The 144,179-nt window shown below is 38.3% G+C and overlaps 1 protein-coding gene across 5 annotated transcripts; it reads left to right on the top strand.

Moving 5' to 3' along the window:
- The first annotated feature begins 24,081 nt into the window (after window positions 1–24,081).
- Window positions 24,082–114,655, top strand: NRIP1 (nuclear receptor interacting protein 1). Of its 5 annotated transcripts, XM_081139177.1 has the most exons (5): window positions 24,743–25,028; window positions 42,745–42,824; window positions 65,089–65,296; window positions 71,471–71,583; window positions 107,417–114,655. In XM_081139177.1, exon 5 carries the CDS (start codon window positions 107,769–107,771, stop codon window positions 111,228–111,230), a length of 3,462 nt encoding a protein of 1,153 aa, XP_080995303.1. In that variant the 5' UTR covers window positions 24,743–25,028; window positions 42,745–42,824; window positions 65,089–65,296; window positions 71,471–71,583; window positions 107,417–107,768; the 3' UTR covers window positions 111,231–114,655. The 5 variants fall into 5 exon arrangements, with proteins under 5 accessions (XP_080995302.1, XP_080995301.1, XP_080995303.1 ...); XM_081139176.1 differs by lacking the exons at window positions 24,743–25,028; window positions 65,089–65,296 and adding an exon at window positions 24,082–24,232; XM_081139175.1 differs by lacking the exons at window positions 24,743–25,028; window positions 65,089–65,296 and adding an exon at window positions 24,082–24,247.
- The last annotated feature ends 29,524 nt before the right edge of the window (window positions 114,656–144,179 follow it).

The following is a 144,179-nucleotide window of genomic DNA, read 5'->3' as shown; positions in this document are numbered from 1 at the left end:
GCTGAGCCACGCCCGGTCGGGCCATCCTCATAGTTTTGGATAAGAAAACCAAGCCCTCCCTCCAAAAGTGATCTGTTCATATTGTAACCAATCTACTGTTTTATAAAAATTCATCTTTATTGTTGAAAGTATTATAGATTCTCCCCTTTTTCCCCCCATGGACCCACTCCACCCCTCTCCAGCCCCTTCCCCAGGCTTTCACAGCATTATTGTCTGTGTCCATGGGTTATGCATATATGCATATAAATTTTTGGTTAATCTCTCCCCAGCCACCCATCCCCCTTCCCTGTGAAATACATCAATCAGCCTGTTGCATGCTTCCATGTCTCTGAATCTACTCTTTAAAAATAAATAAACGGGCTCTCTCCCAAGTAGTTGTTTGTGGTCATCCTTTCTTTTTAAAAAAAAAAATCCTCACCCTAGGATATTTTTTCCATTGCTGTTCAGAGAGAGTGAAAGGGAGAGAGAGAGGGAGAGAAACATCAATGTGAGAGACACATTGACTGGTTGTCTCCCCCACAAGCCCTGACCAGGGTCAGGGATCAAACCTGCAACCAAGGTACATGCCCTTGGCCGTAATCAAACTCTGGACCCTTCAGTCCCCAGGCTGATGCCCTAACCACTGAGCAAAACCAGCCAGGGCTGTGGTCATCCTTCTGTTCAAGTTGCACATTCTCTTAATCCTGGGCAGTCACCCCAAGCAGATGCCATGTCACATGAACTAGCAGGGCTTTAGTGGAACAGATGCCTTTCTGAAAGCTCTTTGACCTGGGGACCTTCTGCCCATCCAGACCATACTGCAACTGACCAAAACAATTTAGTTTAGACAGCAGGTGAATCCAGTGATGTAAAAAAAAGAGACCACTTAAAAGCCAATTGCTTTCAGAAGGGTTTCTTTAGTATTGGAGTCCACTATAAAATTGGTGATTATTGTATGTCATTATAGGAGGCCAATTTTTATGTGAAAGATCTATTTTGTTGATTAAATGAAATTCTTTTTAGTGCCATTGGGTCACACATAACATATGTCCAGTCAATTATTTTAGGAGCAGTTGAAGATTTCTCTTTTCACAGTAATAGTTTTTTTGGCAATCAATGGAGCTTTGAAGAACAATTTTTCTTGATAATGACCTAGATCTTTTTTATAGGAATTTCTTCCCCCAAGATGGATAGGGCTGGGTCATGAGGAAGGGTGATCAAATGTGCTTTATTGTAATTTTTCCAGAAAGATCAATGGTTTTGCATTCCAAAATGATAGCATAAAGCAATAGTTTTTAGTAACTTGAAATGACTAAAAACAAATGTGGGTTTGACTTGACAGATGTCAAAAAAAATATTGATACTAAAGAAATAGCCATCCTTTTTCCGGGAAATCTCATCTCTTTCATCTTACTTAGATCAATAAGACAAATTTAAGCTATATGGTGGTCAATAATCTAGCCAGGTAGAAGACTCAATATTAGATATTTGGGGATTTAGCTTCAGGTCTAAATCTGATACACTAATTTTTATGAAACAATCCTTTAATTTTTCATTGCTTCATAAATAAACTGTTAATGATTAGCTACCAATTGTGCTTATGAAAAAAATTACATATTTACTAAAAAAGACTCATATTTATATATAGTTCTTTGCTTCCAGTTTATTCTGAGATTAAAATTAATAATTCAGGGAGTCTGTTGATCTGCTCTTAAGTCCACATGTGCAATTTACACTAAGTACTATTTTCTACTGAATGGGTTGAAAGACTTTTACTGAATGGCTTAACTAGCAAACCATTTTGGATGCAAACAATACTTAAATTTACAATGTGGTTAAACATCTCTGCCAATCCTGTCTCGTGTATCATTACCCACTATGTTAACAACCCAGGGAACCTGACTGACCTACCTTTTTCCTTTCCTTCCCATTCTTTAAGCAAGATACTTGGAGTTGTGGCCAGACTTTATGCCTGGTAACTATGGACTATAGGATGAGAAAACAAAACATTAAAGAGTATGTGCAGGCTGTACTCACTGCCTAGACAAAAGGGGAAAAATTGTGAAAATGGGCTAGTTTGTGCACAGGTGCCCAATCCAAGAGCCACCAGCACACTGAATAAGAAAGCAGGCAGGCCTTCTTTCAAACCCTCATCGCACACTAGGTGGAATGGAGAGGCAAAGTGCTGCATCCCAAGGAACTAAAGCTAGAAGAGAGCCACATCTAATTCTGATCCTTGATTGACTTACAGGCATCAGATGGCTGCTTTATCCACACACTGATCCAGTAAACCCAGCAAGCATCCTCAAGCAAATCTGTTTCCATGTGACTAGGCAGTGCCAGGGGGGCTCCAAGCTGAGAAATCTGGAAACACAAAGTAGGCATGGGAGACTGTGCTGGGCAATTGTTTCTGCCTATCACAATGGTTTCTGCTCAGCAAGTATGTTCACTCTGTACATACTCCAAGTTACATAAATAGAGACACATATTTAAAGCTCTTTAAACTCCATGGCGTCCCTTTTGTAAAAGAGCAGAATAGTCTGGAATTTCACACACAAACACACACACACACACACTCTCTCTCTCTGCTATAGCCTTAATGAGATTTCCGTTTGGGATCCTTAACTATACTTGAACCGGCTCTGTAGAGTTTGGGGTGGGTCATCGGACTCCTGAGTCTGCAAGCTGAATCCTTGATCTGAGAGGATGGCAAATGGAGGAGGGTTCTCCAGACTTTTGAATGTACTGTAATTAGCATTAGGTGCCCCAACAGTTGATGCTATAGATTCTACCCCAAACCAAATTGTAAATATTGACATCTTGATGTGTATCTTTGATACCCTTTTCCCCAGCTCCTGATTAAGAATGTTCTAAACATACTGTGAATATATCATCTCTGCACTAACACCAATAACAACATATCGACAAGTTTGGAAGTAGAATTCTTCGAACAACACAGATACCGCTAATCATGGCAGGGAAGCAAAACCAAGGATGATGAACACTTCTGTGATTTTTCTAGAGGCAAACAGCGGTTCATGCCCTCCCTGACCATCCCTCTGACCATCGCAGTAAACGACTGTTCATGAACGGAAATGGGTAGCCTGGCCGTGGATGAGCCTTCAGCATCGCAGCAGCTGAAGACTCTGAGCCTTATGCTGACACCACCCAGCCTTCCAGCGCCCCCGCAGCTGATGCCACAGAGCATCCTGGCAGAGAAACCTCAGGGCCCACTGCCCTAGAGGCTTGGCCTGCCTGGAACCAACGCTGCTCAGGAAACAGGAAGCTCGGCCGTCGGTAGTTGGGGTCAGGCCTTCGGGCGAGTGATGACAAGGCACCTAAACACTGCGGCCCAGAGAAGCTGAGGCACCGGAGCGCGCAGGTGAAACGGCTCTGTTCTTTAAATGCTTCGGCCTGCACACTGTCTCACTTTTTGGCAGTTAGCACCGACAGCTATCAGGTCACACACAAAAGCAGGGCTTTTTCTAAAGTAGGAAAGGCACTTCACTGAAAGCTCCCGTGTTCCAGGGACCTTCTGCCCAACCAGATGTCACTGTAAACAAGACAGTTCAGTTTGGACAGCGCAGAAATGTCTGCTCATGTCAGTGTCTAACTAAGGTACTACCCGCAGTCTTTGTCAGGCTTTGCGGATAGAGCCCTGTCATCTTAGAAAAGTGGCGGCATATCCCAGCACAACCATCAACAACTCCTGTTTCCAGGCATGTCCTGGATCCCTGTCCACACCCTCACCTCCTGCTCTGCTCCTTGTTTTTCTGGCTCCATTTTCTAGCTTTGGTATCTGTGGCCCTTATCATCTGGCAACTGTCCTTTTGGCATTTGGGGCCTTAGTTTCTTTCCTATTGTAGAAAAATGAGGGAAAGAAACTCAAAACAAAACTAGGAATCTTACCTTTCCTTTCAGAAGTAATCACTGTAGTAAGCATTTTAGTGGTATGGCCTTCCAGGTGTTTGCCGGGTCTCTTAGTACACACACACACACACACACACACACACACACACACACACACACACAATAATGCTGCACATATATGCACATTTGAGATCACACAGGGAAGGTGTGTATCACAAAGCCTGGCATACACTAACCACTCAGTAACTATGAGTTATTGTTTTATGTCTGATTTGTAACTTGCTTACATCACTCAGCAACATATAGTGAATAGGCTCTACGTTGACAAATATGTTCTATACCATGATTTTTAATAGAAGATTTTTAATAGATAACAGAGAGTATGTACCATAAGTTAATCATTTATTGTTAGACATGAATTGTTTATGCTATTTTGCTATTATAAACACAGCTACAATGAACATGATTCAAGTTAATTGTTTCTATTCCAGGATAAACTCCTATTAATAGAATTGCTAGGTCAAAGAGTTTACATAGTTACAACTTCTGATATAAAGTGATGAACTTCCCTACAGAAAGCAACTCTATACCTGTTTACAATCTCCCATCAGCAGCACATTCAAATGTCAATTCATTTGCTCATTTTTAAATTCAACACTTGAATTTTATGAATTATAATAAATGCTACCAAACGTACAAGAATCTTGCTCTCCTGGGTATGCAGTTTAAAGGGGAGGGGTAACCTTAAATAAATATCACAAAGATCAATTACGAAGTCTAAAAAGCACCATGACTATAAAAAACAAGGTGTTATTAGGTGTGTATTGGTTATGTATTGATGTGTAACAAATTACCCCAAACCATAGTGGTTTAAAACAATAAACATTTATTATCTTACAGTCTCTGTGGGTTACGAATCCAGCTGCAATTTAGCTGTATCCTCTGAAGACATTTAATATGTATATTTTAGAGGATGACAGGGCAGGCCTTAGTGAAAGATTAAATGAAGATGAAGCAAAGAGAGAAGTCGGAAACTCTTCCCAGGGTTCTGGCTTCAGCAGCTGGCTATAGACCTTCTGCTTTTATTATTTCCATTGTACTATTGTTATTATTATTTGCTTATTCAATAGGTAAAAATTTTTGTCCATTTGATTTTTCATTCAATTTCTTTTTTCATGTTTATTGGTCACAGGGGTGTCTTAGTTTAATTATTTTATGGCTACTTTCATAGCAGTTACAGTACTATTCTTCCAAATGGTAGAATTCATATTAGAAACTTGGTCTTTTAACATCTTTGTTAGTAATGGAACGATTAGAAAAATTTCAGATATAGTAATAAGTGATTCCCTAAGTAAGGTGCACAGTAATTATTTATAAATGCATATATAATAACAAATTTATGTTTATATATGTATGTATGTCTTCAAAGGCTTTGTCTGTAGTCAAATACATAAGAAAATGGTAATAGTGTTTTTTTCTGGAGAAGAGAACTGGATAGCTGACAGAGAGATTTCCTTTTCCTTTATACTGTCTATCTTTTATTCCTTATGCAGGTATTGTCAGTTTTAAACATTGCATTCCACTAATAAGTCAATTGATGGTTTTGTTGAAGTAAATATATGACATGCTTTAGTACCTATTCATCCTACTGTTATCTAGAGGCTATTTTACTAAATGAAAACGATGTGTCCAAAGGCCTCCAGGAGAATTCATTTTAGAGTATGCTAGCTCAAAACCATGGATTGTATCACAATGAGAACTGAATATAAAAAGTCGTTCTTGGTGTATGGTAGCCGGTAACCTGAGATCATTAGTAACAATAGTGTTTTGCTCTGCATATCAGTGTCCTGTTTGTGTATTGTCTACACCCAGATATCAATTATTTAGCACTCACTATTGAGCTTGTGCATTATCTAGACTCTTTGGTTCACCTCCTTAGCTCCTCTGCCACCTGCTTCTTAATTTTTCTGCTCATTAACAGCTCCAGTGGCCATGATAATAAAGGGGAGGCAAAACACAAATAAATTTGTTATTGTTAGTTGCAAATATAAAAAGGCTTTAGGTGCAAAAGGTTGAGTTGAGTGATTAAAATGAGATGTTTTAATTTATTTTTTCTTTTTATTCTTAATTCTTTCACATTTATGCACATGTCTTACTACTAAGCTCTTCTGCTATCGGAAAAAAAAAAAGAAAAGAAAGAAGGAAGGAAGGAAGGAAAAAGAAAAATATGATTTGCATAAAAGACAACTTTGATGCTTACTGTTCCATCCATCATTCCAAAATTTATCCCCAAATCTAGGCAACATAAACAGAAGAAACAAATACTGTAGCAGGTGTTGAAATGAGAAGTAACCAAAGAAAACAACAATAAAATTTAAAAATACATAAAAAGAACAAAGAAAAGCGGTGTGGGTATGACCCAACAATAAATACTATAAATGGCCAAACATAAGATGACTGCTCAGAAGCCGCCCCTAAGAAACACAGACGGACTGTTTCATATACTTGCTGAAAGAACTGGGAAAAGAAAGAGAAATGGAAAATACCCAGACATGGGACAGAGTAGAAGCAGGTAGGAATGGATCACTGAAATGGCACGATAGTAGAAGCGTTGTTAGTAGATAACCAATATCCATGCGCCTGGTTCTGAGAACTGTCTCCAATTTATCTGTTTGGGAGCTGGCCTTCCTCCCTCCTCAGTCCTATGGTCCCTGATGAGAAAGTGCTACCTTGACTCCAGGGGTGGCACGGGATCCAAGACTGACCGGTCAAAGCATCACATTTGCCTGACAACAGTAATTGGTTCCCAGTGATCCCATGGCCCAAGTCAGGCCAATCAACTCCACTAACATTGATTTGGGAGAATTATATTGCTCTTTTGAAAAATCATATATGTCTTTTTATACTGAACTAGAAATTTGAGAAATTTAAAGTCAGGTGATACTTCTACCGTCTCACTTCTGTGCATGAAGCTGAGAAGAAAGCAAACACACCGAGGGTGGAGAGCAGGGCCCTGCCAGTAGGACTGAGAGAAACCAAGACCCACCGAACACTCCCTGAGCTCTTGCCTAAATCAGCCCCATCTGAACCCATTCCTAGCCTGGACTTCCCAGCTACCTAAGCTAATCAATTCCAGCCCCCTCACCAACACCACTTTACAAGAGTTTGGCTTGAATGTTCACTGTACAGAAAAGAGTCCTAAATAGTAGGTTGTACTCATGAGTCCTTGAAGGGGAAAAAAATGATGGTGTCATTTCTGTCTGAATAATCAGTAGATTAGGTAGAGGTCCTGTCTTGTGGAAGTAACTGGCCGCTCATTCCCTAGGAAGACCCAACCCAGTTCTGGTGGGGCCATGAGAAGCAGGCTCTTCTGGGCAGTAAATGCTAGTGGTTTCACTTTCAAAAATTCAGAAAATGGTAGACCCCAATGTGGTTTCTCTGAGAAAATATCGGACACTAGCTTATCTCAAAAAATTGTAATAGGAAATACTGACCTGTAAAAGAATGTGGATTTGAGACTGAATAAAAAGGAGAATAAAATTGGGAGACAAAGAGATGGGACAGCGAAATTCAGAGTAGAAGTCTGAGAAATGCAAAATTATCTCCATCTCCCCCATAACTGAAAGCTCCCTGAACCTGGCAGTGTAGCCGGGGCCTGTGAAACAGGGTAAATTTCAGTGTGGCATTGAAACTTGCTGAACTGAAACACTGCTTCCATCACACTTTGCAATCATCATCCTAGACTTGAACTTTTGGGAATAGTTGAAAAAGGTCAAAAACTCTGAGTCATTTGTGTGATAACTCCAAGCCGGGAAGCAACCAGCTCTTCAGAAAAATGGGACTGTGACATCAGTTTGCAGTGGATCACTAGGTATCAGGCAGGGTGGCAAGTCATTATGCGCTATCCGGTAAGATGCTTCTGCCTGAAATATGAGACCAGAACTCTAATTCTAACAATGTTATAAACAAACCTATGCAATTAAACCTAGTCCATGACTGGAAGCAGAGATATGCTAATAAGATTATGAACCAACTAAATAGATCCTGAAGCCATATGATGACATCATGAAATTTTAGAAGATGCAGCTGGCTTCCCGTGATATTTTTGCAATTGAAAATATGTTGCATCTGGTCTTTCACTTATCATTCTTTGCTGAAGTAGTTGCCATCTTAAGTTTCTCTTTATCATGTAGATGTGTTAAATTTAAAAATAAAGTTGGGAAATTTTGGTAGATCATGCCATCCAATTGTGAGAAAAAAAATAAGCAAAAATTAGTTACTGTTTCATAAACTAACTATGAGGATGGTCAGTGCCCTGAGCCTTTACACTTGCGTTAGGTAATTTTGTACCCTTGGAACACCATTAACCTAGAGAATGATTGTGTCTTATGCAAGTGTGGAACATTCAATTCTTGCAAGCTTTCTCTGCAGGGAGGGAGTGAATATATTGGGTGTAGGTTTCTTTGGTTCAGTCCTAATTTCACCACTTATTATTAACTGATCAAATTACTTAATCTCTCAAGTTCCAGTTTACTCATCTATAAAATAGGAATAATAGTAACTACTATTAAATGATACAATATTTGTAATGCATTTTGCACCATGTCTGACATATAAAAGCCCCAAATAAATATTATTTATTATCAGTCACTCACTTAACAAATATTTGTTGAAGTTAAATATGGGCCAGGCACTGTGCTAATCCCTGGGAATACTTGGCCTAGAAGAAAGAAATGGTGTCTTAACAATTAACTGGTATGTAGGAATCATCTTTAACATTTTAATTGTCTGATACCCCCATATGCTCCAGTCCCTGACCCTTAACTAAGAAGATCCTTGGGATTGTCCCTGGCATCCAGAGTTAGAGATGAGAAAGGATCTATCCAGAGAAACAATATAAAGTGACACCTTTATGATAAAAAAAAAGAGAGAATGTGTTCTAATTACATGCTATAACCAAAAATTGAATTCTAGGGTGTAGCAATGACATAGGAAGAGGCACGGGGATATATTCCATCATCTGAGTCTGCTCCTGACGTCCAGACCTGAGGCGAATCTCACTGATCCCTCCTGTGCCTCCACTTCTATGGCATCTTCTCTGCTTCTTCAACCCCTGCCACTTCTATGCCTGCTGGCAATTTTTCCTTTGCTGAAGCCCCTGCCACCTCTGCCATGTCTTGTCATCTCCACTACACCACTTCACACCCCGCCTCCACTAACATTGCCACTAGCTGCTCCCAGATCGGACAGGGTCCCTGCCTTCCAGGAACTCACAGTCTAACAGGTATAGGGCATTTGGAAATTTACTATAATCAACCTTGGATGAAGTAAGTACTAACAAATAAGCATTTAAAATATATAGAGAAAGAAAAATTTCATGTAGAGATTGGTATTTGAGCCGACTCCATGTTTTTGATTGACAAAATAAATAAATAAACAAAAGGAGGACCATCTCAGGCTACGGTAATGTCATAAGCTTCTAAAAAGGTCATCACTTTACTGTTCTTTTAATAGTACAAAAACCCCAAACCAATGAAGGCTTTCAACACTATGATCCAGCTACTTAGATCTTCTGAAAGGGCACATTCAGGTCAGTTTTTCCAAGTATATATGTGTGAATGACGCTTTGGGTTTTGCATGGAGCCAGAAGCAGCTGAAAGGATAGTGTGTATGTTTTGTTTTTGATCACTAGTTTTTGTCCAATGTACTGCAAGGGGTAGATGTTAACACAAAGTCTATTATAATGTGTGTAGAGGTGGCAGGGAAGGGTGCTATGTGTTTATGTATATACATATACATTATGTACATAAACATTATGTATATATCAATATATACACACACACATGCATGCATACATACATATATACATACACACACAAAATTTAAAACAGTAATTTAGAAATAGTAATTATTTTGAATTCTAAAATAATTAGTCTAATTTCAATAAAATATTAGTATATAGTGATAATATGCACTATTTCTGTCCTACTGGTATTAGCTAATGTATTTTTTAAAAATATGCAGGAGTATTGTGGTTTCATTTTAATTACCATAGGCTAATTCCAAAGCATATACACAGTATTTGAACATTAATTACCAACTCTTTTTGTGATGACTTGATTAATATCACTAATCTTTATTTACTCACCTGAGCCTTAGAGTCATGGTGCCTTTGATCCATAAAATATATAGAAACAGGAAATGGCTAAATAACTCAGTTCAGGCTCCTGGTATTTAGCTATGTCAATGAGAAACCTTTAATGCCATCACAGTAACATTTCTTATCTCTCTTCCCCAGAGTAGAGCACAACAGAGCGTGAGAAATGCATATGCCCAGGTTTTAACAAAGAGCCCATTACCGTATTAGACTTAGCTGTGCTCAGTTAACTCTGAAGGATCAAAATACAGACAAATGATCCAGTGAGTGCACTTTATTGCCAAATGTTGCCCAAATTAAAGAGATTATTTTAGCAAATGTTTCATTAGTGTTTGACTTAACAGACAAACCACTATTTTCCCTGTGAGCATGTTTTAATCAAAATGGAGAAGGCAACAGATGCTGTTTGATAGTTTTCAAAGCTATACTAAAATTTCTCCCACCATCAAATACATTTCAAGTTTATTTAAAGGTGATATTAAGAATGCTTATGCCCCAATTATATAGCTCAGTTCACTTCAGAGCTTTCTTGCTATTTTATGTCAATTTTCTTCCACACGTTATTCAAACAGGATTAAATCACACATGCTTTCAACGTACAATACATTGGAGTAGTGAGAGTCAGTCTGGCTTCCTGGAAAGAGCAATTAAGTTCATCAGCTCCTTCCTAGGTAGAAAGAACTTGAGATTTGGATCTTTGATCCAGAACGGGGCTAACCCTCCACCCCAAATAGGCTGGAAAAAAAAAATTGATCACACATAGGGCTAGCCTAAAATTAGAATAAACTTGAAAATGCAAAAAAATAACCCCTTCATTGATTGGCCTTTGGAATGTCTCAAATTTCCACTCTTCAATTCACTCCATGTGAGTTTTCTAAGGCCTCTCCTAAGGACTCCAACACAACAACTGGCCAATTTATTAACAGAGATTATTGTGTCCAAAGCATTGGTATATCTGTGTCCCAAAACTGTGAGACAATTTTGATTTAAAAAGTTACCTGATAGCTGATACTTTTTCCCTTCAAATTGGGAAAAGAAGACCATTACTAGATTTTGAAAAGCAGAAAATCTTATAACATTCGTATTTTTCTAAAGCATAGTTTGTGAACTGTTGGACTAAATTTTTCAGTGGTTGCCTGGCTGACGTGGCTCAGCGGTTGAGCATCAATTTATGATCCAAGAGATCGGGGTTCGATTCCCAGTCAGGGCACATGCCCGGGTTTCAGGCTTGATCCCCAGCCAGGGGCGTGCAGGAGGCAGCCAATCAATGACTCTCTCGTCATTGATGTTTCTCTTTCTCTCCCTCTCCCTTCCTTTCTCTAAAATCAATAAAGACATAGTTTAAAAAATTTTTTCAATGGTTGAGGATCTGTAGCAGATTAAGAATTTCAGTGTAGATCCATGAATATTCAAGAAGTGTGATGAAAAGTAGCACAAATTGATGGAAAGGGACTTGGATTATGAATAAAATGCTCCATTTCTACTGAACATAGTGCCATCTCTACTTATCAGCTTTGTGTTATCGAGGCAACTTATTTAATTTAGGGGACATCAGTATTTCACTTGCAAAATGAGAATCAATGCTTACCTGACTTATCTTATATTATTATGATCCTCAGGGGACACAGATTGTGCAGTAACACTTTGGAAGTTAGCAAGTAATATCATATGTCTTTGATTCTATGTCATATATCATTGATTTAGTCATTTGATGTTTTAACATCTTTGAAATGGGAATGTGTCTTACAGTCACTGTCTGTGGGTGTCATATGTCAGTGCATTTCTATCAAAACATGCCCAATGGAAGTCAGCAGCTTGGGGAAAAAATCTTTAGAGAGTAGTGGAACACTCTTTTAAAAAATGTTGCATCTCAAATAAATAAGTAAATAAATAAATAGCTTCTTTTTTTTTTAAATCCTCACCTGAGGATATTTTTCCATTGCTTTTTTTAAAAAGAGAGTGGAAGGAAGGGAGGGAGGGGAGAGAGAGAGAAAGAGAAAGAAACTTGGATGTGAGAGAGACACATGGATTGCCTGCCTCTGCAGGTGGATACTCTAACCACTGAACCACACCAGCTAGGACTAAATAAATAGCTTTAAAAAAAGATATGTTGCTTAATGGCACAAAAGATTGAACCGTGTTTTAAAAAACACAACATAGACATCGATGACTGAGTCAAAAAGTAATTCTTGGGAGACTCAATGTGAAAATATCTTAGGAAGATGTTAAAGAATGTATTTCATTTACATTGCCCTTTTATGTATACATAAGAATGACTAAAGATTTTTAAAACCTATGTATAAATAAGTGTAAACGGTTTCTTTCAATAAATAAGATTAAAATTCTATGTGATAAGAAATTGTCTGTCATTATTTACAGTCTTCTTTCCTAGTCATACATGAGACAATTGATGGTACACTGGAAAGAAAATTGGAGCTTAAATATACAATGAAGTCTCACTATAAGTGAGTTAGAAAAAGGCTATGTATTGGTACCAAAAGTAAGGTTAGTACATTGCATAACTTTAAGGTTGGCCTTGCTACTAAAGAAGAGATCATGGAAATGATAACAATCACTACTGCAAAAAGACCTGAATAGTTCTCATGTGCATGCAAACCATCTGGCTATTAGAAAAACAAATTTTACCCCATGAGAGGAATCTGAATCTGCTTCCAATTGATAAAATACGATTCTAACCCTAAATATTGACACATTGGTAATCAATGAAGCTTCCTGTAAAATATGATTTGATAACAGGATGCTGTAGTAAGCTTTATAAAAGTTAGTGATGGCCATAGGGGAAAAAAAGTATGTTGATAAATTCTTCACTCATCATCTACTTCGGTAAACACTTCCTAATAAGAAGATGCCTTTTCTTCAACCCCCAAAATATGAACCAATGCCTCTTTCCTCTATAACACCCATCTTAGCCATATTTTTATTAAAGAGCATATCAAATTCAACATTAGTTATCCCTTCCTATGGGTGCCACAAGGCAAGTAACCATGGTTTGTTTATTTGGTATCAAGAGAACTTGATATAGTGTACTGCAAGGTACTTAGTAGACAATCAATAAGTAATTGGTGAAAGAATGAATATGTTTAATCTATTTTGTATATAAGAATCACAAGCATTAATTTGTAGGCATACAGTTTATAAATAAGATTAATGATGTTGTTACAACATTACAAGTATTAATTTACGTGGTGCAAAAGGTAACGACCGTACTAGAAATGTTAGTTTATTGATCTACTGCACCAGTCTTACCCTTTCAGTTTTACTAGCCCTATTCACAGGTTTAAGAATATCAATTCTTTGTACTAAGTGAACTTTCTCTCACCTCCACTCGTGGCTATGGCTGATTAGACCAAGGATGGATACTTGCCCATAAAATAAATAGTCCATTGGCTGGTCAACAGTAAATCAAATTTTCTCTTTGGAGAACTGGACCAACAGACAGTCTGCACAAGTAGAGAACACAGGCTCATTATTGGTGGAGCAGCAGGAAGAAGGACTGCTATGATCCTGAGGGCTAGCAGGACAGCATTTTCTTAGATTCCATGTGTTTTATACCTTAGAAGTTACTTTTTTCCCCCTCAAATTAATTGGCATTGGTCTCTCTTCCTTAATACCATAAATGTCCTATCCAAGAGTAAGTGTATGTTTTGTATCCCAACAAAATCAAGATATAATGTACTTTTTTACACTGGTTGACCAATTTTCTAAGAGCTAAAATACAATGAAATATGGTTAATGCAACATTTACCCAAATTTAATGATCCTTCGGTCAATTGCTGTTCATTTTCCAATCTGAAATACTTCATGTGCTTCAGAAACTTTGGGTCTTGCTCTCTACTGGAAATAACCTGTTGACCACTGTGCCAAATACTGCAGGATGACATACTAGCTCCCACTCTAAGCTCTTTCTAGCATGCCTTTCTGGTTACTGGAGACTGGGAAGCTGAACGTTACATACACTTCTCAGATTCAGTGAAGCCAGAGTTTCACAAGTGATCTGTTTTCTGTCAACCAAATGCATCTATAAGACAAGGAAGGTGGATATGAACATAGTGAGGCAGAATCTATGGGGATCTTTTGGCAAGTAAGATGTTTGAGCTGTTTTGTTCTTCTATAAAGTTATAATGGTAGTTCTAGTACCTAGTCTGTTTCTTCCTTAGTTCTAAGTAGCAGATGGTGAGTGGAGTTTCCACTTGTTCAGCTGGACATTTCTCCTATGTGTTATCCAAGCCTGGCTCTTGTGTTCTAGAAAAAATTTTGCAAAGTACCTATTACATTATAATAAACACTTTTCTGTTTAAACTAGCAAGAGTTAATTTTGTTTTCTGAAGCCAAGAACAATGCCTTATGTAGTAATTGGTACCAGAAATGAGATGCTTCAAAGTAAAACTGATTTAGTAGAAGCAGTAGAGTAGTGAGTGGAGAGGGCCTAGTTTCAATGTGGTAGCCAAATATTTGTTTAAACTGTCACTTGCTTAATTTAAAAGCAGGCTATTTGCTGACTGAGGTGACACTGTTAAGAAAAATGTTAAAACAAATTTATAGTGTTGGTAGGTGGTGGTTCATTTTGCTATTTTTAGCAAAATCTTATGAATTAGATAAACTCAGACTAGAACCAAATTTTATAGAAGCAGAGGTGGAAGGAAGCAAAGATTTACTAAGGGAGGCATTCTCTTCCTATGCTGCTGACAATATTGATGAAGAGATCAATGATTTGATCTTTGCAGTGTTGAAAAAGTCATGTTTCTGTACCTGAACTTGAAAAAAGGGTTTTTTTGTTTGTTTCCAATTCTTTTAAAAATTTATCTTTATTGTTGAAAGTATTACAGATGTTTCCTCCCCCCCCATTGACCCCCTTCACCCCAGTCCCCCTTCCTCCCCCAGCCTTCCCCATGCCCTTGTCTGTCCATAAGCTATGGGCTATGCACGTAGGCATATAAGTTCATTGGTTAATCTCTTCCCATCCCACCCCCTTCCCTCTGAAATACGTCAGTCTGTTGCATGCTTCAATGTCTCTTGATCTTTTTTGTTCATTAGATTGCACATACAAGTGAGATCATGTGATGCTTGTCTTTCTCTGACTGGCTTATTTGACTTAGCATAATACTCTCCAGGTGCCTCCATGCTGTCACTAGGGTAACAGGTCCTTCTTTTTTACAGCTTCATAGTATTCCATGTGTAAACATACCACAGCTTTTTAATCCATTCATCTACTAATGGGCACTTGGAAAGTTTTAAGCTGTCTCCTTGAAACTCCAATCTTAGCAGGAGGTAAGACTCTTTCTTTGTCATAAAGCAGCAGTGATAGATCTTGCTAGCAGGAGGTGATGAATTGGTTTTGCTTCCCCATCTAAGCCTTTTATTTCAGATATTCTCAAGGTAGCCACCATTAATTTTAGGGCCAGAAGGATGGGCAGAGCACAGAGCACAATAAATAAAAGATGAGAATCCTCAAGCTCAAAACCCATATCTGGGCAAGACTTTTGGCCTATAACAGTTTGTACATGGAGTAGAATGGAAACAAAGTTTGCTAGATGTTTGAAGAAATTATCCTCTCAAAGAATACCCAAACTTGGTCTGTAATAATCTGCGATCGTTAAAACTCTAAAAGAACTTCAGTGCCCCAATATTTCAAAATTCATGAGGGCTCCAAGAAGGCCATCCTCCCCTCTGCCCACCTCAGATATATTTGTTGAGGAAAATTGACAAGGATGAACCTCCCAAGGTCAGGTCCAGGAGCAACAGAGGATAAGACATGAAGAAAAACATTTAAGGGAAAGAACAGGAGCTGCTGGTTTGGTGAACCAAGGAACTACCTGCAGTGCTAGGGCAGGGAGTCTATTACTGCTCAATGGCTTTTGATAATTATTATGGGACAGTGACTGATGTGTATTTTTCATTCTCCGTTTTCCACATGGACAGGTTTATCACAATGATCTATTCCTTCTCCACCATTAACAACTTAAACGTGCTGATTGGTGAAAACATGTCTTTAGTTTATTGGTTGCCAGCCTATAAGTTGCCCCATCTGGGCTTCTTGGAGAGAGCTTCATATCACCTAGAAATCTTAGGCTGTAGACTTGATGCAGTAACAGAAAGAGACATAAGCCTTGACCCCTTGGAGCAGTAAGATTGTTCTATGTATGAAAACAAAAGCATGTATGTTGGTTTGAGAAACCAAAGAGGCAACCATGGCAGAAAATGCTAATAGCTCACTGTGGTGGTTTTAAAATATGTCCACACATTTTTTGATACCGTTCCCTTCAAGACGACTTTCTCCTATATAGTGGAATTAACTTAGTGACCTACTTCTAATTAACAGAAAAAGTGGTAGTACCTCATGTGAATTAGGAGACCAGGTTGTAAAGGACACTATTACTTCATTGCTTTCTCTTAGATAGCTCATTCGGGGGGTGGGGGGGGGGTTAGTGGCCACGTCGTCAGGATACTCAAGCAGCTTGTGGAGAGGCTCATGTGGCAAGGACCTGAGGCCACCTGCCAACAGCCTTGTGAGGACCTGAAGCCTCTTGCCAACAGCCTTGTGAGGGAGCCTTCTTGAAACTGGATCCTCCAGCTCCAGGCAAGCCTTCAGATAACTGCAGACCCTGCCAATATCCTGAGTGCAACCACATGAGAGACCTTGTGTCAAAACAACCCAGCCAAGCTGTTCCCGAAGTGTTTACCCATCAGAAACTGAGATAATAGTGTTTCTTATTTTAAGCTACTAATTTTGTGGGAATTTGTTATGCAGCATGAAATAACTAATACACCCACTCAATATCAAGTCTCTTCTTTACAAACAAAATCTTGATTGTATTTGAGTATTGTTCTTAGCTAAATACTGTACCTCACACTCCCCCTGGATACATCAAATGGGATGTTATCAGGAGTTGTGGGATGGTCCTTTCAGGAAAAATCCTTTAAAAGGTGATAGACCACCCACATTCTTCCTGCCTGGAAGTAGACCTGATGATTGGAACTCTGTTAGCCAGCTAAAATCACGAGGCAACCTTGTGGATAAAAGCCAAGAGCTAACGATGTCAGAATAGAAGAAATCTGAAAATGATGGCATCATCAAACCAGAACCACAAATGTATTTATGGGCTTATGTGCATAGCCCATGGATACAGAAAATAGTGTGGTGAAGGCCTGGGGTGGAGTAGGGGCTAGGTAGAGGGGGGGAAGTGGGGAGGCGGTGGGGGCATGGGAACATCTACAACACTGTCAACAATTATGCACACACACACACACATGTGTATATATATATATATATATATATAAATATATATATATATATGGAATTTCACAGAAAATGGACTTCTCCAAAACATTCAAGACATTTAGGCAGGCCCAAATCTAAAATTAAAAAAAAAAAAAAAAAAAAATTAGCTTCTATCTTGGTTGAATCATTATTTTTTCTTATATCTGTTACTAGCAGCCAAATGTAGTTATTAGCTGATGGATCCAGAATTCAATTTCTTGGAAATCTGGCTTTTAGAAATATAATATATCAAACTACCCAATAGGAGTAGTAATTTAGCTTTGTAGGAATAGTTATCACTATAAATTACTGAGTTGTGTGTCTAGTAGAAGCCAGCCTTGTGGGCCATGAGTTGTATATGCTGCTAATCCAGGATTCTTTTCCTAGGTCACCTCTGGAATTTCATGTTGGCATTGCTGAAAAACCACACATGTGCATGCCTAGTGTGGTGCCCACTGAATTACTGACACTAGGGCTGTCCTGATGAAAGTGGCTTTCATCCTTGCTGTCATTTAAGAATCACAAAGCAGCCAAAGTTAATTTGCAACATGTAGTTTTCTGGTTTATAGATATAAATTATTTTGCTGATTTTTAGCAAATCATATCAACCAAAAATAATTCTGAATTGTAGCACTTTTAAAACATTTACCAACTTTATTTTCTGATACGTGTCAAAGTTTGGGATATTTTTCTCAAAATGAGAAATGGAAAAGTTCTTGAATATTTATTTTTTAAAAATATATAACAATTTTGTTTTGATATAATTCACATACCATACAACTCACCCATTTAAAGTATACAATTCAATGGTTTTTAGAAAATCCAAAGGGTTGTGCAATTACTACTATCAATTTTAGAATACTTTTATCATTCCAAAAAGAAATTCTATACCCATGACCAGTCAATCCTCATTTCTTCGCAAACTCCTCCCCAGCTTTAGGTAATCACTAATCTACTCTCGGTCTCTATTGATTTGCATGTTGTGAACATTTCTCATAAACGGAATCGTACATCATGTGGTCTTGTGACTGGATTCTTCTGTTCAGCATAATTTCTTCAAGTTTATCCGTGCCATAGCATGTACCAGTAGTTCACTCCCTTTTTATTGCTGAGCAGCATTTCATTGTAAGGATACACCACATTTGTCTATCCATTCATCAGCTGATGGATATTTGGGTTGTTATCCTTTTTTAATGTTCTGAAGAGTATGGTAGAACATTACTGTGTAAGTTTTTATGTGGAAATAAAGTTTTCATTTCTCTAAGGTATATACTTGGGAATGGAATTGCTGGATCGTATGGTGACTTTATGCTTAACCTTTTAAGGAACTGCCAGATTTTCTTCCAAAGTAACTGCAACATTTAAAATTCTTCACCAGCTGTGTATGATGATTCTAACTATTCTACACTCTCTTCAACACTGGTTCTTATCTTTTTCTTTCCTTTTTTTTATTATAGACATTCCTAGTGAGCTTGACGTGGTTTCCCATTGTGGTTTTGGTTTGTAGCTCCCTGGTAGATGGTGATATGGAGTGTCTTCCCATGTGTTTAATGGTTATCTTCCTTGGAGAAGTGTCGATTCAGGTCCTTGGCTCATTTTAAAAATTGGGTATTAGTCTTTTTGTTATTGAGCTATAAGTGTTATTTATATATTCTAGACACAAGTTTCTTAACAGATATATGATTTGCTATTTTCCTCTTGCATTCTATGGATTGTCTTTTCATTTTCTTGATAGTGTCCATTGACACACAAAATATTTTAATTTGATTTAAGTCCAATATACCTTTTTTTTTTTTTTTTTTTGTCAGTTGTGCTTTCGGTGTCATATCTAAGAAGGCTTTGCCTAGCCATGGTCATGAAGATTTATTGCTTTATTTCCTTTTAAGAGTTTTGTAGTTTAATTTTTACTTGTAGGTCTATAATCCATTTTGAGTTAACTTTTGTGCATAGTGTAAAGAAGGGGTCAAGTTTCACTCTCTTCCATATGGATATCCAGTTGTCCCAGCTCCATTTATTGTAAAGGCTATTTATTTCCCATTAAACTGTGTAGAACCTTACGGGTGTGTGTGTGTGTGCTGGAGGGTAAAGGTAATTTTAGTTTAGTGTTATGAAAATGTAAACTATAGAGGAATTTTTTAATGTTACTTTAGCTAAACAAATCTAAAACAGATATGTCAGAGCCCATGTCTATTTCCATTGAGGGTCAAAGAGTTACACAAATGGTAAATATACATTATGTTTTCTTATAGCTACTTTCCCTACAGATCCCAGAATAATTTGGGAGATATGCTTTAGCTGAAGGTTATCTGAATAAAATCTCTAAAAACCAATAGGATCACGTTTAACTCAGTTGGTTTATATATGGCTGTATGTTTATAAAATCCTGAAAAGAAAATCTGTATTCATTTATGACAGGGATGCTTAATGAAGTCTACACAACCCATTTCTACATAATGAAATAGTATTCCATGTAACGTTTACTTTCAGTTGTTTAGAAATGTTAAACTGACACAATATCAAAACTGACATTTCTTTACCTTTATTGGGATTTCTTGCCTTTAGACCCCTAGACTATGCTAGACAATATCCTGTTTTGGGATTGAGAAGACATTGTCCACATTTGCATTTCATTGAAGTAGCTGCCTTTTTGTTGCACACTTCCAGCTGCTTTCTTTTGCCTACTGGTGTTTAGTTATACTATGTTATAAAGACCACTTTATTTTCCTACTTTTTTTTTTTAACATCCAGTTTTCAGGATTTATTTTAGTGTAGAATTGAGTGCCCTGGTTTTGCCAGTTCTTGGCACTCAAGCCCCATGGAAAGTAAAAGCTCCAATCTCATTAGGGAAAACTGCACGGTAATCTGCAGACAGGGCGTCTAAACATCTTTATTTTGGCTTTTTAAACCTTTCTCAATCCTCGGGGCACTGCAGCACTTCCTAACTGCGGCAGCTTCGGGCAGGTGACTGACTCAAAGGCTGGGGTGGATTTTGCAGCCCTCCAGTAACTGGGCATGGAAGAATTAAAGAACAAAGCCCTGCGCTTCTATAGCCAGAAAGATGCTTGACAGGAGCTAGCATGGTGGGAGTTCTGTGTCCCAAGGAAGACTTTTTAAAAGCATATTCAACCCAAATGTATAGTTTTATTCCTGTCATAAAGCCAGTTTACATTTACAGTCCACCACCAGAATTAATACAGTCAGGAGTAATTGTACCTTCCGTATAATGACTACACAGTACGTAAAAGAAATCTTTGCTGATTATTGAATTGGCATAAAAACCCACAAACAAGAAAGGTCTTTATAACAGTATAGCTAAACATCAGTAACCAGCAAATGAAATCTTAGATTTAACAAGATTTAGATTTTCATTTTTTAAAAATTTCTTTTAACTGTACTATTTAAGAGTTCGTCCATTCTCCCAAGTGCACCGTCCAGTATTGCAGCCATGAGCCACATTCAGCCACCGAGCGCTTGAACGTGACTGGTCCAAATCAAGATGTGTCCTGAATGTAAAAGCCACACTGGAGTTAAAGAACTTTGAGAAAATAAAAGAAGGTAAAATAGCTAGTGAGTAATTGTTATGTTGTATACACATTGAAATAATACTTTTGATATATTGGGTTAAATAAGGTATGTTATTAAAATTAATTTTACCTGTTTCTTCCTACTTTCTAAATGTAACTACTGAAAAATTTAAAAGTACGCAGGCAGCTTACATTTGTGGCTTGCTTTATATTTTTGTTTATTTAGAGGCTAGGAGAGAATATTGGTGTAACTATGCTGCGGTTCAACCTGTATTTATTTTTGTCAGTTGTCGTAGTTCATTAGTCACTAGTTCAAAGTGTCTGATGTGGGTTCAAATACTTCTCAATGTATATTTTTGTTTACTTCACCCTACTCTAGTGTTAAATAGTCTTTTTTCTCTCCTGGGAACCCCTTTCCCGCTTTGCCTGCTTGGCAAATTCTTTTTACCTTTTAATAGTCAGTTGAAGCATTATTTTCTCAGTAGTTTCTCTGAATTCCCTCATCCCACATCTGTACCCCAAGTAGAAATAAACGCTCTGTACTCTCGGATATGACAGTACCTTGCCCAATATATACCGAATGCCTACAATTTGCTGAGCGCAGGGATAGGTATCCAAATGTGAACACTAGGGATGTCAACCCTGTGCCTGTAGCACTTGCCCTCAGAGTGGGGTGCAGACAGGTAAATCCCCAGGCATGAAATGGTGTGGAAAATGCTGTAGCAGGAGAGATTCAGGGAGCACGTCAGAAACATACCTCTCCCAGACTGCTTCTGTGCGGTGGATGAACATATTAAGCCTGCACTAAATGTATGTGGTCCCATAGAAACCCTTGGTTCATAAAAATACTCGTTTTAAAGTATATAAACTGAATGGCATTTTTTTTTTTTTTTTTTTCCCAAATCACGGTTGGTTAAAATGAGAGTTGTCTTCAAAATACAAATTACTGGGAGGGTGTTGGGGGACTGGATGAAAAAGGTAAAGGGATTACAAACTACAAATTGGCAGTTACAAAATAGTCGAGGGGATGTAAAGTACAGGGTAGGGAATACAGTCAATAATATTGTCATAGCTGTGTGTGGTGTCAGGTGGGTACTAGACTTACTGGGGGGATCATTTCATTAAGTTATAGAAATGTTTAGCCACTACGCTGTACACCTGAAACTAATATAATATTGAATGTCAACTGTAGTTGAAAAATAAAATAATAAAAAAATACAAATTACTGAATAGGCAATCTTATATGTATGCCCCAGTATCCTTGCAATGACTCTCCTCAGCCAGGAAATTTAGGTATTGATTTTTAAAAAACAAAGAACAACCAAATGGCTCCAATTAGCATGATTAAGTAAAAATGAATTCCAGAAAAGGTTTGCGCTTTACTTAACATTAATGCACCATCAAAAACAGTTCAGGATTTCAATGATCGGATATCTGTGGGGTTAAGAAAATAGATTAATAATAAGAGGTAAGTACTATTACTTTAAGTCATCTAACATATAACTGTGGACTTCTTAACCCTACTGTTGGAGGGCAAGACAATTAAGTGTAACTTCAATTATTAGGAGGTTGTTTATCTACCAACCTCAATGATCCAAAACCCAGTTAAGGGGGGAAAAATGCTTTTCAAAGCAACATTTGAGCAGTCCAAATATTTATCCAAAGTTTATGCACTAAGGTTCATAGGCCTTACTTCTTGGGGAGCATAGTCCCTTATACAAAACCTATTTTTACTTTAGACTGAACTGTGAAAAGTGAGTCTATCTGGAGTCCCAGCCTGCACCAGACTAGAAGCTGCCAATCAGAAGAGGTGGGGAAGGTTTGAAGCAGGCATCCTGGCAACAGAGAAAGGACAGCAGATTGTTGGTTTAGTGAAGGGGGAGAGAGAGAAACTACAAAAGGCAGAGATAATCACTAGGTCATTGTGTCCTGGAGTCCTTCAATGCAGCTATTGGTAACTTACATACCTCCTGGGAGCATCCCTAACACCTAGGAAGCAGCCGTTATATGGAATGGGAACTTGATATATTTGTTGAATCCACTACAACCTACTGCAATAAATACTTTAAATAAAATTAACCCTGAATTTTCAAGAAAAAGCCAAATGAAGTCCAATAAACTGCTTAAGAAAATAGAAACATTTATAATAGATTTTAGGAAAATCTTTGTATAACCGTTAAAAACAGTTTTTAAAAGAGTAAGTTTGACTCCTTGAAGGACCAAGCTCTAATTATGCTGATCATCACTTAATTGGAACAGTTTGTTTTGTGTCCACCCTGGGAAAATGATGCGTTATAGAACAGCAGACTTTATTACATTACCTGGAGCAGGTTTCAAACTGTAGTATATGCAAATAATAAGCCATCATCTGAGGTTTAAACTATATATGACTGCACAGTTGATTCATTAGGGTGATGCAAAATAATCATTCTAAAATGCACCATTACCATTAAGCAAAAATGTCCTACCATGTGCCCAGCACTGTGCAAGGCATTGGATTTATTAAGTATTCATTTTAAGAATTGCTTTCACTTTTGATTGTGAAGGTATTCCCAAACTCTCATTCATATTTTTTAAGGTTAAATGAAAATATAAATGCACTACACAGCCATTATACAACAGGCATAAAACGCTGTTTTATGACTTGGATCATTCTGTTTTCAAATGCTACGGAATTCGAAAGGCTCTGAAAGCCTCCCTGCAAGAAGGGAGCGCCTCGTGGCTCGCGTGCTGGTGTAGAAGTGCCGAGTTTGACGCCGGCATGCCATTTCAGAGCTAAGGCGAGGCTGCGCGGCACTTGAGCGTTTTTGTATCCAGCACAGTTTCAGCAGCGGCGCTCGGCTCCCCCGAGGATGTTTTTTCACGGTGAGTTACTAAACGCCAGACGCTGGATTCTGAAAGAAACCTGACATCTGGGGAGGTGCCGAAGGGGTGTTAATAGATCTAGTCAGCTGTCTGGGGAGCGCTGAGGATAAGGTTTTATAACAGCAAACGCACGGACGGAGAAACGATGGTTTCGTGTGACTCCCCTCCCTGCGCTCCCCGCCTTCGCCAACCCGCGAGCCCCCCAGTTAGAGGCGGGCTCAGCGCGAGCGGCCGCAGGAAGCGCAGGCTCCCCCGCGCGGCCGCCGGCCCCGCGCCGCAGCCGCTCCTCTCGTTCCGGGACCCGGCCGGGGAGCTGCCGGGCGCCTCGCAGCCCGGCGCCTTTCGCCCTGTCTCGCGGGGTCAAGTGCTCCCGGGGGTGAGCGGGTTCGCGGACGGGCTCCGCCGGGCTGCCCCGCGCCCGCCCCCGCGCCCGGCCGAGCGGCGCCCCTCAGGTCCCCGCCGCGCCGCCCGGCGCCCACTGCGTGCTGGGCGCGGGGCCCAAGTGGCCTGGAGTTAGTGCCCGTCCCCAAGATTAAAGCAGGACACGCAGCTCACGAGGTGGTGGAAGTTGGGGTGAGGGAACCAAGGGAACGCGTGCTGCGGGGTGAAACGGGAGGAGGGGACGCCCAGGGCGCCGGCACTCCGGGCGGGGGACCCTGGGCATCCCGGCCCCCAGGCTGTGCCCCCGAAGCGAGCCTCTGGCCTGTGCGGCCGGAACGCCGGCCGGGCCCCCGGAGGAGCTGTCCCGGCGCCTTGGGCGGTCGGGGGCGGCGGGACGGAGCCGGGAGCCCGGGGGGGGGGCTCGGCGCTCGGAGCACCCCCCCCGCCCGCCGCGGCCCGCCCGCCGCCCCGGGGCCTGCAGCCCCCGCCCGGCCATCTGGAGCGCGGGCCGGGGGGAAACGGCCCGCAGAGGGGACCCCAGCTCGCGCGAGCCGCGGGGACCCGAGCGGCCGCCCGCGGCGCGGTGACAATGGGAGGAGGGGAAGAAAAGGGTTAAGAAACTTGGCTGAAGAGCCGAGCGGCGTGCGGCGGGGGAGGGACTGGGCCGCGGCCGCGGCGGAGGGAGGAGCGCGGCTCGGGCGGGCGGCGAGCGAGCGAGGCGCTCAAAGTCAGCCTCGCAGACATTGCAGCAGAGCCCCGAACTCGGGAGGCGGCCGAGGCGGCGGCGGCGAGGGACGACCCGGCCCCACGCCTGCCCGTGGCCTCGCGTCCGCCCTGCGCTGCGCTGCGCTCCGCTCGGCCCCGCAGCGCCGCGGCCGCAGGGAAGACTCGCGGGCGCCGGGGGAGCCCGGGGCGCGGGCGCCTTCGCGGGCGAGCCTGACGGAGCCCGGGGCGCGGAGCCGCGGCGGCCTCGGTGAGTGCGGCCGAGCGGGGTTCCGAGGGGCGGCCGGCGGCGCCGCCGGAAGCGGCCGGGCCCGCGGCCCGCGGCGTCGGCTTGGGCGGCAGGGCCGCGGGGGCGTCGGGGCGCCGAGCGCGGGGCGGCGGGCGCGAGCGCGGACGGCGGGGTGGGCTCGGCGGCGGGGGCCGCGTCCGGGGAGCCCCGCCTCTCCCGCTGGCCCCGATCTCCCCGGGACCTCGCGGGGCCCGGGCGGCCGCGCCGGCAAGTTGTGGAGTTGGCCCCGGGCTCGCGGGCAGGTCCGCGCCGGTCCTGGGTCGGGGGGTGGCCGCCGTGTGTCCCGCGAGCCGGGGGCCGGGCTGGGTCGCGCCGCGCTCGGCCGCCCCCGGCCCCGCGTCCGGGGCGCTCGTCGCCGCGCGGCTCCGGGTCCCGCTGCCCGGGGCGTCCTGGGCGGCGCCGGGCGCCGCTGCGCGCCTCCCGCCCGGTGCTCGCCCAGTTCCCGGCCGGGAAAGTGAGTGGGAAGAGGGACTGCGCCCGCGGCCCCCGCCCGAGCCCCGGGCCCCGCAGCCGGTGCTGGTCGTTCCCCTCCCGGGGCGAGGCTCCTGGGACCCGAGGCCCGGCCATCACTTCACCCGGAGCCAGAAGCCGGGCTCCGGTTCGGGGCGAGTCCCGGAGGTTTCCGGAGGCTGCCGTCTCCCTCCTGCATCTGTGTTCTCCCCGCTACTAGGCAGTGTGGTGGTTCTGTGGAGGCTGTCCCTGCAGATAGTCTGCAGATCCTACCATCCTTCCCAAAGTAGTTTCCAAATTTTGTTCGGTCTGAAGGAACAAAGGAATCGCCTGTGTCTGGGAGGCGAACTAGCTGGGAGGCTGGGACACATGTTGATCTCTGAAGCATTACAGGAGTTTCTACCTTCTGGCTCGTTCAGGGACTTAATTGGGTTCTTAAGACAGTAAAAGTACAGATTGATAAGTACTTTTGAGTTTTTAAAATATTTTTTAACAGGGCGTTGTATTTTGGGGAAAAAAAAAAAAGACGTTCCCAGCTACAAGGACTTTTCACTCAGTTGGTGGAACTGAGTTGGAGTTTGTCTCCACTAATGTAAATGATTAAATGTGAGACTGTTCGGGAAGAACTGTCTTTAGAGGGAGAGAGTTGGTCTTCAGGTGTCCAGAGTGAAAAGGCGACCGGGTTATGTATTATAAGTGCTTTATATCGTATACATGATGGGGGGGGGGGCAGTTCGTGAAGCAAAGGGCTTTGGTAGTTTATTCTTTCAAGTTATGAATCGCATGGGACCTGCTTATTAGTGAATCACAGGTTTAGCAAGTGGCTGGCATCTTCCCGATGTGATTACTCAGTGTTTAATCACCAGTTTGCTGCCTTTGTGGAAGAGACGCTGAAATAAGTGGACTTTTTAAACAAATGGTGCTTCAGCTGCCTGGCACCTCATGTGGGTTGCTGTAGTATGTTGAAATGTTTTTCAGCTCCGAAGTAACTTGCACTGGTTTTACCCAGCCATTTGGTAATGGGGATTGGGTTTAACTGGTTCAGAGGCTAGTGGCTTCGTGACCAATAGTAACTTTTCTCTAGTTCCTGGAGACAAAGAAGAAGGGTCAGCCAATGAAACGGCCACTACCCTGCAGGCTGCAGAATTGGCTCTAGTCTGTTTCATACATTCTCAGGGGGAAAGACCTCTTTCCATACTTACCCCTTAAAGTGTCCTAGATGTGTGAGGGGAAACAAATTAAAAAATAAATATATAGTTGTCTTTACTCAAATGGGTTCTCTATAGTGCCTTTTAGGTAGTTGAAAACCAGATTTTACACCTATGGGAAGATTTGATTTAGACCCACTTCTTGGTCTCTGAACTATGCACAGCTTGGGTTTTATTAATTTAAACACCCTAAAATACTGTGAGTTCCCAATAAAGAAGTGTCCGTAAAAGAAGCTAAAGGCTCTTCTGACTCTTGCAGTTTTAAGAGCAAAACATCATGATAAAAAATAACCTATACCACCACCTAGAGTCTGTTTGTTAGTTTATTGCTCCTGAAGTTTGCTTAAATTGACGTGTCTCTTGTGGTTCCAGTAGACCTAAAGAATGATTAAGAAGTGCTAACTTACAAAAGGCCATCCAAGGGAACAATTATTTGTGTAATAAATAGCAAGTGCCAATTTAAATTATCCCTGCTACCTTTAGAATCGAAAGTTATGACATATCAGGTTGAGTAGGCTGTTCTCCAAAAGATATTAATTCAGAAGAATTTAAAACAGGAATTTTCAGTTTGTGTCCCAAGGTAGCTCTGATTGCCTAAAGACGTCCTGCCTTGTTACCAGAGATTCAAGAAATCTTGAAGAATCTAAATCCCATTAGGACTCTGAGGTCCAGGTGAAACAAAAGCAATGAAAAAATAAAATATAAGGGAGTGTAAAAACTCCAAAAACTCTGGAAATTCAAAGATAAAAGAGAATGTAGACTACAGTAGTTATGGTTCAGAGATGTGAAAAAGTGAAATAAAGTGGTAATCTATCTTGTTGGTAGTTTACACCTAATAAAGCAATCCCTTAAGTGGGAGACCTTGGGAAGGCAGCCTTGTTGCCACGTGGCGTATCATACTGTCCATGGAGGAAGTAATGTTTCTCTTTAAATGGTATAATAGGAGAAAAAGATGGCCCCCAAGATCTTTAATTAAATACCAGTTGAACAGAGAGAACTAGAGCACTGTATTAATTCTGTCAAACATCACTATTTTAGAACATTGAGGACAACTAAAAATGAATTAACTCATATCTGAACGCTGAGTTTTATGGAAAGTGACAGATGAGGCAAAATATGTCAATCTAATGGAATAAAGAGGGAGATAAGGAGATGTCATCCTTGGCTCTCTGGAAAGATTAGAAAGAAGGTTATTATTAATTGTACAGATTCCATTGCAAACCAGTACTAGAAGATGCTGGCACAGAAGTAATTTTAAACCAGAGTGGCCAAGGATATATGATGTTAAAGGAATTAGGTTTTTAATTTTAAAACTTTAAGATTGTAAGAAACTTAAAAGTGGTAACAGTTTTGTGTATCAGGTTAAAAGATAATTCTGCCCCAGATAAGTTCAGAACATCTCATTTTTATCAAGAAAATTTGTTTAATTTAAATTTTGATAGGTTCAGTTTTGCTTTCCAAACTTTAGGATTCATTTTTAAAGCGTCGATTAACAGAGTAGGAGTTGTAGTTTATCTGTCTACGCTAAGCCTCTCTCTTTTTATTGCCCTCTCGCTCTCTTGTCTCCTTTTCTGAAATAAATAGCTTCTACGTCGTTGGATGTTTTTGCCCATAAAAACTGCCTTCTTCCTTTGTCACTTCTGTTCTTGGCTGTGGTGGAGTGAAGGTTCTCTACTTGGGCTTTTTCTATATGCCAGTTCATGTGGCTAATCCACACTCAGCGTGGGTTTGCTTTTGTTTTAATAAATGATTTACTGTTACATGGATGAAAACTGGAGAAAAAGCGTTTGCTCTTCTAACAGAGTCCTTTGTACCCATGTCTTCCAGCTGGAGAAATATTTTTATGAAAAGTAACTTTTGATTACTATTGAAAAGATGAACATTTTCAAAAGAATGGTTGGGGCGGGGTGCTTTAGGATAATGAGTTCCAAGCTGCGAATTGAATTGTTGAAGATGCATTTCCTTAAGTTGAAGTTTTTTGAAGGGACTGTGGGAGGTGGAGGGATGAACAAACTCATTCTGTAGTATTTAGATAACACAACAATCAGAGAAACAACACCAGGATAGTCACTAAGACTCCAGAAGGAGAAAATCAGGCATGTCAGGCTATGGAGCAGGCCGATGGGATGGAACTGAGTGGTGTGTCCAGAGGGCGCAGTGAACAAAAAGTAAATGGAGGCGAGAGGTCTTGTTTCTGTACCGTTTGCATGTGATGCTGAAGCTGGGATGTGCGTTGCTGGTCGTAAGGGCTTGCCTTTTACGAGGGCAGCAATATTACATAAATAGTGGTTGGTTGAGGGGGAGAAGTGACAGGTTTCCCATTTGTGTATTGTACACTTTGTTTTTGAATTTCTCTTAAATATATCTAAGGTAGAGGGTCAGTATTGATTGCCAGAATAGAACCAGGAGTTATAGTTTGGAAAGAAATTAATTTATATTAGATTTTTTTTTTTTTTTAATTATTCTTTTTAAGATCTGGTGTTTTCCAAGGGCCTTATTTGAACATGGAAAACAGAGTGCGGAGGTTTGGGTGGCTAACTGGAGAACTCTTTCATAGGATATCTAACAGAAATAACTTGATGTAAATAATTACAGAAAGGGTGGTTATTTTTTTTAGAATAAATATAAGTATGGAGATAAGTAGGACCTTATACTAATTGCTGTCACTTATAGTACATACTCTGCATTGTGCACATTCAAATGGGTTCCGACACTATTTTGCAAATATTACAAATAAAGCACTGCAAAACTTGTAATATGTTAGGAACATGAGATAATTTTTTAAGATCATAAAACATTGAGAACAAGAATGAAGAAAATGTAAATGTGATACATTTTACCACTGTGTTAGGGCTTTGTTAAAACTAATATCTTGAACCATGTTGGAGATAACATTTAGTCTAGAACTCTAGGAGTAACATAATGAGAAGGAGATTTGAAGAATTTTGAGGACTGGCAACTCAGAAATGTAGGAAAAAGTCACTCTTTGGAGTCACGAAGTAAAAAGGACTCACTATGTTTACTTAGTAGTAAGATTTTTTTTAAAGGCTGTAACAGATTTCAAGATAGATTGTTCTTGAAGGTAATGTTATAAATAATCACCTGTTAAAGAAATTATAATTCATCTGATTTGTTCTTTTGGTCAAAATAAATTTAAGAACTCCAGAAGGTGCTGGTGATGTACATCCATCTATACAACCATTATCCCTCCCTCCCTCCCTCCCTCCCTCCCTCCCTCCCTCCCTCCCTCCCTCCCTCCCTCCCTCCTTCCCTCCCCACTTACCCTCCCTTCTTCCCTCCCTCCCTTTTTCTTTCAATAAATAGGGCTAGAGTTAAAAAACATTTTGTTAAGAAACTTGGAAATAGAATTGCTTCTCTCACAGGGTTAATAGTTATGTTTGAAATTCAAAGCTAGCGTGCGTGGTTCAGTGTCCCCAGAACATTTTTTAACTTGGTATACCTCAGGGAATAAAGTTCGAAATTAAAACCCATCTGCCTCTTTAGCTTTGTGTCATTTAGCAAAAATATCTTAAGGATGGAAGGAAGAGACCCTTATTTGCCTTAAATTCCAGGTCACTGTGTGACTAAGCCTAGTGTCTCAAGAAATCTTAAACTAGAAGCCTGCTGGGAATTTGAGTCATCAGCTTAAGATACCACTGGGATCAGGACAACTCTCATTGACCTAGTGTTGGTGTTGATTCAGAGCTTTGGTGGAAAGGATTCTTTCACCCTTGGACTTCTTAAGAAAGTCATTTTTTAGTCACCTGTTAAATAATAGTCAGGGCTAGTCCTTGTTTTCAAATCTATAATTTGCTGATGGGTTGAGAACAACTTAGAAAATAAGGAATTAGAAGCTTTTGTTAGTAGTGTGCTTTGATTGTTTTACGTTTATCTTCTTTACCAGCTAAGATAGATAAGAGAAAAGCTTAAGACACATTGTGGATAAGCTAGTTTCTTGTAGTTGTGTGCTTTTAATTGTTGAACTTGCCCATACTGTACATAACATGTTCACATGTTAAATATGTACTGCATTAAAAAAGTCAGATGATAATTTAGCCCTGCACTAGTAAGATCGGAAATTGCATTTATATTCAACCTTAAAATGAGAATAGTATTATAATTGTTCTGGTGATTTAATGACAATATAGATGAGAGAGCCTGACATGTAACAGGACACAATGAAAGTTTGAGAATTAGAAGTTCAGAATAAAAAGGGGACTTCTCTCTTGAGGAATCTGTCTAGAAATCGAGAGATAGGAAGTGTTTAAGGGATTACAACTGGTTTTTGAAAAGCAGTCTTGTAATACTAGTGGAAAAGAGACAAGGGAGGGACGGAGAACAGAAGAAGGTGGAGAGCAAGAAAAAGTATTTGAAAACATGTGAAACATCCCAGGTGGGGCATAGAAATATCCTCAAAATAAAATAATCACAGTTTTGTTTTTCCCCCTAAAGGGAATATTTGCACAATGGGTCTTGTAGGCTCAAGCTTGAATTTTGTTGTTGTTGTTTTTTTGTGTGTTTTGTTACTCTTTACCCGAGGATGTTTTTTCCATTGTTTTTCAGAGAGACTGGAAGGGAGGGAGGGAGGAGGAGAGAGAGAAAAACATTGATGTGAGAGAGACACATCGGTTGGTTGCCTCCAGCAGGTGCCCCAACCAGGGTAGGGAGAACCTGCAACCCAGGTACATGCCCTTGACCAGGAATCAAACCCGAGACCTAAGGGTCTAGAGCCAGCATTTTAACCACTGAGCCAAACCGGCCAGGGCTCAAGTTTGAATTTTAAAAAACACTTTTAGAGTATTTTTGTTTTGTTATCCCACACATACTTTTCTAGCTTAGATTCTGCTACTAAAAGAAGGTGTGGAACAGATAAAAGGGCCGTCGTTTTATATCTCTGGGCAACATCTGTAGAATCTGTAGAACAGAGTTAGACTTGATTTCTAAATTCTGAAATTCTGACACTACATCAATATATGCTCTTGTTGACAGTGAGCAGTAAAGATTTCAAGCCTTTTGTTTTAAAAGGAGAGTAGAGATGATTGGATAAAAACTTGAAATATGAAAGAGTTGTTTTAGCTACTTGCCTTTTCTTTTTTATTGGGATGAAGAGCAGGGAAAGGAAGTCTTTGGAGGCTGTTGCTTTGCGCTGGCCACTTTACAGTTCCCTGGTGACATGTAGGTATCATTTTCTCTATTTTACAGATAAAGAAACTTAGTCTGAGAGATGCCCGAGTAACTAATTTCATTGATAACAATCTGCTTTTTCCTGAGAGCATGCCATCTTTTGAAGAGAAAACCAGTCTCTCTGATTTTTAGAAAGCCATCAAAAAAGCCTGCTTCCAGTCTGGTAGCCACAGAACTCATGTAGCACAGACAGTCTGCCCAACTGGGATTCTCAGACCAGTCTCGCTGGGAAAGGACATTTCCAATATATGATTCTGCAGCAGTTGAAGTTAGTGCCCAGAGAGCTGATGACCTGCTCCCTGGGCTTACTGGGGAAGTGTAGTCACCAAGGACAGCTAAGCAGTGCTAACCTCTGTGAAGCGTACCACAGAATTACCATAGTGCTCTGAAAGCAACTATGTTTCTTGATATAATTCATTAAAGTAGCTTGTCATGGCCTTAATCCAGGTATTCCCAAAGCTAATTATGTTTGTCCACTTCAGGGAGCAGTTGTAGCAAATTCAGAGCCTTGGCTCTTCCTGGCTGAAAAGTTAAACCTCCTGACTATTGCAGTTCTAAGCGTGATTTTTTTTTTATTGCCATATCTTCATCCACAATAATTTTAAAGACTATGCTATACTGATAAACTGGACTCTGCAATACAAAGAGGAAATTGATAGTGAGTTTGTGAATTTATCAGAGGGAAGCAGAAATAGAGAGATGAGTATTTGGCTTCATTTTGGGAGTAGACTATGGTGAGGAAAGAGATTTTTGAAATACAGAGGTGTGTAGCATATACTACCTTTAAAGTACACATCAGGCATGTTCTTTTATTGTTGCGGTAATGAGAAATGGAGTTATAAACCTCTCCACCTCTTTTTACTTGCCTCATTTAAAATTTATGGAATTTTGAACCCAAAAGAATCAAGCTGAGTGGTTTCCTCTACACTAAAAGGTATAGTCAAATTGAAACTGTATTGGACACACAAGGCTCCTATACATCATATTTTGTAGGGAGCTTTGAAGTTTTGAAATACCAAGTAAACGTTGGATAAACAAAAGTGTTTGTATAAAAGCTGCATAGGACTGTTTTGCTACAATTTATTAAAATAATATATCTAGCCAAATAAGAGAGAAACTGTTTTAGTGAACAGTCTGAGAGAAAATACATTTCTGGAGTTCAGCTATGTACTTGTATTATTTCCCTAACCCATTCATGCCTTTGAAAAAATTTAATTAAAATAGACAGTCTGTGTGAGGCCAGGGATTAAAGATGGAAGGTTTTATTCACCATCTGGTTGTTTCCCACTCTCCAGATGTTTGGTGTTACTGAGGCAAAACTCAAGCAATGAATGCATTGGCCACTTCCGTAGTGAACGCTCCTCTTACCTCTCTTGGTAATCCATCCATCATTGACCTGAATCACCACCACGTTTTTTTTTTTCTTTTTTTCAAACTTTTATACACATATATATACATATATATATATACACACACACACATATATTTGCTTGGGCTTTCACAAATTGAAGTAATTTCATAGCTCCTTAGGTTTTCAGGTTGGAGGGAATTGGATGCGGATGCTTGGGCTTAAGCGTACTGTCCTGGGGGTACCTTGTTCTACTTCCCCGTCGTCAAATTTTAAGCTTTAGAGACATCTTGCTTAACGGAAAAGCATGTGGCGCAAGTAGTTGGTGTCGACTGTAAACTAAATAGTGATAAATGCTACTGTTCCCTGTTTTTCCTTCTCAGTTTCTCACTTACCCCTTTTTAGTTTGTCAGGGGTGTCCTTGTGCTACAATGGGGTAAATGATTACTTATTTTCTACATTTTTGTGATTGTTGGTAATTTAAAAATTTTAAAACATTTATTGCCTACATTTTATACAGGAAGAAATTGAGCCCCTAAGAATTTACCAAAATTTTAAACTCATACAGCTAGCAGTTGGGTAAATGCAGGATAAAGAAACCAAATCTTGATTTATTTCACACTTCTTTGGTTTTGCTAAATTGATCTTAGGAAGGGGCTTGTGTCCCAGCTGTTAATGGGAAGCTAATAACCGTTGGTAATGGATCCCGAGGTAAACTCCAAGCAAATACCAAGAATAGCCAGACAGGCGGGGTCTTCTTGAGAAGGAGAGTGAGAAAAGGCCAACTATGTCACCCTAGTTTTTGTAGCCTGTTTTCTTCTCATTCTGTTAAAACATGGTTTTCAGAACAGCCTTATGATTCATTTGATATTCTGGTACTTGGACTTTCTCGGCTGAGAATTGAAAAAGAAATTTTACAGTGCAGGTGTGCATCTGTTCATCAGCTTTGGTTCTACATGTATATACATTTACAGTTCTGTTTAAAAAATCAGTAGGGCAGGGGAACTTCTTTGTGTAGATTAACAGAGTAGTGTGATGAGAACGCTCACAGGCCCGCTCTCCTAATTACTGAAGAGGAATGTCCTGAAACCATTTGTGGAGGTGACTGGGTCTGTTGATTTAATTAGGAACATAATGCAAAGCCTGTGGACCCCATTCCCATATTCTCCTGGGCAGAGGTAGCAAGATGAGGGCAGTGCGTGGACCATTGCTGATAATGTGCCCTGGACCCCCCTACCTCCAGGCCCAACCCCTCTAGAAAGAAAGGGAGAGAAGAAACCTGATGGTAGCTGTTTATGTGGGCCACAGAGGGACCACATTCCTCACCTTGGTGAAGCAACGGGAAAGGAGTATTCTCACTCCTGGGACAGAGGGAGAGCGTGTGCATGCTCAGCACAGCCCCCAACTCCCTAACACCGTCAGACTCGTCTCATGGTTCTCCATACCCCTCACTGAACTGTCTCACTTGCTTAGTGCAATGCCTGTCTTCCTCAGTAGAGGGGAAGCCCCATGAGCAGGAGCATGCTAGTCATCAGTGTGCTGGTGCTGCAGTTGCCTGGCTCATAGGAGGCTGCTGTAAACATTTGTTGAATTGCACTGTACCAGTGCTGGCTCTTGGTAAAATCTGGATTTGGGGGAAGGGGGCCAGGAAAGGAGCCTTTATGCATTTGTATATGATAGTTGCTAATTATTATGTATAACTTGTGCTTAATAGCTGATGTTCTACATTTTTTTCCCTTAGTCTATTTAAATTAGGACTTCTAAAAGGAATAATATTTCTTCCTTAAAATGTATCATCTTTTTCCAGGCATATTAATTATGAAGGGAAAACGGAAACTGTTGGTGACAGTATAATTACTTGGCACTTGAGATTGTTTTGTAATGCTAAGTTTCTTTAAAAGTACTCAGTTTACAATATATTTGAAAACATGTTCAGCAGAATCTTAGGGGGCAACATTTTTTTTAAGGAAATGAAACAGAATATTTCTAGAGCCTTATAGGCAGGTTCCTGAGTCCCTTCAGTAGTCATAGAACCCACCAGCCTGGCACATTTAATGGCATTGGATTTGACTAGTTGGGAAGAGGAGGCATCTCAGATCTCATGTCTAGAGTAAATTTTGGCATCGATAATCTTAAAAGTTAGAGGTCATCAAGAAGGACTTGATTCAAGCCAATAAGTTAGGATTTGTTCTTTTCTAGAGGTGAATTTTCTGATGGTTAGAGCACTGTCATGTTCAACTAGATTAATAATGCTGAGGCAGAAGAGAAAATTATTTTAAAATGGATCTCAGAAATTTCTAGACTAGCTGTTAATTTTCACATGCTAAAGAAAATGTATTGATTATCTGGGATTATATACTTACAGCATTGAAATTTAACAAATGCTCTTAAAATAACTTTAACCTAGGTTCTTGCTTTGTGAAGACACAGTTTTTTACTAAACTTTATGTTTGTGTGGAAGTGGATGTCTTTTATAAACAGGAAAATCATCTCATGGTTCATATATTTTTCTATGTAGTCACATGCTTATAAATCATAGCTAAAGAAGATATGCAGACTAATGGGCTGTTGTCCACAGTAAAGAGTAAAAAATTAGCACACTTACTATTTATGTGCCTTTTCCTTTCATTTCTCTGCCAGTCAGTATGTCATAGAGCGCATCAGTTCTGTACATTAGTATGAACTTTTCACTGCTGGGTTCCTCAGAAACCCAAACTTAATTCCTATTTTCATGAACTGACTCTTATAATTATAAGGCATGATATCTCATTTAAGTTAGCTTTATTTGCCAATGCAGTAAAAAGGGCACATGAGACTAAATCATTAGTTTGCTGCTACAAGTGTGTGTTATCGTTTTGACTGCTCATCCATCCATGTGTTTTAAATATTATACATCTTTGTGTATATTCCTCCAAGAGATGCTTTCCTTTGAAGGCATTATTCTAATAGCATGAACACATTCACTTTGAGTTTTAAACACTTGTACTACCTTCTCTTTTTACCCCTTAAATAGTAGTAAATTCTGTCAGTGAAATTGTTCATCATCTTAGCACAATTCTGAATGGTACTTCTTTTGAAAACTATTATCTGTTCCATTTTATAATGGCATTAATGTGTATGGTTCCAGGTTGCTAGAGGCAAAAATAACAATACTTGTTAATATTTGAAAATAGGAAAAAGTGGGCCATTGGGTGAACAGTGAAATTAAAACCTGACTTTCAATCTTTTGACAAATCTAAAATTGATATGCATTTCCTTACATGAGTTATAAATAGAAATCCAAATTTTATGTTATTGACCTTTAAATTATACAGAGAGTAGTAAAATTTTATCTGTTTTATGAAGTGGAAAGAGAATAGCACACATTACTATATATTAAAACAAAAATACTCCCGTGACGATAACTTGTTAGTTTGCACTACATTTCATTTCATTTTGCAGTGAATTTTAAAGTTTTGTTTTCATTTTTATTTTTTAGACTTCTGGTAAATGTGAACAACAATCCATATACATACAGGTGTACAAATAAATTTTTAAAGGTACCCAGTTGTGAATTTGCCCTTTGGGGTTAAGTAGCAAGTTGTAATTGCTTTCTGGATCTTAAGTCATTTGCCCTCTTAAATACTTAAATGAAGTATCAGGAAAGAAAAGAAAAAAGTATTCATGCCTTTGTAAGTGTTGCAGAATTTAGCAGTTCTAAATGACCATTACTACTTTTAAAAAGAAAAAAAAGAAGTGAGGAGCTAGAAAGTTTTGGTGTGGGGAGGAAAGGAAAAGTTACTTCTAAACTCTGTTGATATGCCCATTTATTTTGCTTTAGGCCTGTTTGTGTGGTGTAGTATAGAAGGTGGTGAAATGAAATGATTTGTGGTGAAAACAGTATCCTTAACACGCTGCTGAGTAGTTTAACTATTAATCAGAGATACCATGGAGAATAAAAAATTAGAGCTAGAGATTAGATAGATTTCAGTGAGGCTCCTCCTATGCCAGGAAATGGGCAAGTCATTTAATATTTTGGGGCTTCCGTTTGTAAATTAAAGGGGGTGGACTGGATTGATCATTTGGTTCTCTACTCTAGACTCTGTAAGAATCAGTATCACTTCAAAAGTGAGGTTTTACTGTCGTGTGCATTGAGTAGCAAGGTGCATAGTACTAAGGGCTGGGAGGATGTCCCTTATGATTTTTTGAGCTTGGCACTTAATATTTTACAGCAAAGTTTTTAGTTTAGCATAATTGAACTTGTACTAGATAGGGTTAATAGGCTAGAACAAAAGGTCAAAGCATAAGGCATTAGGCTTAATTAAGGGAGAGCAGAAGTGGCAGGAGTGTGTGACAGTTAAATGGGTTTCCCACAGACTAATGTCGGTTACAGTGCAACCATGCCTCAACTTAAGTGGGTTATTTTGTGCAAAGGGCAGCAGTGATTAGCAGTTTGACATGCCAGACACTTCTGGCCAATCCCATCTGTTTTAGAGGTTAAAAAAGCACACCTTTATGAGCTGATGGATTGATTTGTGTGCCCGTCTGGTAAAGATTAGAAGTCCAAGGCCAGTGCAGTAAATGTCAGTTATGGAATATTGTACTTTCTTCCTTGGCTCATTGTTTTAACCGCCAACTGTTTTATAATGGGGGATAATTGCTATTTATGGAGTTGAATGCAAGATGGGTGGGGGAACAGGTGAGAGAGGAAGAAAAATATTTCCTAGATGGAATTGTGAATTAACATATCCTTGGAGCAGGTGTTTCAAATGAAGATATGGCCTGCTCTAGATACACTTGATTTTATGGAGTGTTTATGGCTTGTTCCTTATACTTGGAGTCACATTGTTCTTTTCTGAGTATTACCTAAGCAACCCTATCAGTCCAGGATTTAACTTTACATACTGAATTGGTAAGTATTTAGGTACCTCTTTTTCAGGCCGATGGATAGTTTACTTCCATACCATCATACATATTTAAAAAGTATATTTTGTTCATTGACCTCCTGGGGAAGAGGAAAGGGAAAAGAAAAGAAAAGAAATGGAAATGTAGAAACACACACACACATGGCTTTGTGGGTAGGATTTACTATGCTCACCTGAGATTGATGCATTGTGTTAAAATGAAGTGTGTCTAAGCCTGGACTCAGAGATCTCTCTTTATTTAACGTTGAGAGCTGTAAGAGTGATGCCGTTAATACAGTTTACTTTCCGTTCAAAGTTGTAGCCCATTTAAACATACACAAAGGCTTGACACATCCATGGAAAGGAAAATCCTAGTTGTATGTGGACGAAATAGAACTTTAGATACTGTGATCATCATCAATGAGCTTTAGGAACATCAAGCTTTCAGTCTTTTGCATGCACACACAGAAGGAAGTGTTCGAGAAATAACAAAAAGTTATCATTTTGGTCATCAAGTTGCTGTCATACTGAGATTTGAGTTCCAGTCAAAATATAACCAAGAACACTGGAAACAGTATTAGAAGATTTTGATTGGCCCCCATGCCTTTATACTTCTCCAAGTATGTGAACCATGAATTGCCCGTTACATAGTTACACAGATTACAGTTGACCCTTAAGCAATGCCGGGGGTTAGGGGCGCTGACCCCTTGTACAGTTGAAAATCCCCGTATAACTCTTTACTCCTCAAAATGCTGAGTTGTCCCTAATTATCCTCAGGGGATTGGTTCCAGGACCTCCATGCATACCAAAGTCCACAGATGTTAAATTCTCTATAGAATGGCATACAGTTGACCCTCCACATCCACAGATTCCCATCTGTGGATCAAAAATAGTACAGGTATTTATTGAAAAAATCTGTGAATAAGAGGACCTGCATGGTTCAAAGCCATGTTGTTCAAAGGTCAACTGTATATATATTGTGTTAGACCCTGAATTGGTTCTTAGAGAAAGAAAATTAAAATATCTAAAGAAGATACGGTCACTGAATGTTACATATGGTTCATAATAGTAACTAGTACTTTTAAAAATATATGTATGCATTTATTTTACTACTAAGCAGTTCCAAAGGAAATTGACTTAAGTTATAAAGAGAAATTGAGGTGTTTTATTTCTCATTTAGAAAAGACAAAGTGATGTCACATTATTGGAGTTTATTTACGAATATTGTACTTAAATTTATGTATTCATCCTGCATCCTTTGTGGAGTAGCATCAATTGAAACAATTTGGATCTATTACAGATTTACATGAAAAAGGTCCTGCCCTTCTGTGAAGGGAAAGAAGGTACAGAAGCATAAATTTTATAATATCATTGCTTCTCTTTCATTAAATCATTTCTAAATTGCAAAAGATTGGCTTGAGTAGTATAAAAGTACTTGTGTAGTAAATTAAATGTGGGAGATTTATCTAATTTAATGGACACATACTTCTTAAATGAATTTCCTGGTGATGTTACAATAAACCTAAACAAATTTGATGTTCTACATTTGTGCCAATATGACAAACATTTTTAATATACCCTAGATTCTGTTCTTTATAGTTTCCTGCTCTTTTCTCCAGTAAACTCAAGTGCAAATAATACCTAGTGTGTGTTAGAATTTTACTAAACTGAAGGGAAATATTTTGTAGATTAACTTGAAGAATAGATGTTGTCCCTTATGATCTGTGGTAGTTAATTCCTGTCAGTCTATTGTGTGTTCTTAGTTTTACTAATGTGGCATTATTGCCTTTGAGACATGTTAAGTCTTTTGCTCCTCTAAGCAAATTAGTTGGACTTATGCTTGTTTAGGTTAAAAAAGAGAAAGAAAACAAACTCCTAAGATACAGATGCTCCTCAACTTATGGTGGAGTTAAACCCATCGTAAGTTCAAAATGCATTTAGTACACCAAACTTAATAATGATTATAGTTTAGCCTAGCCTACCTTAAACATGCTTAGAGCACTTACATTAGCCTACAGTTGGCTAGTTACCTTGAGTTTCATCGCAAAAGTGATCACCTTCCTCTTCTTCCCACCAGAAGCAGAAGACACAAATGCACATTTATAGACCTGATGGAGTGAGAAAACACAAAACACAATGTCCAAAAAATGCTGGCATTACAGTACACTGTAAGGTATCGGCGGTTGACCCTTGGGATCGCTGGCTGACTGGGAGCTGCCGCCCACTTGCCACTGCCGTGTGTCACAAGCCCAGGAAAACACCAAAATCCAAAATTTGATGTATGGTTTCTACTGAATGCATTTAGCTTCTCACCATTGTAAAGTAGAGAAATTGTAAGTTGAACCATCTGAAGTCAGGGATTGTCTGTACTTAGGATGCTGTGTTTGCAGTTCTTGTCCTAAAAATTTTTATAGCTTCGTAACCTGAATTTTAGTTGTTAGCAGTTTTTATGAGACACTGGAAAAAATCATAGCCCTATTTCATGTCTTGATTTTAAATGTTGTTAGGGTATAGAATTGTCATTTGTCTCTATTCAGGCAGATTGGTTTTAATTAGGAAGGCATAATATGTGATAAACTTACTTAAATGTATATTCTTAGTGTATTTCCTATATATTTATATTTATAAAATTAATGTGTATGTATGTGATACATTTCACATAGCGGTGTCTGTACCTGTTGATTGCACTAAGCATTAGGTATCTCCTGATGAGGGAGGGAGAAGGTGCTACCACACTGTCTTAAGTAGAGCATTCCTCTGCGGTAAATTGCATACATTTTACTTTTTTGTATTCTGTGACCTTGAGTCAGTGACTTCCGCCCAGAATAGTTTCAAAGTCATGTAAATGAATGCAATTAAGGTATTGCTTACCATCTTACACAGTGCAGATGGAATCTCATTGGGTAGAGAGGTTTGTTTGCTTTCTGTGGAAGGTCAGAATAAGGTTAAATTTTATTGCATAAAATGATTTGGTAATGTTTTTATTTAGCTGCTGAAAAAGTTGTGTCCTAATAGGAAATGATTTGGGACAAAAAAATAAAATAAAATAACATTTGTTTTTTTATAAATCAGTAGGAGGTCTCTTCAGGATGTTTGTTTGTGTGTGGTTTTTTTTTTTTTATAGTTATAATTCTATTTTAAGGTGATGCCTTCTGTCTTCTAAAATTTGGGGAACATTCTGCCATTAGTTTTGATTCTGGGTATCTTGACTTATACATATAAGTGGCATTTCCTGCTGCTGATGGAAGGTAGCTTAGGAGCTGCTGATATGTGCATAGGGGATTTGTGTTAATGTCCAGTTATTGTGCCAATTGGTGCAAGACCTCGGACAGTAGGACTGGAGTCAAAATTCACCTGAAAAGAAACCTGCTACCCAGCTAGGCTGTTTGTCTATAGGAGTTGGCGGGGCATTCACGTAGATACTAGAAGAGTCTTGCTGATGGAGAATGGGTGGGGGGAAAGAGAGAGAGAGGATGAAAGATAAAGAGAAAGAAAGAATGAAGTAATTAAAAGACAGGCAAGTATTCTCCATTGTAGTTGAACCATATAATTTTCTTTCCTGTTATGGTGGTGGTGTTTTTTATTTCAGCTTGGTATATTAATTGATAACGCCTCTAAGATTCACTGATTGATTAAACAAGCATTTTCTGAGCATCTGCTCTGAACCTTGCGCCATGCTAGGTATTGGGGGGATTCCGAGGTGAATGAAGAGTTCACAGTCACAGGAAGAATGACAGTGACCAGGATACAAGACAGTGACCTAGAGGTGCGGTGGTGGAGAGCCTGCCCTGCTAGGATGTTGAGGAAGCATCACTCAGACATTTGGTTCCTTTGTATGGTTTTAGGGAGACTGAAGGCCACTGGTAAAATGAAGTGATAAGGGAAAATCGCTGCTTTATTTGGGGAGGTTAAAGTTCAGGTTTATGAATTTGTTTTGGGGCTAAGCTATCATTTGTGAGAACAGGTTATAGGCTATAGGATAGAAAATGAGAATTCTAGAAATGTGAGCCAGCTGTAATGCAGTGGCTGATACAAAGGGAATGCCGCGGTAGTGGAGCCAGGGAGTGTGTACGGTGCCTTCCTATCGCCAGCTCTGTTCACTGTCCCTGGCCTGTTGATCAATGTGAAGTTTCCTCAGCCACCACAGTATTAAAGTGGAGGCTGTGCCTCTTGCCCAAAACATTTTCACACATTCTTTTGTTCCTGCAAGTAGAAACTTTCCCACAAGTTGATGCCATTTTAGGTGTAGGATGGTTCTAATTCTGAGTTTAACAATTTTTGTTCCTACTGATGTAGAGAAAAAAATGAGGTGTTTCAAACTCTCTCTTGACTACTAAATAATTTTAATACAGACAGTGTTTTTTGGTAAATAATTTCATAATACAGATTTTTTAAATCAGATTTGGTCAGTAGCTATGTTCAAGTAAAGCATGTATAATTAGTAATATTTTTTATCTTACAATAAATCTTTTTTGTTGTTCTCTGAGTTAGTTTATTTTAGTCAGTAGTTATGTTATAAAAGATTATGTTATAAAACATGCTATTGAGGGTTTTTTTAAAGATAAGATGCACTTGAAGTAACACTTCTTTCTCTTAATTTTCAGGGAGTGTTTGGATTGTGAGCTATTTCAGAACTCTTCTCAGGACCCATTATTTTAACATTTTGGAGAAACACATTCAGAAGGTATTGTATTTTGTGTCATTGCTTCATTTTTAAAAAAATGTAGTTAAGCCTTTTCAGTTATAGGAAAGAAAGATTATGCCATATTTTGTTATTTATTTTTCTTTAGGTTTTACATATTAATAAGTTAGATGTTTGACATTTGTTACAGAGGGGAGGGATACATTTCAGTTATGGTAAATTCTGAACTTAGCGTGAGTGAAAGATATTTGGTTTAGATGGAACCAGTTTTGCCTATTTTAAACATCTGAAGTATTTACATTTTATCTTTTCAGTATTGAACTATTTGAAAGAATGATTTGATTAAAAAATGAGACATAAAAGGTTCCTGTTTATCTAAGACAGTGTGAAATATGCATTAAATAAATCTGGCAGTCCGAAAGTCCTCCTGCCTACGACAAGTCTACCTTCTGGTTTAGGAATCAGCTGCCATCTTTCTATCAGTCTTTCATCAGGATCTGTGGACTTATGCAACCAGGTCACCTGCCTCTGCCCCTGCCAGCTCGTCTACTGAATCCCTATCTGCATTGTCACATGTGGTTAGCTTGATGTGGTAGCATCGCAGTTCATCTGCTTGTTGCCAGAGTCTCGGGACATGTGATGTATAACTAGGGAGGGATAGTAAGATTATCAGGTGAGAAACTTACCTGCTTAGTGTGTTGTCTTTGTAACCCCAGGGCCCCATGGGAATACACCACCTAGTTTGGCCAAAGTCAATGGTAAACAGGGACCCCTTCAGCCACACCCAAAGTTTCCTTCCGAGTGTCCACCATTAGACCTCCCTTAAGTCTTGTGTTTTCCTTTTAAAAAACTTGCCAGCTGTCTTGCTTGGAATAGAAACAGATGAAGGAAGGACACAAATACACTTAAAAAAATGCATATTTCTTAAAGTTGCAGTAAATAGGCCTCATTCTTTCAGTACATATTTACTTTATTAACTGGATATTCATGATTTATATTCACATGAAATAGCACAAAAACCAGTTTTACATATTTTCTTAATCACTTGTTGAGGAGTATGAATTTGTAGAATTAAATGAATATAGTTTTTTATGTTTCCATAGCATATTATTATATTGAACTTTTAAAGTAGAAACTCTCTATGTTCAAGATTATTCACTATTGGCAAAGCAATATTTCCCCCCTCCTGTCAGTTATGAGAGGGAGGGTAAAAGCAAGTAAGAATTGAAATAAGCACATTAGGATTGTAAAAGAACTTGTAAATGAATCCCCCAAATACTAAATTTAATTTTTTCTATATATACTTTATCAGTAAAAGAAATGATACGATCAGAAACTCTGGAATATGTGGAATTTAAAATTCTCTTTTAAAATTGAAAATAAGAATTAACTATTACAATTAAATATTTGAAGATATAAACATTCAAATAGTTGCCCTGGCCAATGTCGCTCAGTTGGTTGGAGCATCATCATCCTGTGCACCGAAAGGTCTCAGGTTCAATTCCCGGTTAGGGCATGTGCCGGAGGCAGCTGATCCATGTTTCTCTCTCACATCGATGTTTCTTTCTCCCTCTCTCCCTTCCTTGCTCTCTAAAATCAATAAAAAAAATTCAAATGGTTTATACCTATTAGTTATAAAGAGGATTGTTGTACTTTTAAAGTCATTATGAATTATTCATTTCTAAAAGTTATGCAGTCTCAAAATTAAGAGTTAAGTTCAAATAACATTGAACTGGTTACTATTTTTTATTAAAAAGAAATTAAGTTTAGATGCAGACTTAAGAAGACAAATTCTCACATAAGTTCAGAAAAGGATTTGTTTGGGTTTAAGTCGTTCTTTTGAAAATAACTTACCATATGGTTTTTTTTAAAGGTACTTATTTAAAAAAAAAACAAAACACTTTACTGAAGTATAACTTCATATAGTCAGATAGGCACTTTACTTGCTAGGTCTATGATTTTTTACATAAGCATACCCTGCATACCTAACACACTACCCCAGAGGGCTGTCTTTCCTAGTAAATACTACCTCCACCCAGCAGAAACCAGGCTTTGGTATTTTTTTATTATTATTTTTAATCCTCACTCGAGGATGTATTTTCCATTGCTTTTCAGAGAGAGTGGGGGGGGAGGGGAGAGAGAGAAACATTGATTGGTTGCCTCCCACATGCGCACCCACTAGAGCCGAGCATGCAACCAAGGTATGTTCCCTTGGCTGGAATTGAACCCGGGACCCTTCAGTCTGCAGGCTGATGCTCTAACCACTGAGCCAAACCGGCCAGGGCAGTCTTTGGTATTTCTTATCATAGATTAGTTTTGTCTGTTTTTGAAACTTTATACATTTGAAATTGTAGTATGAGCTCTTTTGCTTCTGAATTTTTTATCAACATTATGTCTGTGAGAGTCATTCTTGTGACATTTCTGCCCTGTCCCTGCAGTCATCTATAGGGTGTCCCCCAAAAATGTATATGCACTTTAAATGATTATAAAGTCAGTGTTTATTAACATACAGATCATTTCTAAAATTTAAAAGAACCTACAGAAATGAATAATTTTTTTTGCCAATGCCTGTTTTCAAACTCGTGACTGTTCTGGTCCAGGCACTGCTGATAACTCGAAGCAGTGGAATCACAAACATCAAGAATCATTTTGTTGCCCGGCCGGGTGTGGCTCAGAGGTTGAGCGTCGGCCTAGGATCCAGGCGGTTGGGGTTTGATTCCCAGTCAGGGCACATGCCCTGGTTGCGGGCTCGATCAATGACTCTCTCATCATTGATGTTTCTATCTCTCTCTCTTCCTCTCCTTTCCTCTCTCTGAAATCAATAAAGATATATTTAAAAAAAAAAAAAGAATCATTTTGTTCGCTATTTGTGTGCCCTTAATTTAACTGTTGTGTTTTTGTACCTTGAACTTTATCTTTTATGTATCCCCATAAAAAAAGTCTAGTGGCACTTTAGGATAAATTTTCTTTGTTCAAAGCTTAGTCTGGCTTCACCCATTATTTCAAATCAGCTAAACCTGAAAAGGAATGAAAATTAAGTGAGTTACCAGCTGTTAAAGTGTGTAGACCTCCGCAGCCAAGGTATCCCACCCGATTAAGAAGACTCCATACGTGGCTGTGGGACCAGTCCATTCCGTGCCTCCGCCCCCTGCCAGTCTCAGTGTGGCTTCTTCTGTAAATCTCTAGTCGTAGGACTTCCGTTCAGCCAGATTTCAGGCAGCTTTGAATGATGGTTTTTCTGTAGTTTAGTTGTAATTTTGATGTGTTAAAATACACATTTTTTTAAACTGTAAAATAAAAATCTGTAACATTCACATCTGCCATTTTACTCTAGGTTATATGCTGGATTGAATGCTACTCTTAAAGCGTGCTGGTTTAATTTGAATGTGATAATCCATATGATGTAGCTCTTGCCTTCTTCTGAATAAAATGGGGCACTTAAACAAAAACGGTTGAATGTGTACGTATAGATATACCTATGGCTTCTCGTTAATTAGGGTATTTAGAGGTTTCCTAGATGTTTAGGGTTAACTTTTTTTTTTTTTACATATATATTTGCCAAGTAGGAAAAATCAAGAATTATAATGTTTTATATGAACCTGGGTCAGATTTTGCTATGAAATTAGTTTGCTTTAAGTTTTTTAGTGCTCAGAATTTGGTATGTGGGTCAGGGACTACTTACTGACCTGTGAAAATGGTCACATACAGAGTGTCCTCAGGGGTAAAGCCCCTTGAGCTATACCTGCCATAATTACACTTGTTAACTAGTATTTTGGGTTCTAGATCTGAGGTAGTTTGATAGCCCTACCTACCAACACATTTTTTACAGTACTACCTCTTTCCTTTAAATGAAGTCAACTATCCTTTTTGACACCAGTTCTAATAGTGCATCTTACTGACTATTTAAAAAAGAAAGAAAATAATTTCTCTGCTTAAAAGCCTTCATCTCAGTTGCAATAAAACTAAAGTCCTTGTGTTAGCAGATAAGACCTCTCAATGAGGCCTGGTGACCACACCACTCAAAGTGGAAGCCTCCTCTCCTTCCTCTCTCCTCTCCTTTTCCACAGCACTTAGCACCTTCAAACATACTATGAAATTTATTTTTTTAGTTAGTTACTTATTGTTTTCTCCTTCTAAAATGAAAGCTCCCTGAGGATAGGAATCTTCTGTTGTGTTCATCACTGATATATCTAAAAGGACCTAGAAGAATGCTGGGCATCTGTTGATGCAGCCACGATGGAACAATATGCAGGTTCCACAAAAAGTTAAAACAAAACTAAGACATGGTAGTAACGCACATATTCATCAATGCATACCTGGATAAAGAAAATGTGGTATTTGCATGCGATAGAATATTATTCAACCTCAAAAAAAAAAAAGGGAAATCCTGTCATTTGTGATAACATGGGTGAACCTAGACATTATCCTAAGTGAAATAAGCCAGACACAGAAGAACAGATGCTACATGATCAGCTTATACGAGGAATCCAGAACAGTCAAACTCAGAAGCAGAGTAGAAAGGTGGTTACTAGGAAGTAGGGGAAGGAGGAAACGGGGAGGTGCTGGCCAGAAGGTGCAGACTTTCTCCTCTGCAAGGTGAATGGAGATCTCCTGTACAGCATAATACATACAGTTAGCAAGACTGTATTTTAAACTTAAAAATTTTCTCAGAGGTAGATCTTATGTTGTACAGTGGCACCTTGGTTTTCGAACGTCTCTGTTGATGAGCATTTCGGGTTATGAACCCCGTAAACCTGGCAGGAAATGCTTCGGTTTTCAAACCTGCCTCGGAAATTGAACATGCCACGTGGCTTCCTCCGAGTGCAGATCCTGAGGCCTGGCTGTCAGCTGTGGATCCCTCGGTTTTTGAACCTTTCAGAACTAGAAGTCTTCAGGAACAAATCACATTAAAAAACTGAAGTACCACTGTATTCTTACCACACAAAAAATAAAGAAAGAGGGTGGGAGGAAGCTTGGAAGGTGATGGATGTGTTTATGGCATTAGCTATGGTGATGGTGTCACAGTGCATACTTATCTCCAAATTCATCAGGTTATACATAAATATGTACAGCATTTTGTATATTGATCAGACCTTAATAAAGTAGTTTTTTAAAAAAATACTAGGCATGTAGAAGGAGCTTGTAAGTATTTATTGACTAAATATTTATTGAATGCATGGAGAAGATAAACTTTTTTTTCACCCCTGAAAATTTGCCTTTGTGGATTTTCTGGGGCAGGGTTAAAGCAAGAGAAAATAAAAATCTTCAGCTGTATGTATAATAATGCATTTTGATAATTTAAATTAGTTGAAAGTCATTTATTCATCAAACTGATACACATATCCCTATGAAAAGTAATATGTAGATACAAGGTTTTCCAAAAATAGGGTTTATTATTCTGATCAGGTAATTTATCTTTTTTGTATTCATAGGTGTGTTTTTCCATTTGGGTCATAAAATAATGTTGGTTACCAGTTTGAGAAGTAAATTTATAAGTTATTTCATTTGTTCCTATAAAATATAGAGGCAAACATTGCATTTTGTTATTGTAAACTTAGTATGGGTCAGGTAGACCTTGATAGTTTTTAAGATGAATTTCTATACAGAAAGGTGTAGATTGTCATTCATTTTATACAGATATTTTCTAATTTTAATTTTGGGAAGCTTTATTTTTAGGTCACCTACAATAAATGTTTTTAAAATAGTACAAAAACGTAATAAAAAACATCAAGCAATGGTATTTGCTGTCTTAGAAAACATTCAAAGGAGATGTTGTGTTTATCCTATTATAGAATATAACTTTCTGAGATTATTTAATCAAAGTGTTTCTTGCCAGTTATTTGCAAGTTTTTGCTTTATATTATGCCTTCATTTAACACACGATGGCAGACAACCATATAGATGACTATTTCAATAATCATTTTCATTAGAACAGGAATAATTGCGAGTTTTAGTTTATCTCTTTCTCTTTCCACTGCCGTCTTCCAAATTCAAGCTTTACTACTTCACGACTCTTAGTTCCTGCAGCAGCTTTCTAACTGGTCTTTTGCCTTTTAGTTTTTATCATACAACATATCCTACACACCGTAGCACAGTAAACTCTCTGAAGGAAGTATCATTACTCTGAACAAAGACCTTTGCCCACAAGGTAAAGGCCAAGTCCTCTTTCTGCCTGGCTCCTGCTCATCCCAGCATCACAGCCCATTTGCCTCACCCGTCAGCATGGTGATTGCACATTTCTTACACTGCCGCCCTGTTTGTGCCATCTTTATCTCACAAGTCTTGTGACCTGAGATGTCTTGTGACCTCACCAGTTTTCTTTTATCAAAATGTTACCCATTCCGTGATTTGTATCAAAGAAAGGAACTTACGCTCTCTTCCACTTTTCCTACGTAGTTGGTGAGTGCTCTTCGCACTGCATTTATTTTCGTCGTCTTTTTAGCAGGATTGTAAACTGAAGGGAAGGGATCTTATCTTTTATAAATTTGTGATTTACAAAGCACTCAGCTTGATGCCTCATGTATACAGAGTAATAAATTGTTGATGAAACAACTCCAGGTATAGCCTTGAGCTTTAGAAGCATTTTTAAAAAAAAATGATAAAAATGTATTTTGTATTATACCACACAAATTATTTAAACTTACTGTGCAGCGGTTTTTGCATGTGGTTTGTGTGAAAATGAAATGATAACCTGCCTGTTAAAAATTTGCTGGTTCCAAAGTGTGATACAAATATTTGTTGTAGTATCCAAACTGTATTGTGTTGAATATATAAATGTCATTGGCTTAACTTCATGTGAAATATGCAGAATGTTATAGTATTTCTTACCTGAATAATGGCAAGATTGATTTATTATGTAAGCTGAATGTTTGCTATAAGTTTCTTTATTACTCTTCTGAAACAAGAAAGAATGATACAGATACTTTTTGTGAAAGTAATAAATTACCTATTTGGAATGCATCAATTTAAAAGATGAATTAACTTAGAAGTTTTGTTAAATTTTCAAAATTGATTCATAAATCTTCATATTGAATTACATTAGGATAAAATATATATTTTTTAATAGCATCGTTTCACTGATTTCCATAAATTTCTGAAAGGTGACCCCATCCCTATTAATTCTATTTCCTGGGAGTATTTAAAACTAAATAGTGTATCTGGCTAGTGGAGGTTCTAAATGGGACTGAATTGGGGGTGATGAGAATATTTTTATTTGATTGGGATACAATTCCAGTGGTAAGACCAGTATCTAGCAATGGAATAAGTTTCCGATGCTTAGAGATTTTTTTCCCCTAAAAAAAAAAAAAAAATGGGTATTGTGTATCTGGGTGGTAATGAAATTAGTTCAAAGAAAGAGATAAGTTGAGGTTCAGGGAAGAAACCATTTTTGTAAATCCAGCATCTTAACCCATAAATGTTTTCATCACATGTACAGTAGGCCTTGAATGTGGGCCCATATGATCTCTGTGTTTAAATGCTCAGATTTTGGTGGCACAAAGTGGTAACAGAGATAGAATTTGTAAAGAGGAGACAATAATTGAGGTTTCAAAGTCTTCCTTATTCATAACAAAATATGGTGTGCAATTTGGGTATTACTCTTTTGGCAACTAAATAGTTGTGGGAAGTTAACCTTACATAGGCCACCCAGATATATTTAGGCAGCCAGTATACAGAGCCCTTATTTTATTACCTAGGTTATAAAGTTTAGAAAAGATTTAGCCTTTTTTATAACGGTAATTAAAAAATCGATTCTTCTGTCTTATTTTATTTTACAGACTAAAATTCTGAGAGGAGATCTAAATGTATTTCCTAACAGAAACGGATATAGCCTTACAGTGAATGTTTTTAAAGGTATCTTGACAAGTGTATTAAAAATATGTGCATGGAGCCCTAACCAGTTTTGCTCAGTGGTTAGAGCATCAGCCCACAGACTGAAGGGTCTCGAGTTTGATTCCGGTCAAGGGCATGTACATTGTTTGCAGGCTCGATCCCTGGTCAGGCACATGCGGGAGGCAACCAATTGTTTCTCTCTGTCATGTTTCTCTCTCTCTCTCTCCCTTCTGCTCTCTCTGAGAAGCAATGGAAAAAATATGCCTGGATGAGTATTAAAAAAAAAAATCTATGTCTATATCTGTATCTATATATATATTCATGGAGTTTGTTTTGGTACTGAGTTCATGCTAATTTGCCATTTTCATAGTAATTCCAGGAAATAAGAAATGAATATTTTTATTTTACTTAAGTGCTCTCATGAGTTTCTGTTAAGCATGAAAAACATCATTACAGTATTTGTTGGAAAATCAAATACAGTTTAAACTTAGTCTGATGACCATAGAATGCTATTTTCTTAGCTTTTTAGTTTTCTTACAGTAGTGTAACCACTCTTCAGCTTGGTCTCTTTAATGTGAAATGGATTATCACTTACTTTTTTTTTTTAAACTCCAAAATTTTTGAAATGAATATGTATATTGAACTATTTAAAACTTTTCAAGGTCTAACATATAGACTTGTTTCTTACAGTTTTTTTTTAACTTATTGTTGACACTATTACAGATGTTCCACATTCTCCCCTCCTTTGCACACCTCCACCCAAATCCTGCCTCCCTCCACCCCCTCCCCCCGCCCCGGCCATCACCACACTGTTGTGTGTATCCATGGGCTATGCATGTATGTTCTTCCATCCAGTCTGCCCAATCCACCTCCCCTCTGACTTCTGTCGGTCTTTTTCATATACCCATGCCTCTGATTCTTTTTTGTTTGTCAGTTTATTTGGTTCACTAAATTCCACATATAAGTGAGATCATGTGATATATGTCCTTCTCTCACTGGCTTTTTTTGCTTAGCATAATATTCTCCAGGTCTGTCCATGCTCTTGCAAAGGGTAAGAGTGCCTTCTTTTTTATAGCCTCATAGTATTCCATGGTGTGAATGTCCCACAGCTTTTCTATCCACTCATCTACTGATGGGCCCTTGGGCCGTTTCAGATCTTGGATATTGCAAATAATGCTGCTATTAACATAGAGGTGCATACATTCTTTCGGATTGGTGTTTTGGGTTTCTTAGGATATATTCCTGGAAGTAGGATCACTGGGTCAAAAGGCAGTTCCATTTTTAACTTTTTAGGGAACCTCCATACTGCTTTCTATAGTGGCTGCTCCACTCTGCATTCCCACCAGCAGCGCACTAGGGTTCCCTTTTGTCCACACCCTCCCCAGCACTTATTGTTGTTGATTTATTGATGATAACTATTCTGCCAGGTATGAGGTGATATCTCATTTGTGGTTTTAATTTGCATCTCTCTGATGATTAGGGACTTTGAGCATTTTTTCCTATATCTATTGGCTGTCTGTATGTCCACTTTAGAGAAGTGTCTATTCAAGTCCTTTGCCCATTTTTTAATTGGATTGTTTTTTGTCCTGGTGTTGAGTTGTATGAGTTCTTTATATATTTTAGAAATGAACCTTTTATCTGATGTATCATTGACAAATATGTTCTCCCACACAGTGGGTTCCCTTTTCATTTTGTTAATGATTTCCTTTGCTGTGCAGAACCTTTTTAGTTTGATGCAGTCCCATTTGTTTATTTTTGCCTTTGTTTCTCTTGCTGTAGGAGATGTATTAGCCAAAATACTGCTACACGAGATGTCTGAGATTGTACTGCCTGTGTATTTTCCTAGGATTTTTATGGTTTCATGACTTCCATTTAAGTTTTTAATCCATTTTGAGTTTATTCTTGTGTATGGTGTAAGTTGGTGGTCTAGTTTCATTTTTTTGCATGCTCCTGTCAAGTTTTCCCAGCACCATTTATTGAAGAGACGGTCTTCATTGTATGCTCTTGACTCCTTTGTCAAGTATTAATTGACCATAGAGATGTGGGTCGATTTCTGGGCTCTCTCTTCTATTCCATTGATCTATATGCCTGTTCTTATGCCACTACCAGGCTGTTTTGATTACAGTGCCCTTGTAGTATAATTTAATATCCGGTATTGTGATTCCTCCCACTTTTTTCTTCTCTCTCAAGATTGCTGAGGCTATTGAGGGTCTCTTTTGTTTCTGATAGGTTTATCACACGATCACTGGTCATTTGTTTGTAGGCTTATGTTTTAGAAGAAAACATTTATTGGGGATAGAGAAGGCAGATGTAGTTGTTTTGTTTCTTTTTTTATTAAAAAAAAAAATTGACCCAAAGGATGTATTTCTCTTTTACCTCTTGTGTAGATACTAAAAGTAACCACCATCATGGCCATAGTTTAATATGGTGGTATATAAAATGCTGGTCTCAGAATAATAAGGTTTATATTTGAGGTGTAGCTCACCGCACAGACCGTTAGCAGATTATTTAATCTGAGCCTCAGTTTCCTGTAAAAATGATACAACCTACATCACAGGAATATTATGCAAAGTAAATGAGGAAATAAAGTTTGCTGCCACTAGTGTAATTTTTTAGAAAGGTAATATGTTATTGACAATATTGTTAATTCTGTATTTTTCAAAAGAAATAAAATAGGTTTTTGGGTGACCACTGTTTTGCTTAGTAGTGCCCCCTTTTACACATTCTGCACTTTTTTTTTCTTTTCTCCACTTTAAGAATTTTCACAAAGCTGAGTCCATGCTTTTGAAGTTCTGTCAAGTTTGAATCAGTTAACATCTGCCACCTACTGACCCAATTCTCTCTACTTCCGCCAACTCTGCTCTCTCCTTACAACCCTTGCTTGTTTATGTTGGGTGATTAAACTGGCCTGCGTTTGATTTTCCCGAAGATCTAGATTAATGCACTGTTAGAAATGGCAGCTTCTAAGTGCGTTTGCACTGTAAAGTAAGGTGCGTAGGAGCCAGTGATATTTTTTCTCCCCTAAAGAAAACAGTTTTCAGAGAAAACAATTAGTAAAACCCCAGGCAGACTTGCTTTTTCTTTCATTGTATAGCCATTATAGGTTTTTCAAATCAGTTCTGCCTACATATCCAGGTTAAAAATGTTCTCAGTATAAAGTTTGTGAAGTGACTCACCACATACGCAAGTACTATAAAATGCATGCCCTTAACTACTATTTGAATTTTTATAGGTTTGTAGTTTTGCTGACTGCAAGAAAATAAAAGGCCTAGTGCCAGTTCTTACTGGGTCAAGATTTATTTTAAAGTATCAACATTTCCTCAACTTTTTGATACTTACAAAAGTTTCAGAGATTTTTCTGCAAAAATGTTTTAATAGACTTTATTCCAGTAAGGGAAATTTGGGGTTCTTATGCCATTAGTAACAAGCAATGTAGTTGGTGAATTTGTTAATAGAAATTGCCATACACTAGACTACCCTAGAGTTGTGTTTTTATTTTAAAGATGCTAGCGGAGGCATCAAGGACTAGTAATTATATTTGTGTCTTGAGCCAAGCACTAGGTGCAGAAAATTTGAAAACAGACGGTTAGTCTTTCATAAAATGATCAGGAGTCAGGTTGTGCAAGTCAGTTCCTCTGGCACTATGGAGGCTCCATTAAGTAGCAATTTGTGGAATGCGTTAAGGAGGCACACTTACCTGAATTTCAATCCAGGTCTATCCCTTTACCTCTTGTACAACTTTGGGCAACTCACGCTACCCCGTGAGTCTTAGTTTCTTCATCTGTAAAGTTGTATATATCTATTTTATAGGTAATGATTAAGTACAATAACATATGACCTAGCACAATTGTCAGTAATTGGCATTTACTTGATATCCATTTAATAAAAGTTAATCATAATAACTGGGAATTAACCTTCCAAATAGTTGTTTAAAAACTTGCATTCCATGATGAAAATCATTAAAGCATAGAAATATGTTTGAAGTTTCTTAAAAATCATTAAGAAACCACATTACATTAAAAGCAGTGTTTTACAGGTAAATCAGTTGAATCTGACAAGGATTGAGACACTGCTTTTGAATAGGTGGGAATCCTAACTCTGCCATTTAGTGGATTATTGTCTTTAGGCTAATCATCTACCTTCTAACACTCCACCCTCTCATCTGTAAAATGGGGATAGCTTTATAGGGTTGTTTTGAGAAAGGACTTTAACCATAGAAAGCACTTACTGCAGTTCCTGGCACATGTGCACAATAAGTTTTAGCTATTTTTGTTAGTCCATAGGTACCTTTTGGGGCATGGCCTTGAGTGCTTCAAGGAAATACAGTCCTGGGGTTTTTTAAATGTAGTGGTTAATGTTGGAACTTTGAGATTAAATACTTTTTATTTTTGTATAATACTTATCTAGTTGGCTTACATTAAGATAAAATACTAAAATAATTGGAATCTTTTGTCAAAACAGCACTTTCTTTATGTTTTATAAAAACAGATTTTTACAGTGAATCTGCTATGGTCTGAATGTTTGTGTCCCCTCAAAATTCCTATGTTGATATTCTGACCTCCCAGGAGATGGTATTAGGAGGTGAGCTCCACCTTCATGAATGTGACTAGTGCCCTTACTCAAAAAGGCAGGAGAGAGAGTCCCTTTCCTCTTCTGCCGTATGAGGTATAGCAGAGAGATGGCTGTCTGAGCCAAAAAGTCAGATTCTCACCAGGCACAGTATCTGCCTGGACCTGATCTTGGACCTCCCAGTTTCCGAAACTGTAAGAAATGAATGTCTTGTTTATAGTCCACCAGTCCCTGGTTTTCTGGTACAGCAACCTGTAACAGAAAAGACCACATTTATCTTTTGGTCATTCCATGTCTCCGTACTTTTAATCCAGTCTTCATTCATGCATCTACTTTCCCTCTGGCTTCACTTTTTGTTTGTAGAGTGACCCAAAGGAGAAGCAGGGGAGGCAAAGGTTGTACCCGAGACTGGTAGATAGTGAGCCTGACCATGATCAGATTTAAGTTGACTCATGATGGCTTTTTCAAGAGTTAACAACAAAATATTTTTTATTGCTTCCACTCACTATTGTAGAAGATGGTGAGAAAACTTTGAAGGACATCTCTACTTTTTTCAGCGGCTTTCAGTAATTTTTTTTCAGAGCCGTAATTTATCCAGTAACTTTTCAAAATACAGTAACAGTTAATAAAAGATTGGTAATTAGTTACCATATATTATAGGTATTATGTTAAGTATAGGGCCAAGTTTATCCTATATAAAGTTAATTTTTTTATATTCTCTATTTTGGGGCCATTATGTCCAAAGTAAACTATTTAATAGCATGGGGATTTTATATTTATGGGAATTTTTAAAGTTTGTAAGATTTTTATGAGGAGGCAGTATGGTTTGTTGGTTGTTATACTAAGAAGCTGAGGAGTTTTCGTTTAGGATAGTTAGAGTTTTGGCTTTGTAACTGACTAGTGGTTTGGCTTTGAGTTAAAAACCAAACCTAGTAACTCCTAGCTCTTTGACTCAAACCATGACTGACCCATAACCCGCCTTCCCTTCCATTGTAGGATTACCTCAAGGATAAGTGGTAAGGTATCCCCCACTGCCTTCTAGTGTGTGTAGCACCCAAAGGAAGCATAATTAGTTAAGTTTAAATCATCATATCCTGGTTTTTTTTGGCCTTGAGGCCTCCCTTCTCCCCTCCCCCCTTTAAAAAAAAAAAAAAGTCTTTATTGATTTCACAGAGAGGAAGGGAGAGGGGGAGAGAGAGAAATATCAATGATGAGGGAGTCATTGATTGGCTGCCTCCTGGGGAGGCATGTGCTCTGACTGGGAATCGAACCCTGATCGCCTGGACCATAGGTCGATGCTCAACCACTGAGCCACTCTGGCCAGGCTCCCTCCTCACTTTTTACCTAACTTTCTGTCTCCCTTTTTCCCTTTTTTCCTTTGGACGAGCACTAATAGCTCTGCAGAACCAGGTTAGGCATATAGTAGTTTAGAGCATAATTTTACTATTTGAATTATTTCAAAGCTCTATATTTGGACTGCCTTTTCTTTGGTTATGTATTTATTTTCAGTTCTTAATTGAGAGCAAACATACTTTTATAAAATTATTCCTGTGAGAAAGTATGACGCTTGTTTTATTGTCATATGACATGTTCTCTAGGCATGCAGTACCAAAAAGGGGACAAATACCTGACCTACATTTTCATTTTAGTTTGACATATAAGTAGTAGAAGACCTTACTGAACTAGCCTAAATAGTGGGGGCTGTGTCACTCTTTAAGGGATACATCTTTGTATTATCCTGCAGGAAACTTAGAGTACGGTGGGTAATGAACTGCCGTAATGATGTTCCTAGGAACCCACACGGGTGTCTTTCATTTCTCTTCTCTGCCATCTTGTGTGTTTTGGCGGTGTCGCTCTTCGTGGTTACAACATGGCCATGTTCCATGCTACACTATTTTTTTTAAATAAGGAAGACATATCCAGGTAAATTTCATTGACCATGATTGTATCTTATGCCTGTGCCTAAACCTGATGGGTGGAGTAAACTTCGCTTGACCTAACCAGGATTCAGCTCCCAAGGGGAAGAGGGTGAGCATTACTGCCAGCAAACGAGAAGGGGGCGTGTTTGTGAGAAGCCTGCACAGTCTGTCACAGCGAGGGAGATCACAGTTTTGCTAATTTCTGCAAATTTTTTATGAGATCACAAATGTAGGCGGTCATGCCTTGACTTATTCACTATATGTTTTGGAGTGCTTAGTGAATTCCACTGCTCTTACTGACCATAGAGCAGGGAACAAACAGGGAAAGACTTATTCACTATATGTTTTGGAGTGCTTAGTGAATTCCACTGCTCTTACTGACCATAGAGCAGGGAACAAACAGGGAAAATGTTGCTCCATGGAGCTTGTATTTTATTGATGAGATAGACAAACAAGATAAAGCAATTCAATTTTATGGTATCTTATGCCAAATGCTAAATCAAATTTGAATCAGAGAAGGGAGCGTGGAAGGTGTGTGTGTGGGGGGGGGGGGGGCTGCATGGAATCATGCCCAGGGAAGGTCTCACTAAGAAGATGACCTGAGTAAAGCTGAGGCAGCGTAGGCCTGTCCAGGGAGAAGTGTGTTCTAGGCAGACTCTGCGGTGGAGCGGGGTGAAGGAAGTGCCGTCAGAAGGGGGAGCTGCTAGACAGGATTGAGCAGAGGAACGACCCAGTAGAGCAGTGTCGCAATCACTTTGGCCGTCTGTTGTGCTAAATAAACCAAAGAGCATTAAAAATGGAAGCAAGGAGCCCTGGCCGGTTTGGCTCAGTGGTTAGAGCAACGGACCGTGCACCAAAGGGTCACGGGTTCGATTCCCAGTCAAAGGCATGTTACCTGGGTTGCTTTTTCACTCCCCACCCCTGGTTGGGGCACATGCGGGAGGCAACCAGTAGATGTATCTCTCTCTCCCCCCTCTCCCCTCCCCCCTCTCTCCTTCCCTCCTTTCCACTCTCTCTGAAAAGCAATGGAAAACATATCCTCTGGTAAGGATTAATAGGGAAAAAAAAGAAGCAAGGAGCCCAGGTAGGAGCTGTTGGAATAATCCAGGAGAGAGATGATGGTGACTTGGACGAGAGCAATGAGAAATAGTTGGATTCTGGGTATTTCCAAGCAGAGCCCACAGCACTTGCTGATGGTCTAGATGTGGACTATGAGGGGCAAAGAGGCCTCTATGATAGCGGCCAGGATTTTGGCCTGAAGAGTTAGAATGGAGTTGATGTGATCTGAGATTAGGAAGAACAGGGATTGAATTTAACGTCAGTAAATTAGCATGTTAAATTTGAGATGTCAAGTAAATATTGAGGACAGATCAATGTTTTTTTAAAAAATATATGTCTTTATTGGTTTCAGAGAGAGGAAGTGAGAGGGAGAGAGAGAGAGAGAGAGAAACATCAGGGATGAGAGAGAGTCATTGATGGGCTGCCTCCTGCATGCCCCCAACTGGGGATGGAGCCGCAACCCAGGCATGTGCCCTGACCGGGAATTGAACCGCTATCTCTTGGATCATAGGTTGATGCTCAACCACTGAGCCATGCCGGCCGGTCTCAATTTGTATTTTTGAAAAGGATGAGATTCGCCATTAATAATAAGTATAGTGGCATCTTGGTTTTCGAACGTTTCCGTTGACGAGCATTTCGGGTCACTAACGCCGTAAACCCAGAAGGAAATGCTTCGGGTTTGGAACCGCCTTGGAAGTGGAACAGGCCCCGCGGCTTCCGCCGGGTGCAGACCCTGAGGCCTGGCTGTGGGCTGTGGGGCCCTCGGTTTTCAAACGCTTCAGAGCTCGGGCTTCCAGAACGGATTACATTCGAAAACTGAGTACCACTGTAATGGCTTTTAAAAGAATATAAAGTGAAAACACAGCAATAAGGAGAAATCAGGAAATGGAGAAAAAAGTGTTATATGGGGAGGGATATTTTATATTCCATTGAACAAATACAGGGAAATACTAGAAATAATTTTAAAATAGAGTACTCGAAGCATTTATGCACTGAGAATTTATTTAGTGCGTACTATATTCTTCTTTCAAAAATCACATATTAAATATGTATTCTTTGAAGCAGTGGCTCATTTTTGAAGCCCCAGACCTTGTCCAAAATATGCATAAAAAAGAAATCCATTACAAGAACCAATAGTATAGATTTAGTTTGTGCCAGTTTCCTCTGTGACATGATGCAGTGATCTTTCTAAAGGACGTGTTGTTGACAACTACATCATCTTCCCTGACCCCAACTTCCTCAGCATTGTGTGCCTATAGTGAATGCTCAGGCATATCACTCAGTAGCAATCCAAGCCAAGAGAAAGAATCACTACAATTAATTTTGTGTGATATATATCAGGATCAATGGCTTTCCTTATGAAGGGGAATTAGTCCAAGATACCTTTTAATCAGATTATTGTACTTGTTTGCATTTAATAAGGATGCAGCACATAGCTAGGATTTTCAATCTGTGTTCATCACATAAAATGCTGAGAACACCTCATAAAATACTTTTCATATTTAGGTAGAAAATTTGATTTAGAACATCATTGACATTTTTAACTTATTTTAGAACTTTTAAAATATTATGCTGCATGAAGTAGGTATTGCTTGATAATATGTGCCCTACCTATAATGCAAAGTTGTTCAGGAAATTGAATTATAATTGCCAGATAAAAGTACTATAAAATAAATAGAAGGAATTATTTATTGGGCAAAGAAATTGTGCTCTTTAAAATGAATTAGGCTTTTCTCATCACACTTTTGGCCAATCAGGGTGAATATATGACTGATGACCTATATGAACAATGAGGGGAAACACATATTTAGAGGGAATACTATTTGTACAGAATCAGAGTATATCGAATTACTTTAGTTTGCCTGTTTCTCGTGTTAATTTTTGCAAAGTGACCATCTGCATGAGAAAGTTCTGCAAATGTGCAGTAATTAAGAAAGCATTTATGCTAGTTTTATTTGAGACCATTTTGATAGTAGATATGAATTAGCCTCATTCTTTGATTGACCATACTGTAAGGTTTTATCTACAAGTCTGCTTTCAAGTTCTTTGGGGTTCTTTATATACTCCTTTGTTTTTACTTTTTAAAAAGTAGAGTTAGGAAAATCTGTTGCCTAGAAAGTAGCATTTGTTCATGTGTGCAAATTATTACCTAGACTAGCAATTTTCAACCTTTCTCATCTCAGGGCACACATCAATTAATTACTAAAATTCTGCAGCACAGCAAAAATATTTTTTGCTGATCTGACAAAAAAATATATTCAGTCACACCAAACAGCTATTGTTGTGTTGGCTGTTGTCATTTTTTTATTTGACAATCTAAGGGAAAAGAGGTCAGTGCCCCTGACTGAGTAGCCAGGTATTCCATATGTTAAAAATTCTTGCTGCACAATGTTTTGGTTTTTTGTTTGTTCTTTTTTAAATATGTGTGTGCCTCTCCTTGCCTATGCCTTTGCCCCTGCTGCCTTCCTTGACCCTCTTACTCTTCCATTTTGTGTTAATCACTTTCTTTTTAGTAATCCTGAGTTTATAATGTAGGTCCTTAAATACCGTGCCATTTAATTTTACTTTTTAAGTTTGCAAAAATGGTAGTATTCTGTAAGTAGCCTTCTGAGACTTGTTTTTTTTTTACATTTATATTGTTACACGTAGTTGCTGAGTAATATTCCATTGTATGAATTTATTCTACTGGTAGACATCTGGGTTATTGTTGGGTGTTTTTGTTTGCTTATTTCACTTGTTTTTGATATGTCTATATTGATACAGGTGTGTGTGTGTGTGTGTGTGTAGCTATTTTATATACAGAGTAGAGCAAAAGTAGGTTTACAGTTGTTCATATGGAAAAGAATATAATGATTAATAAATAATAATACAAGAATAAACTTTGTATTTTGTGCACTCACACCTATAAGCCTGTATGTCCCCAAAACATATATACACAATTTAACAGCTGATAACTCACTTAATTTTCACTCCTTTTCAGGTTTAACTGATTTGAAATAATGGGTGAAGCAAGACTAAACTTCGAACAAAGAAAATTTATCGTAAAGTGCCAGTAGAGTTTTTTAATGGGGATAAATAAAAGATAAAGTTCATAGTATAAAACCGACAACCATCGATGAATTGAGGGTGCACAACTACTGAACAAAATGATTCTTGACAGTTGCGATTCCATTGCTCTGCGTTATCAGCAGTGCCTGGATCAGATCTATCATCAGGTTGAAAACAGGCATTGACAAAAAAAAATATTCATTTCTGTAGGTTCTTTTAAATTTAAAAAACGAACTGTGTGTTAATAAACACTGATTTTACAATCATTCAAAGTGTGTATACATTTCTTTGGGACTCCCTGTATACAACAGGCATTGCTAATATTAGTGCTCTTTTGTATGTGTTCTGGTGCACACGTGCAAGACTCTAGGATATATACCTAAGAGGAGAAGTGTAGAGATAATGCCAAATTATTTTCCAAAGTCATTGTATGAGTTTACATTCCTCTAGTAATGTATCAGAAGCTCACATTGAGCCATTATCATTGGCAAAACTTAGAATTGTCAGTCTTCTTAAGTTTTCCCAGTAGAGTGACTACAAAATGGTATCTTATTGTGGTCTTAATTTGCTTTTCTATCTATGATTGTTAATGAGGTTGAACACCCTTTCCTATGATTACTCACCATTGGAATTTTTCTTTCACAAAATGCTTGTTTTTGTCTTTTGTCCACTGTGTACCTAAAACTATGTGTTAAAGGAATTTATTTTTTATATTTTTAAGTTTTAAAATAATAACACACAGAAAAGTTGCAAGCACATTAAAAATGGAAATTTTCCCCCAAAGATTTGATTTGACACTTCATCACCCCTGAATAAACGAGTGTATATTTCCTGCAAGCAAGGACATTGTCCTATAAACCACAATAAAACCATCAAAATCAGGAAATTAACATTGATTTAATCTTCTACCATGTAATCTTCAGGTCTCATTCAATTTTCACAAGTCGTCCCAATAATGTCCTTTATAGCAAAACGATGCAGTTCAGACTCAACCTTGCATTTACTTGTCAACATCTTTTCATTAGCCTTCAGAATGGAATAGTCCTTCAGTCTTTGTTTGACTTTCAAGACCTTAGCACTTTTCAATACTATATAGGCCAGTTATTTTGTAGAATGTCCCTTCCTTTAGAATTGTCTGCTGTTTCCTCATGATTATACGCAAGTTATGATTATTTATCTGGCAGGAATATTACAGATGTGATAGTGTGCCTTCTCTCTGTATCTTATCAGGTGGCACCCAGTCTTCTTTTGACCCATTACTTGGATGTCCACTTGGATTACTTGATTATGATGGTGTCTTGCCACGTTTCTCTACTGTGACATTACTCATTTCCCCTCTGTATTTAATAATTATTTTATGTGGAGGTACTTTGAAACTATGTAGATATCCCCTTCCTTATTAAACTTTCATTTCCTTAATTAATTTGTTTGTATCTGTATGAGTTCATGATTCAGTATTTTATTTAGGGAACTATAATCAGTTACTGTTGTTACTTATCTTGATGCTCGTCTGGCCCTGATTTGGCCACTGGGATTCCTTTCTGATTGGCTTCTATGTTCTTTTGACTTGTCATTCGTCAGCCACACTGCTACCTCTGATTTCATTCCCATGCTTACAGTTAGATCACACTTTCTTCCCTTTTGTACCTCCTCTAACCATAAGAAACCTGCCTGTCGTTAACGTAAAATGTTTTGCTTATTTGATTAGTCTCACAGTATATAATAAATCCGCTATATCTATTACACCCCCTCCACCAAAAATTTCTGTTTGAGCTTCAAAGACCCTTTGTGTGGAAGCCCTTCTCATCCTACCTGGATCCCTACATTGCACAGCACGGTGCGTCTTTTTATGGGCACCTCCTCCCCCTGCTCAGGCAGTGACACCCATTGTTGGACCCCTGCCTTGCAAAGTCCTGCTCAACCCAGACTGCTCTTCCAGAGCTTGGGCTCTGACTCCCACACCACACTGTTCCCTCCACTCCACCACAGACACTGCCTCATTCTGCTCAGACTCTGACACCCCTTATTAGGGGTAACCTCTATCCATTTTACCCACTATTAATATAAATGTTACAGGATACACCCCCCCATACACACACATTCTAGATGTCAAGATCGTTTTTGGCAATGTGCTTTGTGATGTTGTAGTTCATCTTTTCTTTTTTTTATTTGTTGATGGAAGTTTTTAATTATAACAATTGAATTTATTCATCATATGCTTTATAGTTAGGCCTTCCTATGTTTTAAGAAAACTTTCCCTACTCTGAGCTTACAGTAGTATTCTTTTATATTTTATTATAAAATATTAAAGACTTGCCTTTCTACTTATCCCTGTGAAACTTATTTTATATGTTATACAATAGGGATCCAATTTCTTTTTTCCCCCCCAAATAAATAACCAATTGTTTTAGTGCTATTGAATGATTTGTCCTTTCTTCAGTGATCTGAAGTCAACTTTTGTCAAATATCACTTTTCATGGTGTGAAGGTCTGTTTTTTCTCCAGCAGTCAGTCTGTCTCTGTGAGAAGCACACTAACTGAATTGGTACCACTTTATAATGAGTCTCAGGATAGATAGGGCGGGCTCCCCAATGTATTCTTTTTTCTGGTTGCATGGCTTGTCTGTTAGAGGCTTTTGCTGCTCTGTTACTTTTAGAGTCAATTTAGAAATCTTTTGGATTTTGTCGGGATTGCATTAAATGTACTGGTTTAAATTGAGAATTTTTATTTTATGACATTGTGTCTGTCATGAACATGGTACTTATTTAGGTTATGTTTAATGTCTTCCAGTATATTTTTCCATATAGAATTTGCAATATTTGCAAGCTACTTCTATTCTTTGGGTACATTTTATTGTTGGATTTTTTAAAGTGTTAATTTCTGTTTATTACTGGTATATAAAATTAGTTGATTTGTAAGTGATTTATATTTAGCCACAATAATTGAATACAAACAAACCTATTCAGATAAATGTTGGACATGCTCAAAAGCAAATAAGATTAGAAGTCCAGGTTTTTACCCTGAAATTATTTTGATGCTTTACTAAATACTAGGTAAAAAGTCATCTTTTTTACAGTTTTATTGAGATATAATTCACATACAATAAAATTCACCCTTTTAAAGCATTCTTTATAGTCACACAGGTATACAGCAACCACCATTGAATTTTTGAACATTTTCATGGCCTAACAAGGAACCTCACACCCATTAGCACTCACTCCCCATTCCCATTCTCCCCCACGCCCAGCCCTAGGCAACTACTTACTAATCTACTTTCTGTCTCTGAACTTGCCTGCTCTGGATATTTCACATAAATGGAATCATACAATATATATTTTTGGTTTTTGTGTGTGATTGGCTTCCTTCACTTAGCATAATAACTTTTAAGGTTCATCATAGTGGTAGCGTGTGGCAGTCCTGCATTCCTGTTTATGGTTAAATAATATTCCATCGTGTTGGATCTGCCTCATTTTGTTTATCCATTATCAGTTGGTGGACACTTAGGTTTTGCAGTTTTAGGCTGTTAACGAATAATGCCGTTGTAAGCATGCAGCTATAGATTTCCATGTGGATGTAGTTTTCATTTCCCTTCTCTTTATACCTAGGAGTAAGAATCTCTGAGTCAGATGGTAACTCTGTGTTTAACTTCTTAAGGAACTGCCAAATTGTTTTCCTTAGTGATTGTGCCATTTTATATCTCCACCAGCAGAGTGAGAGAGGTGAATAGTCATTGTAAGTCTACTTTTACATTCTCCAAAGAGTAATTATTATTATATATATTAAATTACGATTATTTTAAATAATGAGAGAAATGACATACATCAGATTTATTTTAAAGCAATTTTTGATTCTCTATTGAGCACATATTTTTATTTTTCACAGTCTTATTGAGTTATAATTCACATACCATACAGTTCACCCGTCCCGAGTGTTCCGAATGATGGGTTTGAGTGAGCTTATCTAGATGTGCAGCCGCCAGCACAGCACAGTATTGGAGCATTTTCATCGCCCCGCAGAATTCCTTCATGCCCATGGCAGTCAGCTTCTGCGCCCTCGTCCTGTCCTGGGCGATGATCTGCTGTCCTTCCCTGTAAGTTTGACTTTTCTAGGCATTTCATATATAAATGGAATCATACAAATAGAGTATTTGCATCTAGCTTCTGTCACGAAGCATTCTGTTTCTGAGGATCATTCTGCTGCATGAATTTTTAGTTCATTACTTTTTATTTTGGTTGCCCCTTTATTCTTGTCCCTTCACCAGCTGATGGATGTTTGGGTTGTTCAGTCATTTGTTTTTATTTCTCTTGGTTAGATACCCAAGAGGGAAATTGCTGGGTCATGTGGTTATCTGTATAAGTTTAACATTTTAAGAAACTGCCATACTGTTTTCCAAAGTGGAAAATGTATGAGAGTTTCAGTTTCTCCCTGTCTTCCCAAACCTTTGAACTTTTTAGTCTTTAATTTTTTTTTTTAATCTATTCTAGTGGATATGTAGTGGATCTCATTGTGGCTTTATTTGCATTTCTCTAATTGGTAATGATGATGAGATCTATTTATGTATTTACTAAACATTTAGGTATTTTTGGTGAAGTGTCTTTAAATCTTTAGTAATTTTTAAAAATTGTTTTTCTTTTTATAATTGAGGTCTAAGGGTTTTAATATGCTGAGTACCATTTCTTTATGTGATCTTTACATTTCTATATATGTGATTTGTAAATATTCTCTCTTGTTCTGGGGCTTATCTTTTACCTAAATGATGTTTTTTTAAGAAGTTGGTGAAATTCAATTTTTTTTATAATTGATTGTACTTTGTTGTTCATTTTTAAGAACTCTTTCTCTAACCTGAGATCACAAGATTTTTTTTCCTATGTCTTCTAGAAGTTTTGTAGTTTTAGCTTTTACAAGTCAAACTATTAGCCATTTTGAGTTATTATTTAAGGCCTTTATGCTTTCATATATATCTTAGGATAAATTTCTACAAAAAAAGCACAAAGAGATTTTGATAGATGAATTTGGGGAGAATTTCCATCTTTACAATATTGAATCTTCCAGTCCGTGAACATGGAATGTATCATTATTTACATTTTCTTCAATATCTTTTAACAATGTTATGTAGTTTTCAGTATGGGTTTTACACTTCTGTTAAATTTACTCTTAAGTCACTTATTCTTTTTACTACTATTGTGAGTAGAATTTTAAAAATTTTATTACTGGGTTATTTTTAATATAGAGAAATTAATTTTTGTGTGCGGGTTTTGTGTATCCTGCAAGTTTTCTGAATTTTCTTATTAATTTTTGTAGCTTTTTCATAGATTCCTTAGAATTACCTATATACAAGATAATATTGTCTGCAAATAAATATAGTTAGGACTTCTTTTTTTAATTACATTTATTGGGGTGACATTTGATTGATTAGTAAGATTATGTAGGTTTCAGGTATACAATTCTGTGATACATGATCTGTACATGGCATTATGTGCCCACCACCCAAAGTCAAATCATCTTCCGTCATCATATATTTGGCTCCCCTTACCCTTTACTACTCCCCCACCCCCCTTCCCTCTGGTAACCACCATAATGTTGTCTGTGTCTCTGAGTTTCAGTTTTATATCCCACATATGAGTGAAATCAGATGGTTATTAACATTTTCTCTCTGACTTATATCACTTAGCTTGATAGTCTTAAGGTCCATCCATGTTGTCGCAAATGGCAGTATTTTATCTCCATATGTGTTCCATTGTTTACATGTCCCCACATCTCCTTTATCCAGTTATCTGTCAAAGAACACTTGGGTTGTTTCCTTGTCTTGGTCACCGTAATTAATGCTGCAATGAACATAGGGGTGCATATATCTTTCTGAATAAATGTCTTCAAATTTTTCCTATAGATACCCAGAAGAGGGATGGGGTCATATGATAACTCAATTCTTAATTTTTTTGAGGAATCTCCATACTCCTTTCCATAGAGGCTATACCAGTTTACATTCCCACCAGCGGTGAATGAGGGTTCCTTTTTTTCTACAACCTCTCCAACACTTGTTATTACCTGTCTTGTTGATAATAGCCATTTTAACAGATGTGAGTTGGTATCTCATTGTAGTTTTGATTTGCATTTCCCTAATAGCCAATGAGATTGAACATCTTTTCATACATCTGTTGGCCATTTGTATGTCTTCTTGGGAGAAGTGTCTGTTAGGTCCTCTGCCCATTTTTTAAATTAGAATTTGTTTGGTGTTGAGTTGTATGAGTTCTTTATACATTTTAGATATTAACTTCTTGTTGGAGCTGTTGTTTGCAAATATCTTCTCTGTAACTTCTTTTTCAAGAAGCCTGTATGTCTTTACGTTTCTTGCCTGATTGCAGTGAGTAGACTGGTACAGTGTTGAACGGTGGTAGCTAGAGCAGACATCCTTGCCTTTTCCCCAGTGTTAGAGGGGAAAGCAGTCAGTCTTTCACCACTAAGTATGGTGCTAGTTGTAGGCATTTATCTCAGAAAGGAAGGGTTGTTTTTCACATTGAAACATTCAATTAATGTAATAAACCTTATTAATAGAATAAAGAACAAGAACCACGTATTTCAATAGATACAGAGAGAAAAATTTGACACAGAAATCGAATAAAATAAAGAGTTTAAACAAAGTAAGAGGTAGAGAGGAAGCTACTTTACAAAGTGGTGAGGGAAAATCTTTCCAAGGAAATGACATTTAAACAGATATCTAAATAACCAGAAGGCCTAGTCATTCAGCACTTGGGATTGCACTTGCGTTGTTCACTTTGCAATTCCAACACCTAGGACAGTGCACAGTCCCTAAAATTTGTTTAACAAATGGATAGTTTAATATCTTTCTCAGCATCACTGTGTGGTCATTTTACCATGTCTGTCATTACATATTCTCTGGAAACATATATTTTAGTGATTGTCTATTGTTCTACAGTGTAATTATAACAAAATTATTTAAACATTTTCTTATTTGTAGACATGCTTCCTGTCTTCATGATTCAAAACACATCTGGCACATTCAGTTTCATTGACTTAGATTTAATGCTGATTTACCTGTTTATTAATATAAGACAGTTTGTAAATATTAATCTGTGAGAGTAGTCTATTTTATATTATCTTTAACTAATTTTAAATAATTTTCTTTTTATATTTCATGTGATCATATGTGTGTAGTTCAAAAAGGTTAAAACTGCTTTAATAGAGACGAACCATTAAAACAGTGCTAGACTATGACAAAAATCAGATACAAATTGTGGGCTTTGGAGATTTTTAACTGCTCATGTGAAAAATGTAGACTTGAACTTGATGCACCGTGACCAGGTGTTTCGCACTGCCTGAGTTCAGACCATCGTAAGTGGGTAGTACTAGAAAAAAGCCACGATTTATCTTCCAGAGGACTGCCAACTCCCCATCTTTGTTTCAAGGAAAACGTGCCAGAGTTTGAATCCTACTTTAAGCTTTTACCAGTTTTGTGATTTGGGGAAACTGAAAGTCAGTTTCCTCATCTATACAATGAGGTCGTGATAGTAATCATCTCATAATGTTGTTTTAAGATCATGTATGTAAAGGCCTGTGCACAGTGTCTGACACATAGTAAGTGCCCAGTAAATGAGAGCTAGCATTACCTTTCAGTCTCTTGTAGTCCTGGCAGTGTTGGTAAGAGTGTAGCTATAAGGGGTCCCCTATGCTTTGAGGCCTCGTCAGCAAATACTGACCAGGTCGTTAATAATGTTCCTCTGTAAATGTGTACTTTTACTTTGGTCCAGAGTTGGCCATTTTCTTTACTGAATACACCTTATTTGGAGACTGTTTTCTTTTTTTTAAATTTATCTTTATTGAAAGTATTACAGATGTCCCCCTTTGTCCCCCATTGACGCCCTCCACCTCCCCACCCCGCCAAGGCCTTCCCCACACTATTGTCTGTGTCCTTAGGTTATGCTTATATGCATATAAATTCTTTGGTTAATCTCTCCCCACCCACCCCACCCAACCCCTTGCCTCAGAGATTCGTCAGTCTGGAGACTGTTTCTTATCTGCTCACATACCAAAAGAGATTTGGCCCAAAAGGTAGTATTTTAAAGTACCATTAAGTTAAAACTTTTGGCATCAACTTGTAGGTCACTATTTGCAGCATTCATAATTGTAGTTATGGTTACTGCCTTTTTCCAACTTTAAAATAAAAGGTAATACCTTTGTTTTTCAAGAAGGAAAGAAATGCAATTGAAAACTGAATTAAAGTCCACTTGAATCTCAGTATTTTGGTAGGTAGTGTTGACAAGGGGCAAGATGGGGTTGCCTTGATTGAAACTTCCGAGGTTGGGTATTGAAGATTTGAAGAATTCCTAAAGCTCTGGCATATTCTAATAGGAATACTAATATGATTGCAAACATCGTTATTTTTAAGTTCGCACGTAAATCACTGCCTTATAAATAATCAGGAAAAGTGACTGTTCCCTACTGCTCTTAGAATTCCTATCAGAATTTATAATCCAGACCCAATTTGAGTCCAAGATCTATAGTTTCGGTGCATTACATTTAACCGGTCCTGCTCAGTCTGTTTCCCCTCTAGAAAATGGGGTAATGCATTCTTTGCTCATTGCACTGAGTTATGAAAATCAAATTAGGTCATGTCCAGGAAAGCACCTTGTAACTGGTAAAGAATGTAGTTTACTAATTACTACTCTAGTTCATCCTGTCAGACCAGCCCTTTGCTCACTACTGTGTGGTACCTTGCTGGTGGGGGTGACATGACAGCCTAGAATCTGTAATGTACACCACTTCTTATGAGGGCTTCTTTTATACTTAGACCAGGGAATGAACAATTATAGACTATTGCTAATTTTGTTCTTTAATTTATTTTATTTATTACCAAAGTAATACATGTTTATTGTAAAGAAACTAGAAACTATAACTCAGCAAAAAGGAAAAATTAAAATTACCTCTAAATTCAGAAATAATTGCTACTTTTACTTTTGTATGCTTTTGAAACAAATTCAGTTCTACTGAACATAATGTTTTTTTCCTGTTTTTATTATATAATGTTACATGGAGTGATATACTATAATTACATATTTTAATGGCTGCATAGTGTCCCACTATAATTTATTTAACTAGTTCCAAACTTTTTATTTTGACGTTTAATGGCTGTTTTAATTTTTTTTACATTAGAAATAATGCGTATAATGACATTCTGATGGCTCAGTATTTGTATTGTCCTCATTTCTTTTTCATTAGGGTAAATCCTAGACTTAGAATTGCTACATTAAAGGGCATATAACATTTTCAAAATTTGGGTTTTTTTTAACTTTATTGAGGTATAATTGACATGTAATAAACTGTACTTATTTATAGTTTGATAAGTTTTGACATATGTATACACCCATGAAACTATCACTATAATTAAGATAATGCCCTTTTGTAATCTCTCCTTTCTACACCTCACTTCTCCATCCCCAGGCAACTGATGATCTGTTTTCTCTCCCTATAGATTAATTTGCATTTTCTACAGTTTTATGTAAATGGAATCACACAATTTGTGTTCCTTTTTGTCCGGCTTCTTGCATTCAGCATAATTGATTTTTAAATTCATCCATGTTGTTTATATCAATCGTGTATCCATTTTTGTTTCTGAATAGTAAATAGTCCATTGTAGGAACGGACATACCATTATTTTCTTCACCTAGTGAGAGGCATTTGAGTTGTTTCCAATTTTGGGCTATTAAAAATAAAGCTGCTTTGGACATTGGTGTATAAGTCTTTCTATGGACATATGAGGCATTTGATATTCATTATAAATTTTGTGCTGGAAAGGTTACATAGATAGTATTTTGAAACAGGAAAAGCTTAATATGGAAGAAACTATAGGTATTGTTTTTTCCCTTTTTTTTTTAATATACCTTTGGGGGGAGTTAGAATTTTTAAGTGTAATTTAATTGAATTAGTTTGACAGAAATTGAAATTAACAAAGGTTAATAAGTGTATCCTAGCAACTATAGACCTTTTTTAGTTAGTTTTCTTGAAGCATCTACTTTTATCACATTAATGTATTGTCTAGAAAGCAAAGATCTGTTCCTTTCCTTTAATGGACAATTTATATTTCATAAACAATCTGTATTTCTCTGTCAAAGGACTACTTCTATATTGAACTTCTATATCAAGAAAAGGTACTAGGAAAACTCTACAGAACTTTACAAAACATATTCCAGAATTTGGTTTGGAATAGATGGCCAAGTATCTTTTTCTCTCCTCTTAACATGTACCCTAGACTGAAGGAGGAGCGGGGAATCTGAAGACTCCAGATGACATCAGAGTTACTTTCAACAGCCTTCTCAGTTTCCTTTCTCAGAAAGCAGAGACTCAAACCTTGGAGACAAGACGGTGAGAATATTTTTCCTGAGTTCTTAAGGCTTAATCATTGTGATTTTAATATATTTTAGACAGTCCTTTTGAAGTTATAAATTAGCTTATAATAACCAGATTTGTATTTTGTGTTTTATCTGTGCAAATTATTTCATTAGGCAGTGTTTTTTTAAAAAGTGAGCGAGATACAATTCTATAGTTAAGGAACTTAGAGGGAAAGGATAAATATCGATAAATAAATTTAATCAAGCAGTAAAAAGTGGTTAAATGCTATAAAAAAGAAACAAAAATATTATTGAGAATTCAAAGATGTAGGTTACTTCTGGAGAGAAGAGTTGGGAATCTTGAAATAAATAGTATTTGTGTTGGTGATATTTAATTTGTTTTTACAGAAAAAACCCAGAGAAAATGGATAGTTAATGCAAAACCTGCAATAGCAATCTGATTTCAGATAAAAAGTTAATTATTGTTTTGAAGAAAAATAGAAGCATGTTTGGTTGTTGTGGGTTTATTATAGTCTAAGTCAGTGATTACTTTTTGAGTTATATAAAATGATTACCTCTTACAAGGCAAATAGTGTATCAGCATTTCTGAGAAATGATAAAATAATCTGATTAACACCAGTAGGTGGGCAGTGCAACAGAAAGAGATGACTGAGTGGTTAATGCTACTTGGATTAGCGCCCCTGTTTTCTAGTGTAGCTACCACCTATAATGAATTTGTCATGTCTTAAACTCTTGAACCTTATACTGCTTCTGCCAGGGCAGAAGCAACCCAAGTAAACTGGGAAAAGACACAGTGATTGATTATTGCACTTACCATTCGTTGTGAAGAGTTTACTTTCAATCAGCTACCTGAAAACTGTTCACAAGAGAAAGCAGATAGAATATCCTAAACTTCACAAGTATTTTAATGGACCATGATGCTTCAAAGGGGGATGGCAGTTTCGAGCCAAACTTGTTTTTTACTGTAGGCATTATATGGTCAGTACAACGGCAGTACTAACTCCTTTGCTATTCTGATTATATTCAGAAGGGTGTTTATTTTAATCACCCTTCTTATATTTTAATCACTCTGATTATCCTTTCTTATAATTCACCGAGAAAGCCTTTAAAAACATTATATTTATGAAATAAAAAGACAAACTATTTAATCTTGTAATTATAAAATTATTTGGTTTCTAGTCATTTTTCACATATTCATATATTATTTTATTCTCTAAATTTAGACTTTAAATCAGCCAGACTTTTATTTGTAAATAGTAAGCACTCTTTCATTCAGGTATGATTATATGTTTATGACTGTTTGATAAACCAAAATCAGCTTTTATATTATATGATGAAACACAGTAGGTATTAAACCCCAGTTCTCAACTTTTAATTTTGTTAAAATTATAACCATGCATATTTTTGTGTTTCTGTTAATTTGTCAGCACCCTTGTTTTACCAAGTAACCAATGACGACTTATGACAGTTGGATAAATAAATTATAGATAGCCAGCTGGTAAATATACATAGCCGATAAGTTGTCCTTGAAATATGATCAAATTTAGATTTTTCTCCCAGATAGAAAAGAAGACAGAGTATTTAGAATATACAGTGAACAACTTTGAAAACGTGTAAAAATGAATTATTGGTGATTATATTATTTACATATATTTAAAAATATTTCAAAATTTTAGAAGTGTGTGTGTTCTAAAATGTGTTCCATTGAACAGTTCTTCTCTTTGAATGAGGAGCTCATGGTCACGTACGTTTGCAGAAGTTGAATCATGATGCATCCTTCGCCTCCCTTCAGCCAGGGGATTGCGTCTCCAAGGAGGAGCCTCCAAAAGGAGGGCCTTGTATCTGTGTCTCCAGAGACTAGTATTGAATAGAATGTAGTTGAAGACTGAGCTGATATATTCCGCGAGGTTTTACTGTAGTTTGCCAAACAGCTATTCTTCAAAAATAGCCACATTATATATTTGAGTATAGTAGTGTCCATCTGAATGAGACGCCAAAGATGATGATTAGGAAAAAAAGGACAAGAATTTGATGAAATGAGCACTGCAAACCATATAAAGCGTAAGGTGTTTATAAAGCTTCTTAGTGTCTAATTCACTTGTTAGTTCCCCCCTTTGAAATGGTCATCCCATATAACTAACAAAATAAAATCACCCATTGTTATATTTCATAGGACTCCATATTCTTTCTCTACTGTTTATCTCATTGTAACATTCATTAGCTAATTTGGATAAATACTGATAATACAAAATATAGTGAATAACTCAGGTAGAATTAGGTAACTGACCATAAATCAGTTTAGCTTAAATACTTGAATATACTCATTTTCTCACTAAGTGGAGTTTCTATTATTTTATCTCATGATTTCTCACTGGAAAGAGTTCTTTATTGTATATTTTCTTTCTAGTTCAATTAAATTGTTGATGACAATTTCAGCAGATGTCGTATGTTAAGGGTTAAAACTTTTTTGTCAGGTATAGAAGTGTCTGTATGAAGAGACAAAAATGGCAGTGACTCATCTGGTTCTGACAGATTGGGTTATCAGATTGGTGAAGTGAGGCTAATTGTCTATATAGAATGCCTTCCCCAAACTTTATAAAACACTGCTCAAAGTAATGTTTTTAATTTAAGAAATAACACTCTGAAAACACTTAAACTACACAAAGCTTTGGTGAGAACATGGTACTAGTGAAACAGTCAATCAGATCTGTTGAAAATCTTGGTGAGTCATTTTAGTTGGGATTAACTGCTATAAACTAATTTGTCTATCTCACTGATGTTTCCCTGGTTTCATGGGCAAGAAAATTTGGATGCTTGGCTCAAAACATTCATTGTTAGTTTCCAGCATTGTTCCCAAGCACTCTTTAATTCTCTTTCCCACAGCAAGCACCTTGGTTCAGAGTTCATTTCTCATCTGTAGAGTTTGTGCTGCTAAGCCTCCTTACTTATTTCCTCACCCCAGTCTCTCATAGCCACCAGATTTTCCTAAAACTCCAATTTGCTAGTTACTTCTCTGATCAAAATAACTCAGCAATCTCAATAGCATAATGACCATCAAAAAGTAATAGGCCTTCCTTAAACAACCCTAATGTACTGTTGCAATAGGAAACATTAATATAATTAACATTTTTCTAAATTCAGTGTCATTAAATAATTGATTTTCCTTAAGTCTTTTACTTAATACCTTACTTAATATAACTAACCTCATTTGGGGTGGGGGTGGAAATTCCCCACTGTACCAAGCCTCCATATCAACTCAGGTTTTTTCTCTCCCATGAAAGAATTCAAATGAAATAATTAAAATAATTTTAAAATGGGTTGATCAGAGTGTCAGTTCACTTTCTCTTCTTACACAGTCCCTGGTCTTTTTCACTTAAACTGACTGTGGTGAACCTGATATTCTCCTTGACACTCTGCTACGTTTGCCCTTCAACCATGCTGCCTGCGGTTTGCACAAGTTAGTGTGAGTCTAAAAGTAGAGCCCATTATGCATTTTATTTAAATAACTAGAATTTCCCCATTCTGCATTAGAGAGATAGTAGTAATTTTCAAGCTTCTTTTATTATTTTTTTACATCTACTTATAGAAAAATTATTGATAGTACAGTCTATATAAGCTTGAAGCTTTTATCTCCTGCTATTGTCCCTCCCCCCCCCCCCCCATCTTGCCACTGGTTCTCCGAGCTTCTCAAAGTATCTGTGATGAAGGACCAGTTTTGTTTGTTTTCATTTTATTTTTTAAATAAATTACTTTTATTGTATTTTGTAAAAGCTTCTTATGTATGACAGATTGGAAATTATGAAAAAGAAATATAAACTATAAGTACCAATCTTTTACCATTAAACTCAACAGACATCAAATTACTTTGTCAAGTTCTATAAAAGTTTCTGATTACTCAAACTTTAACTTCAAACTTTCTACAATGTACTGTATGCTGCTGTGCTTGCCTGCTAGGCTGATGTTCTTCACTACCTAAAGGATGCATTTTAGCCCCTTTTCCAGTTGGCAAAGCCTTGATTATTGCGAGTCAGTTCACGTGCCACCTCTGAGGGGTGCCTCACTAAGAAAGGTTCCCTGCCTTTCACTGTCTTCTCCACAATTTGCCTTGCATGCCTTTCCCACTTTGTTCATGCCTTTTCGTAATAGTAGCTCCCTATATTGCTGATCATATTTTTCCTGACAGATGTGAACCCACCAAGGGCTCATTTATCACTTAGTTATCTACCTTCAGCTTTTGATATAAGGCAGCTTCTTTATAAGTATTTGTGGATTTGTTGATTCTTGCATGGTAAATTTAGAATAGCACTGACTGTGTGCTGAGATGGGAGATGTTTCATATCCCCCATAGTCTACTAATCTTTTTAAAGAGATCATTTTTTTTGTTTTTTACACTTGGATCTTGGGAAGATTTTTGCACAGAGGAAAGTGTTTATCTGGCATAGTTACTGTGTAAATTTTTGAAAATTAAAAACTAGAAATTTTGTTTGAAGCTTAAAACCAACATTGCACTTCTTGATGCTTTACTTCAGTAGACTAGCAGCAGTTCTCAAACTTTTTGGTCTCAGGACCCCTTTATACTCTTAAATTATTGAGGACCCAAGAGAGCTTTTATTTATGACAGTCATATCAACTGATATTTACTATATTATAAACCAACTGAAAAACTTATTAAAACACAGGAATATGCAGGGATGTAGGACGCATATCTTGTAGCCTCTGGACAACTCCATTGTACACTTATGAGAGAAAGAGACAAACAAGGAAATAACAGTTTAGTATTATGAAAATAGTCTTGACCTCAGGTGCCTCCTGAATGGATTGTGGGGATCTTTGGGGTCCATGGGCCACACTTTGAGAACCATTGCTTTACAGGAATGTACTTGTCTAACTGCCAACAGAATATTTTGTATTTTTATTTTAATAATGTTTTAACCTAGCTCTTGTGTTTGTGGATTCATAAAATTGTTAGGTTTTTAAAATATCTGCAAGGCTTATCATATTACCCACCCTTCTATTAATGTCTAGACATAAAATGTGCTGGAACCTGTTACCAGTGTTGGCTTGGCAGCTATGAGACAGAGATGCTTACTCAAGGAGAAGTCATTTTATTTGTGGATACTTGGTAAGGTCATTCCTAGTTGTGCCCTGTCAGTACCCTGGCTTTGCCCTGTCAGTACCCTGGCTTTCAAGTGCTAGCCCTTTTAACGACTTGTGAACTTCTAACTACCTCTCCTGTGATGATTCTTCTTACTCCAGGGGGGTGGGAGGATTGGTCATTTTCTTAATGATTTTATGGACTAGAGTTTACTTCTTCAGGGAGCAAGAAGTCTTCCCTTGGAAGCCTTTGCTTTTTCTCTCCTTTGTTTGACTTTCCCCTCCACTTGCCTCAACCTGATCTGATCCCTGATGCTGGCTCCTTTTCTGAGAGTACAGTCTGCTCTCTGGCACATAGTTACTTGGCCCTAGTGACTCCCGTTCTTTTTCATTCCCACCCTCTTACCTTGGCTGATACTCTGTTAAATTCTTTCTGAGGTCTTAGCAGGACAGTCAGTCTCTAGAGTATTTGACGACTCTCTTCGAATTACACGGGTCCCGGGCCCTCCCAGAGAGTCCTGGGAGTGCATTGTGTACTGTCAGCAGCATGGGTGACCAGGATGGCCACTAGCTCCGGCTCTTCACCCACGGACAGCCCAGTAGTGTTTTTACTCATGGTCTTTTTATTGTGTGCTCCCGTCACAGTGTGAGCTGTAGTTTAGGGACTTATCATTGTGAGTAATAAACTAGAAACCCAAAGCAGATTAAATCTTGAGGACTTTCTGTTTTTTACTTCCATGTCCTAACATAGTCGGCACTCAATTAATGTCTGAGTTTATTTTATTCTCGTTAGTGTTTGTAGATGAAGCTCTTAGCTCCCGCAACCACCTTATGGTTTAAGCCAGACCTGTCTCTCTCACAGCCAAGGGAAATATGCCATCACACCGCTCTCAAGAGGTACTTGTTGCTCTCTTAATGCAAAATCCTTACCTGGTGCTTCATGTAGATTATTTGAAATGTACAAAATTAAAATCTCCACAGAATCTGATTCTGACTTTGTTAAGTACCTCTATAGGAGCTCTTAGTTTTCTTGAAACTTCGTACATCATGTCAACATAGTGTTTTACAAATGTGGTTTTGAGATATAGTAATTATTTTCATCATTTTTGATTTAATGAGTTTGCTGTTAAAAATAGCCTATTTTATAGCATGATTTTTATGATACAAATTGCTTTCTAAAATATTCAGACCAGCCTTCACTGTTTTTTAGTTGTCTTTTTTTCTCAACTGCCCTGCCCTTACCTTATTTTGACTGTTTTCTACTGTGCACTACTTTGTCTCAATTTCTTTCCTCCAAAGTCATCAACAATTCTGTTTTTGTTTTTTGTTTTTTAACATGCATTTAATCATACCATGGCCTGTAAATCTTCCACTGCCCACCAGATAAAGGCCAGCTCCTTGGCATAGCCTTGATTCAGAGTCCTTGGTCCCAGTTGTGCTTCCAGCCTAATCTCTAGTCACATTGGACCACCCCTTCCTGTATCGCACTCTGCTCTTCCCTGCCTTTGAGTGATAGTTCTGCAGCCTAAAGTGGCTGCCATTCTCTCCTGCTCTTCCTCATTTTTTTAACCGTCACTGACCATCGCCTATGGTACATTCACGTATGAACTGAAAACCTAGTTACTGCCCACTGTGTTCTGAGAGCACTTTAACAGACTTTAGCCATAGCACTTAACGCAGTATATATACTCTTTTTTCCGTGGTGACTAAAGAAGAAATTCCCATGTACTGTACCCTCTCATGTGTTATGTACTTACTAGGTAGTACTTTACCCTTTCTCTTCCATTTGGGAAAGCATATCTGAATTCAAGTGAGTGAAAGTGGTTGTTATTCAGCATGATCCTGAATTTACTTATTTTTTTTAAAAGGGCATAATTTGCAATGTACTGGACTTTAATAAACTCTACATCTTACACTAAGTATACTTCACAACAATATTCACGACATACCTTATATCTGCTGATGACAAACTAACATGTCTTAGATGAAGATACACTGATTCTAGAACATTGCATTGTAAGTAATATAGCTGTTTGTTCCCCTAGATTATTTCTTGAGAACTGTAGCTCCTAAATTAAATTTACAGAGCATTGCCAGACCATACTCACACCCTCTGCTGGCATTAATATGTTCTCTTTGGGCCCCTGCATTGGAAATACTACAACGCAATCCCAAAACGTCATGCAGATTTCTTATAGCAAGACTGAGATTGCTTTATCTTGTCCTGCTTGTGTTCACTTTCACCATTCTGATTCTTTCCCCTTCTTAACAGTGTAGCCATCATGTTAGGAATAAGGCATTGAGTCAACATGTGATGCAGCTTTCTTTACCTGTTGTATGTAATATGTATGAAGTTTGATTTAATCAGCTAAAAGCTATTCTTAAAAAGATTCTAGAGATTAATGTTGATGGAAGCATTTCTTTATCTTAACCTATCACTGTGCTGCTAATCTAAAGGATAACAAATAGAGCTTTGAGTTTTACCTTCACTACACTAAAATATGGTCAAGAAAATATTCCACCTGAATTCTTTTATAAGCACAATGGGAGGGTTCAGTTTTGAGTACTAGTAGCGACCCCATTCTTTGTGATTGCTTGCTTACATAATTTGTTATGAAAGAATGCTTCTAGGTAAATTATCTCTCCAGAATGCTTGAAATTTGTTCTGTTCTGCTTGGGAAGGGTTAAGAGGAGACAACATCCTGTCAAAGACCTTGTTTTTAATTTTGCTTCTCACACTGGCACAGATCCTGCTAAGAGCAGCCCAGATTAGTTCAGAAAACCTTTGAAGAGATTTAAGATGTCCTTCAGCCAGTTTGAAGGTTTTTGTCTTGCAAATCCAGTACAAGGGCGCCTGCAGGCATCTCGACCCTTGCTGTGCTGCTGATGCAGCTCAAGGTCACACTAACCCGCCCTGTGACATTCAACAACAAAAAAAAATTATGCGGTGAAACTGCTTCAGCGTTCAGCCAACCAACAACTTCCTTTAGTGAGGAACTAAGGAGAAGTCTTTTTTCCCCCTCTTTTTCTTTTTGGGGGCTCTGTGAATTTTTGCTGTAGGAAATAATCCCGGATTTCTGGTGTGTGTGATGACAAGGTCATTTCTTAATTAGAACACATGTAAAGAACAAAGCTAAATGGCTTCAAAACAGCTTTGTAGTTGATGGAGAAGATTTAAATTATTTAAAGAGATAGTCACCCATGTATGATGGAAGCTGAATTCTAAAGGCATTAACTCCTTCCTTTCTGTCTACTTGCTATTTCTCTCTCTGAATTCCTTATGTCTGACTTTAGAAGGCTGCCTTCTAAATTTAAGAAGATTGATAAATGCCTATTCTTTTAAAAGGGCTAAACATTACTTATATTTCAAATTCTCAGATAAACTTTTAATGGAGTTTTCTCCCAGTGATATTGATGTCCTAGAAATTTATCAAGTGGCTTGAGTAGGAAGGAAGAATTAAACCTTTCCCCCAAGGACTGTGATTTAGTTATAATGCGTTGGAGGAGGCGAGTCCAGTGCTGCTTCCTGCGCCTCCCTTTCACGCTCTGTGATTTGGAATCCTCTTTAGAAGTCACACCACATGGCCTTCAGGTTTCTCAGCTGTCAAAGAAGTGGGTAGACAGACACTGGCTTTTTTTTTTTTTTTTTTTATAGGGAAAAAATGTAAATTTAGTTTAAAATGGACTTTAAGAAAGTTGTCTCTGAGCATACGGAACATTGTGAAGGCACAAGGAAACCCTGTCCATACACACTTAATGGCAGACTGGACCTTCTCTGCTTCCCGGAGCTTGTTCCCGCTTTGACCCTCCTTTGTTGCCCGTGGTGCTGACTCCCAAAGACATCAGCTCGAGAGAGGCCACGTGATTGGCTTTCTATGCTTTAGACAGGCCCATCACCTCTGTAGGATTAGGGCAGAATAATCTGAGAGAGTAATTTTAAGGTTGATACTTTCTTTATACATATATATCAATATGGAAACACACATTGCAGTTATCTCCTTATACAAAGAATCACATGTAGAGAAAGTTAACTTCAGTGTTATGGCACTAACAGTTTTCTCAGAATTCGTCCAGTTGCTTTCTTAAAAAGATGTTTCTGTTAAGTGTGACTCCAGTAGAATCAGAGCATGTACTTCATGAAGATAGATAATATTTTAAGTGTGATTATTTGAGCTGATATGTTGAATTCTTTCAGCCACACTTAAATTTTGTAGTATAATAGGATGGATTGCACAAGAACAATTTAGAATTAACTACACTTATTAGTCTGAAGGATTTTCCTCCTATCAAGAAACAATTTGCTTGGGTTCTCCATGGAAAGTAAAAGGGCATATATACAGTTTTAGGTTATGGGTCTTTGGAAGGATTTTAGGTTTGCAAAAAGAAAATGCTGGAGGGAAATCTGTATGCAAGAAAATGGTTGGTGTGATTCTGTGTGTCCCTGCCCTTGCCTGGAGTCTGGTACGCCCTTATGTCATGTATGACCCAAGCTCACCTGCTCGTAATTTCCAATTTACTGTCCTAATTCATCGATTTGTTATCACTAATTGTTCTTCATTTACTTCTGTGTAGTTTCCAGTACCTAAAGGGTTGAAAGGTTGCTGTAATTGGCACCCGCAGCTGCTCTTTCCTTTGACAGGGGATAATTTTGCAGCCTATGCTTTGTGTGACAGCTGCCTAATTGGGCATTCTCCCCTTGTAGCGAGCCTGCCTCCTCCAGCCTCCCTGCTGACAAATGGTGGTGGATTATAGATGAGGACATGCTGACCCATTCGACCTTGCTGAGACGGCGGGAGGGGCCTCCTGCTCCTTGAGGGAAGCTTTAGGTCATTTAGAGGACAAGGTCATGAGCCAGGTGGGGAAATGACATGATATCACATGACAGTAGCCTGATGACATGGTCAGTGTGTCAAGGACAAAAGCGTCAGTATCGATTAAACATTATTGCAATACTTCATTGAAGGCCGTAGGATTTCTTAATTGTTTCTGCTCATTTTTTCAAAGAAAGAGTGCAGAATAAGACACACGTGTTTTAGCAGTGTTAAAGCAATTGCGTACATAAAAATAGAGCTGGTTTAGGAAGCCTCCTCCTAAGTTTCTGCAGTTACCTAGAGTATTTTGTTCTTAATTATCGCTTAGTTTGCAGCCCCTCGACTGTCAGTACTTTTCAAGAGTTATTTGAAAATTAAGGCAGGTAAATTAAAATGAGGTAGTGCGTGCTGTTAAAAAATATTTAACAACTTTTTGTCATCACCCTACTCAATGACTGGCATACCTTTTCCTATTTTGAATAAAAGAAAAATAAGCAGATGAAAATGCTTACTTGAAAGGAACCTCAAAACTCTGGATTTATGAGATAGAATATATCGTCACGTTACTGTACTGGTAAAGTGTTAAAGATGGTTTTAAAATAATTTCTGAGACCTGAAAATATTTTTTAAGTAGCTTGGGGTTATAGTTAATGTAAAATCTTCAAGATAAATGAAAATCTTTTGGACATCTTTTCATTATTGGTAATGTATCTGCTTTTCTTGAAGAAATTTTTGAGCTATTACAATTCTAGTACCTTTTTAAGTGCAAAATCTTAAGAATCTTTGCTGAGTCTATTAACCTTAATACTTGAAAGCATAAGCCCATGTAAACTCCATTGCATAGTCTAATTTAGAAAAATGCTGTGTTTTAAAAACAGCGAACAATTTAATGCACAGAATACTGATCATGATTCTAGTTTCTGGAAAAACATAATTGCTGTTGGGTACTGTTGGATCTAAGCCCACCGTTCAACAGGAGGTAATTTTATGCTACTGAGATTTAAAAAAAAAAAAAAAAAAAGCCTATCGGTGGTAAAGTGTGATGAATTAGTTCACTGAAGTAGACACATCTATATTTTCAGGGCACCTGCATGGTGTGTTCATGTCTGCCTCTCTGTGTGTGTGTGTGTGTGTGTGTGTGTGTGTTTAATTTTGACCGTGCTGTGTATGTGTTAGCTGCGCCCAAACCCTGACTCAAGCTTGGTGGAGATTTAATCCTGTGCCCTTGTACACGTAGACTTGATTAGTAGTTGTGGTTATCTCAGCAGAAGACATACCGCCCTCCTGCTTGTATTGTCGGGACCCGGGCATTGGGGAGTCCAGGCAAAGGAGAAAGAAAGGTTTTACATTAGTATTCTATGAAAGCCTCACTGTCTGCAGAACAAATTGATTGCTCCGGTTTACCTGGGCTTGGCACCACTGCTGTGAAAGAAAGGTAGGGTTGTAATCTGTTTTATTGTATTACATGTTGTGACACTCCAGGAGTATTTAACATGCGCTCTGTCTGTGGCACGTGCTGTAAGTCTGAGTAAAGAAGAGGGATATAAATGAGTGGAAAGTATGTGAGAGCAGTGGGCCACAGCTTTGTTTACTTCAGTCCAGGAGAGTTCATGCGGACAAGATAATTTTGCTGAAAGCGTCACTGGGAACATAACCTGGTTGATAACGAAACCCCATAAAGTGTTCTGAGGCGCTAATCCGCTTCACTGCTTGAAACGTGTCAGGCACAGATGAAATTCAAGCTAATGTTGTAAGATTTTAACCACAAGATGAATGGGAGAAGTCATAGAGGTGGTTATGGACCTAGTTAGTTTAGGAAATGATTTATAATTATTTTTCAGTACATTATATTGTTAAAGGTCCTACATGACAGGTTCAGAGAACAGAAAAGAGATTTTCACTTAAAAAAAAAAAAAAAAAGTAGCCACTATCCCATCTTAAACTGTATCCCATGTTAAGGAAATTTAAAACTGTATTATTTACTTTATTTTTTACTAGTTTCATTTGTGTAAACATTGTACTATTTGATTCTGCTGTGGGAAAGGAAATTGCAATCTTCCAGGTTTTTTTCTTTTTAATTCTGTGCATGTTTTTCAGATAGAGATTTGTAGTATAAAATTTGATTGCTTAGTATGAATTGAATAAATATTTTAACATTTCACAAAATAATTGAAATATCTGCGACTAGGATTTGACCCCCTGCCATTTTCAGGCATCCTTGAAATGTTGTCATAGCTGTGCTTTTTAGGTTACGTATAAATCTGTACTGTGAGGGGAGAGGAGAAATTCCTCTTGTCCAAGCCTCCTGCCATGTGAACTGCAAGTGCCCTTTGCCTCTTCTGTCCCCATGCTTATCCTTTGATTATAGTCAGAGAACTTGATTTAGGAGAGGGAGGAAGCAAAATAGCTCACTGATGAAATTAAAGTTGTTTTCTATTGTTTACTTTTATAGTCTTGAAATTTGTATATAGCTTTACATTTTTTAGATTACATTTCACTTCCATTTAAATTGTGTGAATAATTGTTCTGTGTATACTAACTATATATTATAAAAACATCCTGATACAGAAGATCAGTTTAATCAGAAGCCACGGACATTGGTCTAGACTTGCTCCCAGATACATTTATAAAAACTGAGTGAATGAAGAAACATTTTAAATCATTTTTTAAAATAAATACAAATATACCAGATCCTGACTTAAAACATTCATTAAAATTAACTACCTGAGGCCATGTTATCTATAAAGGAAAGAGGGTTTTTTAAAGAACTTTTGAACTCAATGGTAAAATCAAGACTGTTAATTAAATCTGTTTTCAGTTGAATATAGGGATCAAAATGATTAGCACTGTATTCTTACACATTTACTTTTGTAGGAGTTTTTTTCTTATTGAAAAAATATAAATTGAGATAATGTGAAGAAAAAATAAAGCATAGAACTAAGAATCAGAATATTTAATTTTCCAGAATAAAACATTCTAAACTTTTTCTAATTTTAATTTTAATTACCTTATAAATTTTTAAAAATTTGGAATCTTTCCCCCTTCTCAAAAAAATGCCTGTATGTATATATTTAATATTTAGCGGGTTCAGAATGGGGCGATGAGGGCATTCCACGTGAAGGAAGGTGTACTTGTTTCCTCGCTGTAGTCCCTCTTCTTCTTTTCTTGTGGAATGGGGGTTGTTTTTTGTTTATCAAAGTATCCACGATGCTTAACACTGTTACCTGGCCCATAATAACTGCTCAGCAAATATTTGGTGGTCAAGTGAACAGAGACTACTCAACCAGCCCCCTCACACACACACACACTTCGTTTCTCCCCTCTCTTCACGTGAGCATTTTAATTTGTGCCGGGCTCATGGTAGTGAGATCATAGTGTCAGCTTCTCTTCTGAAAGCATTCTGCGCATTGCAGGAATAAGAATTCAGTGTTATAGAATTATTTTACAGTCAGAGTAGTTCAGGCGAGTGCGCCTTAAATTGTTCTTTCTCTGAACATACACAGGCATGTATGGACGGACAGACATGCTTACAGCTCCTACCTGAAATTGCCTCCATCTTCTTTCCTCTTTTGCTGACCTACTGTGATGTTGAATTTTTTAAGCTGTAAAGTCTATTTTTTATTAGATTCTTTTTGTGAATCTTAGGTACATCATATTAACCAATATCAACAAATTGTTTTGAACATCCAAGAAATCTGCATGCTAACTTTACTCAAAGAAATCTAGGTACATTGAATCTGTGGAGAAAACAAACATGTTTGGCATGTCATTATGATTGTTAACTTAAGCCATGAAATGAAGTCACCCATGAGGACAACTTTAAATATGTGGGTTTCACTGCTCTAAGCACAGGTAATGGACAGCTGTTTTTATTATTTGGTGTCCAATGTTAGCTAGGCTTGGACCAGAGTTTTTGAGCAGTGGGATCCATAGAAATCAGTTAATATAAAGAGTACATTTAACGAATGAGAAAATTGGGCCATAGACAGGTTGCTTACTTGCCCACTGTTATAAAACTATTTAGTAGCTGAACTAGGACTGAAACACAAATTGCCTAGCTTTATAAAAAGTGACCATTTTTTCACATGATATCAACTCTTTTACCCAATTTTAATCTTTTAAAATAATAATTGTTATGTTGATACTAGCCAATCTTATAGCCATAGTAAAATTTAATTTATACCCAAATAGGATGTAAATTAAAACAAACTATTATTACCTAATTTTATGCACTCATACACACATTGTTATGGGGGATTGCTCCCTATGAATGTGGATCCAGTGTATTTTTATACCAGAAAGGATGATACAATATTGGGTATCACTAAAAAAGATAATAAAAGCTAAGAAAAAATCTTCATATAAAATTATACTGTCTACAAAAGAATAAACTTTTGAATAGTACAATCACAAATAAGTGCACTCTAGTCTATTGATATTTAATAGTTTATGGCAATGTTTTCTTTAATAGTGTAGACACAGTTGAGCAGAGAAAGTTGGGGCAGTCTACTGAGACTCTTGCTGGGTAGGGACCTCCATGATGGGGATACTAGTCAGGCATGGCCTCCTTCAAGCATAATTAAATACTGAATTGCCAGATGCAAGAAATATTCTAATTCAGATTATTCATAGAAAGATTAAACTCCAGGGGGTAGAGGTTGGGGTTTGCAGATAGGTCCCCGCAGTACATGTCAAAACTGAGAAGGCCCATCCAAAAAATCATTGCCTGATAAAACTAGCCTTGCCTTCATCCAGCTGGGCTGAGATTCATAACTAGGTTTTAGTCCCAGCAGAGAAATGAGCAAGAACTAGAGACATTGTAAGGAAACCAAATTAACCAAACATGGAGGCAGTGGAGAAACTAGTGGGCAGGAGAGGTGTGGTTTGGGGACTTGGCTAGCTCATACTCAAAATTAAGTTTATTTTGAGCAGTAAACTGTTTTTAAGCCTTTTCCTCCAATTAGTGGGGGTGGGGGGGTCTTCACACCTAGCTCTTTGGTTCAACAATTGAGCAGAGCAAAGTTTCCAGGCAAATTCTTTAACCTCTCTAAGTTTCAGTTTGCCCATCTTCAAAAATGGGATTGTTATAGTATCTGCTTATTTAGGTTATTACGAAGATTAAATGAGAAGACACGTGTATATTGCCTGGATCTTTAGATATGTCTGATAATTCTTTGTTTCTAGGTTTGTGTGTGTAGATGTAAGATAGCCATGCCCTATGCGGATGTATTCTTTACACCACTACTGATAACAGAGTGGTGTAATGGTTCCTTGATTAGGAACCATAATATACTGCAGTAGCACTGTTTGATATTTCAGTATGAATGATGTTATATCCATTCTGTTATATGCAGCATTGGTGAAGCTGTAACTCTTATATCTACTTTATTTTTAAACCTCACTCAAGGATATGTTTTTATTGATATTTAGAGAGAGGAAGGGGGGAGAGAGAGAAAAACATCAATGTGAGAGAGAAACGTTGCCTCCCGTACACGCCCCAACCAGGGATGAACCACACAACCTTGGCACGTGTCCTGACTGGAATCGAACCCACAGCCTTTTGGTGTATGGGATGAGGCTCCAACAAACGGGGCCATCTAGCCAGGGCTCTTATTCCTACTTTCTACCTGTCAATTTAGTCTCATATTTAAACCTAAAAAAATGATGTGTAGCTTTATTAATATGGTTCCCTCTCAAAACTACATATTTTGTCTTGATCGGTTACATAATTTTTATTTGTATTGACTTTATTAAAATACGTATCAAGAACTGTAGAACTGTGTATAATTTTCAATGACAATCTTTCCATCTAATTTAAGTGCCTAAGTGAATCATTGATCTCACTTTAGAATTACAGTAAATTACTTGAAACACGAAAAGCTAGAGCAGATAAGTTAAATTTGTTTAAAATCTTAGCTTAAAAAAATTTAGCTTTCTTCAAGTGCTACTTATAGTTTCCAGACTTTTCTTTTCTCCCTTTAACTGTAGAAATTATTTCACAGTTATAGGCTTCTGTAGATCGTTAGGAGACTGGGGTGATCTGAGTTTATAAATGTGAATGCCAAATAAACAGCAATTAACAGTTTTCTCTGGAAGGCACAGAAAAAAGGAAATATTAGAAATGCCTTATGATTTGACCTGAATTTAAATTAAGTTTTGCTTTTTCATATAGATAATACTTATAATTTAAAATGAAGTGATTATTTCTTTTGATCTTTATAAAATCAGAAGGATTTCCTAAATTTATACCCTGTAAGCATCTTTACTTGGCTTACATGATAAATTTAAATAATTGTGTATGTATATATTTCCTGTGCCTCCAGTTGCTTTTCTGTATTGTATATAGAGTTAAGTGATCAGAGAAAAACTAAGAATACATATAGATATCCATTTATTCAGCACATTGCAGTGTCTCAGATATGCTTATGACAAACAGTATAAAACTAATTTTTGTCCTCATGGACCAATAATTACAGTGTAGTGGTGGAAGACAGGCAATAAGCAAGTATTAAAAAAATAAACAAGTTAAAGCAAGCAAAAGAAATTACAGAATGAGCCCGGCCGGGCGTGGCTCAGCGGTTGAGCATTGACCTAGGATCTGGGAGATCTCGGTTCGATTCCCGGTCAGGGCACATGCCTGGGTTATGGGCTCGATCCCCAGTCGGGGGCGTGCAGGAGGCAGCCGATCAGTGACTCTCTCACCATTGCTGTTTCTATCTCTTCCTCTCCAGAGCTCTCCCTTTCTCCCTCTGAAGTCAATAAAGGTATATTAAAAATAAAGAAATTACAGAATGAAAGAAGTTCTAAAACAACTGTGATCTCCTGAGTGCCCTGCTAGGGAGATAAAATAGGGAGACACATTTACAAAGGCCATTGGGAGGTGACATTTAAGCTGAGTTGGGAGAGGAGGCAAAGGAGCAGCCAAAGGAAGAGCGTTCCAGGAAGAGGGAACCATGCACGTGCAGGCTGGCAGGCTGTAGTGAGCTTTGTTACGGAATCCAGTACTGCAGCCTGGAGCCACACATGGTTTGTCCAAATCGAAATGTGCTCTAAGTGTAAAATACACACCAATTAGAAGACTTAGTATTACAAAAAGAATGTAAAATATCCTAAGAATTTCATATCGATACCATAGTATTTTGGATGAAATATATTAGGTTAAATAAAATATGTTCAAATTAATTTTACTTTTAAAAAAGATCACTACTAAAAGTTTTTTGATTACACTTGTAGTTCTCATTACATTTCTGTTGTACAGCACCTGAGTAGTGTAATGAGCAGGGGACTAAAAGACTTCAGATAAGATTGGTTAGATTCACTGGAGCCAGATTATGCCGGGCCTTGTAACTCATAGAGAGGAATTCAGACTTTATTTGAAGTGAAATAGGAAACTATTGTGGGTTTTCAGCCGACGGGATTTACCTTTTACAAAGAGCGTTGGCTGCAGTGTGGAGAATGTAGTGGAGGGGGCCAGTTAGGAAACTAGTACAGTAGAACACGCACACGCAGCGAAACCAGCTATCACAACAGTTGCCAGGTAGTGTTATATAAAAAACAGCTCTCCAATCATCAGTGAGTTTCTAAGTCTCATTTGATGGAATTTCTTAAGCTATTGCAGGCATTGGTTTCGGTTTACATGTGTAAGAATTCTTGTTCCTCCATGTTCATGGAATACTAAAATTCTTACAGAATTGAATCTCTACCAGCCTCCTAGAGCACCGTAACATGTGGAAATAGTAATACTTTAAAATCATTTGTAGCTTTAAAGATTTTCAAGAATTTTGAAAACCTGCATCATTTCTTACTGTTTTGGGGTTCAAGTAATTATTTGATGATTTGATGGAAGCTACTGACATCGCAGATCATGCCGACTTACACAACCACCATTCAGGGTTGTATGTTTTGATTTCCTCTTATCTAATTGGTTCTTTTACATTGTGTGTATTTGTTTGCATGAATGTGAATTAGACTTGCTATTTGTTTTGTTTGGCTCAGAAGCTATATTTGTAGTACCACTGTTTAATTTGTATAAAGTTGGAGTAATCTTAATGTTTGGCTTTTTACTGTTACTTATACTACTCTGTGTTGGTACAGGTTTTGGGTTATTTTTCACAGTACTAAAAAAACATAAGACATGTCAGTACTCAGCAGGTCCTCAAATAATGTCATTTCATTCATCATTTCATTATAATGTTGATGAGGGGGGGAAAATGATTATCATTCAGGGTCATTGTCTATGTGGAGTTTGCATGTTTCCCCATGTCTGCCTGGGTTTTCTCCGGGGACTCTGGTTTCCTCCCACATCCCAGAGCCGTGCACAGGAGGTGAATAGGGGTGTCTACACTGTCCCATCTGAGTGAGTGTGTGGGTGTGAGTGCCCCTGTGATGGGAGGGCGTCCTGTCCAGGTGGGTCCCACCTGGTGCCCTGAGCTGCTGGGAGAGGCTTCGGCCACCCACCACCCAGAACTGGATTAAGTGGGCTGGGGAATAATGATCTTACTTGTTTTTAATTCATCTCACTTAAATGTATGAAGAGCTCGCATTTATTTTAATGTTCAATATTAAATGTGTTTTGGGTCTTTATTTAGTAGTTTGGTGATGTTTTTGTGACCAGAAATATGCTATAGGAATTTAACTCTTGTTTGTATCAATTAGCCTAGAGTGAAATTGGTTTCATTCTATGTTTTTTGCCTGAAGTGACAATTTCCAAGAACCAATCGACATCATTATGAGGACTTCACTGTAGTTTAGTTGTTTTGTTTTTCTTATAGAATCTGCTTCCAGTTATGAGTACTGAGAGGATACCAACACAGTGCTATGTGCTGTGCATGGTTTATTTCACTAAATCTTTTCTACAGCCCTATTAAGTAGATAATGTCATCCTCAGAATCTCAGAAAAGTTAATATCTAAAGTAAGATTCAAAGCTCAAACTCTTAGCTTCAGTATATTATCCACTTCGTAGGCATCTTCTAAATTAATTTTCTTCATGGTACCTTGTTATGGAGCATTCACACCATAAACAATATTTTCACTGTAAAAAGCAAAGGTCATTTGCTCTGTTGGGTATTTCATATACATTGTTTAATCATCATAACTGGCCCATAGATAAGTTGGTATTATACATATTAAACCTGAGGTTCAGGCAGATTTACCCAGAGTCACAGAGCCAGTGAATGAGCCCCAGCATTAATGGTTTTGAAGCTCATGGTACCTTTTAGAGTGAAAACTGGAATGAATTTTTTATTATACAGTTTGTTATAAAGAGTAAAAGAAGCTTTTTTAGAAGTGAACCATGAAAATCAGATCTTAGACTTTCTTCATTTTAAATTGCTGAGATCGACAGCTGGTAAATTGGTGCGGTGGCAAGTCCTGTGCGTAGCCAGCACAGTGAAACAGTTTATGAAGTCCAGTTTCTCAGTCCTGATGTTGTTGTTGTTGTTACTGGTCTCAATTTTAGTTGGTTACTTCACCCATCATCTCTGTCCCAGGCTCATCACTCCTAACACAAAGGCGTAAGTACTTGACACAGCAAAATACAGAGATCATTTTTCCTGTTGGCACTTTTTTTGAATAACTAAAAACTGGTTATTGAACAGATGTAAGAAGGCTTCATTATTTTTATCCCTTCTCAGTCATAATTTTATTAATAAGATTTGACTAGTATCTCATGACCACTTTTGTTGATTAATAGTTAAAATTGGAGATCCAAGGCATATTTTTATTTAGGTTTGTTTCAGTATACAGGTTTTAACGTATAATTTTGTTCTTGCATTTTGGTTTTAGAACTCCACCTAGCCCTTTCATTCTTGTGATGTGTCCCAGCCAGTTCTACTTCATAGTGTTCACGCTACTGAACAGAAATGTTACCAAAGTTCAGAGCTTTCCTTAGTGCATTATGGATTTTTTAGTATATTGAAGTATCTTCCTCCCCTTTGTGTCGCTCTTCCTGAGAATGTCTCCGTAGTGTACATACAGCTGGGAGTAAGGGAGACACAAAGAAAGTCAACTTGGATAATAACTTTATAGCAAATCCATTTTTACAGTTAAGACTTTTTTGGGGAAATACGTTTTTTGTTTTGAAACTGAATGGTATTTTTATGTAAGTGGAATGTAAAAACTGACCAACCATTTCTACCAATGGAGCATAAACCACAAAACCCGCTCAAGCTGCATTTGTAGGTTACATTGGTTAAGTGATACCCTTGCCTCTGTAATTTATTTCAAAAATTGGCTGAGTTCCTTTAGGTACTATAACAACATATTCAGAATAGAAGAGAAAACATTGGTCAGAGAAGTGAGGAAAAAGAAAAAAGTCTTAAATGAAAAGCCGCTTTTTGATTCTGGATGAGACTCTTTTACCATCTCAGATGTAAACAGACAAGATTTTTAGTGACCTTCCACTTTCATACTGGGAGTAGTTTGCCAAACCTTTGTCACCGGTCTGGACTGTAAGAACGTTGTGGAGAAAGTAAATGGATTAATGAGCACCATGTTTTCTCTGATTTCTTCTTTCTCTTAGAAGAGTATATTAATGTATACACTTTTTGAAAATTTGGTATCATTTATGCAGGTACAGTTAACCCTTGAACAATGCGAAAGTTAGGGGTGCCCCCCCCCCCCATGCTGTTGAAAATCTGAGTATAACTCTAACTCTTCAAAAACTTAACTACAGTCCCTGGGTACCTGTAAAGCATTCATTTCAGGACATCCTTTTAAATCTCATAGATACCAAAATCCATAGATGCTGAAGTCCCTTCTATAAAATAACAGAACAAGGCATAGTCAAATTCCCAGGTATCAAAAATACTGCTTTCCTCAGTTGTTTGAATCCAAGGATACAAAACCCAGGGATACAGAGGGTCCACTGTATAGTTATTGAAAAAACTCCACCAATAAGTGGATGCACGCATTTCAAACCCATGTTGTTCAAGGAATAAACTAATTTTATTTCCTTTTGCTATCCATGGTAATTATCTTTTAACTGCAAAAAAATGGAGTGACACTAATAAAAGTCTCGTTTTGAGGTAAAAAGGAAGATAAAAGAAGGCATTTTATTTCATCTAGAGTGAGAACACCTACCCCCAGAGAGGAGCATCAGTCCTGAAAGACGGAGAAGCAAAAGAAAGCAGAGTGATGAGGCTTAGCTGCACTAAAAAGATTCTCAAGAAGGACCTTAAAATAAGGAACTAAAATAATTAGAGCCTGGGGAAGTGCAGTAGATCTAGTTGAACCTTATGCTTTTAAACGAGTAAAGTGAGACCCAAAGAGATCATAACACATGGTCACGTTTTTCTTTCTTCAGTATCTCTCATAGTCCAAGAGTTCCAGGAGTTGGTCCACATGGCTAGATTAATCATTTTACTTCTGATGCCACCCAGTTCCTGTCAATAGAAAGAGGCGATTTACATGATATGCCAGAAGGATTTGAGTGAGAAGTAGTTGTAGAACTGTAGCAGCGCAACCTTCTGCCTCTTTTTTCTTGTTAATTCCACCGTGGAATAATTGTTACTTCTGACTCCTTCCTTTGGACAATTATTGTCAAAACATTTTGGACCAAGGCTGTAATGTAGGATCAGGAGCTGCCAACGTTTATTTCAGAAGAATTGGAGACAGGTAGAAACCCAATAGTTTACAGCAGCAAAGGAAACAAGAGAAGCACTTGGAGCCCTTAGGTACAACCTGGCCTTACCTGACCCAGGGTAGCCTGCTTCCCACGCAGCTTCACTAATGAACTTCGACTGCAGGCACTGTGATGGTGTGATGCAGCTCCCTGTCAGATGCCATGCCCGTTTGCTGTTAGAAATAGGGGCATATTTTGCTAGAGATGGTAGAGGTTAGCTGAATCAAGATCCTCTTATCTAATATTTTGCTACCTAGCCCTCTGAGCAAGAACCATCTGGTCTTTATTTGCTTGCCAACTTCAATATAACCCATCCACCCTTTGTGCTAGGAAATTCATTTTCCAGAATCACTCACACATATAGCTTGAATACCAGTGTCTCCCTTAAGATTTCATTCCCTCTTGCTTGATTCCTGCTGTAGTTCCCTTCATGGACTCTTACCATCCTCAGATGAATTAGCTAGTACCTAGCCTGTGTATTGGATCAAAGCATTCCTTCTAAGCTGAACTCTCTTCCATCTATTCATTTTCAGTGTCTTGAACCTTGCTCAGGGCTTGTTATCTAGGGCTTGGACAACTCTAGTCTGACCCACAGTTGAGTGTTAATACTTGCATTATTAAGTATTAATAACCCACCCTTATACATAGTTCCCAACACAGGAAATGTGGCTTTCATATCAGCATCAGGAGCCTTTGTAATTCTGAATTCCAGCAGCATTCATGAGTAAGACAAGAAGAATTCATTTACAACTTGAGAATTAAAAGATGGAGAAAAGAAGAGAGTATGTCATTGAGAAAGAGGAGAGGTTAGCGAGGCTGGAAGAGAGAAGGAATGGTGAGGGGATACATGCGGAGAGAGCAGCTCTTGACTCTGTTGCCTCAGGCTAAGGGCATGATTAGAGTCAAGATTTGAACCCACTCAGTGGGTGTGAATCTGATTCTGAGGTCTTAGGAAGTGCTCTCAAATGTTACGGCCTAGATTTGTTGTCAAAGAAGTCAGAACGGACAAGGAACTAGGCCACCTGTGCTCTTTGATGGTTCCTTTTCTTCTTGATTGAGAGGGAGAGGAATATTTTGTTTTACTTTTTATGTGAAAAGAATAACAGGTGTTTATTTCCTTTCTAGTGGCCATTCTTGTTTTTTAATAAGAGAAATTTTTAGCATCAGAAAATTTTCATTTCCTCTGCCCACTCACACGCATAGAATGTACGTTCATGTAGTAACTTCAGAATCGGTTAAACTGCTCAGCTAATATGAAAATAAAAATTTATCTCTTTTAAATTTAGTAGAGTAAATAAGTAAATTTAATAGAGTAGAAGGAAATGATAAAACAAATTAAACTGTGAAGTTCTTCAGCATCAGTAAGTTTCACACAGCTGCAGGGATAACTTGACGAAAGGATATGCTCAGCCAGATGGCCTGTGCTGGCCTCCTTCCCGTTCCTGCAAAAGATACGTTACTCACTCCCAGGGCAGCTCGGGGAAAGAGCTGATTATGGAATTAAAACAACCAATGTCCAATTAACCCCTGTTTTGGTCAGTGTTTTCTACACAGTTTGAATAATTGGCATGCTCTAGTTTCATCAAGGGAGGCAGCGGGTTTATTGGTTAGTTCAGGCTCCTGGGAATAAGAAACCTGAAATTCTGTTACCAGCTCTACCCCTACAAACATTAAGTATGACCTTGGACATCTTACTTCTTTGTGTCATTAGCTTTCCCCATTTGAAAATTGGAATACATGTTGCTCTTAGACCATACATGAGTTGGATCTTCTGTAGAAGTGAGAAGAGAGTGTTGATATTTGTAGAGTCTTTGGGACTATGGATTAAAAGGTGCAATTTGCCTTGCCTAGTAATACTACGGTATCTTAGTAGTAGGGGTGCTGTAATTGCACAGAACAGAAGCTCGCCCAACAAAGCTCAAACACGGGTGTTTATTAGAGACACACAGTAGGCTCTTTAGGAACCCAGTGATAGGAGTGCATTTGCATTTCCTTGAAACTGGAAAACAGTTCAACTCCTTGCTGTGTCTACTCTCTGTTCCCTTTTCCTTCCTCATCTGTGCTTCTCTGTATGTGACTGCTTCATTCTTTCAGCATACTGACTCCTCTGTGTATTTATCTGTGAGATGTGGCCTTGTGGTTTTCAGGTTCTTTGAATTTCAGATCCTAGGAAAGGAAATGAATTGGTCCATTCCCCTGTGCTGTGGACTGGGAACAGGTTCTTTAAGAGAAAGGTGTGGGGAAGAAGGAAATAATAGGCAGCCTTTGTGCATGCAGTTACTCTTTGGTTTAAGTAAACATGTTTCACAAAATTACAAAATTAAAGGATTAGCTAGGTTATTAAATTATTTTGCAGATCCAAAGTATTTATACATAGGATATATATATATATATATATATATATATATATATATATATATATATGGAATATGTTAAAACATTCAACAGATCATTTTGAGTGCTCTTAGCTATTAGGCATGGGGATACAAATGCAAAAGACAATCCCACCTCTCAAGGAACTTTATGTGAGGGGACTGGCAAGAGAAGAATTTTTTTTTTTTTGAGAAAACCCCCTGGTCTAGTGCTATATCCATGAGTAATAGAATAGTTAACTTTAAACGAGTACTTAGAAAATGCCAGGTGTTATACTGTTTTACACACATACTACATTTAATACAACAACTTTGTGAGCTAGATACTATTTGATTCCTATTTTACAGCTAAAGAAACTGAGTTCCAGATGGATAAGTAATTGGACCAGATCACCCATTGATGAACTGCAGAGTCAGGAATCCAAAGACTGTTTGTTCTCTTAACCACTGAGCTTTATGGCCTTTCTAATAAAAACAAGAGACTTAAAACAACAGAGACAAGGTTTTAGAAAGTAGGGAAAGTAATCCAGAGTTCTCAAAGTGCTGCAAAAGCATTTGCCTTATCAAATGCTTCCAAATTCACTTTGTCAGAATCTGTGGCAATTTACTGTGAGAGGAAAGCCTAGAAGTTAGAAAACCCTAATATGGTTTTGAATGAGCCTCCTACTGGCCAGTTGAACCAATCACTCCATTGCTTCAAGCTTTAGTATTCTTGTTAGTTAAATTGTAAATGAGGATAATATAATATTCACCAACCCCATGAGGAGAAACAAAATATACCTTGGTATTTCATTGAGGAGGAATTATGGCTTAAAGCACCTGGGAAGAAGCAGGGCCTTTTTCAGTCCAGCGACCCCATCAGAGTCAACAGTCTGTGGCAGAGAGCTCCCAGAGCTTTTTACACCACTTTAGCCAGTCAAGAAGTTGTAAAGAATTGTATCTTTGCAGCATCCACCACAGACTGGTACCCAGGAACATTCGTCGTCTTCATTTGCCCTTTGCTAGACTCTGTCAACAGTGGAATTTAACTATCTTATCTAGACCTTAACAAGGTGATAGACTTAATCAGTGGAATATAGCAGCTATTTCTGGTGTTTGAAGAATAACTGAAGGATTAGTTTTGTTTTCTGTATCTCCAAAAGGACCAGGAATCAGACTAACAGCAGACAGATTATAGCCCAGTGCAGGGAAGAATTTTATACTTTTGTAGTTGTGCAAATATAGAATGAGTTCTCTGAGTGATGGACAACGGATAATGCTATTGAGCACCTGCTTGGCACGCGGACACTGTGCTGAGCACTGTATGAACATTGTCATATTTATTCCTCGTGGCTCTGTGAAATAGGTATTGATTTTTGCCCATTTATTAATAAAACTTGCAAGAGTAGTTAACTTTCCCAAAGTCAAACGGCTGGTAAGTGGAAGAGCCAGAAATTGAACCCAGAGCCATATGATTCCAAAAGACACCACCTTGGAAAATAATCCACGGTCAGTAGAGGTTTCCAGAAATAAACTATACAACTAGAGTTAGCAAATAGTTTGCAAAGGTATTTGGCACTATATGAGATGATTGGTTAGGCAGATGACCTTTCAACTCAATTCTAACTTTTAAATTTTATGATCCTATCGTGTTTGTAGAATCATTTTGCAAGATGTCCTATAGAATCATTATAGGAAAATGGGTTTCTCTTCATAAAAGGTATCTGCTATGCAAATTTCATACAAGTTCTGTTACTTTCTGTTCCCAGTATTATGGAGGCTAGGATGTTAGTTTAGCTTTTAAAAAAAGTCATTAGTCCAAGTAAATAAAGTGTCTGCCAAAAATAATGTTTTTTATATTGATAGACAAGGAAATTTTATTTGAATGGTGTAGTGTCTTTAAACAGATGCCTAAATAGCTTTTTGCATATAATAAGATTTGTTTTTAATACATACTAAAAAGTGTCTTACTGTACATTTTAGAAAACTGAGTTTTCACAATCTTATCCATCCACATCAAAGTTAGATATTTTCTGGACCCACATGACTTCTTAGTTTAATACCATGCCATGAAGCAAGAGACCTGAAGCTTACCCCTTCAGCATAAGCCAAAGGAGTGAATGTCCTTGGTTTTTATGTTGCTACTAACAGCAACATGCAGACATGTAAGAAGTAGAAAAGGCAGTGACTGGTAGACTCTTCTTGCTTCAGTGTTCAAGAGTTGCTTGGGTAATGTTTCTTTTTGTTGAATTGTTTTTTAGTTTTTCAGGTTTAAAGTCTTTAAAAGGTAATTCTACTACTTGTACATATTCTAATGGAGTCTGTTTATGGTAGAATATTGTTTTTATTTAGCCAAACACAGTGAAAGCTCATACTTTAATACAAATTCAAATGAAAAAGATCATCCGAAGAGTAGCTTTGACCCATTTGATTTAATCCGTTACATAACGTAAAGGGTTCAGGGTCTTTAGTGTGGCATTATTATGTACTTCAGTGACTGAGTTTTTTAGATGGGCATAGAGAAGCAGTTTCTCCATTGTGGTTGACACAGTACAAGGTTAATTCACAAAGGCTTTCTTTCCCCATTTTATCCTATTTCTTAGGGTGAGTTGGATTTGTCTGATTTTAGGGAATAAATATTTTGATACGATACTTCATATCTTAATGCATCTCCATCATAAGAGAATTTAACAAAATAATATTTTAATGTTAAATAGATTTTATTCATTTTCTTATAGTGAGTAGTTTGAGAGGAGGAAATGTACTGTTTTAAAACTTTGGCTCAGTCTTGGTGTAGACTGTGGACATGCTAGATCTTACACACCTTGCCTGGAGAGATGCCAATTAAAGGAAGCTAAGTGCATATATGTTTTTTACAAACACATGTTAAAATAAAGACCCTCTTACAAAAACTTTAAAATCTTCTAAAAACACATATTTCTGAAATGCTTCAATCTTGTGTTCTTCTAACAGAATACTAGTCACAAACCCACAGAACTTCCTGCATGTGATAAAATACTTTAATATTCTTTAATTTTGTGATTTTTTTTTTTTTTTTTTATATTCAGGATGGGAGGAGAGATCTTGAATTTAAAACCAAACATTTTAATTAGCATCATATCTTATTTTTTTATTTTTTTAATATATCTTTATTGATTTTAGAGAGAGGAAAGGAGAGGGAGAAAGAAAGATAGAAACATCAATGATGAGAGAGTCATTGATCGGCTGCCTCCCGCATTACCCCTGCTGGGGATCGAGCCCGCAACCCGGGCATGTGCCCCGACCAGGAATCGAACCTCGATCTCCTGGATCCTAGGATGATGCTGAACCGCTGAGCCACGCCCGGCCGGGCGCATCATATCATTTTAAATCTTAAGGTGCCTTAGAATTATGATAGCCCATCTTCTCATTTTACAGGCTCAGGAGGCTTCAGGAGGTTAACTTGTTGCATGTACTGCAGGGAGTGCTATCTCCACCAGGTGCTGGGACGTAAGGATGACAAATATGTAATCCTTGCCCAGAAAGAGTTTACAGTCTAAGTCAGGGCCAGGCATAAACAAACCAAAATAAGACATTTTTAAATGAGGTTATAGCAGGATCTGCTGAGTGCTGTGGAGTTCAGGGAAAGCTGTCCACGTAAGGGTCAGGGCTTAGCTCAGATTCACAGAATAAAAAATATGTCTTGCTTTTTGGGCTTGACTATAGGCAAATAGGGCTTATTATATGATGTATTTTTAAGTTTGGTATATTTCCTCAAATGATGATGGTAGGGCTGTGTGGGGGAGGGGAGGGGCACTAAGTGAAGGGTTTCTCTTTATTCTGTATCATTGTTTCTCCCACTGTTATATCTCACTTTGTCCTCATATGCAATGGCAAGAATATAAAACAAATTGATTATTTTATATAAATGCTACAGTTGAAAGCATGGTAAGGACCAAAACAACAAAGCAATATATAAACGGTAGGAAATAGTGATGTAAAAGTTTAAGTAATTGATACTTAAGAGCTAACCAAACTACTAAACAGAGAAGTGATAAGTATGGTATATCTGTGCCATTTCACATATCATTCTATCTCAAAAAAACACAAAAATACAGACAAACAATGTACATAATAAAAAATTGAGCCCTGGTCAGTTTGGCTCAGTGGTTAGAGTATTGGCCTTTGGACTGAAGGGTCCCGGGTTCAATTCCAGCCAAGGGCACATACCTGGGTTGCAGGCTCAGTCTCTGGTCCCGGTCTGGGCATGTGCAAGAGGCAGCCAGTCAATGTGTCTCTCTCACATCAATGTCTCTCTCTTCCCCCTCTCTCCCTCCCTCCCTCCCTCCCTTCCCTTCCTTCCATTCTCTGAAAAGCAGTTGAAAAAATACCCTCCAGTGAGAATTTAAAAAAAAAATAAGATTCTCTTAAAGCTAAAGTTTTTAATTTTTAATTTTTCAGTGTTAAAATTTTTTAACTTTATTAATAATGCTAATAGTAGATAGTAGTAGTTATTTCTAATGATTTTATTTGCTAAAGTTTTGGGGTTTTGTTTGTTCGTTTGCCGTCTAATAAGTCAGGAAAGCCCTGGCCTCGTTACCTGGACCGCTGCTCCGGTTTCTTCCGCAGCCCATAGGAGCCTCTCCTGAAGCCACCTCTCTCCCACCCCTTCATTCTGTGCCTGCGCCTGAGTGTCAGGCGCCCTGCGAGGCCACGGGCAAGCGGTCCCTGCTGTACCGACTGAACATCCCTGAGGCCTGGACAGCAGTGAAGCTGGGTCTCAGATTGGCAGTTACTGGCTACAGTTACTGAGATGATTAGTGCACACAGTCGCTTATGTGTACAGATTGGCGAAAGAAAGGTCAGGGGAAAGTGCGGGTGGCAATTTCTTCAATAAAAACAAAACCATTTAAAGTAAATAGCCTGCTGATGGTGTGCCAGTAGCTCTATTTTCCTATTTGAAGAAGATATTTTAAAGTTACCTATGAACATTTAAAGACAAATTCTCCAGGTACATTGTATACTTTCTTATTATTTGCTTATTAATCCTCTGTGTGCTTTATTGAATTCATATTGACAGATACCATCACTATATCTGTCTGTGGATTGTATCTGCAGTGATATTTCTCAGTCACAGACTGACCAAAACCTTCAATCTAGAAAGCTGTGTGTTTTGGGCCGTTATGGGCAATAGTGATGTCAAATTTCACGGTTCATTCACAATGGGGCAGCATATAAAGAAGACATATTTACTAATTGATAAGTGATTCCTTAAATAGATCATAATAGTGTATTTTATGAAGAATTCTATTTATTTTAAAAGAAAATATGTCAATAGATTTTGTGATCGAAGCTTGATGTACAAATTAGGGTCCATTACTAGTAATTTGACTTATCCACACTCCACTTCTGCCTGGTAACAGAAATTCCATTTTCAGTAGTATTTAATTTGATAATTTGATATATTTTTTTTTTTCTTTCTCCTTTGTTAGTGAGAAATCAGCACTCTTTCTAGGATACATCCATTCTGATATTTTTATTCAAACCCATTTAATGTGTGAAAAAATATTTTTGCAAAATGAAAAACTGATCATTGAGAACATTTGCATATACATATATCATAGTTTGCAAATTATATTTAAAAAGCTACAGTAGGTGATACGTGACTTAACAAGGAAAGCTTTTATATTACAAATTTACTTCAGCATTATGCACATTTAAAATGATATTTTGATCGAACTGCTTCAACAACATTTATCACACAACTCTTAGTTTCATAAATGTAATTTAAGGTAAATTTAATATCTTGTTTGAGTAGCTGAAGAGTTATGGTTTTGTTAGAGAATTATATTGGTTTAGTAATATATTCCCTTAAAGATCACTTTATTGCTGTTGTTGATAACCAGAGTTTCTTCCCATATTCGTACTTGGGAAAGTCTCATAGGAGACTGGATACATAATAAAACTTTTCTGGTTCAAGTTTTAGCAGTTAAATCTGTATTTGGGAAGAAGTGGCTTAAGATATTGAGGAATATACAGTTAATTTCCATGTCAGCTAATACAAAAGTTTAGAGGTGTGGGGGACCTTGGTCAATTCAGGGACCTACAAGTTAATTTCAAAATTGTCACATGGCAGTGATTAGTTATAACAAACAAACCATTAAGTAAATAAATATGCAAGCATCTATACACACATACATACACAGGTAGACACTCATGATCCTGAAACACACTCACACTGGCTTCTTCTCTTATTCTGTGATCCAGTGTAACATTTGTAGCAGAATATGCCTTGTAACAAAAATTACATGAAGATCTTGTCTTCAAAGATGGAGAACATTTTTAAAACAGAGTGTACCCTGTGAGTAAATGCAGTGTCTGGTAAGTGTACTAAAACCCCAGGAGCTTTGATCAAATGCCAGCCGTTACATCAGTTCTGTTGGTAATTTTTCTTCCTGATCTGTGACCTTGACCTTGTGCTATGTCTCTATGTCAAATCTATTTTAGGGATGGTGGGACCATAGTTGAGTTTAGTAGGATTTATGCCCCAATCTCAAAGGATGTGTGTATCTGGGTATATTTAAATTGCAGAAAGAATTCAAAAGCACCATTTTCCATTATATTTCATGTCTTGATAGAGATTGGAAAAGTTATGCTTTTGAAAAGCTTTTGGAAGAACTCTACCCTCTGTTGTTTTTTTATATTTAAACTCTCTTTTCACACTTATGTGCTACCAAAATAATTTGTTAATAATTATTTGTTTCTTCAGAGAAACTTTTGTTTCTCTGACAACAGTAGGAGTGAAACAGACATTAATATTAATGCTAAGTAAATGTCATGTATCCTTTATCATATGGTAATTCTCTTCCTCGATGTTTTAAAATTATAGTTAGAACTAATTTTATTTAACAATTTCTAGTATTTTGTGTTTTTAAGATAATGCAACACAGCATCCAGGAAGATCCTGCATTTTTAGAATAGAAATTATTTGGCAGTTAGCCTCTTTCTCTAGCTCCTTTGATTCTCTGAGTCCTTTAAACTTAAAATCTCCCAATTTTTTCATCTTAATTTTGATTTAAAATTATGTTTTAAATAAATGGTAGAGGCAGAGTTAAATAGATGATGGATTTTATTGAGTCTGATTCATATACCTGACCCTTCTGATGCGGATTAGAACAAAGCAGCTGTTATCAATTTGGTATATTGACTATAGGGGCTACTTGTTTCTGTTGCCAGGACAGTCATTTCACTTATCTCATGAAGTTCTCTGTCATTAGGTTTCCTAAATCTTTACTGTTGCATTTTATTCACTATGTAGCCTTTGTGAGATAAGCAAAAGATCCAGTTTGAATATAAGCTCATGTTTAGCTTATAAATAAACACCTGTTTAAAATTTGGTGACTCCATTGAAGAAAGTAGTGAAGATAAATAACTTTTGGGGATTGGATGGGTAAAGGGTGTACTATTTCAGAATCATTTCCTTCCCCTACAATTCACTAAAAAGGTTATAAAGCATATTGGTCACAGCTATTTCCACAACTTTTTACAACATACCATCTTTTTGGTTAAAATGCATGCTGTTTTTATCAGTTACAATTTGGCAAATGACTTGACATCAGAGAAATAAAATTTTAGAGTTGAAGTCCTCAGATACATATGTCCTTGTGTTGAACACTTGAGCCAGTCAAGCTCTCGTGGGTCCTAGTGCGTCTCTTTTAATAGGAAATGTGAGTGACAGTATTTTACTCCTATAGAAGCAGCTGACTGCACGTTAAAGCTGATGGACCTGGAAGTTAGGAGCAAATTTGGCCTTAGGCAAAATCATGTAAGTCCCTCAGGTTGCGATGGAGAGCAGTCTGGGCAGCTGTTTAACTCACTGCAGTGTCACTGTTTCTGTTACCAATACCTGAAGACGATTCACATCTAAAACGAGAACCCCTGGGAGGGTGCGAGCCACTCATAAGGCCTAATTGCAAATGTTGAGGCCCTCACTTGAGCAAGTTTTTAGATAAATTTACCTTCTTGGTACCCATCAAATTGTACAACCACACATCTCTCTTTTGATGAAGATAATACGACAAAGGAAGTTATCTAGGAATTCAAATGATACCAAAGGGCATATAGTAATTTTTATTCCTTTTTTTTTTTTCAAGAATAGAAATATTACCTAATAGATGAAATTTCAGGCCTACTTCTTTGCTGTGCCCTTACTCTCTGCTATGAAATGTCAACAACTGAGTGTTACTTTTATTTTTTTTCTTAAGTGTTTTTTTTTCCCCCCAAAAAACTAACTTTTAATTTATGAAGAGGATTCACTGTGGTCTTTACTTTTCCAGAAACCTTATCTGGATTGTTACTTTTCTTTTCTTACTCTGTGAAATTGAGTATTGGAATTTATGTAATTTAACTCTTCTTTGGTCCTTGTCTTGGAAGGTGTTATATTCTTTTGATAAATTGTTCCTGGGATTTTGTTTCCTGTTCAACTTTAAAACTTTTTGTCAAAATCTCACTGTAGAGAACACCAAGAGTTCTCTCAGTCATTTCTCTGGATTCCTATTGCTTTAAATAAAAGGATCAATAATTAGGACTTCGTACTAAGGATTATGTTTTTCCTAATCCTTAATAAAGCATCTTAATGTTTTTCTTATTCTTTGTATCAGAAGCATCCCCTAAATAATCCATAGAGCAATTTAGATAATATTGTACAATAGGAATTATTCTTGAATACCACAATTAAGTAGCCTTTCCATTACTTCTGTATTTTAAAGAACCAGAGCCAAGAATCCAAATAATTATTAAAGCAGCATTGCAGAAATACCTTGAAATTCAATACTCATATAGGTATTACTTGGTAATGCAGAAGAAATCGACTCCAGTCTCTCTATGGAAACAATCACAAGACATGAGATATTCATTAGACAGTATTTAAATAGCATACAAAGTGATTTCATGGAATGTTTTTAATGGTAAATTTGATTGCAAGTAAGATGGAATCCTTTTCTTAAAAACAGCTGGAGAGAGACCTTTTTCATTATTTATCTCTCAATCAAAAGTAGTTTGACATGTAAGAATCCTATTAGATGTATCCTTCATTTACCCAAGTAAAATCTTATTACCTGTATTTTACCATTTTAAAAGAGTTTAAAAATTCAACAAGCTTTCCCTTTGCTGAATAAACCATTTCCTAGAAAGTGCAAAATACATTGCAAAGGAATCAATATAACACTCACTTGGGAACTGTTCACACGCAAATTATTTACAACTTTTATTGATTAAAGCTCTAAAAAAAGTTCCAACTTCAACATAATTTCATATTTTTTAAGTAGTTTTTAAAAAGAAAGTATAGCTTTTAAAAAACTACACAGTGAATTCAAGCATTTTACTAGCAGTTTCATTAAACTAGTGTTTGTGTTGAAACTTGGATCTTTCTCAAAATCTATCAGTGTATATGGTCAAGATTCTATGGATTTATTTAATGGTTTAGTTTGATTTTATTATTTTAAAAATAATTCTGCCTTAGCCCTAGCCAGTGTGGCTTAGCTGGTTGAGCATTGCCCCATGCACCAAGCGGTCCCTGCTTCGATTCCCAGTCAGGGCACATGCCAGAGTTGCAGGCTTGGTCTCCCTGTAGGGGGTGTGCAGGAGACAGCCAATCAGTGTTTCTCTCTCATCTATGTTTTTCTCTTTCCCTCTCCCATCCTCTCTCTAAAATCAATAAAGCATATTCTTTAAAATAATAATAATAATTCTGCCTTGCCATTACAGTAATTTTTACACTGCATGCTAGTAGACCAGTAAAAATTTCAGTTTTCTAAAATTTAAGAGGTATTTTTATGTTTATAAACAAATTTAAGTTAATAAAAGAAAGATTAGTTTCTAATTTTAACAGTGTAAAGTAATTGAACATGAATTTTATTAAATTGCCATGAAATTTTATCAAATTATCATGAATGCATTTAGTTTTTGGTGTTTTTTATTTGTTTTTTAAGTTTCTTTATCTTTATTGTTGAAAATATTACAGATACCCCCTTTTTACCCCCATTGATCCCCTCCACCCTGCATCCATCCCAGCCCCAGGCCTTCCCCATACCAATGTCTGTGTCCATGGGTTATGCTTATAAACATATAAGTTCTTTGATTAATCTCTCCCTACCCATCCCCCACCCTCGCCTTCCCTCTGAGATCCCTCAGTCTGTTCCATGCTTCTATGCCTCTGAATCCACTTTGTTCATCAGTTTATTTTGTTTATTATATTCCACTTATAAGTGAGATCATGTGGTACTTGTCTTTTTCTGACTGGCTTATTTCACTTAGCATAATACTTTCTAATTCCCTCCATGCTGTCCCAAAGGATAAAAGGCCCTTCCTCTTTACAGCTGCATAGTATTCCATGGTGTGAATGTGCCACAGCTTTTTCATTCACTCATCTACTGATGGGCACTTGGGCTGTTTCCACATCTTAGCTATCAGTTTTAGTTTTTGAAGTTTTTTTGTTGTTGTTGTTTTTAACTTACAGGAAGGACTATTATATTACATGACTTTTATTCTTTTTTTAAAGTTTTAATGAATGTGTCTTTAATAGAAAAAAATAGTGTCTTGCTATTACCATATGTCTATTCAAAACTGTTATAAATCAAAGGTACATTATAGAATCTTAGTGATCTTACTATTTCTATATCTTTAAGCTTTTTGCCTTTTTTTAAAAATCCTCACCCGAGAACATGTTTTTATTAATTTTTGAAAGGAAAGTGACAGAGAGAGCCAGAGCGAGAGTGAGAAACATCAATGTGAGTGAGAAACATCAATTGGTTGCCTCCCACATGCGTCCCTTGGAGGCCAGAGATCGAGCCTGCAACTCAGATACGATGTGCCCTTGGCCAAAATTGAACCCGGGACCCTTCAGTCCTCAGGTCGATGCTCTGACTGAGCCAAACTGGCTAGGGCTCCTAACATATTGTTTCAAACTCTGTTTTTCATTTTTAAATCTTTTAAAATGATTTTTCAAATCATAGATAATATTTTGATATATTTATACTTATTGATATAAACTCCCAAAAATAAGAAACAGCATGGGTGAGAAGAAAAATATTTCATGTTAGGAACATCTTACAAATTAGGGTCACACTTTACCTGTAGCCTGTCGTCTTCATCTGGTGGGAATGGACCTCACGTTAAAATTTCTACAGAGAGAACATAAGTAAAAATTTAAAAATTGACAGGATAAATGGTGATGGAAAAAATAAAATAAAAATTTTTTAAATCTAAAATAAAAATCGATACATTAAACCTTTGGGAAACCGGAATGAGCACGTAAAGAGCCATTCTGCATTGTTTTTAAAGTTGTGGTAAAAATTAGGGGTAAATAAGCTTGTGATTATATTGGAATGTTTATGAATATGACTAAGACTGTCAATGCTTCGCACAGGCCTACAAAATAATCTTATCCTTGTTAGTGCTTTCATTTCTTTGAAAACAGAAATTCTAAAAATTACTTAGTGGAATATCTGATGCTTGGAGGAGAATGTCAGAGACTCTGTTCCTTGGGCCTCAGCCCCCATCAGCCGCCTCGGATGCGTCCAAGTCCCGTGCTGCTCCGTCCCTCCGTCTGCGCTTCTGCCTTTGTTCTCCCTCTGCTCTCAGTAATGTAAGGAAGCTAATTCCAGCTCCCTCACATGGACTTGGCACTCACATTACTCTGTAGAAGTGTGCTTATGAAAATTAAAAAACTTGGTGGGCTTTGGAAGAAAGTTATATAATATTAAAGTATTGTGTTGATTTGATTATTTTTTATAAAATAATTTAATTCATAGCATTTCTAGTAGAGATTTCTTAATAGGAATGGCAGTAATTACTAAAGAAGTGACTATAATGCATATTTTTGTATATTATATATGTATATATACATAAAAACTACTTTTTTTGTTTATAGGTATCATAACACAATTCTAATTCTGCACCTTCTTAACTATTTTTATGCTTATTTTTTTTAGAGCACTGATACTTGCATTTAATGAGGAGCAAAAGATGAAAATGGAGAATCAGGACATTCACTAAGGATTATATCTGCTTGCTGCCGCAGACCTGTGTGTTCAGGAATTCTTCCGCCGCTTCTTGCTTAGGAGTTGATCAGCTCCGCGGTCAGACTGCGCTGGCTTTTGCTTGCCTCGTATCTTGTCATTGCCAGAAAAAACCCTGGTCGGAATGTAACAGTGCATCACTGTCTGACGACTATGGAAGGTGAGAAACTGACACTCCCTTATTAAAGTTCTATCTCACTCACCCACAGAAAACCATTCTTTAAAGTGAATAGAAACCTGGCCCTTGTGAACACTTCTATTGAACATGACTCATGGAGAAGAGCTTGTCTCCGATGTGCACCAGGATTCTATTGTTTTAACTTACCTAGAAGGATTACTAATGCATCAGGCAGCAGAGGGATCAGGTACTGCCGTTGACAAGAAGTCTGCTGGGCGTAATGAAGACCAGAACTTTAGCATTTCTGGTAATGCGTTTCCTACCTGTCAGAGTAATGGTCCAGTTCTCAATACACATTCATATCAGGGATCTGGCATGCTGCACCTCAAAAAGGCCAGACTGTTGCAGTCTTCTGAGGACTGGAATGCGGCGAAGCGCAAGAGGCTGTCTGATTCCATCGTGAATTTAAACGTAAAGAAGGAAGCTCTGCTGGCTGGCATGGTTGACAATGTGCCTAAAGGCAAACAGGATAGCACATTACTGGCCTCTTTGCTTCAGTCTTTCAGCTCTAGGCTGCAGACTGTTGCTCTGTCACAACAAATCAGGCAGAGCCTCAAGGAGCAAGGATATGCCCTCAGTCATGATTCTTTAAAAGGAGAGAAGGATTTAAGGTGCTATGGTGTTGCATCGAGTCACTTAAAAACGTTGTTGAAGAAGAGTAAAGCTAAAGATCAAAAGCCCGATACCAATCTTCCTGACGTCACTAAAAACCTCATCCGAGATAGGTTTGCGGAGTCGCCTCATCACGTTGGACAAAGTGGAACGAAGGTCATGAGTGAGCCCTTGTCGTGTGCTGCAAGACTACAGGCTGTTGCAAGCATGGTGGAGAAAAGGGCCAGTCCTGCCACTTCGCCCAAACCTAGTGTTGCTTGTAGTCAGTTAGCTTTACTCCTTTCAAGCGAAGCCCATTTACAACAGTATTCTCGGGAACACGCTTTAAAAACACAAAATGCAAATCAAGCGGCCAGTGAGAGACTTGCTGCTATGGCCAGATTACAGGAAAATGGCCAGAAGGAGGTTGGCAGTTTCCAGCTCTCAAAAGGAATGTCAAGCCATCTTAATGGTCAGGCAAGAACATCATCAAGCAAACTAATGGCCAGCAAAAGTACATTTCAGAATCCATTGGGTATCGTTCCTTCTTCCCCCAAAAATGCAGGCTATAAGAACTCACAGGAAAGAAACAATGTAAAACAAGCTGCTAATAATAGTTTGCTTTTACATCTTCTTAAGAGCCAGACCATACCCACGCCAATGAATGGACACAGTCATAGTGAGAGAGGAAGCATTTTTGAGGATAGTAGTACACCTACAACTATAGATGAGTACTCGGACAACAACCCTAGCTTTACAGACGATAGCAGTGGTGATGAAAGTTCTTACTCCAACTGTGTTCCCATAGACTTGTCTTGCAAACACAGAATTGAAAAACCAGAACCTGACCAACCCGTTTCTCTGGATAACTTAACACAATCCTTGCTGAACACTTGGGATCCAAAAGTCCCTGACGTAGATATCAAAGAAGATCAAGATACCTCAAAGAATTCTAAGCTAAATTCACATCAGAAAGTAACACTTCTTCAGTTGCTACTTGGCCATAAGAGTGAAGAAAATGTGGAAAGAAACAGCAGCCCTCAGGAAGTGCAGGGTGACGTGACAAAACTCAGTAAGCAGACGTATGCGAGGACTTCTGTAATAGAAAGCCCCAGCACACACAGGACTACTCCCGTGAGCACTCCTCCGTTACCTCCATCCACCAAAGCGGAGTCTCCCATCAACCTCTCCCAGCACTCTCTGGTCATCAAGTGGAACTCCCCTCCATACGCCCGCGCCGCGCCGTCGGAAAAGCCAGCAAATACCACATCTAACCACTTGATGGATCTTACAAAGAGCAAAGAATCGCAAGGAGAGAAAGCAGTCCAGAATGAAGGCGCCCAGAACTCTGCGACTTTCAGTGCCAGTAAACTGTTACAGAACTTAGCGCAGTGTGGGATGCAGTCTTCCACCTCGGGGGAAGAGCAGAGGCCCGGCAAGCAGCCGGGCGGAAATGCAGATAAACCCATAGCTGTGGCCGAAAGATTAAGTGGCCCTCTGCTCGCAAGTAAAACAAATGCAGTTGAAGAAAATAAAGCCTTCAGTGGTCAGGCAACAGGTCCTGAACCAAGACTTTCTGGTTCTGAAATAGAAAACCTGCTTGAAAGGCGCACTGTTCTCCAGTTGCTCCTGGGAAACCCCAACAAAGGGAAGAGTGAAAAGAAAGAGAAAATTCCTTTGAGAGATGAAAGTACTCAGGAACATACAGATAGAGCTTTAAGTGAACAAATACTGATGGTAAAAATAAAATCCGAGCCTTGCGATGACTTGCATATTCACAATGCAAACGTGCACTTGAGCCAGGATGCTGAGTGTGCCCCGTTCTTCGGTGTGGCTCCCCCCGTGCAGAGAAGCACCGCTGCCTTACCAGTTTCCGAGGACTTTAAATCGGAGCCCCTTTCACCTCAGGATTTTTCTTTCTCAAAGAATGGTCTGTTAAGTCGATTGTTGAGACAAAATCAAGAGAGCTACCTGCCAGATGATCTGGACAGCAGTCACAGAAATAGTGAACTGACATTTCTAGAATCAAAGAATCTTTGCATGGTCCCTAAGAAAAGGAAGCTTTACACTGAGCCATTAGAAAATCCATTTAAAAAGATGAAAAATAACATCATCGATGCTACAAACAGTCACAGTGCCCCCGAGGTGCTGTACGGGTCCTTGATTAACCAGCAGGAGCTGAAATTTAGCAGAAATGATCTTGAATTTAAATATCCTGCCAGTCATGGCTCAGCCAGTGAAAGTGAACACAGGAGTTGGGCGCGAGAGAGCAGAAGCTTCAATGTTCTGAAACAGCTGCTTCTCTCAGAAAACTGCGTGAGGGATTTGTCCCAGCACAGGAGTAACTCTGTCATCGAGAGCAAAAAGAAAGGACACAAAACTAATGTGACCAGTAGCAAACCTGAATTCAGCATTTCCTCTTTAAATGGCCTGATGTACAGCTCTGCTCAGCCCGGGAGCTGCATGGACAGCAGGACATTTCCATACCCAGGCGTAGCAAAAACTCCGGTGAGTCCTCCCTTTCCCGAGCACCTGGGCTGTGCGGGGTCTAGACCAGAATCTGGGCTTTCGAATGGGTGTTCCCTGCCCAGTGACAAGGGACCCATTAAGTGGGTTATCACAGACGTGGATAAGAATGAGTATGAAAAAGACTCTCCGAGACTGACCAAAACCAACCCAATACTGTATTACATGCTCCAGAAAGGAGGCAATTCTGTTACCAGTCGAGAAACACAGGACAGGGACATTTGGAGGGAGCCTTCATCTGCTGAAAATGTCTCACAGGTTACAATCAAAGAAGAGTTACTTCCTGCTGCAGAAACTAAAGCTTCTTTCTTCAGTTTAAGAAGCCCCTACAATAGCCATATGGGAAATAACGCCCCTTGCCCACACAGCGCAAACGGGGAAGTTTATGGACTTCTGGGAAATGTGCTGACGATAAAAAAAGAAGCAGAATAAAATTTTCCTGCCATTCAGCTTTGGATCTTTTTAAAACTTAATTAGTTGAACTTTGAGATCTGTATAAATAAGAGCATGATTTGAGAAAAGCATGGTATAACAAACTTTTATTTTGAAGAGTATTGGTTACTGGCGATGTTTAAATATGCACACTGCTTTTTGCTCTACGTTAAGTTCATGAGGAAACTACTGAACTAGCAATTGGTTTTTAACACTTCTGTATGCATCAGACAACAACTGTGAGTAGCCTATGAATGAAATTCTTTACAATCACAGATAATAGGCATAAATTAAAATGTAAATTTCCATCCGCAGTGGATAAGTGCGTTTTGCTGCCTTTATGAGGGTATTCTGTTTTGCTTTTCAGAACTTAACCTACATAACATTTTTTTAAAGTCCAGATTGTTAAATAAATCTCTAAAGGATAATTACTGAGTAAAAAACCTAGTGCCGATTCACTTTTCATTACCCAATTCAGAAATGAAGTAGAAAAAAATGTGCTTACACTTTTCACTTTTGCTAAAAAAACAAAACAAAAAACATTTATTTTTAACTCTTGGAAAGGGTTTTGTGGTTCCCAGTGTGTCTTCCCCACCCCAGTCCTTTTCAATATATATATTTCTTTACTACTTAGTAAACATTGATTACAATTGATGGAAGTTTGATAGATCCTTTAAAAATAAAAAAAGGCAGATTTCCATTTTTGTATTTTAACTACTTTATTAAATTAATAGTCCTTTTACAGAATTAGGAAAGTTAACATTTATCTTCAGGTGGTTTTCTGAATAGCTGAATATTTAAGAAGTTGTTTTTAACAGAAGCAAAATGGCTTTTCTTTGGACAGTTTTCACCATCTCTGGTAAAAGTTACTCCTCACCGTTACTGTGGTACCTGTGAGTCTTATTACCAGAGTTTCTTAAAGCTGGACTCAGAGCACCTGCATTAGAACCATCTGGAGTACTTGTTTTAAAATGCATATTCCTAGGCAGCACCTCAGATCTACAGAACAAGAATCTCTGCTAAGTGGACCTGGGAGTCTCCCATCTGCATCTGAACACATTTAAGAAGAAAGCCCCTAGGTGTTTCTTCTACACACTGAAGTTTGAGAACCATTGCTTATAACTGTTCGCAGAACACAGGACTATAAAAAACTATTTGATGCCTATATTTTCCCCAATACAGTCACACATCAACTAAATATTTGCAATATTATAGTTCATATGTTACCGTTATATCTTAGGAAATCAGGTTCAGAACACTTTTTATGACAAAAAAAATTGGGTTGAGGGGACAACTTTCATATCTGGCTGAACATCTCAGGAAAATCTGTGATTATTTATGTGTTCCAATGAGTAACATCTACTTAATTAGCCTTAGGGATGGAATTACAGGGCCACTTACCAAACTCAGGTGATTCTAGGATGGTTTAGAAACTGCTCCTGAATACATCCTTAACTTCTGTTAAAATCATTGTCCTACAAACAATGTTGACAAAGATGGAAACATTGATTTCAAGCCCAAGAAGGGCACTAAACTCAGATCCACTAACAGAAAAGTACAAAGGGCACATATACATGACAAAATGGAATTCTACACAGTCACTCCAGTGATCTATTTCAAAATAGTGGATAAATACAGTAAACATTGATATCGTCGGGGGAAGAACTTAATACATTACTGAGCCACCTGGGGTTTTGATCTTGAAACAAGTTTGTGTTTTTAAGTTCAGTTTTTACAATCCACAGTTCACTCACCAGATATTTTTTTTTTTTTAGTTGTGAACCAGATTAGCTAACTGACGTATCAAAAAATTGTTGTATAACCAACTATTAATTAGAAGGAAATCTATTTGAAGTTCTACTTGAAGTTGTTTCTAAGATTTTTATATTAAAAATGGGCGTTATTTCCTAATATCAAAAACCGTAAATGATTATTTTTTTCTCAAAATGATTTGTAAATAGTTACTGAGTATATTATAAATAATAGGAGTGAATATTAGGCTACATCATGGAGAGATGAAGTCATATGCTTATTCTGAAATGAAAATTCCACTGGCCAGTGCATATATTCTACTCCATCCCATATTAACTCTGTGGCAGTCGTATTGTCTACACTATATAAAGAAGCTTTTAAACAAGTCCTTTTTTCCTGCCATTGTGAAATATCTGGAGCCTTGGAGGCATGCTAGGAAAAATGGGCTTTTACAAGGGCGTGAAATTTAGGTCAGGGAAAAGAACATCAAGGGCCAGCATTACTATTTTTTTGTGTGTGTTTCTTTGATTGATTGGTGGTTTTTGTTAATAGTTAGAGGAAAGAGGATACTTAATACATAAATAAACATGACCACACAGAATGCTGTTCTGGTTTACTAAAGAATGTCCCCAATTTGAATTTAGGATAATTTTAAAGAAGAGCAGTGAGAAAAGACATACATCCATGAATTCACTTTGTTTATGCATACGTAGATGCAAGGGTACACATATACACATATTCAAGGACTATTAGACGTCTAGACGATTTCTTCCTAATGAGTCATTTGTGAAAGGGTACTACAGCTCTCATTGACATCAGTAAGGTGGCAATACCTGTTTATTCTCTGCTGCATCTTACAGGGAGTAAGCTGGTGAGAGTATATATTTTATATATATATATATATAACATGTATATATATATATATTGACTTGTTACATGAAGATGTTAAAATCGGTTTTTAAAGGTGATGTAAATAGGAATTTCCTTAATGAAAAATACATATTTTGTATTGTTCTAATGCAACAGAAAAGCCTTTTAATCTCTTCGGTTTCTGTATATTCCATGTATAAGTGTAAATATAATCAGACAGGTTTAAAATTTGTGCATGTATGTATACAGTTGCAAGTCTGGACACATGTATAGAATAAACCTTTTATTTAAGTTGTGATTACCTGCTGCATGAAAAGTGCATGGGGGACCCTGCGCATCTGTGCATTTGGCGAAATGTCTTAAGTCAAATCAGATGTTCATCCCAACATGGCAGTATTCCATTTCTGGACACGACTTCTGTGGTTTCAGCTTCGTGAAAGAATGTGCTTTGAATCCAAGGGTCTTAAAACTTTTTAAAATCAAGTCAACCACTTTTCAACATAGAATTCACACAACTACTTTCATGAATTTTTTAATCCCATTGGAAACATACTGTTATACCAGGAGTATTCCAGTACTGGGTTACAGGCACATTACCATTCATGGTGTGAATTCTGGGGTTTACACAACCAATTTTGATGAGATCTTCTCAGTATATAATTTTTCATTTTTATTAGAAACTTAATTTCTTCATGTGATGTCATGAACTTGTACATACTGCAGTGTGAATTTTTTTTTGTTTTTTAATCTTTTAGTGTTTACTTTCTGCAATGAATTTGAATAAATGAGAAAAAAATGCATTATCTCTGGTTTGAAATGACTTATTTTGTGGGTTTTCTCTGAATTTTGGTTTTTCATAAACAAAAAAGTCTGTAGTCATGAAAATGGTAATAAGTCTTCAAGGATGCTTTGCCCTTCTCAGAAAAATAAAGGAACAAAAGACGAACAAGGTGGCCTGGGAGTCAGTGTATCTAGAGGCAGGGCAGTTGAAGTGCGGAGCTGGAAAGGACATCAGCCTACAGTCTTACAGTCTGCTGCTGGCCTTAATTCTGTTCCTCGCGGTGTAACTGGAATGACCACTGTAGCTTTAAAGTGGGAAAGAGTTTGTACAGTGTCCAAGAAAGCTCATTTTATATATACTTGTTTTAAGATAAGATTTTATTAGAAGGTTTTTATCCACATTTCAGTGGCTAAGTTTATTTTAAATAAAAGATCTTCAGTCCTTCAAAAATGAATGTGTGCGCGCACAGATACATATGCAAATATGGTGTGTATCAGTAATGAGTGCTTGAAAATGATGAGCAATGTACATATGTAATAATAGAGACAAATTTATTTTAAAAAAGAAAAAAGTTTCTGTGAACTGACACAAATATATTATTAATGATAATTTAGTTCAGGAGGAAAGTGTCTTCCCAAAGATGAGTTTCTATTTCCTGGCACTAAAATAGGCCTATTATTATCTAACAGTAAAAATTTGCAGCCTCTCTCCTAGCAGGCTTATAAATACTGTTAGGAATACATCCAAGCAATAGGAATACATCCAGCTTTTCTACATCATTAAAATGTTGAAAAGTTAGACCTTGCTATATATGTAGACACTGTCATCAAAATCAGAGTTCTACAACTATGCTTTGTTTATTAAGATTTATGTGGTTAAAAAGCATAACAAGTGCATTAAGTACTACACAGAGAGATTTTTAAAACATCTTGCTGACCAGTCACGAGATAACTCGTGTCTGCACTTACATTAATTTAATAACTTTACGGTCTGAAAGCAATGGAGAGTGCTTTAAAAGAGCAGAAAAGTAGCCGGCCGCACGGGCGAGTTCTGTCTTGAAATAGCTGGTCAGCAACGTGTTTCAGAGAACCACCCGTTAGTAATTCTTCACTATAAGGTAGTGCCGGTGACTAATACGAAGGGCCTTTAACAGGCAAATCAGATTATGGTCACCCATTCTGGGCAATGTATTTCAAGCTTATAAATGTAGAAATCTCAACAAAGAATTTTGAAAATGTTCTACCACTGATGCCACTAAATTGTGACCTGTTTGGTTACAGAAAGTAGGTTTTAAATATTTTGTTATTAACTATGCCACTTTTTCATTTATTTCATAAAACTTCGGGAAGGATTTAAACTAGCATCTTGCAAGGGTTGGTTGGTGGAGGAGTCTCTTGGCATCATTTAGCATTAATTTACTGCTTTGTTTCTCTAAATGGTTGGTACGGTTATATTTACAATGTTTCAAAGATGCCATCTTCATGGGTAAGTTAAAGACCCTGCTCTGAAAAAACAGAATTAATGTTCTCTTTAGTTGGTAGAGAATAATTGGGAATACAATTCAACTCCCATTAATTCCAGTTCTGAGGAAATGCTCCTGCACTTACAGTACCCTCTTTTTAAGTGTCTATAAGTAAATATATAAACCTTTCCAATAGTAACCCAGATTTTTAAATAGTATGCTTCTGCAGCCAGAATCAAGAAAATTTTTGAGCCATTTTAGTCTTTTTACAGCCCTTTTATTGACACAAAAACCTAGGCAGGCTTCAGTTTTCCAGTCTGCTTTTACCAGACCTCACTGGTAGGCACTCTAAACTTTGAGAAAAGTTTACAATCCTTTTGGACTGTCCATTTTTGCTGATAAACATTTACCTCTGAGATTGTATCTGGAAAAGAACATGACCTAACATTGCATGCGGTTATAGCTTGTGTTTTTGTGACCACAGAGTACAGCCATAATGCAGGTAAGTTTTTCTGAGATGGTATTTTTCCCTAGCTAATTGATAAGAAATGATAAATTAAGGATAGAACAACGAGATGATTTTCTTACAATTACAAAACTACCATTTTCTTCAGAGACTGGAAGGGTCACCTCTGGCAGCCATTGTAGCTAATCTTTTCATAGGCAAGCTGCAAATCCTATGTAGTGTGCCCTTTGGCTTCTGGCTTTGCCTGCGTTTTCACACTTTCAGCTCACTCTCCCACCATCTAACACCTTGCTGCCAATCATTCCAGTGTTCAAACCTCCCCTTCCTGTTTCCTGAACACACCTGCCTTCTTGGTGTCAGTGCCTTCAGTCACATAACATTGTCTAAAATTCCTCTCTCCTTTGCCCTCACTTCCTTGTACACTTCTCTGTTTGTCTTTAAAATTTTAACAAGGATCACCTCCTCAAAGTAACCCCCCCTGTGTGATTTCTCTAGGCAAAGTGTTGCTCAGCCCTCCGAAATCCCATAATGCTATGTAGACCTCCCTGATTGTACTCCTTAGGGTGGTTAGCATACCTTGTATTTTTAAAAGCAATAGTGTGTGTGCTTAATCTTATATTTAGTACCGAGTCCAAATCCTTATACATAGAAGTTACCCAATAAATGAATGCCCAGTCAGAATGAAAGATCCCTGACCACACACACACACAAATAAAAGATAGCCTTTCCCTCCCTGGTCTCTCAAGCCAACCAAGTAATTTATAAGATAGGAATGCATCTATTTCCCTGAAGCAGTGTCATGCCTCCTGGCCATCCCTAGCAGTAGTAGGACCTATGTGGGCCAACCCAGCCATTCTCCTCTGTCTTCTCTAATCTGCATAAATGCTCTCTGCTGGGAATTCCTGATAAGAAGAACTGGTCCTGAAAAGGAGAACCAGAACTTTAGGGGTTTTGTCAATAAAGGGCTAATTAGCTTTTGTACCATATCTTCCTACAAACTGCAGGGAGCATCTTAGAAGCTTTGGCAGGGACTCTATCAACTCTCCCAAACACTACTGTGCTGAGATAGGCCTGAGATAAGGCGGCCAGGCCTCCCCTGCCAATGGTGAACTCGGTCATGTTCCAGAGGGCTACACTCTCCTGACTATCCAGAGTCAGACCCAGGCAGAAAATCCCTTGGTGAGTGTGGTATAAGGAAGTCCTTGATAAGAACCTCACCTTCTAAGGTGGAATTAGCATTAAGCTATTTCAGATCCTCAAAGAAATTTGGGTCGCTGTGGTATGGAAATGCAAGAAACCAGTGTCACATATAAACTATTAGCATGAATATTCAGTCACTAAGGGCTTTGACAATGGCAACTTAGCCGTCAGACCAAATCACGTTTTAAAGAGAAAAGGAAGACATATGTTCCACTGAGTAAGGACCATCAGTAGGTCCTTAGTAAAGGTGTGTCAAATTGACATGAAAGATGCTATCTCTAATGTATGTGGAATTGGACTGGAAGATGTATTATCCTTCTGTGGTAGACAGTTAGACAGCAGAGCAAGGACTGTGGGCCAGCTGCAGAAGGTCAGCAGGGCAGAAAGCCCTGTGTACCTAGCAAAAGGACAATTGTAGGGTGGGACCTCTTTCCCTAGGTGACCTTTTCTCCCCTAGCATATTGCTGGTCACACGGTTTGGACCTCCTGACCTTCCCTCCCTAAAGAGAACATCTAGGCCTCAGTTTTATCTCAGCTCCAGGCCCAGAAGAGCAAGAAAACCAAACAAGCAACACCAAGGCTGACCTCGGGACCCTTAGGAGGGGGAGGACCCAGCACACTCTCCAAGATCATGCTCAGGCCTTTTCCTTCTCCCCCCTCCCTTCCCAGGTGAATGGCCTTTACTTTCCTCACTCTCAAGCTCCAAGGGCCCTCCTTTTACCTCTATAACTTGTTTCCTAAGCCCATTTCTTCTAGGAATTACTCTCTACCTCTGTGAATTACCAAATAAATGTTCTCTTCTAGTTGGAATCTTGGCTCTGAATTCTTCCGTAGTGTTGTAGGCAGCGGGACTGGCACCACAGTCTGACTGGTGGGGTCACACTGGGCCTGGGTTCAGCAACCTCGGCACTTGGGTTCTGGCTAGGAAAGAAGTCAAAGCCAAGACTTCAACTATAAGAGAACATTTATTTGGTAAATCACAGGTAGAAAGAGTAATTCCTAGAAGAAATGGGCTTAGGAAATAAGTTATAGAGATAAAGGAAGGGCTCTTGGAGCTTGGGAGTGAGGAAGCTGATGGCATCGTGCCTGGGGAAAGGAGAAGGAGGAAGGAGAAGGGAGAGGGAAATGCTCGGGCATGCTCCCTGGAGGGAGAGCACACTGAGTCCTCCACCCTAAGGCTTTTAAGGGTAGAGATTTTAGGGGACATCCCAGGGGGAGATCTTATTATACTATTCAGCAGCTTTCCAGGTATGTCCTTTTAGGGTTGTGACCTCCACTGATTGGTTGGTGCTAGGGCAGGGATCATTATCCAGTGCAGCTTGTCCTGAGGTCGGCTGTGGCTAGTTTTGTTGCATTTCTGGGCCTGGAGCTGAAATGCAGCTGAGGCCTAGATGTTATCTCTATGGAGAAAAGGTCATGGGATCCAAACTGCATGACCAAAGATATGCTAGAGGAGGAAAGGACACCCTGGAAGCGAGGTCCCCACCCTACAATTGTCCCTTGCTAGGCACCTGAGACTTTCCACCCGGATGACTTTCTGTACCTAGCACACTGTCTTTTGCTCTGCTCATGTCATTCTAACTGCCCATCACACTAGCTAGACTCAAGTACAAGGTTGCTTAACCCAGGTCTGATCTCACCCCACTGGTCTAACACCTGGTGCTGTTCTTACCCCCAACATTTTTTTTTCTGATATAAAATTAATGTAATAAACATTTTTAACTATTGCATTTTGTCCAGAAAACCACATTTCTTATTCCTAATCCCCAAGAGAAGAATTAAGGTCTTGGTTGAAATCAAGCTTGTTATATGTCCAAAAGGAAGTGAAAAATCCAAATATAGAGCATATTCAGGAGGAGATTGGTTTGCAGTGAGGATGGAATAGTTCTTTTCCCCTAGCTAAGTAGAACTGATAAACATGACTCATGATGTCTGCCCAACATAAGGCCATGGGGAAGAAACAGATGGCAACCTCTGGCTTCAAGAGTGTCTTTCTCAAATAAAGGAGAGATTTTCATGTGGGTGTTTATGTAATTAGAGGGCCTTAGAGACAGCTAGCTGTATTCAGAGGAAGCATGAAGAAGTTTGAAGCAATGTCCCTAGTTTTGCTAAGAAAGCAGGGACCCTCCCTAATCTGTTCTCTTCCTACAAGCTCCTTTCCAGCTTGAGCAAATCAAGAAGACTACTGATCTTAGCTATTTTAATAAAGAATAATCATACTCACACTTTCATCAAAGAGGAGCTTCTAGCGAGTCCAAACATTTAAAATCAGATTTTTTCTCAGCCTCTCTTCCTCCTTACGGAAGGTTATAGACTTGTAGAACTGGGATATGATGTATTAAGGGAGAGGTGATCACAACTAAAATTGCACTCCAGGACTGTTTTTTTGCTCTGAATTGTAACTGATAGTAATATGAGGAAGGTTTCCAGAAGCTAAGGGTCTTTGAGTAGTCAAAGTGCAACTTGTAAGATAATGGCGCTATTGATGCCACCAGATTAATGGGACCATATAATATAGTACTTACAGGCTACTTCTGATCATCAGCAAGTAGTCTTAATCAGGAATACAGACCAGAGCATCCTACTTATCAGAGTACTTCCTTCCTCCCTCCCAATCTTCCTCTCTCCCTCCCTCCATGTAATAGATTTAGGCTGATATCATTGACACACTGTATAATTCACTCATTTAAAGTGCATATTAAATGATTTTTAAATTATTGATGAAGTTACTGTAGTCAATTTAGGAACATTTTTCTCACCCCAAAAAGAACCTGCATTTCTTCCCATTACCTTAGTCACTAATCTATTTCCTGTCTCTGTAGACTTATGAATCTAGATGTTTCATATAAATGGAATCATATAATATGTGATCTGTGAATGGCTTCTTTCACTTTTAGCTTAATATTTTCAAGGTTCTTCTATGTTGTAGCATGTAACAGTACTTCATTGTCTTGAGATAGATTAGTAAACCAGGACAAGTGGAATAGGGAAACAGAGAGAGTTAAATGGCCAAGCAGTTTACAGCCCTCTACTATCTTTCCTAACCTGGGACACTTAAGAGTAAATGATTTATACTTCTGCTCCCCTACCAGAGGGTAAATTGCTTAAATCACCCTACCCAGGGTGATAAGATAGCAAAAATCCAATTGGTACTATTTTGCTAACCATGCCCAAGGATGAATGAAGTTGGGAATAAATCTCATTTTGGATCATCAGCATAAAGCTGATGTATATTCTGAGATTCTCCCCTCAGACCTCCCCTAAAATTTCCACCTTTAGAAAACAGATAAGAACCATCAACATAAAGACCCAGCACAGGCTATCTCTGGAGCACACCCATGCCTTTTTTCCCCCTCTCAGGTGTGCATCTTTACTTTTCTCTCCTAAACTCTAAGGATCCCCACAAGACTTACAACTAGGGGAGTAATGGGCAGCTACAACTCGTCCTGGGCTAACCCCTGGACCTGTCTCCAAGGTCCCCTTTTCTCTGACTTTCCAGTGAGCTAACAGAAGCCCTGTCGTGGCTCCTTTCCTATAACATTTCTAGAGAGCCAAAGCAGTCCCACCTAGTCTCACTCCTGTTGCTTCTTCTATCCTAGGCTTTTCAGTGAGCTAAAAGCAGCCCTGCCTTGGCTCACTTCTGTCACTGTGACTTTTACTTCTCAGTCCATGCAGCCCAGCATGGCTCACTTCTTTTCTATAATGTTTCTAGAGAGCCAAAGCAGAGTACTGCCTCGACTTTCTCCTGTTGCTGCGTCTGTCTTCAGCCTTTCCTTAGTTTCACTGTCCCCAGCTTTAATAAACATACTCTCAAATCACTTGGACTCATACTGTGAAATCTTTCCTGCACCAAGTCAAGAACCCACACACTACCAACTAGTGGAGGCAGACCCACTCTGGGCCTGGTCCCTTTTCAGTGATACTCTTTTATTGCTGAATAATTTTCCATTGTATTATATGCCATGTTCTACTTATCCATTTGTCACTTGGGACATTTGGATTGTTTTTATTTTTAGCTATTATGAATAATTGTGCTAAGAACTTTGTTGTAGTAGTCACTCTTCAAAAGCAAGATAGACAGCCAACCAAAATTTGGTTTGGTTATTACCACATATGCACCATAAAGGTATAAAGTTAATTGTAAATATGAGGGTTTATTTTCAGACTTTTTATTCTGTTCCATTGATTTATATGGTTATTCTATGCCAGTACCACACCATCTTGATGACTGTAGCTATGCAGTCATTTTTGAGACCAGGAAGTGTGAATCTTCCAAACTAGTTTTCTTTCACAATTATTTTTGCTATTGTTGGTTCTATAAACTGACATGAATTTCAGAATAAGATAGTCCATTCTGAAAAAAATGATAGCTGGGATTTTGTAGGGATTGTGTTGAATCTATCAATATTGGAAGTGTTGTCATTTTAAATTAAATCTTCCAGTCCACGAACATAAGGTACCTTACCATCTATATAGGTCTTCTGTAATTTCTGTCAGCACAGTCACCTGGTTTTGGCAGGGCTCTTTTTGACAGTCTCTTTCCCTGATCTCTTGGTTAAACTGTCTGCCCAATTTGGTGTCACACCCAGCTGTTAGGCTCCACCAATTGCCTGCTTATTGCTCTATTGTTTTTGACAATGCCCAGGGACATAAATAGCTCCATTGTCTGATCCAATTAAATTTGGGCCCTTTTTCAAGAGTGGTTTTTGAGGCCAGTCTTTGAGATTTGTTTTGTTCCCAGGAGGGCTCTTCTTAGCCATCTCTTTTCCCTAGTTCTCTCTGGTAAACTAGCTGCCTATGATTTAACTTGTTCTCATGGAACTAGCAGCCTTTTTCAAATGCTTACCACTAAGATCTTTATTGTTTTTGAAAACACTTTAGGCTTGAACCTTCTCACACTGTTCTCAATGAAGGAGCTTCAGAGCTCTCTATTTTTATTGACTGCCTCTGTCTCCTGGGCAAAATTTCTGAGTCACTTCTCCATTGCTGAGGCAGAGATAGTGGCCTGCTTCTTTTAACATTAGTGCTTTATAAGCAGGGTGCTGGTAGGGATGATAGTCTTTGGTCTTCTCAGCTTACTGTTACTGATCCCCAATAATTAAGTCTGTGTGCCAGCACACTCTGGCCAAAAAAATGCATGAACAGGGGTTTGCAGTAAAAAAAGGAATTGGTTAATTAGAATTGGCCAATCCAGAGATGGGTAAGCTTATGCTCTAAAAGACCCAACTTTCTGATGACCCATATATATAGGGCAAAATCACAAGACTCTGGGTTAGGGGTTCAGGGTTGTGTTATGAGCTGATTGGTCAGAAGTCAGATGAGAGTAATAAATCATTTCTCCATGTTTTGAGGATAACTCCAGAGTCAGCTCCAGAGTTTCAAGGAGAGGTAACCAAGGGGGTCAGCCCAATTTAGGACTCAGGAACTGAAACATAATTTAGATCAAGATGTTATCTTTAGCTTTAGTCAGAGCAGGCTTATTGTCTTCTGCTGCCTCAGGGGTCAATGATTATGAAGGTGAGAGATTAAGGTCGGGTAAGTGTAGTGTGCTAAGAGATAGAAGGAAAAAATGATTGAAAACTACAGTTCAAGTCAGAATTATGAAGACCCTTTGCTTCATTACCACTCCTGATGGGGAACCCTATGAGCGAGCTGGGGTCAGGGGAATCAAAGCCAAGTATTCTTAGCCTGCCACACTTAGGGTAGACTTTCTGCTCTTAGAGTGGAAGCTGGGTAGAGAAAAAGAGCCCTTGACTTTCAGGGGCACTTGTGTGGAATTTGGCCTTTGTAACAGCTTTTCCAGGGATGAGAAATGCCAGTGACCTCATTCTTCCAAGGAGATACTAACACCTTTGACTGAGCTGGAGAGAGAGATCAGCTTCTTAACCACACCTATGGACAAATAAAAAGGGGTTCTATGGAAAGTAACTTCACAGGGTGATTTGATCATAAATTACCAGCTGGGCAGATCTTGGAGGGTAGCCATACCCAGGAATTTAACTTCTTTTAAGTAAAGTCTTGTATCTTTGCCTTAAGCAACCCTGTCCATTGTTTCTGTGCATATAGTTTAACACACCTTTGAAATAACAGAATACTCCTCAAGGCCTCAAGAAAGCATATACTCTTGTTAACTATCCTATAATCCAATCCCTACTTATTTTCTCCTATCTCCACGTAATCTGCTATACATTCCCTCCTTGATTTCAAATGCATGAAAGAAGCAGCAAAACTGTTATTATCCAGAGCATTTTAGATCTTGCTCCCTAGCATATAGCATCAATTTGACTCAGACAAACTCTTATAAAAATTCTCTACAGGTCTGGAGTGGAGCTTCCATCACCCTAAGCTGAGGCAGGGGAGAAGGAGCATGTCATGGCTCAAATGCCATAGACTCACTGTTCTTACCAAGATTTAATAGAGATTTGCTTGTATAAATGTTTCTTATTTGCTGTACTCCCTTAGGAAAATTTTCAGGGTATTTTTCAAAAATAATTTTCACTCGTTATATTGTTTTGCTGGGGAGTTGGTCTGCAGAGATCCCCATACTTCCAGTCCCAAGGCGAATCCCTCCTTATCTTATTTCTGATCATCAAATAAATGTACCCAAAGCCACATTCCTCAGAGTCATCTGCTCAAGCCACATTGTGCTGCAGCATTATTTCTCCCCATAGGATGGCATATTTCTCGCCCTGAGGACTAAATCACATACTATTTTGAAAGACTCTTTTCCTCCCTCCCATTAATCATAATTTACCTAAATCTATTCTCTGTTCTCTAAAAATTTCATTTTTTTTTATGTTCCATTGAGATAATATTCAGATTCATAACTCTTTATGCTCATCAATTGTTCCACGTTGAAGCCACCAAGGCCAACCTCAATGCAACACCCTGCCACCACGTACATATTCAACATGCAATTGTTTTCCTTCATGTCTTTTGTAGCTTGATAGCTTTTTTCTTCTTAACTCTGAGTAATATTCCATTGTATGCATCATGATTTGTCTGTCCATTCACATATGGATGGATATCTCAGTTGCTTCTAAAGTTTTGACAATTATGACTAATGCTGCTCTAAACATTATTGCGCAGATTTTTGTGGATATACTTTTTTTTTCATTTGTTTTTGATATGTTTTCAGAGGGTAGAGCTTACCTTCTAGTAATTCAAATTTTTCACCACTCTTATGCTCAAAAGTGCTTTTTTTTAATGGTTTGATCAAAAGAAATTGACTGTTACATCAAATTCCAAGCCCATGAGTTTCATTGGATGTATCAATCTGGACAGGCTAAGTTGTGTGTGCAGTATCACACAACCTAAGCTCTGAGTGACTGAAAACCACAGAGGTTTATTTCATATTCTTGCTACATGTCTAACTTGAGTTGGCAGGGGGCTCTGTTCTGGTCATTTTTATTTTTATTTTTTTCTTAATCCTCACTGTAGGTTATTTTTTCCATTGCTTTCCAGAGACAGTGAGAGAGAGAGAAAGAGAGGGAGAGAGAGACATTGATTGGTAGCCTGTAATTGAGGTACATGGCCTTGGCTGGAATTGAACCCCGGATCCTTTGGTCCTCAGGCCGATGCTCTAACCACTGAGCCAAACCGGCTAGGGTGAGCCTCCACTATTTGGGAATGTCACTGGATGCCATGGCAGAAGGGAAAGAACATGGTGAATTGAGCACTGAGTTACTCTTTAAAGACCTAACACCTCCTCACATTATGCAAAACAAAGCTTTGGTCTACCTAACTTTAGGGGAGTAGGAAATGTAAGTCACACAGCATACCTAAAAGAATAATTAGAAACACTGATGAGCATTCGGTCATATCTACTTTTATTATTCAATTTGCCTGAGCCTAGAACAAGAATCTTTTGATCACTAAACTTAATTTTACTATGTTTTATTTTGAGTTTTTATTGAATTTATCGGGGTGACATTGGTTAATAAAATTATATAGGTTTCAGGTGTACAATCTCATAATAAATCATCTGTATATTGTACTGTGTGTTTGCCACCCCAGGATAAGTCTCCTTCCTATATTTTAATGTTTGCCTTCCCTCGGCAGACTACAGACAATAGGCTAGAAGTTACAATGAACCAGCCTTAAAGGCCCAAAGAATATTTACTAACCCAAAGGAAAAGGCTTAGGTTGTAACACAGGCTCTATAGGCTGACCGTGAGGAAGACGGCAGGCGTCTGAGCATGAGGTCTAATATTGGTGATTGGTAGAGCTGGTACTGCCGACACTGTAGGACTCAGAAGGAACGCAGATGCGTGCCTTCCATCTATGTTCAGTATAACAGCAGAGAGACGTTCACTTGTGGTGCCACGTTACTGTATGTTCATATTTATTGATTTTATTTCAGTTTGTTCATATTATTGAAGTTTTTCTTCTCTTTCCAGTAGGATATTCTATTTGAACCTAAACACATCTTGAAACAAACTTTAACTCAGAGGACAATTTCAGTTTAGGTCAAATTCACTTAATTACTCTTGAATTCTTAAGCTAAATAGACACCTTTTTATTTTCTTCAAGATTTGCTGACAATTTCTGACTTACCAACACTCAACTTATGAAAATCCTTTATTTAGGAACAGCTCCTAGAACTAGGTACTCATTCACTTACTAGTTTATCTCCAGGAACCTCTCCTCTTCCCTACAGAAACTGCAGTCCTTGGGAAAGTGATCCCTGATTCCTTTCCCCTCATCTCTTCTCAACATCGCCACGGTCAGGACCATGGTCAAGATGAAGGCTGCCCCGGTGCCTGCCTGGGCTATTTGAGCCTTAGTGAACGGGAGCCCAAGTCACCCCTGTACTCCTGCTTGTGTTTCCCTCTGAGAATTCTCCCAAGTCCCCATCCCAAACTTCTGCATCTCCTCCCCTTTTTTCCATGAATCTTTTCAGAAACCTCTCGAAAGTTTTTAATTTTCCCTCATCCCAGCACTTCCCTCTAAAGCAAAATTGATGGCATAGAGGGGAAGCAGAAATCATCTTTCTATCACTGCGACAATGAGAAGCAAGAAGATGGCAGATGAGATTCTTCCCTTGTGGTAATAAGTATATTGGCCACAATTTCCAACCCATTTTAAAGGAGAAACCACAGGAACTATGCTACAATGGAAAACAAAACTTTAGAATCAAAAGCCTGGACTTTGAAATCCAAACCTACCACACACTAGCAGCAAGCCTGTCTTAGCCTCAGATTTTTTACCTGAAAATGAATTTAGTGCCTCTTATCCACTAGATTATTTCTGGGAATCACATGATGTATTATTACATATGAAAATGTTTAAAGAGCTGTTCATGAATTTTCTTTCCAAAAAGGATGTTAATATTTTCAATCATAACAATTACATTTACTCATAAAATTTATGTTGGATTCAGAAAAGTACATGAAGAAGAAAGTAAAAATTACTTATGATTCTACCACAAGTTATTGTTTTATTTTTAAAAACTCTTTATTTTTTATTTATTTTATTTTTTAATACTCACCCAAGGACATTTTTTCCATTGCTTTTCAGAGAGAGTAGAAGGGGGAGAGAGAGAGAGAGAGGCATTAATGTGAGAGAGACACACTGATCGGTTGTCTCTCGAACATGCTCCAACCCGGGCCGGGGATGGAGCCTGCAACCAAGGTATGTGCCCTTGGCTGGAATTGAATTTAGGACCATTCAGTCCACAGGCCGATGCTCTAACCACTGAGAAAAACTGGCTAGGGATCTACCAGAAGTTATTAGTTATCTCTATTAATATAAAATGCTATTAGTATTTTTCTTCTAATCTACTACTAATTAAATATTTGTGTTTAACATTGTCAGGGTTATGCTCTGTATATAGTTTGTATCCTTGTGTGGCAGACTGTATTTCCCAAAAAGAGCCATAGAATACTTTTTGGTTCCAGAACCTTGCCTTTCCAGCAAGAGGCAGAGTCTTCTTTTCCCTCCCTGTATAACTGGCTGGGGCTTGCAGCTACCTTGGCGAATAGAATGTGGGAAAGTGATATTGCATGGCTCTATGGCTAGGTTGTAAAAAGTGATACAGCTTCTCCCAGGCTCTCATTTTTAAGACACTGGCTCTTGAAACCCATCTACATGTTACAAAGAAGCCTAGGCATGTGGAGAACCTATGCGGAGGGTTCTGACCCACAGTATCAATTACTGGACATATGAGCTAGAGACCCTTCAGATGACTGCAGCCTTTAAGCTGCTACAACTCACAGACACCGGATGGAGTAGAGAGAGGCTCTGTCCAATGAGCCCTATCCAAATTACAAATTCATAAACAAAGCAAATATTATCATTATTTATTTCACTTAAATTTTGGATGAACATTTGCTAATGTCTTTAACAGTTTTTACATCAACTTAAGATGGCTAAATATCATTCCATTATGTGGATATTCTATAATTTATATAAACTTTTCTTTGTTGTTTATTTCTTAAATAAAGTTATCTCTCCCATCTTTTTGTATGCTATAATGCATAATGTTGCCAAAAACATCTGTGTACACACATTCTGAGTTTTGCTTTTCTTAATTATATTCATAGAGTAGATTTTTAGAAGATAAAAGTAAATTTCTACACCTCAGTTATAGTGAATTAGTTTTATGTAGCTCATTAGAATCAAAAGTATCTTAAGTATTGTTATTTCTATAGAAAAGTATCTAAGACCCAAACTTCACACACTGCCTCACAAAATGTTGTAACACTATTATCTTCTGAACTCAGAAACCTCTTTTTGCACTGATTTCTGAATCACAGTCAGCATGAGATTTTTATTGGGAATGGTTCTTTCTGTCATGGCTGGTACTTATTATCTTCCATTTCCCTTGGATGGCTTGTATCCCAGAAGAAATCTGTTTTTAGTAAGGTGATGTTTTCACCACCTATGGTGGGCTAAATATGGACCCCCAAAGGGCCTCCATGTCTTAATCCCTGGAACCTGCAAGTCTTCTACAGTAACATAGAATTTGCAGATGTGACTTTAAAATTTTGAGATAGAAACTTTATCAAAGATTATCCAGAAGGCTATGAAATACAGTCACAAGAATTCTTGTCAATTAGAGGGAGAGGAGAGATTTGATGCAGACAAAAGAAGGGATGGCAATGTAGCTCTGGAAGCAGGAATTGGAGTGATGTAGCCACAAACCTAGGCGTGCCAGCAGCCAGCAGGACTGGAAGAAGCAGGCAACAGGTTGTCCCCTGGAACTTGCGAGGGGACTGTGGCCCTGCTGCACTTTAATCTTGGCCCAGTAAAACTGACTTTGGACTTCTGGTTTCCAGAACTGTGACAGAATAAATCACGGTTGCTTTAAACCACTGAGTTTGTAGTGATTTGTTACAGCAGCTCCGGGAAATTTATACACCACTTGCTTCTGCCTATGAAATAAGTGAAATTAAAAGAGTCCATTTTAATGCTCCAAATTCTGTTCCTCAAATATCTTCCTAGGGCCAGTGCAGGCTCCAGTAAACATGCACAAAATATATTAGAAATCTTTGTCTTTTTTTTTTTTTTTTAAATTTATCTTTATTGTTGAAAGTATTACAGGTGTCCCTCTTTTTACCCCTATTGACCCCCTCCACCTCGCTCCCACCCCCTCCCCAGGCCTTCACCCCATTATTGTCTGTGTCCATGGGTTATGCATATATGCATAAAACTTCTTTGGTCAATCTCTTCCCACCCCCCCTTCCCTCTTCCCTCTGAGATGTCATCTCTTGCATGCTTCAATATCTCTGGGTCTATTTCATTTGTCAGATTCTTTTGTTCATTAGCTTCTTCCTAAAGAAGATCCTTCAACATTTCCTGTAGTGCTGGTCTGATGGTGATGAACTCCTGTAGCTTTTTCTTATCTGTGAAGCTCTTTATCTGACCTTCAGTTCTAAATGGGTAGAGTAATCTTGGTTGTAGGTTCTTGCTTTTCCTCACTTTGAATATTTCTTGCCACTCCCTTCTGGCCTGCAAAGTTACTGTTGAGAAATCAGCTGACAGTCGTATGGGTGCCTCCTTGTAGTTAACTGACTGCTTTTCTCTTGCTGCTTTTAAGATTCTCTCTTTGTCTTTAACTTTTGGCATTTTAATTGTGATGTGTCTTGGTGTGGGCTTCTTTGGGTTCCTCTTGTTTGGGACTCTTTGTGCTTCTTGGACTTGTAAGTCTATTTCTTTCCCCAGTTAGGGAAAGTTTTCTGTCATTATTTTTTCAAATAGGTTTTCAATTTCTTGGTCTCTTTCTTCCCCTTCTGGCACCCCAATAATACAAATGTTGGGCCTCTTGAAGTTGTCCCAGAGGCTCCTTATATTATTTCCATATTTCTGGATTCTTTTTTCTTTTTGCTCTTCTGATTGGATGTGTTTTGCTTTTTCTTAGTCCAAATTGCTGATTTGATTCTCAGTGTCCTCTACTCTATTGTGGATTCCCTGTAAATTATTCTTCATTTCAGTTCCTGTCGCCTTCATTTCTGATTGGTACTTTATTATGTCAGTGATCATCTCACTAGTTTCCTTAATAGTCTTACTAAGACCCTTGAGCACCCTTATAACCATTATTTTGAACTCTCTATCTAGTAGCTTACTTAGCTCCATTTCATTTTGTTCTTTTTCTGGAGATTTCTTCTGTTCTTTCCTTTGTGAAAGAACATGTTTCTTTGCCTCCACATTTTGGCTGCTTCCTGATGTTTGTTTCTATGTATTAGGAAGAGCTGCTATGTCTCTTGGAATTGGTAGAGTGGCTTTGTGTAGGAGGTGTCCTGTAGGGTACAGTGGCTCAGCCTCCCCAGTCACCTGAGCTGGGCCTTCTAGGTGCTCCCCTGTGTGGACTGTCCTGTTGTAGTTGAGCCTTGGTTGCTGTTGGCGTCACTGGGAGGAATTGACCCCCAGGCCAATCAGCTGTGAGGACCAGCTGCAGCTATAGCTGAAGAGCTGGTTTGCTAGAGACACCCCTATGGAGCAGGATTTACTTCAGTGGAGCTTTGGTGTTCACCAAGTGCACCCCTTGATTGTTACTCGTGGATGTGGTAGGGTTGTAATCCAGCGTGGTTGAGTCTGACCACCAGGTGCTCTGTCTCTGCGCCTCTGGAGAGGTGCAAAGTCAGCCTCTGCCCGTGCCTTGCTGAGGGTCAACCAGCATGAGCTACACAGCAAACTCTAGATGGCTTCAACTTGTGCTGGGCTTGGAGGTGTCCAGGAGAGGCCAAGCTATGAACCAATGCAGGCTGCCGCTAGTGCCAGGCCTGGGGCCACTTATCGAAAGGTATGGGCCCTGATGAGGCAAGCTGCTGCTTGTTTGAGAGATTTCAGGAAAGTCCTAAGCATGAGGCTCGAGAGGCCACTTGCATAGAAAAGCACCTGGAAGTGGTTGGATGAGCTTGTGAGGAGAGAGTGGTGGGAATCACCAGGGTGGGCCAAAAGGTGCGAGTAGGTTGATGGAGATTCAGAGAAGGCGCCTGCCTGTTGGCTCTGTGGGGGAAGGGCTTATCAAAGGAGCAAAGGCCTCTGCCAGCTCTTCTGTCTAGGAGAAAGGTGCTCTTCCAGCTATAACCTGATTCCAGGCAAGTTAGTTCCTCCTCAAATGTCGCAGGTTCCTTTCAAGCTGCTGCCCAGCCCTGGGGCTCAGAGGGAGCATGTCTGAGTCTGTGCACAGGCCCTTTAAGAGGAAAGCCTGGGACTCTCACAGCCTCTGCTCATTCAGCCACAATCCCCGCTGGTTTCACAGCCCAAAGTTGTGGATACATCTCTTCCCGGCCCTGGAACCCTGGGCTGGGGGACCTGATGTGGGGTTGGGACCTCCATTTCTCCAGGAAACCTCCACCGCAGAGATGTCCCTCCCGATTTTAAACCACGGCACCGGGTGTGGGCCCACTGCCACCTCTCCACAATTCAGCCCTGATCTGCCCATGTCTCTGCCCCTCCTACCCGTCTCATTGCTGCTTCAGTTCCCTGGTTGTAGGGCTTCTGTTCAACTAGATTTCAGGAGGTTCTGAGTGATGGTTGTTCTGTATTTTAGTTGTGGTTTTGATGTGGTTGTGGGAGGTGGTGGTTTCCTAGCTGCCATCTTGTTGTCTCTCCTCTCTGTCTTTTTTATGTGTGTGAAAATTTGTTAAGTATCAAGTGTTTTTAACTGTCTTGTGGGGAGAGTAATAAAACAAAAATTCTCATGCTTGAAGTATTTATATTCTATGTTGGACACACACACACACACACTTGGACCCATTACATAGCCCTGTGTTTCCTCAAACTCCACCTTGAGGTGCACATTTTGAAGTATGTCAAAATTCAGAGCACATAAACATGAAACTGTCATTTGAATACCCCATCCTTGCCCTTCAGAGATATAACTGCAGTTGTAGAAAGGAAACTAGCAAGGAGTCACAGGTAATCGGGCCCCCAAAATCTCAAAGAAATAGGTTAATTTCACTATGGATTCTCGCACATCATAAACATCAGTGAGCACTAGCTTCTCTTTTCCTTCCTTGGTTAAAAATGTCCCTTTATTGTCAAAGTCTAAAAAAAGACAATACATAACAAATGTATCTGCAGTGATGTTTGAAAAATATGCCCTGACACATTTGGAACATACCCACTGTTCAAAATCTGCCGGCTAAGAGAAGCTGATTAGAGGCTCCGATGGCCCGTGGGGAGCCATCCAGGTGCCTGTTACCTGCTGCTGTCAGCTCTGCCTCCGGCCAGCATGGAGCAGAGCATCCAGTTCCTCTCATCGTCTTGTAAACACCAGACAGGAGGCAGCCACTGCTGTTGATATAAACTGAAGGGAAGGTCCTGCTGAGTAGAGACCATGGCGAGGCCCCTCCTCTCTCTTGCTGAGCACTGGACTTCAGTTGGGCCTCTGCAGTGATGAAAGCAGCATCTTTTTCTTAATGAAGTGCCTTGAGTTGAGTAGTTTTTGTGTTCCTTCACTTGGCATCAGAAAAGATCTACGCTGTATACTCTCCCCTGAACCTCAGAACACAGAGAGACTTGAAATGGTCATTGTCCCTGGCACGTGGATTTTAAATGGAAAGGATAATTTTAAGGTTGGCCAGAAACCCTGCCTTCCAGCCCGAAGGTGAAAAAAACCTGCCAAATTTCAATTAGCGGGTGTCATTTCTTATACTACATTATATTCTGAAATAAATCATTAATGTGATTATAACTACTACTAGGAATGAAATAAGTTAAAACAGAACAATGTTGCTGTAAGCCATAGACAGAGCAGCCATCATCTGAGGGCAGAGAAAGCCTTGTTAGGAGAAAAGAGATGCATAAACATATTCATTTAAAAGGTTTATTAGTGCCCACTCTGTAAAACCATTGGGTAAGGTCCTAGGAATTCAGTGAGGAGTAAGACAGATCTGTGTTTGTTCTTAAGGAATTCAAGTCTAATTAATCTAAGAACTAATAAGAAAGACAGGCAAATAGCAATTCCCAGCTGGGGTCCTGAAAAGGGGCAGTGGGAAAGCCTGTAATCCAAGGCTGACCTGCAGTCAGGCCTGGAGCTATTGAGATGACAGGTGATGGTGGCCTGGGTAATGGCAGTGAGAGTGAGGAAGCAGATACTGGGGTGAAACGAAGAATCTTTAGGAGAGAGATTTGTCAGCCCTGGTCACTGAGTGGCATGGGGTGAAAGAAGAAAGATAAATCAAGGACGAATCCTGGTTTTCCAGATGTCACCAAGTAGCAGGTGAAGTTACTGAGTTCAGTTTCACACCAGTGAATTGAAGATGTCTAAGTTATGTGGAAGAGAAGATGTTCAGCAGACAGTTAGATAAACAAGTTATTATCCAAATCTCCCTCAGAAGAGAGATCTAGGCCAGAGGAATAGATTTGGGAGTTGTCAGTCTGGAGTCCATGATAGGAGCCATCGGAGCCAGAGACTGCTCAGGGAAGCCTGCAGATGAGGAAGAGATGACCACCACCCTGGGAAATACGGTGTTTTAGTGCTGAGAAGAGAATTCTGGGAAAGAAATTGCTCGGTAGGCAAAACATTGGGGCATGTGTATCGTGGGTGCCCAGAGAAAAGAGTGTGTGAGGAGGGGCGGCATTGTCACAGATGCTGAACGCAGCCTTGGTCAATACCCAGGTGGAGACCCTCCTGCATATAGTAAAATTATTTTCAGTCATGATGATGTAGAATCAATAATCATCTTCACTTTTGTGTTTTGTTCTTTAATTTTTAAATGAGCACATTTTTAAAAGAATAATTTTTAGTTTTAAAGGTATTAATTAGATTCAGTAAACTGTTTCACGTATAGATTAGAATTTGTATTTGCCAAGCAAATAGCACCTCATGGGTCTCCCTCTGTTTTGCTGTTTCCAATTTTAAATACAAATAAAAACTCTTAAAATGTGGCAACATGAAATGACAGAATTAAAATAACACAATTTTTGTTTCTTTGTCTTTAGAATCTTGTGTTGTCATGTTTATTTTGAATCTAGTCATTAAACATGGGAATACATGTACCATAGGGTTGGAGACATAAACCATGCCCCAAACAAGCCTGAATGATTCTGAATAATTATGGATTTACCTTCAAAATGAATACATGTAGCTGAGTTCATGTGTATCTGTGGTGAACTGCATACCTGCATACTCCTAAAATTAACTATCAGATAGAATATGATATTTGTTGAAGAAAAAACAATAAAAGTGCACTTATTTGAATTTTGCATACATATACATAAATACATATAACATACTATAGTATACATATATGACAATGATTTATGTTATTAAAATGCAACAATAATTATAGCAATTGCATAGAACTTAGATCAACAGAAACAAAGATGTTTGGGAGAGGTGTATTTTATACTTACATTGTAATGGCTGGTGTAGTGCAATAATAAAAAAAGAAATGACTAAGTTTTGTAAGTTTTTATTATTGCTTTTAAATTCTTTAAAAAAAAAATTTTTTTTTTTATATCTTTATTGATTTCAGAGAAAGGAAAGGAGAGGGAGAGAAAGAGTTGAAATATCAGTGACGAGAGAGTCATTGATCGGCTGCCTCCTGCATGCCACTGACTGGGGATCAAGCCCGAAACCCGGGCATGTGCCTTGACTGGGAATTGAACCGTGATCTCCTGGATCCTAGGTCGATGCTCAACCACTGAGCCATGCCTGGCCAGGTGCTTTTAAATTCTTTATGGAAAATGAACCCCCTATTGACTGTAAGGATGGAATCTACTCTCACTGCTCAGGTTTTGGTACTCTACTGGCCTAGTTGATAAGTTAAATGAGAGCTGAAAATTGCTCATATATTCAGTCATAAGAAGGTCATTGGTGATTTGACAAATGTAGTTTTGGGGGCGCGATGGGGTGAAGCCCTTTCACATTGGGCTCAGAAGCCAGGAAGCGAACAATCAGTTTGGACAGTGACCGACCTTACTGGTCTGTTTCTTCCACCTCCTTAGTGCCTCTGCATCCCTTCCCCGTATCCTTGCTTCTACATTCTACTTCCCAGGTATATTGAACTTTTCCACTCTTCCCGAGCATGCCCAGACCTTCCCTGCTCACTGGCAAAGCGATGATGAGCCACAGTCTCAGACAAGTTGGTCACTGGCAGATGATTAGCTCAATCTGATAATTATTATAATTCTATATATAAAACCAGCCAATGCGTGAATCTAACTCAGACCTTTCAGCTCTGGGTGGCTCACCTCTACCAGGATTTCTCTGGCCCTTCTACAGTGGTTCTCTGGCACTGTACCAAGAGGGACATTTTAATTCTGTAGGTGAAAGGAAGCGAGTCCAGGTTTCTGCAAGGGCACCTTTGTCAGCTCAATCTAGAAAATCAGTTGAGCAAAGCAGGAGTTATTGTTGCTTTAATCTGTCCTGCCTGCCCAGAAAAGGCTCGGCTGGGTTTTGAAAATGAATGATTCAGATGCATCTAAGTATTTACATTTGTTTGGAAAGATTGGTATATCAGAATGTAATTTGATAAGTTTCTTTTCCTAATACCTCAACCCTTCTCTTCCTGTGCTTTGTTACATGTTCAGTGACATGAAACCAGGTGGCACTTGACACTCTAAATACCTATAAGCAGGTCATTATGAGCTCCAAAGTCAGTTGCTTGCCTGAGGTCAGGAAGGAAAACTGGGTTGTGGCTTCATTTCTTACTGCTTCAGACTTAGGTTTTCCTCTGCCCTCCCTCACCAATTCCTTAGTGCTATTTTAATTTGCTAAGTTTAAAATGGAACTTTTATATGTTGAGAGCACAAGCAGTGTGAACTTAGAGACTTGTTGATAATGGAACTGCTTGAGGCTGGTGTCCTGGACAGAAAATTGGACTCTATTCTGAATATTTGTTTTCAGGCTGTGCCAATGGAGCTCCCAGCCTTCTTAATGCTGATTCACTCTGTTTCTGACAAGAGCCATTTAAATATTTGCAAGACAGTTCTCTTTAGGGAGTTCTGTTGAATGAATAGATGAATGAATAGTACCAGGGTCAATTTTTGTGAAAAAACAGTAACATTCCATAATATACTTTTAAGTGCAGTAACCTTTATCACTTTTAAATTTTAGAAGATCTTAACAATGTGTAGCTGGTGAGTGAAGTCCTTTGATAATTGAATACTTTCCTGGGATACTAAGCTCTAGATTTAACAGTTGACCAGTTGTTGGTGGCAAAAACAGCACCAGGCATTAGACCGGTGGAGTCAGACCAGACCTGGGTTCAACAGCCTCGGTACTTGAGTTCTGGCTAAGAAAGAATTCAGAGCCAAGACTGAAGTACAAGCAAAAGTTTATTTAGAAAGTCACAGAGATAGAAGTGAGCTGTAGAAGAAATGGGCTCGGGAAACAAGTTACAGAGGGTAAAGAAGGGCTTTTGGAGCTTAGGAGAAAGAGGCAAGGAAAACGTTACTGTGGGGAAGGAGGTGGGAAAAGACACGGCATGCTCTATAGAGAGAGCCTTGCTGTTTTTCAGTCCTAAGGGCTTTTAAGGGCAGGGATCTTAGGGGAGGTCCCAGGGGAAGATCTCAATAGAATATTTGTCAGCTTTCCAGGTATGTCCTTTCGGGGTCATGATCTCCACTGTTGGTGCCAGGGCAGGGGGCTGTTAGTCAATGCAACTGGTCATAATGTCAGCTGTGGCACCCCTTCTTCTGGTTTTGCTGCTTTTCTGGGTCTGGAGCTGAAACACAACTGAGGCTTAGATGTATTTGATGTAGATCAGAACCTCATTGTCCTGGGGGCTTAATGCTAAAGGCTATTCTCCAGTTGATTTGTTCATTTTTCCTCTATAGGGGTCTAACCCACATGACTAGCAACATGCCAGGGGAGAAAAGGTCAGGGGGAGGTCCAAACCACATGACCAGCCATGTGAAAGGTCAGGGGGTCTAAACTGCATGACCAGCGATATGCTAGGGGAGGAAAAGTCACCCTGGAGGCAAGGTCCTTGTTTTCCCAGTTTTGCCAGTGCTAGGCCCCTGGGGCTTTCCACCCTGGTGACCTTCTGTACCTGGCCTATTGTCCTTGCTCTGCTCACCTCTGTCCAACTGCCTACCACACAGTCAACAGTGAAAGTTATACTCAGTTGTGTAAACACTGACCTTTTCTTATCCAATCTTCCCCCTGATTTTGTTGCTACATGTCTAGGAAGTCTTAACTATGGCCTACCCAAATCTTGAACAAATTTTTACTAGAGTTGAACATAGGAAGGCCAAGATGAGAATAATACAATCTTGTCATTTGGTGATAACAAATTGTTAGTTCGTGATTTTTTTCAAGGAAAGATATTCATGCAAAAATAAAATTTGGGAAGCATTTTGCTATAATAGGAAGATCTTAGCTCCAGTCCTGTGTTGGCCATTCAAGCTACCATGTAACCTTAGAAAAATCAAATAATATCTCTGGGCTTCAGCTTCTTCATGATTATAATTGTGAACCTCAAAAAGAAAGATAATTTAATGGGTAACCCAATAAGGAATTTATCTACTGAAATGGACACCCCCTGGTCAACCAAGGGCCTGAGTTTTATAAACAATAAGAGCCTAGAGGCCATTTGCTGACAGGGGCTCCTCATGCATTCTGTATAATGGGAAGAAGCTCATACTGAACTCTCAACTTCCCACACTATGCCTGCTTGTTTCAGCCTCTGAGTCAACCACTGCAGGGAAACCCTGGTTTTGTCTTTCTATCAATGGCTGAGGCCTGCTCTGTCCAATCAGTAAAACATAATTTGGATACCTCATTTACATAAAATGGACCTAACCGAGAACCTGGGCAGGAACTTTGGCTATAAAAGGCAGCTTTGCCCTTGAGAAGAATGTGTATTCTGCTGCTTTGGGGTGAAATGTTCTGTAAATGTCAATTAAATCCATTAGGTCTAGTGAGTCATTTAAGGTCTGTGTTTCCCTGTTGATTTTTTGTCTTGATAATCTGTCTAATGCTCATATATGCACAACACAAGGACACAGACAATGGCGGGGAGAGGGATTGGGAAGGGGGATGGGACGGGGTGGAATGCGTCATTGGGGAGAAAAAGGGACACCTGTAATATTTTAAACAAAAATAAAATTTTATAAATTAAAAAAAAATAAAAGACAGCTTTGCCTGGCTGGGCATGGCTCAGCAGTTGAGCATGGACCTAGACCCAGGATCCAGGAGATTGTGATTTGATTCCAGATCATGGCACATGCCTGGGTTGCGGGCTCCATCCCCAGTCCAGGGTGCACAAGCCGCAGCTGATCAATGACTCTCTCATCATTGATGTTTCTCTCTCTCTCTCTCCCTCTACCTTCCTCTCTCTGAAATCAATAAAGATATATTTAAAAAAAAAAAAAGACAGCTTCCCCTTTGTCTCAATGGAACACAATTTAGGTTGTTACTTGAATCTGTGTCTTTAGAGCTATACCTTCTTTTGCTCAAATAAATGCTTTTTAGTCTTTATTATAGTCTAAAATGAATTTTTGTTTATGTAATAAAAACATTGAATTCAATCAGAAAAGTCTTTCAAGAAATGTTAGGTGACACATAGTTTGTATTCTCTGTAATGTAAGTTTCCTTAAGGGCTGATATAAGACTTTGCCATAAGTTTACTTTACTATATAACTAATTGGTTTGGATTTTATCACAATGAAGAAGGTAATGTTCTGCTTTCACCCACACTCCACAACTCATCCCCACTTTCAATTTCACATCTTTCCTATTTGGCTTCTACCCAAGGACAAGAACTACCTCTTCCAAGATACCTTTATTAACTTACCAGCTCATATAAATTGTTTCTTTTCTCTAAACTTCAATGAAATAAACACTCCATGTCCTCTTCACATAGTTTTATTCTTTTTCTATGTTACTCTAGGCTCAGCAAGTAGATTGCAAGTTTCATGAAAGCATGACTGTGGCAGCCTCTTAATTGCCTCCCCAATATCCTTTCACTTTATTTATTTATTTTTACTTCTAAATATATCTTTATTGATTTCAGAGAGAGGAAAAGAGAGGGAGAGAGAGAGTTAGAAACATCAATGATGAGAGAGTCATTGGTCGGCTGCCTCCTGCACGCTCCCAACTGGGGATCGGGCCCGCAACCCGGGCATGTGCCCTGACCAGGAATCGAACCCTGATCACCTGGATCCTAGGTCGGTGCTCAACCGCTGAGCCACGCCCGGCTGGGCTATCCTTTCGTTTTAGGTACAACTTAATGGGTCCTCTGGCTGTGCTCTCATCTACAGCTGATGATTCTTAATCTTCTAAACCAACCATGGAAATTTTTTTCCCCTTTCTCAGATGCCCTGTAGCTGAAGTTGACCTATGACCTAGGGGAAGAAAGCTTTTATTCTCTTGGGGAGAACTGTTCTTGCACCTTTCTCATTGTTCTTGCCTTGACCACTGATAAGATGCCTAAAATAGCAGCAGCCATAATGTAACTGCCAGGCAACCAACTTGAGGGCAAGATTAAGGAAATCTCAGGGATATAAGGCTTTGGCCATTTTAAATGATAAAACCAGTGACATCAGCTTACCTCTGGAATTTTGTTTTTTGAGAATATTTTATTTAATTAATGGTTAGAATTTCAAATTCATTCATTCATCAACAAATATCTATGATGTACCTATAATATCCCAGGCAAAGTGCATGAAATACATTAGTAAATAAAATGTAAAAGGTTCCTATCCTCACAGAAATTGCATTCTAGTAAGGAAAGAGATAGAAAATTAGCAATAGCCATAATAAATAAGTCAATTGTAGACAATAATAGAAAATGTGAAGTGTTACGAAGAAAGAAAAAAAAATAGTATATGTGTATTAGGAAATCCAGATGTGAAGGTCAGATGTGGTTGCAAATAGGGTAGTAGGAGTTTGACAAAGTGTCATTTGAGCAGATTCTTGAAGGAGATAGAGATTCAGTTATGAGGTTACCTGGGGAAAGAGAAACTCAAACATCAGGTGTGGCCAATGCAAAGATTCTAAAACACTAGTAAGACCAGTTTGCCTGCAGAGCCACATGGAAACCTAGTGTGGCTGAAGTGAAGTGAGCAAGGGGAGAGGGTGAGTGTGTGTAAGTATGTGGGTGGATCATGCAGAACCTTGTGGTCATTTTAAGGACTTTACCTTTTTCTGGGTGAAATGAGTAGCCATTTGAAGATTTTGAGCAGAATTATAACCTGAACTGACCTGCATTTAACAAGATTGCCTAACCTGCTCTGTTGAAAGTAGATATGGGGTAAAGCCAGGGTAGAAACAGAAAGGAGGGTTAGGCAGTCATTATGGTAATCCGCAGAGAGTCTTGTTTGGATTAGGACTGTAGCGATGGAAATGCAAATTGGAGAGATTTTCTTCTTCTCTTTTGCTATTCTCCTAAAACTAATTTGACTGGATCTAAATATAACTTTAAATAGTAATAGCTTCTTTGGGGGGGAGGACAAAATTTGTAGAAAAGAAACAGAACTCAAGTTGATAATGTCAAGTTCAAAATATCTGCCAAGAAGTAGGTGCTATTTGTTTACATTTGACCTAAAAAGTCTGTAGAACAACTGTAAAGATTTTACAGCATTCCATCATTGGCCATTTTGGGTCCCCAAGGTAAATACAATGTTAAGTGTGCGGTGGGGGGGCAGAGTTGGATGTATGTGTATGTGTGCCTAAGTTTAATGTTGACAAATCAAATTGGGTGAGGTGCCAAAAAGTGTAGGTACTGGTGAGACAAGGATGCTTGTTGAAAAGATAGTGCCTAAATCTAGATAGCATTATAATTTTTCATTGTATTTTGTGAGCTTGGGCTATAAGATTAAGTATATGAGATATATTAGCAGTTTTCAGGCTATAATATTAAATAAAAACTGCAGGAGAAGCAAAGGTATTTGCAAGCTTTTTAAAGTTACATGTATGAGAAAAAGGACTTGTTATTATATCTGTAGGGGAAGAAAAGTTTTTCTAGACCCTCTTAGGGTTCTTGACTGGGTCTGAAAACTAAAATGACAAAGGCAGATTAACAGGAGAGAAGCATACCAATTTTATTGACATTTTACATGTACGTGAGAGTCCTTACCAGAGAATGAAGACCCAAAGAAGTGACCAGAGCAGGAAGTTTTTATATTTTTTATACACGGAAACAATACATTAGAGTTGACAAGACAGAGAGGTTTGGGTTACAAGTAGTAATTGATGAAGTAACTGGGAAGATAAGGGTTAGTTTAACAAGTTTGTTAGTATAGATTTCTCCGCCCCCAATTCCCTGTCTCTGGTGATAAGAATGTTCTCCTTCCTTCTGGTACAGGGAGGACACCTTTCACATGGGAGTTTTATGACTGTTTCATAGAAGAAGAGCAAGTGGGTGGTCAGAGTGACCTTCCTGCTTCTGCCATTTTCAGGAACTCCTTCAGCTTAAGATATTCAATCTGCAAAAATGCCATATTGAGATAGCATGTCCTGAAGCCCATCAGATCTGTCTCAGAAAATGCATAAATTTCAAGTTAAGTACTTCTGGCTCGTCTCCATTTATTTATCCAAAAGGCAGGGCTTCTTTCTGAGACCCTTGGTTTGGGTTTTTGTTTATTATATATGAAATATTTTTCACATTTCCAAATAGTCAACAAATATTTAAAGACCACTTACTAAGTGCTAAGCTCTGCATGTGCAATGGTGACTAAGATGACTACAACCCATGTTCTCAAGAAGTGTTTCTTATTCCATTAGAACGTTCATGGAGCTTATGAAAATGTCCACACAGGATGCAGTGAGCTAGAATATCAGAGTTTTAGACCTGGAGGAAATTCTTACAACTTACAGATGATAAAGCCAAGGACAAAATGGTTAAATGACTTGACCTAGGTATGTCCTAACAAAGTCAGAGAGACAATCCAGATTTTCCAATCTTCTGTGCCCCACACTCAACAATAAAGCTACATAGAGTCATTGCTATAAAGAGAAGGTGAGGGGGAAATGTGGAGGATCTCTTTAGTTAATTAGGTATTTTTCCAGCAGGACAGATACGATTTTAATGATTAAATCAAATGAATATATAAGAACATAAATGGATCTTGGAACTGGCCTGTCTTTTTTTGGAGAACCTGTTAGCGGTGCAACCTAGGATAAGTAATGAGCATCCTGTCTAGACATGTCCCAATATTGCAGTGCTGCTGCTCTGTCCTCACCATCTAGGGGAAGCAAGGGAAACATCCTCATTATGGTTACTATCGTGGCACTGAAATGGTCCCCACTATGGGAAAATCCCAGACTTAATTCTCGTTCACTATTTAGAGAACAAAATCTTGGAGTATGTGTTTTGTCATTTTACAATTTACTGAGAAGCAGCTTAGCAAGTTTGAGATAGTACAGTGACAAGACTCTGGACCCTGGAGCCCACCTTCTGAGTTTAAGGCTTGGCTTTACAGTTACTAGCTGCTTGAACTTGAATGAGTGACTTAACCTCTCTGAGTCTTAATTTTATTGCATAAAAAAATGGGATCATAATAGAGTTGTTGTGAAAATTGTGTTACTGGATCTAAATCACTTAGAATAGTGTCTGGCATATAGTAAAATTTAAATAATTGCTATTTTTAGAATAATCACCAGCATTTGTTCAATATGAATTAGGGCTGCAAAGAGGTACTAATGAGTCAACATTGTGTGTGTGCATGACAGATTCAGTGTTTGAGACAAAACAAAGCCCTCCAAAATAGAGGTTCCCAAAAGTATTCTTTTATTTTTTTCCTCTCAATTTAAACATCTCACTTTTTCATCAGAGGTCTCCTTAAAAACAAACATTTACTGCATACTACTGGTCTACTCCAAAAAGTTAGTAAGATTTCCATAATTTTTCTGCTTTATTAAAAACAAACACTTCCACTCCTTTAAAACCAAAGTATCAAGGTCTTCCAAGCACTTTACGTGGTTGCTGTTAAAGCTAGAGTTTCTGCTTTCCTTCTGTACACAGCAAGAGGTCTTAGAGTTGGGTATTGTATGAAACAGGCTGCAGGATCCCCCAATCCCTGTGGTTCTCAGACGGAAAGTACACACCCAGTTTCCCGTGTTGGCCTGTCAGATCACTTGTTGCCACTACCTACCTATATGCTCTTGTTTTATAATGAAATCGTTTGCTGTTGTTGGTAGAGTAAGTGTTTGGACATATGAGGAGAGACTTGCTGGGAGTGCCAATGACTCTATTTCTAATCTTACCAAGGACTGAATTCAATACACGAAGAATCTCCTGTTACAGGGAGTTTCCGTGTGCTGTTGGACAAAGCTGAGTATTTGCTCCTTCTTGCAAACTGTATTCTCTGTTTTATTGAAGCTGTCTCAAGCCCTTATGTACCTTGAATGTTAGGTAGATTTTACCAACACTGTCTAGCAGGTCACTACTGATCTCTTAGTTTTAATAGATTAAATTCACTGGGGAGCTTTCGTTTTTTACTTCACATGCTTTCATTAAAAATAATGCAAATTATAGAGATATTGGAACAAACAGTTTTGTCATTTACATTTGTATGTATGAATGATATCTGTGAATATTCATCTAATTATCAGTTAAATTTACTAAAATCAATAATAGTCTGCTGATAACTTCAAAAGCACACACCTATGAAACAGCAACCATCTCTCAAAACTTATAAAAACATTAGCTTAAAATTTGTCATTATGTCAACAAAGACCCTGGGTACAATGCACTTAAATAAATAATTTCTCTGGGTACCCCAGGGATCTAGTTTTTTCTTCAAGTTCATTCTTGCCCCACCTTTCTCGGGATTCTTCATTGGACCAATTGAAGAGAGACAATGCCATTTTGTAAAAGGCTGCATTTTTATGATGCAATGCTAATGAAATTACTTGTGATTTTCCTTTTCTGAATTTATTTTTCTGTGTAGAAAAAACTTGAGTGAAGATTAGTTTCTATATATCAGGATACATTCTGTGTCTATGAAAATCACGGGATGTTTTTCAGATTGGAGTTTATATTAGAATGCATGAATCTGATATATATAAACTCCAGA

Source organism: Miniopterus schreibersii (assembly GCF_964146895.1).
Source record: "Miniopterus schreibersii genome assembly, chromosome: 5".
NCBI classification, from domain to species: domain Eukaryota; kingdom Metazoa; phylum Chordata; class Mammalia; order Chiroptera; family Miniopteridae; genus Miniopterus; species Miniopterus schreibersii.
The sequence above is the reverse complement of the archived record's forward strand: the minus strand, read 5'-3'. Positions and strand labels throughout refer to the sequence as shown.

Coding starts and splice junctions, on each gene's coding strand:
- NRIP1 (XM_081139176.1), top strand. CDS start 107,769: ATGACTCATGGAGAAGAGCTTGTCTCCGATGTGCACCAGGATTCTATT.